General features: G+C 42.2%; 1 protein-coding gene across 1 annotated transcript; it reads right to left on the reverse strand.

Moving 5' to 3' along the window:
- Window positions 1-34,007: 34,007 nt before the first annotated feature.
- Window positions 34,008-120,861, reverse strand: LOC124717124 (speckle-type POZ protein-like). Its single transcript, XM_047243857.1, has 3 exons — window positions 120,730-120,861; window positions 100,039-101,120; window positions 34,008-35,297 (listed from the first exon to the last, which is right to left on the reverse strand). The coding sequence occupies exons 2-3, from the start codon at window positions 101,046-101,048 to the stop codon at window positions 34,916-34,918; spliced, it is 1,392 nt and encodes a 463-aa protein (XP_047099813.1). The 5' UTR covers window positions 101,049-101,120; window positions 120,730-120,861; the 3' UTR covers window positions 34,008-34,915.
- Window positions 120,862-138,460: the final 17,599 nt, after the last annotated feature.

The following is a 138,460-nucleotide window of genomic DNA, read 5'->3' on the forward strand; positions in this document are numbered from 1 at the left end:
AAATAGACCGGAACTTTTCGACTCCGTGAATGTAGAAGAGGGTATCAGTGATCATAAGTCAGTGGTTGCATCAATGACTACAAGTGTAATAAGAAATGCCAAGAAAGGAAGGAAAATATATTTGCTTAACAAGAGTGATAGGGCACAAATCGCAGAATATCTGAGTGACCACCATCAAACGTTCATTTCTGAGGAAGAGGATGTGGAACAAAAATGGAAAAAATTCAGAAACATCGTCCAGTACGCCTTAGATAAGTTCGTACCGACTAAAGTCCAAAGCGAGGGGAAAGATCCACCGTGGTATAACAATCATGTACGAAAGGTACTACGGAAACAAAGAAAGCTTCATCATAGGTTTAAGAGTAGTCGAATCATAGCTGATAAGGAAAAGCTGAACGAAGCGAAAAAGAGCGTAAAGAGAGCAATGAGAGAAGCATTCAACGAATTCGAACATAAAACATTGGCAAACAATCTAAACAAGAACCCTAAAAAATTTTGGTCATATGTAAAATCGGTAAACGGATCTAAATCCCCTATTCAGTCACTCGTTGACCACGATGGCACCGAAACAGAGGACGACCGAAGAAAGGCAGAAATACTGAATTCAGTGTTCCGAAACTGTTTCACTGCGGAAAATCGTAACACGGTCCCTGACTTCAGCCGTCGCACGGACGCCAAAATGGAAAATATTGAAATAAACGATATCGGAATTGAAAAACAACTGCTATCACTTAGTAGCGGAAAAGCATCCGGACCAGACGAGATACCCTTAAGATTCTACAGTGATTATGCTAAAGAACTTGCCCCCTTTCTATCAGCAATTTATCGTAGATCGCTGGAAGAACGTAAAGTACCTAGCGACTGGAAGAAAGCGCAGGTCGTTCCCATTTTCAAGAAGGGTCATAAATCAGATGCGAATAATTATAGGCCTATTTCGCTTACGTCAATCTGTTGTAGAATAATGGAACATGTTTTGTGTTCTCGTATTATGACGTTCTTAGATAATACAAATCTCCTTCATCATAACCAACATGGATTCCGCAAACAGAGATCATGTGAAACTCAGCTCGCCCTATTTGCCCAAGAAATTCACAGTGCCGTAGACACTGGCGAGCAGATTGATGCCGTATTCCTGGACTTCAGGAAGGCATTTGATACGGTTCCGCACTTACGTTTAGTGAAAAAAATACGAGCTTACGGAATATCGGACCAGGTTTGTGATTGGATTCAGGATTTCCTAGAAGAAAGAACACAACATGTCATTCTTAACGGTTCAAAATCTGCAGATGTAGAGGTAATTTCGGGAGTACCGCAGGGAAGCGTGATGGGACCTTTATTGTTTACAATATACATAAATGACTTAGTTGACAACATCGGTAGCTCCGTGAGGCTATTTGCAGATGACACGGTTGTCTACAAGAAAGTAGCAACATCAGAAGACTCGTACGTACTCCAGGAGGACCTGCAGAGGATTAATGCATGGTGCGACAGCTGGCAGCTTTCCCTAAACGTAGATAAATGTAATATAATGCGCATACATAGGGGCAGAAATCCATTCCAGTACGATTATGCCATAGGTGGTAAATCATTGGAAGCGGTAACGACCGTAAAATACTTAGGAGTTACTATCCGGAGCGATCTGAAGTGGAATGATCACATAAAGCAGATAGTGGGAAAAGCAGGCGCCAGGTTGAGATTCATAGGAAGAATTCTAAGAAAATGTGACTCATCGACGAAAGAAGTAGCTTACAAAACGCTTGTTCGTCCGATTCTTGAGTATTGCTCATCAGTATGGGACCCTTACCAGGTTGGATTAATAGAAGAGATAGACATGATCCAGCGAAAAGCAGCGCGATTCGTCATGGGGACATTTAGTCAGCGCGAGAGCGTTACGGAGATGCTGAACAAGCTCCAGTGGCGGACACTTCAAGAAAGGCGTTACGCAAAACGGAGAGGTTTATTATCGAAATTACGAGAGAGCACATTCCGGGAAGAGATGGGCAACATATTACTACCGCCCACATATATCTCGCGTAATGATCACAACGAAAAGATCCGAGAAATTAGAGCAAATACGGAGACTTACAAGCAGTCGTTCTTCCCACGCACAATTCGTGAATGGAACAGGGAAGGGGGGATCAGATAGTGGTACAATAAGTACCCTCCGCCACACACCGTAAGGTGGCTCGCGGAGTATAGATGTAGATGTAGATGTAGATCCCCTTCAATTGTCGGCGGTCTCTGTCAGTCAACAGACGAGGTCGGCCTGTACGCTTTTGTGCTGCACGTGTCCCTTCACGTTTCGACTTCACCATCACATCGGAAACAGTGGACGTAGGGATGTTTAGGAGTGTGGAAGTCTCGCGTACAGACGTATGACACAAGTGACACCCAATCACCTGACCACGTTCGAAGTCCACGAGTTCCGCGGAGCGCCCCATTCTGCTCTCTCACGATGTCTAATGACTACTGAGGTTGCTGATTTGGTGTACCTGGCAGTAGGTGGCAGCGCAATGCACCTAATATGAAAAACATATGTTTTTGGTGGTATCCGGATACTTTTGATACTATAGTTTATGACAATTTATGTCACATATTTTAATACTCGCAAACTGATTCAGCAAAACCTATAAGGTAGCCTACTTCTCATCGGCCTAGAATAATGAAATATGGCAAAACGAGAGTTTTACAGTACAATCAAAGGAAAAAATCCGAAAAGTATAAATTTGTAACTATAACACACGCAAAAAAAATATTTTCTTGTCTTATCAGATTCTCCGTCTGTTCGTCCATCTTTTAGGGCCCCTCTTTCTCTGGAACACGTAGACGAATCGTGTTGAAATTTAAATCACTTACTAAGGTCTATAGGCCCTTTGTGCTGTAATACATGTAAGCTGATAAGTCAATGCAACGGAAAGCTACGTCTAATTAGGTCACATATTTTCATACTCGCGAACTCATCCATCAGAACCTACAGGATACTTTCCGTTGGCCTTGGTTCACTAAAGTTGGCAAGAAGCAAGGTTTCAGAGCATAACCATTTCGATTCTAACAGAGTACGCGAAAGAACTTGCCCCCCTTCTAACAGCCGTGTACCGCAAGTCTCTAGAGGAACGGAAGGTTCCAAATGATTGGAAAAGTGCACAGGTAGTTCCAGTTTTCAAGTAGGGTCGCCGAGCAGAAGCGCAAAACTACAGGACTGTATCTCTGACACCGATCTGTTGTAGAATTTTAGAACATGTTTTTTGCTCGTATATCATGTCATTTCTGGAAACGCAGAATCTACTCTGTAGGAATCAACGTGGATTCCGAAAACACCGATCGTATGAGACCCAACTCGCTTTATTTGTTCATGAGACCCAGAAAATATCAGGTACAGGCTCCCAGGTAGATGCCATTTTCCTTGACTTCCGGAAGGCGTTCTGTACACATATTCCCAGATATTTTACAGAAGTAACTGCTACCAGTGTTTGTTCCGCTATCATATGATCATACAATAAAGGATCCTTCTTTCTATCCAGCTGTGTGGCTGGATTGAAGAGTTTTTAGCAAACAGAACACAGCATGTTGTTCTCAATGGAGAGACGTCTACAGACGTTAAAGTAACATCCGGCGTGCCACGTGCAACGCAGCAATCTCCCGCGTCTGGGCGGGCATGCGCGAGCCGCCAAGATAAAAGATGAACTATAGTTACGGTGACCAGATGCAATTGTTTAAAAAGGAGGACAAACAGCTTCAAAAAGGAGGACAAAGGAAGAAAAAAGAGGACACATCAAACGGGTCAACTGCTGATGAGGATACCACCCGTCAGCTTTGGACAAGTCACGTGACTGCCGGGAATTACCGGTGCAACTAGTAGTTAATTGTTACTGATGGTCTGGTGGTGGTTAACTGAGCAATAAAAAAAATTAAAAACATTGATTGTGGTGACAGTGTGGCGCCAGTTGTTTTGTTATGTCAACAACACGGAATTGTTTACAAAGCGAAAAACTAAGACCTTTCACCTCCCTTCATTTGACGCACAGCTACTCATCATCATCATCATCATCTTGGACAGTTTCCAGCCACTGGCTGGGTCTGTCGGGAACACAAGCCTCTCCATAGTGTTCTGTCTTTCCACCATTCCCCCTCTTCCACCTTCGTCCAGTTCTCTCCTCTTCTCGTCACACATTCCTTCACTCCCTTCACCCACCTATCTCTTGGTCTTCCTCTGGGCCTCTTCCCCTCCAGTTGCAGACCAAACATCCTCTTTGGAATTCTTCCCTCATCCATTCTCTTCATGTGTCCATACCACTGCAGTCTTGATTTTTCTATCCTGTCCTGTACTGGTTCCTCCTTTAGTCTTTCCCTCACATACACATTTCGCAATCTGTCTCGTCTTGTTACACTCAACCTGCTCCTCTGGAACTTCATTTCACTAGCCTGTATTCTACTTTTGTCGCTTTTGTGCATTACCCATGTCTCACTTCCGTATGCCAATATGGGGACAAAGTAGGTTCGGTATATAATTCCCTTGGATTTCTGTGGCACCTCCTTGCTCCAAATAAGTCCCCTAATGCATTTGTAGAACTGCCCTGCTTTTCTGCACCTTTCATTTATTTCCATTGCGTTTCCCCCCTTACTTTCAATCATGCTTCCCAGGTACTTGAAGTTCTCTACCACTTGTAGTTTTTCCCCTCCACAAGTTATATCCACATTTGGCCTATTCTTCTTCCTTGTTGTGACAATTATTTCACTTTTCTTTGCAGAGAAATGCATTCCATATTGTGCACCGCTACTAACATCTACAATTCAAACAGCAGCTTACGATATGTAAACTGCACTTTAACATTCCGAATACAAATAAATAGAATGACTATGAAACAATGAAATAATAGCATGACAGTTAATCTGTCGCGTTATTTCTTACCTTTATTGGCCACTGAGACGTACGTTCCAGTTCCACATATCTTACATTCCGCTTCAAATTCATTTCTCCCTTTCTTAAAGCCGGATATTTGCGGGAAAGGACATCAGAAAATGTACACTTTCGTTTAGGCATAGCCAAATATTTTACTTAACTTACTCGGTTAAAAATTACACTCACAAATCACACGTGCACTACAGGAAGCCAAGCCTATACAAAGCGAAGATACGAAACGAAAATTTTAAATAATCGATATTTGTATTCGCTTATAAGTAGATCAACGATAACATGGACGATCCTGGTGCCACCTACTAACACCGCCTTCGTGCGTGTTTATCACGAAGGCTGTGCCAGTAGTTAAAGTATTCAAGAAAAGAGCATAGAACGGGACGAATTTTAAATTTAATTGTATTACGCTCAACTTTGCGAAAAAGTCGGACACTGTAAAAATCCGCCCGGACCCCGGACAAAGAGCTAAGAAAGGAGGACATGTCCGGGTTAATCCGGACGTCTGGTCAATCTGACTATAGTGATTGCTTGCCTCTTGCGTGACTTTGAAATTAAAACACTCTCGAAAATGTGGGAATCTCTGTGATCGACATCTTGTCAGTATCAATGTTGGTAACAGTCAAAACTCGTCGAGAGTCTCTATTCCCGAGTTGGTTTTTTTTTTGTTTTTTTTTTTTTTTTGTCGTGGCCGGTTTTTCGAAATTTTGACAGACAGTGCGCTGGGGGGTCATGAGGAATCTGAAAATAACAATCTCCAGCCCTGAAAAAAAAGTGACCAGCAAACCGCGGAAACTGAGATGCTTCTTCCGGACACGGTCCACAGCAAAGATCTGCGCGTTGCAAAGCCGCCTACAGCTGCAGCGACAAACAAAGTGCCTACAGACGGGGATCCGGACAAAAGACGGCTTAGCGGCCACCTGCTGAAGGGAACAGACAAAGGCCACAGAGCGGCACGTTCTGGCGCGCTCCCACCTGATTATACCTCACCCACGTGTGTCCTGTCGCTTCCGCTAGTCCACAAAGCAGGCGCGGCTCGTAACTAAAGGCCAGGGCGGAGTCGCCCCAAAGTCTATATTTAAATTAATTTCTCAATAACGCATTACAGAATTTAAATTATCAGAATGTATTTCGTATATTTCCCACACGAATTTAAGTAATGCTTTCAGCGTTTTTGGAACTCTTGATATGTGCTGTCACGGGATGTTCTTCGAACGGTCTTAAGGCCGCGCCTTGGAATCCCGTTTCGGTTTCTGTAGCAGAGATGGTTTCCTCGGAGTACAGCTCTGAGAGCGTCCCAAAGGCTCTGGAGTTTCAGCCTTTCGGTGTCCTAGATTAGATTAGATTAGTACTTGTTCCATAGATCATGAACACGACACTTCGTAATGATGTGGAACGTGTCAGGTTAATAAAAGGTGTATATACAAGATATTACATTAGACAAAATATTACATGACACTCAATATTTTTAATTTTTGTTGTGGGGGTTGGGAAATTACTCACTTACTATATCCAAAAATTCATCTAATGAGTAGAAGGAGTTGCCATTAAGAAGTTCTTTTAATTTCCTTTTAAATGCTATATGACAAGGAAAGCGTTTCTGAAGAAGAGAAATTTGTTAACATCCAGTATTGATTTAAGTGTCAGGAAGTCATTTCTGAAAGTATTCGTATGGAGTGTAGCCATGTATGGAAGTGAAACATGGACGATAAATAGTTTGGACAAGAAGAGAATAGAAGCTTTCGAAATGTGGTGCTACAGAAGAATGCTGAAGATTAGATGGGTAGATCACATAACTAATGAGGAAGTATTGAATAGGATTGGGGAGAAGAGAAGTTTGTGGCACAACTTGACCAGAAGAAGGGATCGGTTGGTAGGACATGTTCTGAGGCATCAAGGGATCACCAATTTAGTATTGGAGGGCAGCGTGGAGGGTAAAAATCGTAGAGGGAGACCAAGAGATGAATACACTAAGCAGATTCAGAAGGATGTAGGTTGCAATAGGTACTGGGAGATGAAAAAGGTTGCACAGGATAGAGTAGCATGGAGAGCTGCATCAAACCAGTCTCAGGACTGAAGACCACAACAACAACAACATGACTACCTGTCATACTTTTGATGCTATTAGGTTAGTGATCAAACACTTTTGTGGCAGCATAATTTACCCCCTTCTGAGCCAAAGTTAGATTTAACCTTGAGTAGTGAAGATCATCCTTTCTCCTAGTGTTGCATCCATGTACACTGCTATTACTTTTGAATTCGTTCGGATTGTTAATAACAAATTTCATAAGTGAATATATATATTGTGAGGCTACAGTGTAGATTTCTAACTCTTTAAATAAGTGTCTGCAGAATGATCTTGGATGAGCTCCAGCAATTATTCTGATTACACGCTTTAGTGCAATGAACACTCTTTTACTCAATGATGAGTTATCCCAGAATATGATACCATACGAAAGCAGAGAATGAAAATAGGCGTGGTAAGCTAATTTACTCAGATGTATATCGCCAAAATTTGCAATGACCCTAATAGCATAAGTAGCTGAACTCAAACGTTTCAGCAGATCCTCAGTGTGTTTTTTCCAGTTCAACCCCTCATCAATGCATACACCTAGAAATTTTGAATATTCTACCTTAGCTACCGATTTCTGATCGAAGTCTATATTTATTAATCGTGTCATTCCATTTACTTGTGGAACTGTATATACTGTGTTTTGTCAAAGTTTAATGAGAGCCCATTTGCAGAGAACCACTTAATGATTTTTCTGAAAAACATCGTTCACAATTTCACCAGTTAATTCTTGTCTGTCGGGTGTGATAGCTATACTTTTATCATCGGCAAAAAGTACCAGCTTTGCATCTTCGTAAATATAGTATGGCAAGTCATTAATGTATATAAAGAACAGCAGAGGATCCAAGACCGAACCTTGTGGCACCCCATTCTTGATTTTTCCCCAGTTTGAGAAATCCTCAGTTTTTTTGCATATTATGTGAACTGTTTATTTCAACTTTCTGCACTCTTCCAGTTAGGTATGATTTAAACCATTTGAGCACTGTCCCATTCATACCACAGTACTTGAGCTTATCTAGACGTATTCCATGATTTACACAATCAAAAGTCTTTGATAGATCACAAAAAATTCCAACGGCTGACTTCCGGTTACTCAGAGCATTTAATATTTCATTGGTGAAGGTACATATAGCATTTTCCGTTGAAAAACCCTTCTGGAAACCAAACTGACATTTTGTTAAAACTTTATTTTTACAAAGGTGTGAAGCTACTCTACAATACATTACTTTTTCAAGAATTTTGGATAAGGCAGTCAGAAGAGAGATTGGGCGGTAGTTGTTGACATCAGACGTATCCCCTTTTTTATGCAGTGGTTTAACAATGGCATACTTCAGACTATCTGGGAAAATACCCTGCTTCGGAGAGCTATTACATATGTGGCTAAGAATCCCACTTATTTCTTGGGAACAAGCTTTTATTATCCTGCTGGAAATAACATCAATTCCATGTGAGCTTTTATTCTTGAGTGAGTTTATTATCTTCATGATTTCAGAAGGAGAGGTGGGTGGAATTTCAATTGTATCAAATGATGTGGGTAAGGCCTCTTCCATTAACTGCTTTGCTTCTTCTAATGGACATTTTGATCCTATTTTCTCTACAACATTTAAAAAAATAATTATTCAAAATGTTTTCGACTTCTGGCTTGTTGTTTATCAGGTTTCCATTCGCTTTGATGATGATGCCGTCATCCTGTACTCTTGATTGTCCTGTCTCCCTTGTAATAATATTCAAAATTGCTCTCAAGTTCCACTGCTTACATCAAAAGGAAATGAGTAGAGTTGAAACTTCGCTATCCTATCCCTGTCTCCGTATATCTATATTATGCTTTGATGCGTCTTAATCTTCGTATAGTATTAATGTTCTGATAGTGCTTTAGGCAGCTTTTTTCTTCAGCCTTTGGCCAATCTCTCCATTGATGGAACAAGTTTGAAGATATCTCACCGGAGAGCACTAGAGTACAGTAACATAAGTATCACCGCCTAGCGAGAGTTTCGCGAATGATTAGAGGAAAATGCGAGCGATATACTGTATATCGCTTGCGCAAAAAAGTCCCGTTAATTTCATTTCCTTGCTTGATTATTGCGGGTAACGTTCGTTATTAACAAGTTTCTTTTTGTGAGTGTAATATCCACGAGTGCAATTTTAGTTTCTTCCGACTAACAGCAGCATACCACGACTTCGAAAACAACACAATATGAATTAAGCATGCAGTTTTTCACGTAACATTTTGGAACATGTGGTTAGGACGAAAGCGAAAGAACTTTGGAGCGCCCAGACCCGAAGTAGACATGTATCAAGAACAAAAACAGTGCAAACCCAGGCACCGGTATAAACGCAGTTTTAATACAGCAATGTACTATGCAGCTGAGTGGTTTTGTGTGCTGTATCGCTTACAATACATACTTTTGTAGTACACAAGTGTAAATATGACAAATACGGCGTGTCAATTACCATGGCGGTTCCTCGGGTTGCTCATGTCAGCCACACACAGCACAAGATCCGTGACGTCATGGAGACATCACTGTTTCGTCACGCGAACTCATAAAACACCGCTGTTTCAGTGTATAAAACATTAAACATCTGAAGTTTGGAAATTAAAATAGTAGAAACATTGCGCTTGCAGCGAAGCTAACATACACGCATTAACGATCAGTCCAAAACGTCTCTCTTAGTTAAAAAAAAAAAAAAGTTCAAATGGCTTTGAGCACTATGGGACTTAACATCTGAGGTCATCAGTCCCCTAGAACTTATAACTACTTAAACCTGACATCACACACATCCATGCCCTAGTCAGAATTCGAACCTGCGACCGTAGCGGTCCCGTGGTTCCAGACAGAAGCGCCTAGAACCGCTTTTTTTTTCTTCTTAATTTTGTTCGCTTTCGTTCGTTGCACCTGCTCGGGGCGGACGTCGTAAGACATCCGTTTAAGTTCGTTGTTGATCCATTAACTCAGTTTTTTTTTATTACAGAGGACTGCTAACCCTCTGACCGAACACGCTGAGCTACCGTGCCGGCTCGGCCACTGCGACCGTCTCTCTTACAAAGGAACCTCCCCATCGCACCCCCTTCAAATTTAGTTATAAGTTGGCACAGTGGATAGGCCTTGAAAAACTGAACACAGATCAATCGAGAAAACAGGAAGAAGTTGATTGGAACTATGAAAACAATAAGCAAAATATGCAAACTGAGTAGTCCATGGCCAAGATAGGCAACATCAAGGAGAGTGTGAGCTCAGGAGCGGCGTGGTTAGCGTGAGCAGCTGCGGAACGAGAGGTCCTTGGTTCAAGTCTTCTCTCGAGTGAAAAGTTTACTTTCTTTATTTTCGCAAAGTTATGATCTGTCCGTTCGTTCATTGACGTCTCTGTTCACTGTAATAAGTTTAGTGTCTGTGTTTTGCGACCGCACCGCAAAACCGTGCGATTAGTAGACGAAAGGACGTGCCTCTCCAATGGGAACCGAAAACATTTGATTGCAAGGTCATAGGTCAACCGATTCCTCCACAGGGAAACACGTCTGATATATTCTGTACGACACTGGCGACGGCATGTGCGTCACATAACAGGAATATGTTGTCGACCCACCTAACTTGTACACTTGGCGAATGGGTAAAAAGATTCTTCTACCTTGCCCGATTTAGGTTTTCTTGTGGATGTGATAATCACTCCCAAAAAGTGATGAAAACATACGAGTTTGTCACATAAACTGCAACAAATGAATGCAACAGTTTCACAGTCGCACAGTTTTCCCTGTGCTCTGTCATAACGTTTTCAAATTTTCCATGTGTAGAGCGTCAAATCCTGCATATGTCCAAGCAAATCTGAACATGTCCTGGAATTTTGGAGAGCGAAGTTGATTATGTGTGAGTGCCTGAACTTTGATAATTGTCTGAAAATAAAAAATTAAACTTTTCACTGGAGGGAAGACTTGAACCAAGGACCTCTTATTCCGCAGCTGCTCACGCTAACCACGACGCTCCTGAGCTCATAATATCCAAGATGTTGCCTATCTTGCTCATAGACTACTCAGTTTGTATATTTTGCTTATTTTTTCATAGTTCCACAGAACGTGTTCCTGTTCTCTCGATTGATCGGTGTTCAGTTTTTCAAGGCCTATCCACTGTGCCTGCTTATAACTAAATCTGAATGGGGTGCGATGGGGAGGTTCCCTTGTTAGTACAATTTCTTGTGGTAAACTGTCGGCAAATGCGACGTTTGGGGTTAAATAAGCTACATATAGGTTTTATGTTAGAGTAAAGTTTTGATGTTACTTAGTGCTTGATTAAGAAACGGAAAGAAGATACAGCATGTAAACATTTCGCTAGTGTGTGATGTTGCCCATTCTCCCTCCTGAGATCTTGGTTGTGATGTTCTGAAACGTAGTCCGAGGTCTATGTTAGTTCCGATCGATAAATGTCGCAGCCTTCCCCAGTAGGAAACGGTGAGTCGTGCCTGCCATAAAGAAACAGAGACTGTTGTCGGGTAGGTGTAGAACAAAGCATAGGCCAATAGACAGCTGCTGAATGAAACGCATTTGACCGTCCAGCAGTCTTAACGACTACCGTAGCAGAATATTATTGAAAGATCTTTCACGAAACCCGAAGAAATGCTGTCTTGTCGAAAGCAGAGACAACCGTGGCTGTAGCACAGTTATAAAGTTACAGATAGTTCAGATATAAATGTTATTCGACAATGAGGAAAGACAACAAGTAATGCATGCTTGAACATAAGTGCCGACAGCCCCAGATCTACGAAATTTCCGAGCCGTGGCAGAAAATTTGTACTGACGCCCCCCCCCCCCCCCTCTCCTCCTCCTCCCCTCCCACCCGAGCGTTTGAGATAGGACGTCATAAATAAAAAATAAATCGATTTTTCAAAAACTTTTCATTTTTCTGCGCATATCTTTCTGAAAAGTTTGAGATAGAAAACATACACGTTCGAGGAATTGTACGACATGTTATTTGGTCTGAAGTGTGCGAAAGTGAAGTGCGACGTCTCTTCACACAGCATTCTTCTATTGCACGTCACTGTATTTCGCTTCGTGGAATTCAAACGTGTATATTTTATAATGAAAGTCATCGAACCTAAACTCTGGACACTGAAAATTTAAGTGTTCTGTGGTACCCCCGCATTAGTGACCGGAAGAATAAGAACTCTTCAGAAAATTTGCACTCTTTACTGCCTATTAGCTAATAACTTTCTCTTTTGTGTGGCATAAAATTAAATGCAGGAAGCAAAACTAATAAAGACAAGAGACAGTCAAGACAGTACACGTATATTCAATCCTTAGGTCCCACCATTTTTTTCTCTCTAATCTTGCTACACTTTTACAGGGCACGCTTTCCTTTCTGCGAAAGAATCTATTACCTCATCAAAGTTCGTCACACGTTTTACTACGTGAAAGATCAAAATGTTATTGTCTAATACTGAAAACGCTTTTCATATGAATAGTACCCAAGAATGGTGTGGTTTCTGTATTTCATAACGTCAATTTGGCACTGCTAGATAAAACGAAATGATTCTTTTTAATATTGCAGCTATTGTAACGCACGCCAAATAAGCGGGACTGTTTTGACACAGATGGTCTTTTTTTATGCCTCATTTACATAAATAACACGACAGAATACAGGGTGATTCAAAAAGAATACCACAACTTTAAAAATGTGTATTTAATGAAAGAAACATAATATAACCCTCTGTTATACATCATTACAAAGAGTATTTAAAAAGGTTTTTTTTCACTCAAAAACAAGTTCAGAGATGTTCAATATGGCCCCCTCCAGACACTCGAGCAATATCAACCCGATACTCCAACTCGTTCCACACTCTCTGTAGCATATCAGGCGTAACAGTTTGGATAGCTGCTGTTATTTCTCGTTTCAAATCATCAATGGTGGCTGGGAGAGGTGGCCGAAACACCATATCCTTAACATACCCCCATAAGAAAAAATCGCAGGGGGTAAGATCAGGGCTTCTTGGATGCCAGTGATGAAGTGCTCTGTCACGGGCTGCCTGGCGGCCGATCCATCGCCTCAGGTAGTTGACGTTCGGGTAGTTACGGACAGATAAGTGCCAATGTGGTGGCGCTCCATCCTGCTGAAATATGAATTGTTGTGCTTCTTGTTCGAGCTGCGGGAACAGCCAATTCTCTAACATCTCCAGATACTGTAGTCCAGTTACAGTAGCACCTTCGAAGAAACTGACGCTGACGCCTAGTCAACAGCGCCTCAAGCGAACAAATGTACAACTAAATGAAACTTTATAGCTCCCTTAATTCGCCGACAGATAGTGCTTAGCTCTGCCTTTTGTCGTTGCAGAGTTTTAAATTCCTAAAGTTGTGGTATTCTTTTTGAATCACCCTGTATAGTTCACAAAGTATCAGTATCAAACGTATATTAGGCCCATTACAAACAAAAAGTTTCATGTTAGGAAATAGTTTCACATTTCATTCATATGCTCCAGTTTCTCAAGTACAAGATCGAGAAGTAGTAGTAGCAATAATACGAAATTTTTGAATAAATTCGGAATCGACGTATTCTTCCATATAATTTGTGCATGTCCCCGTTTCTTCTTCATCTTCCTCGTTCTAACAAATTGTCTTGTCATCACTAATTCTGACACTATTTCTGCCATTATTAAAACTTATTCTCCAGTTAACTTCACTAAGCCTGGCAGGGCCACCAGTATAGGTATTCCGCCTTTATTCCCCGGCTAGGCTTCAAGAAGAATGTAACTTCAAGAAGAATATAATAATTTCAATCCCAAATAAAGCAGGTGCTGACAGATGTGAATATTACCGAACTATCAGTTTAATGAGTCACAGCTGCAAAATACTAACACGAATTCTTTACAGACGAATGGAAAAACTGGTAGAAGCCGACCTCGGGGAAGATCAGTTTGGACTCCGTAGAAATATTGGAACACGTGAGGCAATACTGACCTTACGACTTATCTTAGAACAAAGATTAATGAAAGGCAGACCTACGTTTCTAGCATTTGTAGACTTAGAGAAAGCTTTTGACAATGTTGACTGGAGTACTCTCTTTCAAATTCTGAAGGTGGCAGGGGTAAAATACAGGGAGCGAAAGGCTATTTACAATTTGTACAGAAACCAGATGGCAGTTATAAGAGTCGAGGGGCATGAAAGGGAAGCAGTGGTTGGGAAGGGAGTGAGACAGGGTTGTAGCCTCTCCCCGATGTTATTCAATCTGTATATTGAGCAAGCAGTAAAGGAAACAAAAGAAAAATTCGGAGTAGGTCTTAAAATCCATGGAGAAGAAATAAAAACTCTGAGGTTCGCCAATGACATTGTAATTCTATCAGAGACAGCGAAGGACTTGGAAGAGCAGTTGAATGGAATGGACAGTGTCTTGAAAGGAGGATATAAGATGAACATCAACAAAAGCAAAACGAGGATAATGGAATCTAGTCGAATTGAGTCGGTGATGGTGAGGGAATTAGATTAGGAAATGAGACACTTAAAGTAGTAAAGGAGTTTTGCTATTTGGGGAGCAAAATAACTGACGATGGTCGAAGTAGAGAAGATATAAAATGTAGACTGGCGATGGCAAGGAAAGCGTTTCTGAAGAAGAGAAATTTGTTAACATTAAGTATAGATTTAAGTGTCAGGAAGTCATTTCTGAAAGTATTTGTATGGAATGTAGCCATATATGGCAGTCAAACATGGACGATACATAGTTTGGACAAGAAGAGAATAGAAGAATTCGAAATGTGGTGCTACAGAAGAATGCTGAAGATAAGGTGGGTAGATCACGTAACTACTGAGGAGGTATTGAATAGGATTGGGGAGAAGAGAAGTTTGTGGCACAACTTGACTAAAAGAAGGGATCGGTTGGTAGGACATGTTTTGAGGCATCAAGGGATCACCTATTTAGTGTTGGAGGGCAGCGTGGAGGGTAAAAAATCGTAGAGGGAGACCAAGAGATGAATACACTAAGCAGATTCAGAAGGATGTAGGCTGCAGTAGGTACTGGGAGATGAAGAAGCTTGCACAGGATAGGGTAGCATGGAGAGCTACATCAAACCAGTCTCAGCACTGAAGACCACAACAAAAACAAGCGCTATTATGTGTTCGTAGAACGCATTTTTCGCTCTGTTCCGAGAATAGGATATAGCGGCTGCTAACTGTGGATGTACAACTGGCCCTTGATAGTGTAGCGATATGACGAAAATTTTCTGTCAAAATTTCATTTTCTTGGGTACACCAGGAAGGTAAAATAATCTTTCTTACCCGTTATTCCTGTTAGTCGTTTATTTCCACCCTGGTAGCCTGAATCTGTGGATTTCGTTAATAATTATAACAACGCCTATTATTCGAACACCCAATCAACCGCATAAACGAAGAGCGATTGGTAATCAGCCGTTCAGGTTTATTCGGCTCAGCTCGTATAGGCTCGTCTCCTTTTACCTGTGGGAAAGTTTTTTGTTTCTTGCTGCGACGGGAATTCCCCTGGCAGCACTATCACATACACTACGGGCGCATTCGAAAATCAGCTTACGATTCGTTCAGAAATCAGCTCAGAATGTGTTGAGAAATGATGCGATTAATAGACCAGCGTGCGCTGGATGCTACACGCTTCGTGAAACAAGGGTTTTTTTTTTTATTCAAGAATATCAATTTAGCGGCCCCTGAAATTGCCGCCCGGGACAGATATCCCGGTTTGTCCCCCCCCCCCCCCCTCTTCCGCCGCCCTCTACCCACACCCCAGCCCTAGATCCCCACCTGAGTGCAGATGATGCTAGCCAAGCCTGCATATGGCGCGGTTATGTTTTCCGACGAACGGCACCTGTGAAATGTCCTCAGTGTGTTGAAAGTGTCAGTCTTGGTCGTAACAGCGTGCTGTGTAGCTCATTTGTCGGAGCTGAGCGATTTAGAACGTGGCAAAATTGTTGGCGTTCGTATGGTTGATGCTTCCAACGAAGGTAGCCTGTGTGATGTATGAGGGGGATGCGTATCGAAGGTTTATACTGTGTACAGCGAAAGTGGAAAAACGACATCCGCCATGTCAGAACGCGGACTAAACTGTGTTGAGTGATCGTGACAGAAATCATTGTAGAGGTTGTGACGATAAATAACAGGATGTTAGATGCAAAATGTCACTGCAGAACTGTATGTAGCCCTCGCGAACCCTGTCAGCACTAAAAGGACGCGACGAGAGCTCTTTAAAGCAAGGTATTGCACAAGATGACACGTATGGAGCACCATAAGCAGGGCATTCATTTCAGGGGGAGCTGGAATCCCAAAATCACTCATCAGTGGTGCAAATGCCTGTAACAGGAAAACGTGGTGCTGAAGCCATAAAACCTGTTCTCTGGTGCAATGGAAGAAAATCATTTGGTCGGATGAGTCTTGTTTCTCTGTTTTCAACTTCTGGCCGAGTTTATGTCCGACGAGTGAAACGTGGCCGAGGTTTGGTGATTGATTCGGCAGCTGTATCGTGGTATTCCGTGAGCCCCATGGTTACTCTTTAAGGTCGCATTACTACAAAGGGTTATGTGACTATTTTGCCTGAGCAGGTCCATCCTGTGGTACAATGTTTGTTCCCTAAATGGCGATGCTGAGTTCAAAGACGACAGTGTCCATATGCACACAGCTCCCATCGCCCAGGACTGGTTTTGTGAACACGAGGATGAATTGTTGCATCTCCCCTGGCCACCACAGTCAACACATCTCAGTAGTGTTGAACCATTGTGGTACGCTTAGGAGAGAAGCGTGCATGGTCAGAATTCACATCCGTAATTATTACCTGAAATAGCGACTACTTTGCAGGAAAAATGATATAACATTGTCTTGAATGCTAACCGTGTGTTTTCGGAGTTTCCACATTTTTGTTCACCCCTCTAGTTCACACTGTAAACTTTTCATTGTTTGTATATATGCTGTTTATCTGTGCAAGCTAAGTTTACCCCACACATAACTCTTAGCATCCAACAGAATACCGAACTGGAATTTACACAATTCTACCTATTTTTTCGATCTTTAAATAAATTTCATAGTCCTATCAAAAACATTTACTGTGCCTATACACTGTATACAGCATCGTAAATTAACATATGTAGCACTAACGTCTTTGACAGAAAATATTTTGTTACTCGTATGGAACTAGGCCACATTTTGCAAGTGTTCTAATAACTGGTGCATTGAAAAGTACCCTACGCCACGCACTTCACAGTGGTATAGATATACGAGGTGTAACAATAAAGTAATGAGACTGATTTTCTTTGCAAGATGTGGCAACCTTGAGGGTTGTGTAGGCACAATATCTTTGACCTTGGTCTATAAGCTGCTTCTAGTCCAAGCGGCACATCAATGCAACTGCTCAGTCGTGAGTTGTGCTGTAATAGGTTAACACGTGTTTGTCTCGTCACGGAAATGGAGCCGCATAATATTGTGCAACGGTATGCCATATCTTTTTGCGTTAAATTAGGTGTAAACGCAACGACAACTTACAGTAAGCTTCAAAAGGCTTTTGGAGAGGAGGTTATGTCAAGAGCTCAAGGTTTTTGTTGGCATAAAATGTTTAGTGAAGGCAGAACGAGAATTGAAGATGAAGACCGCAGTGGATGACCATCAACCTCACAGACAGATGTCAACTTGGCGAGGGTGCGTGAACTCTTATGATCTGATCGAAGACTATCTGTGAAAATGATTGCAGAAGAACTGAACATCAATCAAGAAACAGGTCGTCTAATAATAACTGAAGATCTTGGTATGAGAAAGATTTGTGCAAAAATCACGATAATGCTCCATCCCATACTGCTCTGTCAGTACAGCAATTTTTAACGTCAAAACAAATTTCAGTACTACCACAGCCACCTTATTCACCAGATATCACATCATGCGACTTTTTTCTATTTCCAAGAGTCAAAATGGCGGTCAAGGGACACCATTTTCAAAAAGCACAAGATGTCCAAAAAGCTGTGACGAGTGTCTTTGAGGATATTACAGAAGATGAGTTCCAGAAATGTTACCATCAATGACAGAAGGGCTGGAAAAAGTGCGTGCAATCAGAAGGGAACTAATTTGAAGGAGACAACATTAAACTTGACTAAAATGGTTAGCAACATTTTTTGTCACATCAGTCTTAAAACTTTATTGTTGCACCTCATAGATTTAGAGCGAAACAATTACTACTGTGCTCAATATTTGTAATCATGCATTTGTCATACTGGCAGTCTCTGTTTTATGTGACTATTTTATAACAATAGTTACATGTATGTATATATGTCACCATTCGCAATGTTAATGTTGCTGTGACCTTCAGTCCAATTTCTGGCTTGATGCAGCTCTCCATGCTAGTCAATCCTGTGCAAGCCTCACCGTCTACAAATAACTACCGCAGCCTACATCCGTTTGAACCTGCTTACTGTTTTCATCCATTGATCAATAAATCACACCCACCCTCGACAACTGCCAACCTGACTACACCCACCCCTGCCCCGACCATACCCCTCCCCATCCCCAGATGACGTCATGTGCTGTCCTCAGCCTGCACATGGGCTCCAGCTCCATCCCCACTACCCCCCGGTCCCCTCCCCCAACCTACCCTATTGGCAGGAATTTCGAATTTTTGTAGGCATTTCGAATTTTGGTGGGAATTTCTTGTCCCAGGGAATTTCTTGTCCCAGGGCTGTTCTGACGTCCCACCCCACCCCCCACCCAGGAAATTGCAGGAAACTAAAATTGGCAGTACCCTTTCCAGGGCTCGAACCATGGTCATCTGGACGGAAAGCCCAATTGCACCCCCCTAACACAATTACACCGCCAGAGGCGCTTGGAATTGACAAGAAATTAAAAATGGCGATGCCCTTTCTGGGACTAACTCTGATTCTACTGGAAGGAACGACCAAGTGCACGCCCCAGCACATGGAAACTGTCCAGTTGCAGGAGAGGAACGTTAGGTTACTTTATTTGTTTTGGTCGCGAAAATGAAGTACGGATAGGTCTCAATTACGTAATTAATCAGGCCTAATTACACAACTACATGTGCGGCGCTACACAAGGACAGCCTAAAATCGCAATGAAACTCAAAAACTGACAATACCATACAACTGGTGATATACTGCTGGGAAAAAATTTCGCAATGCCACTCAAAACTATAATCCGTTCATCATAAGAATAAACCCGATGTGAACAAACACAAACGCGATGATTGGTCAGAAGCCGTAGCACACATACACTGGTGGTGTTACGCTCTTGGAGGTAGGTCCTAGTTACGTATTAGATATCTCATTATAATTTATGTTAAATGAAACTAAGATATTCAAATGTATTAACAGCCATCAACGTTTTTGTTAATCATGCGTTAGTTGTGTTGCTTTTATTTCAAAAATCGTGTACAGTCACAGCCTCTGCAGCGTTCTGCTCTGATTGTCGCACTGCTAATGCGCAGTATGAAAGTGGCTGAGGCTGCTTTCTGTTCCATAGTGAAACACGCGCGTGGAAAAAAGTTGAAAAGTGCCGAGAAATAGGCTGTTCTTAATTTTTTTTTCATAAATTTACGGAGATTATCGGCTTTGAAGTTTTTCCAGCGTTGTGTATAATTTAGTTTGAACTGGAACCCACATTGAAATTGTGGCGTAGCGTAATGGAATGTGAGCAAAATGTAGTTGTTCATGCGTTCGTTAAAAATGAAAAACTCCGGACTTTTCTTTCTCGTTCAATTAGGAATACTCGTAATTATAAAACTCATTCTTTGTGAATAATGCACGCCTTCTTGTTTCTAAATACAATTGGGCATGAAATTTCTGTTTCTATTTCAAATACAAATTCTTAATTATCGATGTTTTATGAAAGCCTGTTCATAAAAGTTGTTTAAATTAAGGAAACTTAACAATTTAATTTTTTTAAGACAAAAATGAAAAACCAAATCCTCTTTATTTGGACTGTGTCCACTGTCTTTACCAGAGAGGCAGCTAAATACCGTAGAAACATGAAAACGATCATTTTCACAGCATCGAACACGTCATACAAATGCTGCTGTCGTGATTGGAACTACTTGGAGAAGCTTAACTCTTTGAAGGGCAGGCAAAACTGTAGCTAACCACATACGTAGACGGTTTCAATGGGCGGTGGTCACTGTGGCTAACCGCATATTTTCTCCCTTTACCGCTTTGTTGCCTAAAATGCCGCTAGATGGCAGTGAAGGTCTTCTGCGCGAATTTTTGCCGCGTATTCAGAACAATAGTTGATACTTCTTCATTGTTAGCACTGTTGTTAGAAGCGGCGTGCAGTATTCTCTGTAGCTCTTCTTTATACGACTGTTTTTGGTAAGTAATTGCTTATATTTATGTGTTGAACACATAAGTCTACGTGTAATGTAACTTTAAATTGATACAGAATTTTTCCATATTTTACAGACAAATTTCTGTGAGGTTAGTGCTGCTAACCACCGCCCTTCTGCTACACCCAGTATATTTTCTTCGTCTCCATCGAATATGTCTAGCCGAAAAGGAATAACTGAGGACGAATGTTACCGAATTTTATTTGAAGAAATATCTTCTAGAGACAGCAGTGTTGACAGTGATGGCAATGACCCCACATTCGCGACAAGCTGTGCAAGTTCTAGTCTTGTGTGCAGTCGTGTGTATCTAAATTTACCCAGTTGTCTTCATGGAAAGAATCATATTATTTTCATGGACATTTTACATCATATGATCTGTTCAAGGCCCAAAAATCCAATGGTGTGTACGCTTGTGGAATAATAAATCTCAGATGGAAAAACATACCAAACCTCAAGGAGGAAAAGGAACTGGACAGAGGGGAATTCGATTACAAGCAGTGATGGCATAGTAATCTATAGATGGAAAGATAACAGGGCAGTCAACTCTATTTCAACATGTCATTCACCATCAGATGTGTCCACAGTAACCCGAAAAACGAAAGATGGAACAATAACCAATATCACTTGTCCAATTGTATTGAAAGACTACAAAAATGGTTCAAATGGCTCTGAGCGCTATGGGACTAACTTCTAAGGTCATCAATCCCCTAGAACTTAGAACTACTTAAACCTAACTAACCTAAGGACATCACACACATCCATGCCCGAGGCAGGATTCGAACCTGCGACCGTAGCGGTCGCGCGGTTCCAGACTGTAGCGCCTAGAACAGCTCGGCCACACTAAACGGCGAAAGACTACAATTCCAGTATGAACTATGTGGATAATTTTGACTGACTTAAGTCAGACTATGCTATTGACAGAAAAAGTAAGAAATGGTGGGTGAGATTGTTTCTTCACTTTTTAGACTGCAGTGTGACAAGCGCGTTCATCATGCACAAAGAAATCGAAATGGAGCAGTTCTCCAATAAAGACATCCGTCGATAGGTGTACAAAATCTTGTTGGCCCCAAAAATAGTTTCAGTGGTAGCTAATTTTGCTTCCGTATCCCAAAGTAGTATAGCAACCCAGATCAAATCGCACAAACCATACCTAGACGAAAGTATTCGCCACAACCAATTCACTCATCTAGAAGATGCGCAGTTTGCAGTTCAAAGAAAAATCTAGCGCGAACAGTGTAGATGTGTTCAGTGTGCAAAGTACCTTTGTGTCTGAGAGCAGACAAGAACTGTTTCAAGATATAACAAGAAAATTAAAAACTACTTATTTCAAAGTTCAACCACCAAATATCGAATTCGTATACTGTAATGGGGTGGTGGTTACCTGTAGTGACCACATTTAATGTTAATATTTTGTTGTTGTTTAAGTGAATTTTTACAAACTCAATGTATAAAACATGTCAAGACAATAAAACAATGAAATAATTTTTCTTGCCCCACTAGGGAAAATTTAAGTGGTGCTTGCCTGCCCCTCAAAGAGTTAATGCACTTCTCTACTCCACATAACATTTCTCTAAGTGCAGGTTCTTGTATAATATACCTTCTTACATCACACATGTGTTTTATTAGTGATATCGGCTAATATATTCAAGTGTAAGCACAATCTCTCAATGTCTAGGTCATTTTTGAAAAACTCAGTTGATTTTTCCAAATTTGTTTCACCTCTGTTTACTAAAAGCAAGCACTCTTGTTCAACTGCAATGACCTGTGCGAGTCCAGCTTAAGCAAACCGCTCAGTAAAGCAAGACTGCACCATTTCACAAACTTCAATGTAAATAGCTTTGTAGTATTTCTTTGGGGGTTTTGAAAGTGTGTGGTGAGCTGGCTTTGTTGTTTTCATAATTGTTTGGTATACTTTGGTTCCCAGGAAGTGAAGGATCATTAACTTATGAAGGTTATTCTTTTAATTACGATTCCCACCAAGTGTTCAAAACTATCACACCTTCCTTTCAATATAGAAATCATTGGCACTCTCACAGTGTATGCTTCTCAAAAGTCCCATCCTTTTGTTGGATTTCCTTACGGTGTTTATTAAGTCCTTGGTTAAAGCCACAATATCCCTCATAGACTGTCTACAACTGCCAAGTCTAAACTGTGAGCAGTGCAGTGCACATAACGTGCTTTTGGCTGTATATCCAAAACTAACTTATTTAGTCCTTTGAACTTACCTCTCATAGCACTGTCCTATTAAGTTATCCATTGACAAATCGGGATGAACAAATACGTCTTTTAAAATACTGAACAGAGTTTGTGATTCAGTGTTGGGGGTCTCGTATAAGCCAGTAAAGTCTTCGTTTATGATTAAGGAGTCATCGACAATACGAATACAAAGTGACTTGTTCGTGAATCGAAGAATCACTTGTTTCGTCAACAATAATAGGAAAATGTTGAGTCTTCTTGACTTACGTTTCTCAAAACAGACTTTCCTAGTAGATCAATGATCTCGTTTTGAATATTATGGGACGTTCACTTATACCCTGAACGCCCTAACCAATCTTTAAACTCGGGTGTTATTCTTTCACAGTTCCAACAATTGAAAAAAGTTTGAGTTTACATTTTCTTGCCCTCTAATTCCTAGTCCTTGACGGCATAGAAATTGTACAGTAGCAAAAATTGTCTCAAGAGCGGTCTTTCTTCATGTCACTTAACTGTTCATTCAAGTGGGACACCACACTTCAGTTAGTGATAGAATTTAGTTTCAGAACACCTTTTTGTGTAAACGTATTTTCATGAAGACGGAATTTTTCCAAAGCCTTTCCCAGTTAGAAAACTCTACGGAAGTAAATGCATCCTTTTTTTTTGTTAAGAAAATTGTAATAGATTTTTAGCATCTGCCTCTTTGCAGGTTTTGCAAAAAGCTTTTTTGGCATATGCTTCTTATTCTAGCCGTGTACATTTGATCAACCAAGACATCTGAAATAATCTTCCCTTACTGGATTGTCCAGGTTTCGGCTGTGAATGGTTCTCACCTGAAGACGACAAAGAAATTGACAATTGTTGGAGGTTGACTTGCAGATCATCAACTTCCAAGCGTGCCTTTTTGGTAACAAATTTATCCATTGCAAACTTAATTCACAATACACTAACAGACCAGAGTAAACAAATTAAGTCTAGTCACATAAAACAGACCACTAGACACTAAAGTCCAAACACGTCTGCAGCATGCACTGAACGAAACTATCCACACTGAATGACTGCGACAGCAGGGCGGGCTTTATATAGCAGCATCGTCATAATGTCACGAAGCACCAAGGTGACGCAAGGCGGAACGTTCCAGGTGCTTCTGCTCCAGTCCTTTTGATGTCGCCGCGGTCGCAGCACTAGCCCGTGCTGTTTGCTGGACAGTCAACCAGAATTAACTGAATTTTAACCTTTTTTTTACATGTAAATACATAAAATCCAGAACACCCAATAAAATCCAGAACACCCAATATTTTCTTAAGATTTGCAGATACTGTTACTGAGCTGGAGTTATGTGGCATCTGTTTTGTAGGCATTAAGTCAGTGTTTCTTCAATGCCTTTTTTCATTGGCTGAATTAGTATACGTTATCTCATAGTGAGGGGGTGGATTGAATTTTCTACACCAAACTTAAAACATGGACATTTTTGGCCTAACTTGTCTGAAGTAGATGCAGGGGAAAGGAACCCATTCCACTTTGTATTGTTTTTACATCTACATAACTCCAAGTCTAAAACCAATCAGCCATCACTGCTCTATGTCCTTCAGTTCACACTGGGAACTTTAGGGGTCACTGATTAGTGCCATCTGACAGACATTCAACATAGAGGCCTTCACAAATGTTGATTCTCCAGTTAAATCTGCACAACATTGGGACTATCTAGCAGATTCATTAAGTTATATTTCCTACTGTGGCTAACACCACTATCTGTGTGTTTCCTGAGGCACTGTCGTGGCACAGCATTCATAAACTATTTGAACATAAAATTCATGAACCAGCACATGGGACTTAAAATTACATTAAAAAAAGTAGCCAATCGCCCTTACCTGCCATTGGTTCTAACGGTAGGACATTGTTTCGTCCATCGAGATGTAACTGTTGTATTTCAGCTGTTTCCATATGATGTTCTGACGTGAACAGATCTGCTGACATTCCACTTGCCCATCCATTTTCCTGTGTGGATATCGCAATTTCATACTTTTTTATTTACAGCGCTTCAGATGTTTTGTTGAAGGATACTAACTGAGTGTTCTTTAATGTCAGTGGCTCTATCCAAACTACATTGTTTTGTTTCGCTTACACGAATTTTGCAACTAGCTGTGCAGACAGCCTCCTAACAGAAGCATTCAGATGTAAATCGTGCCACATATGACCAAATGATGGGCAATCCTTCATCACACTCACTGGTCAATTTCTCCTGAGCGGTTCTCTAAATCACGCATTCACACTTTCCACAGAAGGCTTCATCCAGGGCTTGTTACATCGCTCACAGGGTGACACTATCTTAAGGCAAGTGTAACAACTCTTCTCAGCAATGTGCATGATATCATCGTTAATCTTGTAACTGAAGTTACAGTCCAATCTACAGTAGAGCCCTGGTAATTTGAGGTTCTGTGTAATTTGAGCTGGTATTAGAAAAATTAAAAGTTTACATAAAATGAGAAAAAAAAACCATTTTCATATGTTTTTTGCATGTACGTTTTATGCATTTTTAGCTGTGTTACATTTTGAACTTACTTTAAATTTTCCATGTACAATAAAGGTAAAATGTCCCACTTAGGGTTTTTGTACATAATGCACAGAAATAACCTTGCCCTCTGACTGCTAATGCATTTCTATTACAGATGGAAAAAACCCATTAGGTTTCTAGGAGTGTGCTTGCTCCTTCTTTGTCAACCCTTCACTAATTGTAAACAAACCAAAACATCCGAATGTAACTGTAGTCAAGTAAGTTCAGTCCAAAGAGGCAATTATCGCTTACTGATAATTGCCACAAAGTGTTGTACGTATGTACAGTGTACTGGACATATGTAACCGTGTGTTTCTTAATGTTTTAATTCATACCTTAGATTGATTAATGAGTAGGAGTAAGAGAAAATTGTGCCATTGAATGTGAAACTGGAGGCTTTGGGAAAACAAGACAAAGCAGAAGCAAAAAAATTTGCTGCTAAGTATACAGTCAATGAAGTGACAGTTGGAGATTGGCATAGAAACAGAGACAAAATTGAGAAGGCAATGAAGAAACCTGAGTATGAAAAAATTTGTGAAGCTTCTTTCATTTGGTTTATTTAACAACGACAAAAAGGAAATTCTATTCTGCTGGAAAAAGCTGTAATTTTTTTTTAAATAAAAATGAGTTAAAGGAAAGGGACGACATTTTACTAAAAGTTCACGATGGTTGAATATGTCGAAGAAGCGATACGGCATAAGGCAGCTTGAAATTTGCAGTGAAAAACTTTTTGTGGATTCTCAGTTACACAATTTTGTGACAAATTAACAAAAACTGAACAAGAAGAAAATCTTACTCCTAATCAACTCTCTAACTGATGAAACAGGGCTAAATTATATAAGGCTGCCACCTAAAACCGTCTGCCCCTGGTAGCTGGATGGTCAGCGTGACGGATTGTCAATCCTCTGGGCCTGGGTTCGATTCCTGGCTGGGTCGGGGAATTTTCTCCATCCAGGGACTGGGTGTTGTGCTCTCCTCATCATCATCATCCTATCATCCTCATCGACTACAGGTCGCCAAAGTGGCGTCAAATTGAAAGACCGGCACCTGGCGAATGGTCTGCCAGATGGGGGACCCTAGCCATACGATTAAATAAAATAAAATCTAAAACTCTAGAGTCAAAAGAAGAAAAGGCTGCCCCAGGTTACAAAAAATGTAAAGAGAGTAACATCCTTGTTGCTGCAAATGCAACTGGAGACCATAAACTGAAGCTGCTGGTAAAGGCCAATTCACACTTCTGTCATGGCACCGTCACATCAAGGCATATTCACACCATCCCGTCACATCAGGGCACGCCTATAGTCCAGTGGCAGTTCGCATGTGTCAAGCCACATATAGAGATTGCATTGTTGACGATTCCAAGAAACAGTTGCCGTACGTGCATGCAAATGCTTTCGCTTGAAGAAAGCGTATATCAGGCAAATTATGTCTCTTGCTTGCTTATGCAGAATTTATTACTTACCACCACAACTAGTGATTACAACTTGAAACAAATGGAGTCTAAATTCACAAAACAATTCGCTATGATCATGTTTAATCCTCACATTAGTTACGGCGTTCACATCAGAGTGCTCGGAGCACTACTAAACTGTCATTGGCTGTCGGGGAATATGTGTCATATGTGCACAGAACAAGCCTATACTCTTCCACCATAGTTTGTGACTCCAACTATAGTCACTTCATGTCATGTGATCTTAACTCACATTGGTGGCCTCAGCTTTTTTCATGGGAACTGGGATCTTCACAAGATGATTTTCAACTGTTTTTAGGTGTGAAGTGCACATACACAATGCAGTAGCTTATAAACATGAATGCTGGAGTCTACATTTGTACGAAAATTACATTTAATAGACTCAAATGGTTTGCAGCTTGCAGGGATAGTTTGTCACATCACCGTCAAGGTTTCTTTGGAGGGAAGTTTAGACAGCTGATGTCATCTGTCCGTTGCTAATCACGTGACCCACAAGCTCATTTCCTCCCAATACATGGCCATGCGCATATCTCCATATTTTGTTTCATCGTGGTTGGTATCAGTTGTTTGTTAGCTGCTATGCATTGTTTTGTTTCATTATTTCTTTTGTTAAAATTTATAATAAATGACGACAGATTAATTGAAGTGACACAGCAGTCAGAATTTTACGACATGAGTTTACAAAAATTTCTTGCTCTCTACATTTATAAAGCGGATTTTTATCAATGCCAGTACCATATTTAGTATTTTACCATGAAATGAACTGCATCATGTCTGCTACTTGAAGTGAAAAAAGTATTGTGTGTAGAATCAGCTGGATTAGTAGGTGGAATTTATTCATATGTTATCAGGAATTAGTAGTGTCACAAAGGAATACACCAAAAGCTTCAGACACTGCAAGTTGTTTGTTTAAATATGTATTTGTAGCAGGACTATTTATTAATTTGCTCTCTGGACTGTGTGTGTGACAGTTTTGCAAGCATCAGTGATCAATATTTATGGTGTGTGGTTTCATTAGCTAACCCAAGTACAAACAAGGCACTTTAACTATTAAAAGCCAGATACAACATGTAAAGGAAACCTGTATATCCTCAAGGGAAAGGTAATGTACTATAAGTCTGCACTCAACTATCAACTAAAGTTAACCTTAAAACAAACCGAATTTTCACAGTATGTGATGGCAGCTTGTAAGACTGTTCCATTTAGTAATTATGGGTGCAATTTGATGTAAAATATGAAAAAAATTGGTGCTTCCATTTTCCAAAATATAAAATGCAGATTCCTCTAACTCCTTGTATATTGAGTGAAATTCCCCTTCTGTACCACGTAATGACATACTTTCTGACCCAAGCATTTCCTTTGAGTTGTTTTGCACTTCTGTCTCCCTCCTCTAATATACAAGCTATCCCTGCAAGCTGCAAACCATTTGAGTCCAATAAAGGTCATTTTCCTACAAATTTTAACTCCAGCATTCACGTAAATAAACTACAATGTTGAGTATGTGCACTTGGCACGTAAAAACAATTGAAAATCATCTTGCGAAGACCCCATATCCCGCAAAAAGAACAGTTGAGGACAGCAATCACAGTCTAACAGACTGTAACAGCAATGCAAGTTCAGATCACGTGACTTGAGCTAACAGAAGTGCCTTGATGTGATGAGTTTAATACAGCCTATTGACTGAGGCGTTTTACAATGCATGGAGAGGAGGCGGCAGCATTGTTATTGCTTGTTTCAGATGTTTTGACAAACAGAATCTGAAGGAACCACCAAAGAATTAAAAAAAAAATGCAATAAAAGATGTAGCTTACTGCATAGCCATGGTGTGAAATAAAGGTGGAGACACTAAAAATGTCTTGGAGTCAGATTTTATGGAATGAAACGGATACCTACATTGCAGACAAAAATCAGCTACCATTGGTAGAACCATGAAAAAGCTTGCTGGATGTCAAGAAGTGAATATGAGAGATGTTTCAGAATGGATGAACAGTTTGAAGTGACTGATCTTGCAAGTGTTGAAACTGTTAGTGTACCTTTAAGACAATGACAATGAGGAATTATCTGAAGACCAGTGATCACTCTCTCTGAAGGCTTGGCAGTGCTAGCTGTGGCACTGTATCATACAGAGCAGCAAGAGGAAGGTACTCCAACTGACAGCATGATTTTTAGAAGATGGCGTGACATTGCTGCTAGAAATGAGGTTCTATTTTAAAATGAAGGGCTATGGATAATGTAACCTATTTTTGCGACTTGGATTGTGCCCATTCATGTACCATATTTTTATTTATTTTTTAATCATTTACTCACGATTTATCCATTGATATTTCTGTATTATCAAAGTCTCGTAATTCGAGGTAGCCTCAGCCCCAATTAGCTCAACGTGACATCACTGAGCCCTCACTACAGAAGTTACTTGGTAACCACAACCCAAAGAGTACTTTTTCTGGCATTGGCCCCTCACAAGAACTACCTAGCTATAATACTTTCTTGGTGTTCTTAACCATTTTCTGTCACATCACTGAATCTGTCAGATGTCTAGACTAAAGCTTTCAGACTGGCAGCAACTCTAAGACCTTTTCACCAATTTGGAAGATGTGAACATAAGGCAGCCTATTGATTTAGCCTCTTTGTTACTAGTGTTAACTGCAGCTCACAGTTCAGTTAATTCTTATAGTGATACTGGTGTTCATCCCAAACCTTCAGGATTAGCTGCTCTTTTTTCCTGTATTGTATAGTGACAGTGTCAGCCTTACAGTTCCATAAGTGCACCATACCTCAAGTAGGTTCTAGAACAATATCCCACATGAAAATATATTGCTGATTTTCTTTGCAACAATTTCCAATCCTTGTGAATCTGTGGTAGTATTCACATTTGCTGTTCCCATTAAACATTTGGGTGTAATGCGATATTATATTTTCTGCTCGTTTTCAATTGTTGTCAAATACTATGAGCAGAGAGGTGATGGAATTTTATGTGCTGTCATTTCTTTCTCAGAAACAGAAGAAATAATGTGGATTTTCTGAAAATAATGTATTTAATGTAGGTAAGATTTTTAAAAAAAGAGGAAAGAAGTTTTTGTGATCAATGAATAGTAAAAGGAATCATAAATACAAAAACGAAATGTATCCAAATGGTAACACTTTTGCTATTTCACTGCTCTTATTTCCTTCTGGACACTGCAGAAATTTCAACTTTATACAGTGTCAACGATGACATATGTCTACCGCTAAGCCAGACGTGTTGTGAGTTTGAGTGGCATTGAACTGGGAGCTGACGCCACAATGATATACGCATAAATTGTGTTGCCATGATGTTTGCTGTATGTCCAAATGTTGCATATGATGTTCCTGACATATATTACTGCATGCAATGTGACTAATCCCCGCAAGATAGTAATGGATCACTTGAAAATGTATGAAGTGCTGAAATTGCAGAAGTTTCTCAAATAAGAAATCAAATGGTGAATGTGTTACTTAAAAAATTATAGGTGACTGATTCTTAAAAAACAAGCAGATTATTGAAATTAAATTTGGCCGATTGTACAGGACCCCCCCCCCCCCCCCCCCCCCGTAATAAACATATATATCCCATGCCACTTTCCTTGACGTTGACCTCCACCTGTCCAATGGCCAACTTCACACGTCCGTCCACATCAAACCCACCAACAAGCAACAGTACCTCCATTATGACAGCTGCCACCCATTCCACATCAAACGGTCCCTTCCCTACAGCCTAGGTCTTCGTGGAAAACGAATCTGCTCCAGTCCGGAATCCCTGAATCATTACACCAACAACCTGAAAACAGCTTTCGCATCCCGCAACTACCCTCCCGACCTGGTACAGAAGCAAATAACCAGAGCCACTTCCTCGTCCCCTCAAACCCAGAATCCCCCACAGAAGAACCACAAAAGTGCCCCACTTGTGTCAGGATACTTTCCGGGACTGGACCAGACTCTGAATGTGGCTCTCCAGCAGGGATACGACTTCCTCAAATCCTGCCCTGAAATGAGATCCATCCTTCATGAAATCCTCCCCACTCCGCCAAGAGTGTCTTTCCGCCGTCCACCTAACTTTCGTAACCTGTTAGTTCATCCCTATGAAATCCCCAAACCACCTTCCCTACCCTCTGGCTCCTATCCTTGTAACCGCCCCCGATGCAAAACCTGTCCCATGCACCCTCCCACCACCACCTACTCCAGTCCTGTAACCCGGAAGGTGTACACGATCAGAGGCAGAGCCACGTGTGAAAGCACCCACGTGATTTACCAACTGACCTGCCTACACTGTGATGCATTCTATGTGGGAATGACCAGCAACAAACTGTCCATTCGCATGAATGGACACAGGCAGACAGTGTTTGTTGGTAATGAGGATCACCCTGTGGCTAAACATGCCTTGGTGCACAGCCAGCACATCTTGGCACAGTGTTACACCGTCCGGGTTATCTGGATACTTCCCACCAACACCAACCTATCCGAACTCCGGAGATGGGAACTTGCCCTTCAGTATATCCTCTCTTCTCGTCATCCGCCAGGCCTCAATCTCCGCTAATTTCAAGTTGCCGCCACTCATACCTCACCTGTCTTTCAACAACTTCTTTGCCTCTACACTTCTGCCCCGACTGACATCTCTGCCCAAACGCTTTGTCTTTAAATATGTCTGCTTGTGTCTGTGTGTGTGGATGGATATGTGCGTGTGTGCGAGTGTATACCTGTCCTTTTTTCCCCCTAAGGTAAGTCTTTCCGCTCCCGGGATTGGAATGACTCCTTACCCTCTCCCTTAAAACCCACTTCCTTTCGTCTTCCCCTCTCCTTCCCTCTTTCCTGATGAGGCAACAGTTTGTTGCGAAAGCTTGAATTTTGTGTGTATGTTTGTGTTTGTTTGTGTGTCTATCGACCTGCCAGCGCTTTTGTTCGGTAAGTCACCTCATCTTTGTTTTTATATATAATTTTTCCCACGTGGAATGTTTCCTTCCATTATATTTATATCCGTTCTTATATAAACAATACAATTTGCTGCTCATCACATTTTAATACTAATGTCTACTTTAGTATGGTGCATTTTGACAGCATGCTACCCCATTTTACATACATTAATCATACACTATTTTCTTTGATTACATACACCGAGGTGGTTGTTGCACACACTAGTGACATTACGTGATGAAATTCTGCCAAGAAATTTAATGTGGGTCCCAATCTGTGAATGGTGCTTTTTAACAAGTATATTTATTGAAATAAAGTTACAGTATTGGACTATAAGACAATGCGGACTATAAGATTCATCTTAATTTTTAAGCAGTTTTTTAAAAAATAGCATCATCATCATCATTTGCATTACTAGACTGCAAAGCCAGACTAAACAAAATTCTTAGTTTTTAAAACTGAACTGACCTTTAAAATCCCTGAAAATCATCATCCTCTTCATATATAAGATGGTCTTCAGTGCCATCAAGAGAATTACTTATGCCATATTTCTTGAAAGATTTAAGAATAATGTCTTCTCTCACTCTACACCATGGCTGTGTTTTATCCACTCACCTGTTCTGTTTTCATGTTGTCCTGCATTTGCTATGACTTTCAATTTATAGCCTGCATTGTATGAATACTAGTTACTTACAAAAAATATCATGCCGTCACCAATAACACAAACAACTTTCAGTTCAAGTTGGCTGGCACCATAGCCTGCAATGACTTCTTATAGGTCAGACATTGTTCTGGGTCTGTGATGATAGGGCAGGAGGGGAACAGTGTTAGGATCCCCACAATTCATGTTCACTGCATCGGTGCACTACTGCTACCATTTGAATCCAGTGTTGCCAGACAGTGATAGTTTTCCCGCAGCATTTAATATATGGTTATTTTTATGACTGGTGGGAATTTTTATATCAATTTTGAGTGTAAGGCATACCTGAATTTTGGAGGCAATCTTTCGAAGCAAAAAAGTGTGTCTTATAGTCCATAATATATGGTATCTGCATATGGAGTTAATATACAGTCCAATTTTGGACACACGGATCATCAAACAAAAACTATAATGTTGCTTACATTTACACAAGACCAGTTTTCATACTGGATTAAAACATTTTGTACTGATAAGATACTGACGTCACACACATTTTTACTGGAGGTCAACTAATAGCATAAAAAATGTTTTTCTTATCCTTATCAGAAAATGTTACACTTAAAAATCCAGCTGATTTTGTTGAGGAAAGGCTCAGGTATTAAACAGGTGTTTATGTTCTTACTGAAACAGCTTTGGAAAAGTTGTGGGAGGGAAACCACACTATTACTTTCTAGTTTGTCATTCAGCAACTTATTTCCCTAGTTTGTGCCATCTATGAAGATTTCTAGCACTTCATATGATTATTTGATTACCTCTCTCCATATTAGGTAATATTTGGAGATTATTTTCAGTATCCTGGGACAAGTGTCCAGTGTTATTAATGTATGTGGCTCTTGCTAATTTGAATTAATTTTCAGTGAAGTATGCACTGGTGTGTTCATAGTAGCATTGATAAAATCTCTGTTTAACCTCTATACAGAGCTGCACAGCGTGGTATGCAGATGATGGTTTCTATCTGAAGTCCTGTATGTCCACTGGTTTTAATTCTACCTACGAGAGACTACTTTATCATACCAATTGACTTCTGCTATTTTCAGATTGCAGTGAGTTCCACATGATCCTCACTTTTATTAAGCATCACAGTATTGGCTTTGAAAATGAATGACTTGTAAGCAGTACATTTGTATGATACTGGGTGGTAAGATGACATGTGTATAGTGGTGTCAGACACTGTAACTTTTTGTATCTGCTAACGTCGACCACTTGGAAGACCATTCTTCTGTGTGTAAATTTTATTACTGAATGTAAAGTAATTATAGCTTAATAGAAACCTATGTACACACACATTCACTGATTTATGGCAGTGGAATTTTCTTGTGCCTTTGGAGATTTGATTCTATCTAATGAGACTGATTGCTGTGTTTGTATATGGGTTAGTTATATTACATAAAACCAGTTGAGCTATTTGGAGACTTATGTTTTTAATTTAATCAGTTAACTGTTTTCATTCACACAACAATTATTGTTAAGTTTTAGCCCTTTAGCTGCAGAAGAATAAGTAAAATAGTGTGTTGTTTTGCTGCGCTTCTTACCTTAACCTCTGAGCTAACATACAATAAGAGGGATACATCATACAATCACGAGCACAACCAGCAAGAAGCAAACAGTAAGTGAATAACCAAGCATGCCGCGTATACTGCATGTCATCTTACAGCACAAGAAAGTAGACTTACTGACTGGCTGCCAGCGATTCAATTATTTAAGAACAATTGCCTGCTGTTTCAAAATGTTTAAAACAAATTTATCGCTTTACCCACCACAGACTGCACTAGTGTCATTCGTACTGCAATCACCAATGCAAAACAAAATTAAATAAATTTAAGTTCATGAAATAAATCTGACAAACCTAAGTTCTAAAACACCAAATAAAAAAAGTTACTTCGCAGACATAAAAGTTTATTGGTACGAGCCCCAAGCATTCCCCCAGAATAAGAGCACTGGGTATGTCTAAAATGCATTTCAAATTACAAAAAGAAATCAAAATTACAATCCATGGTTTTCAAGAAAAACAGCAGGTGCTTTAAACCTGGAAAATTCAGTGTAACTAGTGGGTGCTGACATGTAATATGTTCAAAATGTTTTAAAAACCAGTGTGTTTTTTCCAGCTGCTGCTACCCGTTGACTGATTTTCTTGAGAGCTGCCGGGTGTGTGCCAATGGCTTCAATCCACTTGGCGGTGCCCACCACCCGCTTGAAATGTAATCGGATGAACTCCACAGATGAGTTTAACAATTCGCCGCACTGGTTCTCAATGGCACAGACAGCTGTAGTGACAGCATTATCCACAGTGAGCTGCCCCGACAGGCGAGTGGCGCACTCCCTCTTCAGGTCGCAAAGCTCAAACCTGTGAGCTGCCACTAGGAGTTCTGCTGTGGAGTCACCCAGATTTTTCACACTTCCAGTGTATATATAACGCAGAATCTCAGCCAACACTTCGGGCTTCACATCTGGGACCTCTAACTGGCTCTCCTTCGACACCTCAGAGTCGAGCCGCAGCACACGGGCGAAGAAGGGGCTACGTGCCGCCAGTATCGCTCTGTGTGCTCCTGTCTCCACATTCCCGGTACACAATTTAAAATCTGCAGAATTTCCAGACTCTAGCAGGAAATGCAGATCCTTTTTGAGACCGGACTGCGGTGCTGGCTTAACTGCTACTCCACACTGCTGCACTGCACACACCAAACTGATTTCATATTTTAATGTACACACGTCCTCAAAAGTTTTCGAAAATAAAAAAAAAACGTTTCCCCTCTGACCCTTCTTTAATGATTATGTCTTCCACACTACTTAATTTCCCCCTTTTTGGTGATCTGAAGTGAAGCTCTGACCCACCCTTACATCCCCAGCAGCTTTATTTTCTAACAGCTTTAACTTCACATGATACTTTTCTCCACGGTTGTAGAGTCTCAGCTCCCACTGAATTGTCTCAGGATGCCAAAAAGGTGCCGATGAGACAAAATTTCTGCCCTTGGGCCAGTTAAGTAAGCCCATAACTTCCCAGATATATACCACTTTTCTTCTTTCACAGTGTGTGTAGCCTGTGTCCCTCACCGTGTCCAAACTCCCAGACCATGTCACAGGAGTGAGGTGTTCTGGTGTGAGCTCCGCAGCTGGAGAATTCACTGTGGTGGCATCTGACTGTGAACCTGATGTAGCAGGTGATGAACACCTATGGAGAAAGATAAAAGAGCTATGTCATTCAGTAGCTTAACGATAAAAGCAAATACAACAATCAATCAGAGGCTCCTTGGAAAATTCAGCAGCGGCTCAGCAACATTACTACTGTACATGACACTGCATTGTATTTGATCTCTGTCATAAGAGGGATATCCATTTTGGTATATTGCACCAGTGAGTGAAGCTACAGCTGCCATCTTCGTGCCACAGCGTTCGTAAATTCAGCACGTATCTAGCGGTGGTAACGTGTAGTCAGTGTCTCTGCTACTTTGCTTTTTGTGTTGTGTTAAAATGTGCACAGCAGTATAAATTCTGCCATTTGTGAGGTGCTCAGAGTGACCGCCAGCTTGCCCCAGCAGTGAAGACGTGGCTCACTACCCAAAGCTTTGATACTGATGCTGAACTGCATGCCAGACTGAGAAGACCGTAAAAGAAGTCCCAACTACAACAAACCTGCCCCTGCTCCAAAATTAAAGGAGACCTTACATCTTGAAACAAAAACCACTTTCACAGAGAAAACCAAGGAACAGTTCAACCATCCATGGAGCTTCTGCTAACATTAAATTTAAGGAACCGGAGAAACTATACTTAACACGAAAGGCTGAAAGAAGGGGACATTCCACCAATATGTGAGATATCATCAGTATGGCTCCACAAACACATTGTGGGGGTGGGTAGTTATGTAGGAGGAAACAATGGGTGAGCCAGGTATGACCAATCAGGGTGTATACGTGGACAAGGAAAAAATATTCCCGGATTTCCCGGTTAAAATTACACTTTCTCCCGGATGACAGAATATTTTCCCTTATCAATCCTTTGAATGATTATGGTTTTATACACGGGCATACAATTTCCCGGCACTTTAGAAAACGAAACTCAGGGAAAAAGACACCTTTTGGAAATATCTTTAATGTGCAGCAACATGTACGCTGCGTATTTTCGTATTATGCAAGTATACATTGGAATTCCACCAAACACCGCATGTTACATTCCGAATCATTGAAATAGTGATTTCGATGCGCTTTTGTAAGCCGTTCGTAGCTCATGTCACATGATCTCGCCAGCCGATGACAGTGGATATTCGGAGCATATGACACGTGATGTAGTCAGCCAACAGCAACATCACTGTTAAGTAGCACGAACTCACAAACAGGGAAAGTTAATAGTTTAATATACACAGTGTTGCTACAAGAAACGCAAAGCTTTTGCATATAATACTGGTCTCAAGCTGCAAGAGAAGTTAAGCTTTCGCATATACGCTTGATCTTTTTTATGCATGTTACACTTTTAAGATATATCACACAAACGTGCCAGTAAAATTTTTACTAATGACATAAATGTCTGATCTTCAGGGTTCGAAAGTCTTCTAAATGGATCGTCATCAAAGAATTGATTTTTAATTGAGAGTCAAACGTTCTGTGATTTAATAAATTCATGGTACATTTTTGCACATAGGTCAACTTACGTAAAAGGATATTTACTTTGAAAGTAACGCTTTTCAAACCACCGTTCGCAATATTTTCCCGTGACCTGTTAGAAATGTGTTCGTTTCAGCAGTTGTCAGAGAGCGTAGATAATGAGCGAGACTGCACTTGGGTAGCTATCATAACGTAGGAAGCCCGTGTGTACGTACGTGTAGAACATTGAAAGATCATACATTATGTCATAAAAGAAACAAGACATCAGAGGATGCTGCATGAGCATCGGAATTTTGTGAACCATATTAAAATGTGAACATTTAAAGTGCACACTTAAAGGGCACATTCATATGTCCAGATTCCCAATGATGTAGGCCTCGACCTGATATTAAGCTTTTCAGTGTGGTTTTCGGAATGTAAATTTTCTTGGAACACCGGTACTGTATTATACCATGTTTGGTTCTTTATTACGGCATAATGCCGTACGTGCTATAAAATGAATGAAAACGTGCACTTGAAATACAGCGAACAGTTGAAACTAGCCAGAATTGTGGAATTAAACATTTCGTTTCAAATACATTGACTGCCTCTGCGGAAAAGGTTAACAAAAGTCAAATTTCTTCAGCCAAACAGACAAAAATAACTTCATTGTTCCGTAAGGCAATTAATGCTCGAGTGTCAGAAACGTGTAAATAAAATAAAATCTGAAACTAATGACATATTTCAGCCTTCCGTAATTATGTGAATATGTTTTAATTCACTTGATAGCTCGCGGCCACAGATAGGAGAAACAGTAAAATCACAAAATGTAAACACGGGTCACGTGGAGACTACCTACTATAACTCAGACTGTTCTGTGCATCAGCCCCGGACCTACGATATTTGCGAACCGGGTCAAAAAAAAAAACATCGAATTTTCAAAATATGTTTATCTTGTAGCGCACATCTTTCTGATGAGTCTGAAACATAAAACATGTATATTCGAGGAAATGTAAGACATATTATTTGGTCATAAGTATGCCAAAGTGCAGTGCCACACCTGTTCCTAAAGTATTTTTCTACCCCACGTCCAAACTATATTCAGGAGAGTGGTAACTGAGATGTCCTGTGGTGCCTCTCCTACTCCCAGTCGGCCGGTTTGACAGCCTGCCCCTCTTTTAAAAAATCTCGCAATTAATAGCGGATGGGATTATTTGCAATCGAGAGAACAAGAACTCTTCAGAAAACCTGAATTCTTTATTGCCCATTAGTTAATAACTTGCAGTTTTGTGTGACATAAAATTAAATATAGGATATATAAAACCAACACTGACAAGAGATAAGCAAGAAATTACACATTTCTTCAAACCGTAGCTCCTAGCATTTTTTTTCTCTCTAATCTTGCTACAGCTTTACATGGCATGCTTTCCTTTCTGTGAAAGAATCTATTACATCATCAAAGTTCGTCAAACGTTTTGCTACATGAAAAATCGAAATGTCGTTATCTAATACTGAAAAATCTGTTAATACAAATAGTACCCAAGACCGGTGTGGTTTCTTGATTTTTTTTTTTTTTTTTTTTTTTTTTTTTTTTTGGGGTTTAAGTGCCCTCAGCTACTGAGGTCATTAGTGCCCAGTCACAATCGTTAGAGCACATAGAATCTAGTAAAACTAAAGGAGGGGGGGGGACCCCAGAATGTTCTGACAAAGATGCAGATAAAATAAGTGAAGGAGTTAGATGTCTTTGGACAAGCCAGTCAAAGTAATGAAACGAAGAACACGAACAGCTGCTCGAGCGTCATCAGCTAAAATATCCGGTAAAGTAGATGGCAGGGACAGGACAACACGAGATTCACTAAAGCGGGGACACGACAATAAAACATGGCGCACTGTTAATGCATGACCACACAAGGGCACTGCGGGGCTGGGTCACCGGAGAGTAGGTAGCGGTGGCTAAACCGGCAATGCCCAATCCGCAACCTGGTCAGAAGGACCTCTTCTCGCCGAGATGGTCGGGAGGAGGTTGTCCAAGCAGTTGGGAACAGTTTTACTGCCTGGAGCTTGTTTTCTTGAAGTGATGACCAAGTATCCCACCACAAAGACTCAAGCCTCTTACAAACAACCCCACCAATGTCAGATGACGGGACACAATGGGAGACTGGCCGAGGCAGGAGGACTGCAGCCTTGGCTGCAGCATCAGCAGCCTCATTCCCAGGCACTCCTACATGGACGGGAACCCACAGAAAGCTGACAGGAGAGCCATCAAAAGCAGAAGAATGGAGGGACTGCTGGATCCGTTGCACCAAGGGATGAACCGGATATGGAGCTCCAAGGCTCTGAAGAGCACTGAGTGAATCAGAGCAGAGTACATACGATGAATGGCGGTGGCGGCGAGCATACTGAACGGCCAGATGGAGAGCAAAAAGCTCGGCCGTAAAGCTGGAACACTGGTCGAGGAGCTGGTATTTACAGGTGCCGGCCCCGACGACAGAGGCACAGCCGACACCATCGTCAGTTTTGGAGCCATCAGTGTAAATAAAGGTGTGACTGACAAGTCGCGCACGAAGTTCGACAAACCGTGAGCAATACACTGCAGCCGGAGTACCCTCCTTCGGGAGCGAGCTGAGGTCGAGATAAATATGAACTGGAGCCTGGAGCCACGGTGGTGTCGGACTCTAACCCTCTCTGAAGGTGGTAGGGAGGGCAAAAGCCAATTGTCGAAGCAGGCGACGGAAGCGGACTCCAGGGGGCAGCAGGGCAGACACATACAACCCATACTGACGGTCGAGAGAATCGGCGAAGGAGGTCTGATAAGAGGGGTGGTCGGGCATTGACAACAGCCGGCAGGCATACCAACAAAGCAGTACGCCGCGCCGGTAGGTCAATGGTAATTCGGCAGCTTCAGCATAAAGACTCTCGACGGGACTAGTGTAGAATGCTCCGGTCGCAAGACGTAACCCCCAATGGTGGATGGAGTTGAGACGGCGTAAGTGGGATGGCCTAGCAGACGAGTAGACGAGGCTCCCATAATCCAGCTTTGATCGGACTATGGACCGATACAAGCAAAGCAGGACAGTGCGAACCGCTCCCCAAGATGAACCACTAAGAACTCTGAGGACATTAAGGGAACGTGTACAACGGGCCGCCAAATAAGAGACGTGCGGAGACCAACAAAGTTTCCTGTCCAGTGTGAGCCCTAGAAACTTAGTTGTTTCCACGAATGGGAGAACAACGGGACCGAGATGTAAGGATGGCGGAAGGAACGCTTTATATCGCCAAAAGTTGATACAAACCGTCTTCTCTTCAGAGAACCGGAAGCCATTTGCCACGCTCCATGAGTATAGGCTGTCTAGACAACGCTGAAGGCAGCGCTCCAGGAGGCATGTTCTCCGGGCACTGCAGTAGATCGCGAAGTCATCGACAAAAAGAGAGCCTGAGACATTACGTGGAATGCAATCCATAATTGGATTGATCGCTATGGCAAAAATGGCTACGCTCAAGACGGAGCCCTGAGGCACTCCGTTCTCCTGGAGGAAGACGTCGGACAATACGGAACCCACACGTACCCTAAACTTTCGATCTGTTAAAAAGGAATCAATAAAAAGGGGCAGGTGACCGCGTAGACCCCACCTGTGCATAGTGCGGAGGATACCTCCTCTCCAACAGGTATCATAAGCCTTCTCCAAACAGAAGAACACGGCTACCGTTTGGCGCTTTCGCAAAAAGTTGTTCATGATGAATGTCGACAAGGTCACAAGGTGGTCAACAGCAAAGCGGCGGTGATGAAAGCCGCATTGAACACTGGGAAGTAGCCGTCGTGATTCAAGAATCCAAACTAACCGAGCGTTAACCATGCGCTCCATCACCTTACAGACACAGCTTGTAAGAGAAATGGGGCAGTAACTAGAAGGAAGGTGTCTATCCTTCCCGAGTTTGGGTATAGGAACAACAACGTCACGCCAACACATGGGGACCTGACCTCCGGTCCAGACGTGATTGTAGGTACGAAGAAGGAAGCTTTTGCCTGCTGGAGAAAGGTGGGCCAGCATCTGAATGTGAATGGCATCTAGCCCCGGAGCAGAGGACCACGACAGTGCAAGTGCACGTTCGAGTTCCCGCATAGTAAAGGGGGCATTATAATTTTCCAGATTCAGCGAGTGGAAGGAAGGTCGCCGAGCCTCTTCTGCCTCTTTCCTGGGAAGGAAGGCAGGGTGGTAATGAGCGGAGCTTGAAACCTCCGCAAAAAAGCGGCCAAAGGCGTTGGAGACATCCACAGGATCAACAAGGACCTCATTACCTGAAGTCAGGTCAGGTACCGAGGAATGGGCCTTAATGCCTGACAGCCGGCGCAGGCCACCCCAGATGACAGAAGAGGGAGTAAAACTGTTAAAGGAGCTGGTGAAAGAGGCCCAACAAGCTTTTTTGCTGTCTTTGATGACTCTACGGCATTGCGCTCGGAGTCGTTTGTATCCAATACAATTCGCCAACGTAGGATGGCGGCGAAAGGTGCGTAAAGCACGTCGTCGAGCACGGATAGCGTCTCTACAAGCCTCATTCCACCAGGGGACGGAAACGCGACGTGAAAAAGAGGTAGTACGAGGAATGGAACGCTCGGCAGCATGGATGATAACAGCCACAACTGAGAAAATCGTGGTCCGGAAAGGTCACCAGGGAGGAGTAAAGTCCCCAGTCAGCTTTTGGTATGTTCCAGCTCGACGGACGTGGGGATGGGGTGTGGTGCAGGAGACGAACGACACAGGGGAAGTGGTCACTCGAATAGGTGTCAGAAAGGACATACCACTCGAACCGACGGGCAAGAGTGGTAGAACAGATCGAGAGGTCCAAGTGGGAGTAGGTACGAGTAGAGTCCGAGAGGAAAGTCGGGGCGCCAGTATTGAGGCAGACAAGATTGAGATGGTTGAAGACATCCGCCAAGAGGGAGCCTCTCTGACAGGATGCAGGAGAGCCCCAAAGGGGATGATGGGCATTGAAGTCGCCAAACAATAAAAACGGCGGAGGAAGCTGAACAATCAGGTGCATCATGTCGAGGCAGAAAGAGTAATACGGACAGCTATTGCTTGGAGTGGGGTGGTCAATGGGATGGGATGGTAATAGACATCGTCCCGAACGAGCAACATGACCCCACCATGAGCTGGAATACTGTCCGCAGGGGTGAGGTCAGACCGCTCCGAGGTATAGTGGGGAAAAGCAATACGGTCAGTTGGGCGCAACTTGGTTTCCTGAAGACCAAGTACGAGCGGACAGTGCAGGCGGAGGAGCAGTTGTATTTCCTCCCGATTAGATCGAATACCTCTTATGTTCCAATGTAACAAAGCCATCGCTAGTCAGAAAAAAGGGGGAATGAAACGGGTGAAGAGCTGGTCACCTCGACGGCCGCAGAGGGCCAGGTTTCGAGGGAACAATGCTACAACCGGCGGGAGGCGGATCCTGTTCCATCGAGTCGTCGCCAGCTACGGCCGCTTTCCCGGGTTGCGTAGGAGGGGCAGCATCATTCACCGATGAGAGGCCAGCTGAGCGCCTGGCAGCAGAGTGTCCCAGTGAAACTGAGGACTGCCGGGAGCTGTGACTCACGGATGGAGCGTCAGACGAAATGCGCCGGGGTGGAGAGGGGGATAAAGACTTCTTCTTGGAGGCCTTCTGGGAAGTCCGATGAGGCACCGGGATGGTGGGCTGGACCCGAAGAAGGTCCTACGCGCGGGGTCTGTTTTGGAATGCCCGACCTCGGAAGCCGGGGTCCGGAACGTTTCCCCGATGGATGCCTGAGAAGAGGATTGCTTCTCAGGCAGCGGAGGGGGAGGAGGAGGGAGGGTGGCCCCTGGGGCAGAGGGCCGTGAGGGAGGATGATTTGGAAGGGAGGGATTTGGGAGGCGGAGGCATAGACCCCGGAGGGGGTGAGGAGGTGGAGGGGGGACAGGATAGGGGTGAGGATACTGTGGAAGGAGTGGACACGACTGAGGCAAACGAAGTTGTCAACGTCACGAGATGGAGGCGGTCATACTTATTCCTGGCCTCAGAATAAGAGAGGCGATCCAAAGTTTTTAATTCTTGAATCTTCTTCTCCGTCTGATACGCGGGGCAGTCTAAAGATCTAGGCGAGTGCATGCCAGGACAATTGAGGCACCGAGGTGGTGGGGTGCATGTATGTTCGTCATGAAGAGGACGTCCACAATCGCCACAAAGGGGCTCAGCCTCACACCGTGACGACATGTGCCCAAAGCGCAAACACCGAAAGCAGCGCATAGGAGGCGGGACGTAAGGTCGCACGTCGCACCGGTAGCACATCACCTTTACCTTCTCCAGGAGAACGTCCCCCTCGAAGGCGAGGATAAAGGCCCCGGTGTCGATGCGACGGTCTTTGGGGCCGCGCTGGACTTGCCGGACGAAATGCACACCTCGGCGCTCCAGGTTGGCCCTGAGCTCCTTATCAGATTGCAGCAGGAGTCCAGATGAAAATAACCCCATGCGTCCTATTCAGTGCCAGATGCGGGACAATGGACACTGGGGTGTCCCCTAGTCGATCGCACGCCTGGAGCACCGCCGACTGAGTGGCGGTGGTGGTCTTTATGAGAACGGACCCCGAACGCATTTTACTGAGAGCCTTGATTTCCCCGAAGATGTCCTCGATGTGCTGGACAAAGAACATGGGCTTGGAGGTGGCGAACGTCCCTCCATCGGTCCGAGAACAGACTAAATAGCGGGGGAAGTACTTCACCCCAAGCCGGCGGGCCTGTCCTTCCTCCCAGGGAGTGGCCAAGGGGGAAAGGGCAGGAGAACCAGAACCAGAGATAGTACTTTTCTTTTTAAAAGACTCGGCCGCAGAGTGACCCGATACATGTTAACGTTTCATCTGCGAAACGTCCGCCCCGATACCACCCACTCCGACCAGGGGCTCTCCCCACAGGTGCCACCCAGCCTTAGCAAGGGCCACCTGGCAGGATGACCGTTGCAGGGAGTCCTGATGCCCCAAGGAGACGGACATCTACTCCTTGGCCGACATGGAGAGGGTGCAGCTCAGGTATCGGCAGTACGATCCCTGTGTTGTCAGGGGGCTACAACCTAGAGGGTACATGACGACCCCACCACAACGGGCTGGCTACCGTGCTGGATCTCGGGTGCCATGGAAAGTCCAGCATGATCGTAGGTGCAGATGGGGACGCACTATGGGCGTAACTTGTGCAACCCATCAGGCGTTTAGGCCCAATTTGAGGAATAGTGGGTGTGGTTACAACGCCGTTAAAATGCAGAGTGCCAAGGTCGTAGTGCACTGAGGACCAGTGAGACACCACGTAAGGTGTCCTTCCCCAAAAGGCTCGTACTTCTGTAGAATTTTGAAAAATGGAGGTCAAACCCCAAGGGGGACCATCACATGGAAGGCTGAAACGGTTGAAACTCCTTTTAGTCACCTCTTACGACAGGCAGGAATACCTCGGGCCTATTCTTACCCCGGACCCGCAGGGGGGTTTGTCACTGTCTGCTAGATACAACAAAATATGCCTTTCTAATATGGCAGCAATTATGTAACACACCAAATAAACGAGACTGTTTTGGCACAAATGGCCATTTTTATAACACAACAGAATATAATCCAATAAGTACCAATATCAAATGCCTATTAGGCCTACTACAAGCAAAAAGCTTTATGTTAGGGAACAGTTTCACATTTCATTTATACGCACGAGGTTCTCAAGCATGAGATCGAAAAGTAGTATTACGAAATTTTTATATAAATTTGGAATAGTCTTATTCTTCCATAATTTGTGTGATGTCCCGGTTTCTTCTCCTTCCTCGTTCTAACAAACAATTTTGTAATCACCAATTCTGTAGCTATTTCTGCCACTGTCAAAATTTGTTCACCGATTAACTTCACTAATCCTGCCAGAATCACAGGTTTAGTTATCCCGCGATTATTCTCCAGTTAGGTGTTCGTACAACACGTTACTTCCAGAACAGAACTTAGCGACTGCTAGCAGGGGACTGTACTACTGGTCCTTACTAGTGTAGCGATCTGGCCAAAAATTTTCAGTCAAAATTTCATTTTCTTGGCTACTACAAGAAGATAATACGTAATCTTACTCGCCTGTTATTCCTGTTAGCCGTTTACTTCCACCCTTGTAGTCTCGATCTATGGATTCCGCTGGTAGTTATAACAACGCTGATCACTCGCAAACCCAATCAATGACGTAATCAGACAACGATTGGCATTCATCCGTTCGGCTTTACTCCCTCAGTTCGTATTGCCCCGTCCCGTTTTTTGTCTGCGGAAAGTTTATTTCTAGAAGCGACGAGGATTCTCTTGACAGAGACATCACGTACACTATGCATGCATTCAAAAGTCAACTTATGATTCATTCAGAAATCAACTTAAAATGAGTTCAAAAATGTTCAAAAACCAACAGGGAAGCGTTTAAAAATCGTATGAATAATCGATAGGCAAAAGTGCGCTGGATGCTAGGTGCTTTGGGAAACAAGTTTTTTTTCCTCAAGAATATGAATTTGACGCCCCCTTTTCCCGCTTGCACGAGCAACGTGCGTCGTCGCATATGGAGCATTTCCTTTGCAATTTAAGTTATTTTCGTTTCTTTCTCTCGTTTATGTTTTATTGTTAAAGTATTATTCAGCAGCAGCGGGATAGAGTAATATCCTTTGTTAGAGTATCAGTTCTTACCAGTCAAAATTACAAAAATTTAACTGAAAACTAAAACAATGAAAAATTCCCGGAATCCTAAAAATATCCCGTGTTTTATTCCGGTTTTCTCCCGGATGAAAAAATTCCCCGAGTTTTTCCCGGATCTCCAGGTTGTCCCGGGTCGTATACACCCTGACCAATGCATATACGGCATAAAACAGTGGACTCCTTCCGAAAGGAGTGGAAAGAAGAGCGCCAAACTGCAGTAGACTCCTTGATTGTGTGGAGTTTATTACTATGAGCAGCAGTGCTCCAGATGGCATTCCACTATTGCGGAAAGAAGAGATTTGACATAGATCTGCAGCTGGCATCATGAAAGGAAATGAGAGTAAGTATCTGCATCTCTAGCCAAACGGTCAGCCAATTCATTCCCTTGGATGCCCAAATGACTTGACCCAGATAAAGATGACTGAACAGGTGGTACGCTCAAGGGCAGAGAGAAGTACACGGATAGCAGAGACCAATGTGTGACGAGAGTAGCACCAGTCGATAGCCTGCAGGCTGCTCATGGAGTCTGAACAAATTAAAACACTGTTGAGGGAGGCCTGAGAAGCAAAAAGAAGGGCCCTGTGAATGGCTAGAAGCTCCGTTGTGAACACACTACATGATCCCAGCAATAAATGGTGCTCAAAGTCAGTAGGAGACGTGAAAGCGTATCCCACTTATCAGTAGTCTTAGAAACATTGGTGTAAAAGATGGTGGCACCCTGGAACTCTGCAAGGATGGCACAGACATAGCACTGGAAAACCATAGGCGCAACAGAGACTTTAGGGCCCTGGAATAGATCAATCTTAATCTGTGGTCTAGTCACCATCCAAGGAGGGGGACAGGGTGTTTATGGATGGAAAGACATGGGGTGCAGTCCAGTGAGTGGAGATGGTGATCCCGACAGAGAGAAGTGAGGTGCATGCCAACCGGCAATCCCACCCGTGGGCAGATGTTAGGAGGGAGACATCCCTCATTAGCGTAAAGCACGGGGTACACAGGACGGTCAGGGAATTGGCGAATGGCGATTGTGTAAGAAACGAGGAGTTGGCTCTGTCGGATGTGTAGAGGAGGAATCCCCGCTTCTGTGAAGAGACTATCAACAGGACTAGTGCGAAAGGCACCAATAGCCAGACGCACTCCACAATGATGAACAAGGTCAAGGAGTTTCTAAGTGGAAGGAGCTGCTGAGCCATTAACCTGATTACCATAATTAGTCTGGACACGACCAGAGCACGGTAAAGATGGAGAAGAGTGGAACGATCTGCACCCCAAGATGTGTGGGCCAGGAGGCGGAGAGCATTAAGCTTCTGCATACATGTAGTCTCAAGGTGACGAATGTGGGGCAGCCGTGTCAGCTCGTTATAAAAAATAAGGCCCAAGAAACGGGACTGTACTACAACATCGAGGAGCTGGTAGCCTAAATAAAGTTCTGGGTCAAGGTGTACTGTGAGTCGATGACAAAAATGCATAACCCGCATTTTGGAGGGAGAAAAGTGGAAGCCGTGGGCGGTGGCCCACGCAGAGGCCAATTGGATGGCACCTTGGAGCTGGCACTCAGCAGATGCTACTGAATGGGAGCTGTACCAGATGCAAAAATCGTCGATGTACAACACAGGGGGTAACCAGAGGCCCGACAGAGGTTGCAAGCCCATTGATGGCAATGAGGAAGAGTGTGACACTTAGCACAGAATCCTATGGGATATCATTCTCCTGAATCTTAGGGGTGCTGAGCGAAGTGCCAACTTAAACCCAGACAAGCCGGTAAGATAAAAACTCACGGATAAAAATCCGAAGGGGACCACGGGAGCCCCAGTCGTGGTGGGAAACTAAAATGTGATGGCGCCAAGCCATGTCATATGCCTTATGTAGGTCAAAAAACACCGCGACAAGATCCAAGTAGTAGTTGGAGATCGCCCTGCCCGGAAGCCACATTGATACGGGGACAAAAGGCTCTGAGATTCGAGTAACCGACATAATCTGAAATTGGCCATCCTTTTGAGCAGTTTACAAAGTACATCCGTAAGGCTAATTGGGCGCTTGCTGTTGAGAGACGTTGGGTTTTCCCTGGTCTTAAGGACAGGGAAACTATACTGTCTTGCCATTGTGATGGAAAGGCATCTGTGAGTCATATGTGTTTGAAGGCCCTCCGGAGCTGTTGCTTCTGGGGTAATCTGAGTGTCAAATCATCTGGTCGTGGACGGAATCCGGCCCTGGGGCCGTGTCTCGACAGCCACATGGAGAACTACGAGCCTGCACCAATTCCCATTCTGCAAAGAGTGTATGATAGGGCTAAATGTCGTGTGGGATGGTACAGAGGGGGTCTGTTCCACTGTGCATTTCTTCCGGTGAAAGGTAGTAGGGTAGGAACAGAACAACGATACTGTCACAAAGTGTGTTGTGAGGTGTTCTGTGAGGACCAGTGGATCAGTGCACAGAACACCTTGGAGGTTCAGACCCTGGACAGTTGACTGTCACTGGCGGTCCAGAAGGCTACGGAGCTTTGACCAAACCTGTGATGAAGAGGCATACAACTCCAGAGAGGAAACATAGTGCTCCCAGCATTTCTTTTTATTCCGTTTAATAAGGCAACGAGCCTTAGTACGGAGACACTTAAAAGTGAGGAGGTTGGTCTGTGTAGCATGTCGCTTAAATTGCTGCAGTGCAAGAGACCTGTGAAGAGGGGACAGCAGTGCCAGCAGCATGAAGAATAGTGGCAGAGGTGCTTTGCACAGCTCCATCAATGGAATTAGAGAGGAGGGTGTCAAAGTGGATAGCAGACATATACAAAGGCCAATTGGACTTGTGGAATGCCCAACGTGGGGGCCTGTATGCCTGGTGGCTGCAGGGAAATGATAGAATCACTGGAAAGTGGTCACTGTCACAAAGATCATCATGGAATGACCAATGTAGGGAAGCCACGAGGGCAGGGGAGGAGATCATGAAATCAATAAGAGAGATGGAGTGGCACTGAAGTGGGTAGGGGAACAACTATTGAGGAGCCACAAATCGAGGTCCATGATAAGTTGGTCAATTAGGATACTCCTACCCACTGAAGTGACACTTCCCCCACAGTGGATGAAGGGCATTGTAGTCCCCAAGGAGGAGAAACGGGGGCAGGGGTGGCTGGATTAAGGTAGAGAGTGCAATGTGAGCAAGTGGCCTACCTGGAGGGAGATAGACATGGTGATTGCTGGACTCATTTGCACTCTAACCGCTATACGTAGGGGGATCAAGTCACTAATGACATCAGAGCGAACCAAAGTGCAGGCCCCACCAGATGCCGCCCCGGGGCCAGCGCAGTTCGACAATATGCCCGAGGACCACGAAAAGCCGGAGAGTGTTCATCACAGAAATGCGTTTCTTAAAGAAAGAGACAGAATGCAGAATAAGAGACAAGACACTGCATTTCCAATAGGTGATGACAGTATCCATTGCAATTCCACTGCATGATCATGTGGCTTGAGTCCAAGGTAGACATTAAGCAGCTGAGGAGGTGGTCTGGACACTTGCCAGTAGTTGTCACCGACAACCATAAATAAGATGTCGACTTAGGTTGCGAGGGGGAGATGGCAACTCCGGGGCATTGGGGGCACCTTTTCTTGGGATTTATGTTTCTTCTTCTTCTTCTTCTCCTCCTCCTCCTTCTGAGGTGGAGAAGGGTCTGTAAGATATGGAACCGAAAGAGAGCAGGCGAACTTGGGGCGCACAGATGGTGTGCCTCGTGGCCGAGTGGTGATAACAGTTTCTGGCCTGAGAGGGGTCCTGGGAGAGAGCCCGATCAGTGGCAGATGCTCAAGAAGGGCTGCACTTCTTCGGCCAAGGAGGGTAAGTAGCTTCCTGAAGGGAGGTCGTGGGAACTGCAGGGGGAGGGGGATGCGAGAGTGGGACGGGGCTGGGGTAACGACGTGGGAGGAGGAGGAGGAAAGGAATAACAGAGGCAAAAGTTGTAGACAGTGATACTGGATGGAGTCTCTCATACTTCTGGCAAGCCTCCGCGTAAGACAAGTGATCCAGAGACTTGTACTCTTGGATTTCCTTTTTTCTCTTGTAAGCCGGGCAATTCGGTGAGCAAGGGTAGTGGTGGTCAACACAACTCACACACACAGGCGGTGGAACACAGGGTCTTCCCTCATGGAGTGGGTGGCCAGCCACCACACAAAGGGTTCTGCCGTACAGCGGGATGACGTGCCCAAAATGCAAGCACCAAAAGCACTGCAGAGGTGCAGGGATGTACGGCTTCATGTCACATCTGTAGCGCATAACCTTAACCTTCCCCGGGAGGCTATCCCCCTCAAAAGCCAGAATGAAGGCGCCATTATCAGTGCGGTTGTCTTTGTGACCCTTCTGCACACGCCGAACAAAATAAATGCCACGCTGCTGCTCCAGATTTGCCCGGAGTTCCTCATCAGTTTGCAGGATAGCGTCCCTATGAAAAATTACTCCCTGGACCATATTCAAAGATTTGTGAGGACTAATAGACACTAGGACATCGACAAGATGATCACAAGAACAAAGAGCTGGGGACTGGGTGGCAGAAGAAGCTTTGATCAACAGGGAGCCCGACCGAATCTTACTAAGAGACTCCAAGTCACCAAACTTGTCCTCTATATTTTCCACGAAAAACAATGGCTTTGTGGCGGTGAATGTGTCCCCATCCATCCTAGTGCAGACGAGGTAACGGGGAAGGTTTCATCCCAAGATGGTGAGCCTGGCCCTCCCCCCACAGGGTAAGGAAGGTTGCCGGGTCTTACGAGGCAGCATTCAAGGATCCTTCACCATTCGAAGAGACGGCCATTTGAGAACGGCCATTCTTTTGCAGCTTGATTCGCTTCAAGCACCAAGCATCCGCTCTGATACCATCCACTCCAACCAAGGTCTATCTCCATGGATGCCACCCAGCTACAGAAAGGGCAGTCTGGCACAGGGGCTGTTGCCTGGAGTTTCAATTCTCCGAGAAGATAAGCATACATGGGGAGGGAACAGCTCAGGTATCAGTAATGATCCCTGTGTCATCATGGGGCTCAGCCATATGGGTACATAACAGCCCCACCAGACAGACTGGCTGCATGTGCTGGTGACCTAGTAGGGTGGAAGCGGGCTACAGTGGGGAAGGGACTGGGGGAAGGAAAGGGGGAGAGGAATCCACACTGTAGATGCTAGGGAGGGAGTTCTTCCCCACATGGCTCATACTAAAAACACGAAATTTTGAAGTGGAGGTCAAACCTCAAGTGGGGACCTAAACGCCAAAATGGATTAATGAACAGGCAAAAGAGACAAAATTGCAACCAATACTGGAAACCAGGTCGATAGCCAATTGATACAGTCTATCTAGTAAGATTGTTATCAAAAAGAAGACTCAAGAAATGGAACAAGGGAATCACGGTCAGGTATCTGGCATCCAGTTTGAGCTTCGGACTGGGACGGATTATAAAACAGCAATAGAAATGTACCACCCGCGATTTTATGGAGGAGAATTGAAAACAGTGTGAGAATCCATGTGGCGTGTGCTGGATGGCACTCTGCAGCTGTTTCTCTGCAGAGGCCACTGAGTGGGAACCAGCACAGGAACAGAAATCATTCACATACAGAGTAGGGGTGACCAACTCATCAACAGTGATGAGGGAAAGAAGTATACTTAACACAGAGCACTGTGGCATGCCATTCTCCTGGATCTGCAGAGAGCTGAGAATGGTGTCACCCTTAACTCTGAACGACTGGTGGGACAGGATTTGGCTGGCAAAAATTGGGAAGGTGTACCACAAGCCTCACTCTGAGTGCAAGTAAGGCGTGATGCACCAATCCATGTCGTAGGCCTTACAAAGGTTGAAGAAAACTATGATAAGATTGTGGTGCTGAAAAAAGGCATGCCAGAGTGCAGTTTTCAACTGAAGCGGAGGATCAATCGGAGACAGTTGGAATGGGTGTCCACATTCACCGCATGGAGTGTCAGCTGTACAGCGGGAAGATGTTCCTGTAACGGAGACACTAAAATCATCTCATGGGTGGCGGGATGTACGGTTTCATGACAACGATAAACCGTAACCCCGACCTTCTCTGGGACGGTATCCCCCTCAAATGCCAAAATAAAGGCACCAGCATCAATGCTATTGTCCTTACGGCCTTTCTGAATATGCCTGACAAAATGAACACCCCACTATTCCAGATTGGCATGCAGCTCAACAATTTGAAGAACAAGGTCCCTATAAAAAATGACTCCCTGAACCATATTCAAAGGCTGGTGAGGAGTAATGGACACCAGGACGTCACCAAGATGGTCACAGGCATGTAGGGCAGCAGATTGGGCAACAGAGGTAGCTTTGATCAACAGCAAATCTGACTACATCTTACTCAGAGAGTCCACTTCGCCAAACTTGTCTTTGACAGTTTCCACAAAAAATACCTTCTTGGTGGTGGTGGTGCAAGCGTTCCTGTCATTCACGGCGCAGACCAGCTAGTGAGAAATGGGTTTCACCCCCAGAGGGAAGGGAAGGGAAGTGAAGCACTGCCATTTGTTACACAAAGTGGAAATTGTGCCCAAGTCTTTCTGTAAATTCCTACAATCATCCAAGTCAGTGTAGACCCATACACAACTGTGTCATCAGTGGAAAAATCTTATAATGCTGCTTATCCTGTCTAATGTACCATTAATGTATACTGAAAATATTCAAGCTTGGTTGGATGATTAAAGGGACCAAACTACTAGGTCATCAGTCCCTGTTTCCTAGAACAGACAGTAGATCAGAGATAGCCTACTGTGCAAAACTCAGGGGAACAAATCCTAAAGATCTACCAAAGGTCAACAAAGGTGAGATAAGGCACAAAAATAAAAAAGGGACACACAGGAAGAAAGGCAGGTGAGGTATCCCCTCTAGGGTGCAGCCACAAGTCCCGAAAGAGTGCAACTGAGGGACATAGATACCCAGCCCCCGCCACTTACTAGAAGTACCCCACTCGAAGCTGCCTACGAAAAACTAGCAACAGGGACAGAGAAAGCGAAAGGGAAGCACAGAGAGAGACTAATGATGAACAAGTCTAACAGACCAGGTGAAAGGGGGGAAGAAGAGTAACAGAGCAGGTAGGGTGATGGCCCGGCTGGATGACCGAGCCTAGTCTTCGCAGAGAAGACAATAGTGTTCTGCCAACCGCTCAATAAGGTTAAGAGTGAAAAAGTCCCTTCACGAATAAAACATAAAACTAAGTCAGCCACTGAGGCATCATCTCCTAACATGGGGGTATCGAGTCAGAGATTAAAGAGTCTGCCCCAGGATGGCTATGCTGGGACAGTTCAACAAAATGTGGACTACCATCAAACATGAACCGCAATGGCAGTGAGGTGAGTCCTTGCAACGGCCGATGCGGAGCTGGCAAATAACGGTAGAGTCCATGTGAGAGGCCTGCATGGAGAACCTCCATAGATTCTTAAGTCTCCTTTATCACCTGTAGTTTGTTTGGTGAAGACAGAGCGAGCCATACTGTATTCAAGATTACTAAAATATGACAGCATAATAACGATCGGAGGTCTGTTTCCAGAATACCAATCTCAACAGCGGGTTTACTGGTAGCCAATTTGGCCAGGCTACCAGCGCATTCATTCCTTGGGATCCCAACGTGTAGCCCGGGGTCCTGACAAAGGTCACCAAGTTTCCACATTGTTCAAGGGCATACAGGGAATCCTGGATAGCAACGGCCGAGGGATGGCGAGGGTAACACTGGCTGAGAGCTTGCAAACTACTTAAGGAGTTGCTTCGGGTGAAGAGAACCCACCAGTGCAGGAACAGTTATGTTCAAGAGCATGAGAGATGGCTACCAACTCCGCAGCAAAAACACTACAGCATTCCGGCAAGGAGGGCTATTCAGTATGTCCCACGTGAGTATAAGCAATGCCTAGATGACAAGGAACCATCGAGCCATCAGTATAGACTACTTCTGAACCCGGGGATGCGCAGAGGATGGAGAAAAATTGGTGGCAGAGGGCCTCGGGAGGAACCGAGTCTTTCAGACCTTATATTAGATCAAGACAACGCTGTGGCTGAGGGATGCATCAAGGACATGTACGTGAGTATGCCTGAACGAGAGGTGGAAGACGAAACAACTGGAGCTCAGAAAGGGAGACCAGATGTGGATTCTGATCGTAATCCCTGATCTGGGTCGCTATTGTGGGAGATGGATTTGCAAAGAGGAGACTGTAGTTCAGATGGTTAGGGGAGCTGCGAACATCAGTAGCATAACTGACAAGCTGTTGTCGGCATCTGATCCGCAATGGAGGGACTCCAGCCTCCATGAGTAAGCTGCTGTTCACAGGGCTACTTCGAAAGGCTCACGTTGCAAGTCGAATCCCATAGTGGTGTCGAATCCAGTAGCTGCAATGCTGAGGGTGATACCAAACCATATGCCAGACTCCGATAATTAAGACACTGCACCCTGACTGGTGTTATTCAGGCAGTGAAGTGTATTAAGGTGCAGCCATAATTTTCGCTTAAGCTGGTGAAGATGGGGAATCCATGTCAACCAAGAACTGAAGACCAGCACTAAAAAGCGGTAAGTCTCCACCACACTGAGTAGTTGGTCATCTAGCTAAAGTTCTTGTAGTGTGTGAACGGTACAATGCTGACAAAAGTGTACGATGTGAGACTTGGTGGCTGAAACCCGATAGCCATGGGTAAGGGCCCATGTCTTTGCCTTACGTATGTTGCCCTGCAGTTGACATTCAGCAACATCCACACTTGAGGAGCAATAGTAGAGGCACAAGTTGTCACCATACAAGGAGGGTTTGACTGAGGCCCCCCAACTGCTACACCTCTCATGGCTACTAGAAAGAGGGACACTCAGTACAGAGCCCTACAGAGCCCAATTCTCTTGGAGATGAGGGGTACTGTGGGAAGCACAACTCGAACCTGGAAAGTATGGCATAACAGGAAGTTCTGGATAAAAATCGGGAGCAAACCACCCAGAGTACCCACTCATGTGAGCTAGCAAGGATGTAGTGTCATAAGCCTTTTGTCGGTCAAAGCAGACGGCTATAAGGTGCTGACGTCAGGCAAAAGCAGTTCGAATGGCAGACTCTAGGTAAACCACATTATCAGTAGTGGAACGGTCTTGGTGAAAACTACTCTGGGATGGAGCGAGAAGACACCAACACTCAAGGAGCCAACACAGCCACTGGCTTAACAAGCATTCAAACAACTCACAGAGAACATTGGTGAGAGTAATTGGGCGATAACTGTCCACCTCTAGAGGGTGTTTACCCAGTTTCAGTACTGGATAATGATGCTTTCTCACGATTGTGATAGGAACTCACCCACACTCTGGATACGGTTAAAGATAGTAAGAATTTGACATTGACAATCCAGTGATAGGTGCTTGATATTTAGTTGTGGATGTGGCCCGGCCCCAGTACAAGGGCAGTGGGCTAGAACACTGACAAATTCACACTTGCTGAACGGAGCTTTATATAGCTCTAGATGTTGTATAGTGAACGATAATTGCTTTCACTCACCTGCTGTTGTAGGACATGAAAGGCAGGTAGGTAATTCTCAGATGCAAAGTCTTGAGCACAACGCAGTGCTGAATGTTTGACGATGGCATCTGGATTAGTGTAGAGTGACCTGTGAAAGGGAGGTAAGCGGCCTGATGGTTGAAATGTACCGTTCCAAGCATTCATATTTCCATCATTTTATTAACTGGCGAACGGTGGCATTTAGCCTTTTAAAGGCAGTGAGGCATTCCATCGATGGGTGCCACTAATGATGTTGGAGAGCTCATCTTCAATCTCTAATGCTCTCTGTGATTTCTGTTGACCAAGATACCGTACTCCATCGGGGCAGGCCCGAGAAACAGGGGAACACCAAATCCGCTGACAAAAAAATGGCTGTAGTTGTATTCTGGATTGACTCATTGATATATCTATGTGATAGAAAGATAAGGGCGACAGCAGAGGCTAAAGCACCCTAGTCAACACTGAGCGGAGCCTATCTGGGCAGGTATCTATGGGAGTGATGCTGAGGGAGTGCAAGGAAGATTGGGATGTGGTCAATACCATACAGATCACTTTGGATTTTCCAGTGGATGGATGGGAAAAGACAAGGGCTGCATATGGAAAGGTCAATGACCGTGTATGAGGGAACCAGTATTCAAGAAGCAAAGATCAAGTTGGGCCACTAAGTTTTCCAGGTCTTTACCGCAGCCAGCGATCGGGGTTCCACCCCACAAAGGGTTATGGGTGTTCAAATCATCCAACATTAGGAAAGGTAGGGGGGAGCTGTGAAACCAATGCAAACAGTATGTTCTGAGACACTCCACCACTGGGAGGTAGGTAGCCACTGCAGATGGTAATATCCTGAAATACCCTAATGCCAACAACCAAAGACTTCGAAGGTACAAATTCACTAGATAGTGCGTGCAGAACGTATATGCAAACTCCACCCAAACTGTCACAGGTAGCACAATTTTTATAATGTCCTCAATATGCACAATTTTTATATCATCCCCAATATTCACAAAGAGCTGGCAACTGTTTTGCTGGAAACCAAGTCTCCTGGAGGGCAGTGAAGAAGGCACAGAAACTGCTTAAAAGATGTCATAGCTCAGCCAGATGGAGGGGAAAAAAAGTGTCTGAGAATAATGTTGTCAATGTACTGTGAGGTCCTGAAGGGACAACTTCTGCAACTGGTAGATGGGTTATGGTATCGACAGACATAGGTTCTACATTCCATTGTGCTGTGTGAACTGGGGCCTCAGGAGTGCAACAGGTGGGATCTGGTGGTGTGGGGCCATTGGAATCTCCTTATTCATGAAAGATTTTTTTTTCTTTCTCTCTCCTTAGAAGATTTGGATGATAGTGAGGGTTTCAGGTAAAGATGATGATTGCAAGGCCCTTTGACAAGCAGCCTGTGGCTCCTTCAGCCACTGGCTGGTGTCCAGTAGTAGATGTTGGACAGAAGTGGTCCAAGCAACCTCTTCCTGGAGAGAGAAGCTGGAGGAAGATGATTTGCTTTCAGCTGTGAGGTGGGACCAACGTCCCTGGTGTGTGGGAACCAAACTGTCATGAAGTAGGTATGGGGGAAGCAGCAAGAGGGGAGCCCCGGACCATCGGGTGGGGGGGACGGGTACAGTTGAGCAGCTCTGAGGGCCCACTACAGGAAGTGTAACAAGTGGGAGTACCATTGCCAAAGAGGTTGTCATCATCATAGCTATAGCATATGACATGGTTATACATGCTGGGTGCAACCACTCTTACTTTTTCTTGGACTCTTGATAAATTAGTTTGTCCAGAGTCTTATTTTCTTCTCTCTCTGGAAAACAGTGCAATCTGGTGAGCATGGAGAATGGTGATTTCCATAGTTGACAAAGATGGAGCATTGCAACGTGAAACCACATGCCCAAATTTCAAACACTTGAAGCACCAAAGGGGGGAAGGGGAGGGGGCATACCGTTTCATATCACATCAGTATATCGCCACCTTGACCTTTTCAGTCAATGAATCTCCCTCAAAGGCTAAGATGAAGGCACTGGTAGTGACACTACTGTCCTTTGGCCCCCCTACATACACGACGGACAAAGTGTACACAGTTTCACCACAGGTTGGCGCATAGCTCATCGAACTGTAAGAATGTATCTCGGTGGAAAATGACGCTCTGAACCATATTTAGACTATTATGGGGAGTGACAGTTACCGGTATGTCACCCAGCCTGTTAAAAGCGAGCAACGCCCGTGACTGCGAAGGATATGCTATTTTGATCAAAATTGATGCACATTTCCTTTTAGAGATAGCCATCATTTCCCCAAACTTGTCTTCTAAGTCCCCACAAACGATAAAGGTTTTGTGTCCAAGAAAGTATCTCCATCAGACCTTATGCAAACTAAGCATTTGGGGGGAGGGGGGCGGTAGATTTGTTTCCTGCTTGGCCCTACATTCTCCACACAGCTTAGCCAGTGAAGGGAACATTTAGGATCTTATCTTTCTGCATTAAACAAGAACTTTCTCTCCACAGGGACTGCCAGGGGCCGTATGGGCACCAGTGGCAGATACATTCATCCACTTCATTTCATGGCTCATCCACCATGGTGCCACCCACTCCGAATGAGAGCTCCTCCTGTGGGCACCAACCACACTCAGCTACGTGGGCAGTAATCTGTTGCTTGGAGCTCTATGCCCTAATCACAATGGGCACGTACTCATTGGCATAGATGGAGAGTTTTAAGCTCAGGCACCAACATCACACAACAACAGACTGTCCCCTGTGTGGTCAGGGTTACCAGTGTGCAGGCACTTGATCACAGAGATAAGGAATCAAGTGGTTTGGGCAGCCAATGACATAGCAAATATTTGTATACTTATCAGAAAAACGGGCATCCTGTAGCTTCCTACAGTTAACAAGGGTCAAAATTTAAACATTACACCTTTTCTCCAGCTCAGGCAAACTGGTTGCTTCTTTTGCATTAGGTGTGATCTAGAGTGGATCTTAGGTGGCTCATAAAAGCGTCATTTTTTCAAATGTGATTCCTGGCAAATCTCCATAAAATCATGATTTATCATACATTCTTAAGATGTTCTCAGGACCCTTTAAACTTTTTCGATATCATTATCCATTACCTAGATCCACAGATTCAAAGTTACCATGCTACTGCACATAATGTCTAGGTTTCCATCTATACTCCGCAAACCACTGTGAAGTTCACGGCAGAGGATATAGCGACTGTAGAAGTTATTAGGGTTTCCTCCCATTCCATTCACTTATGGAGAGTGGGAAGAATGATTAAAGGAATGCCTCTGTGTCTGTTGTAATTATTCTAATCTTGCCCTCAGGATCGCTATGTGATCAATACATAGGAGTTTGTAGTATATTGCTAGTCATCATTTAAGGCTGGTTCTTGAAACTTTGTTACTAGACTTTCTCAGGATAGTTTATGTCTATCTTCAAAGGTGTCAGTTCAGTTTCTTCAGAATCTCTGTTACACCCTCCCACAGATCAAGCAAACCTATGACCATTTGTGCTGCCCTTCTCTGTATTCATTCAACATCCCCAGTTAGCCCTATTAGGTGCAGGTCTTACTTGAGTAATATTCTAGAATGGGTTGCATGGATGGTTTGTAACCAATCTCTTTTGGAGACTGATTGCATTTCCCCAATATTCTGCCAATAAACTGGTCTACTATCTACTTTACCCATAACTGAGCCTATGTGATCATTCCATTTCATATCCCTATGAAGTGCTACACCCAAGTATTTGTACGAGTTGGCCAATTCCAGCTGTGAGTCCTTAATGTAGTTATAGGATATTACATTTTTAATTTTGTGAAGTGCACAATTTTATACATCAAAACATTTGAAGCTAGTTGCCAATCTTTGCACCACTTTGAAATCTTGTCAAGATCTCACTGAATATTTATGCAGCTTCATTCAGTCAGCACTTCATTACAGATAACTGCATCATCCGGAAAAAGACTGAATCGTAAATTTAGTTTTCACTGACATAGTGAACACGTGGCAACAGTTCTAGAGTCATCGCCAGGGTTCCAAAGTCTCCAAATTGTATTTTTAGCCGGCGTTTTGTCACTAACAAAACTTTATGCTGCACTGTGTTTGTATAATCGGCATTTCACTTCTATAAAACTACCTCCAAAGTGGGCTACAAAGAGTCTTAACATGCCTGAAAAGAACTTGCAATGGCTGCAAAAAAATTATGTAAAACTGGAATGAGTGCAAATTCATTAAAGTATTTATAATAATATTTTTATTATATTGAGATGCAAATCATAAGCTGGGCATGTTCCATGCATTGTAATCGATGAGCAAAGTATCCAGAAAAAATGTAAAGCAAATGATTTTGTGTTAATCTTATATTATGCGTACATGTACCTTATTCGTGTGTGTATAAGTGTATGAATTGCCAAAACTTTACTGACCTGTAAAATTTGTTTTACATAAGCTGCACACCCTGCTGTAGCAGGGAAAAGAAGGAAACCAGCAGAAGAATGCTCCTGCCAGAGCAGAAAAAGGCAAATATGTACCTCCTTAAAAGACTGACAGAAAAGTGAGGAACCAGCTGGCTAAATCATCATACCGCCTTCACACCACAAATTTTGAGATGCAAACATATTCACATTTTTCTGTGCTGAAAGGGATGGTTGAAGACAGAAGGGAGAGTGAGAGGGAGAGAAAGAGAGGAGATAGTTATGCTGGAGGGAGAGAGAGAGAGAGAGAGAGAGAGAGAGAGAGAGAGAGAGAGAGAGGGGGGGGGCAGTGAAAATGGCTGGAGATGGAAGCGGCTGGAGCAAAAGAGGGAGGAGACAGTGGAAATGAAACATACAGGTAAGTGGAGACAATACAAAGGCTCAGAAGGTCTGAAACCTCCCAGACTGGTGAACTTTGAAGTTGGAGAAACTAAAAGCAGAAGGAAGGCTTAAAAATCCACTACAGAAAGGGGTTGGTTGTCCCCAAAAAAAGCTTCAAATGACTGACATCATTTCACTGGCACTAATAAACTCGAGAACGCGATCGGCTGAGCGTGTGTCATCTGCTAAAATCGACGATATATCAGGCGACAGCTGTAGACGGGAGCGTAACGGATTAAAATAGGGGCACTCAATTAAAAGGTGTCTTACCGTCCACAGCTGAGAGCAGTGGGGACAGAGTGGGGGAGGATTGCCGCTTAAAAGATGTCGATGTCTAAAAAGACAGTGCCCTATCTGAAGTCGAGTTAAAATTACCTCCTCCCGACGACGCGTTCGGGAGGAAGAGGTCCAAGCACAAGGAAGAGCTTTCACGTCCCGCAATTTATTATGGGAAGTGTCGACCAATGTGCGTGCCATAAAAGAACAACACGACGACATAAAACGCTCCGTAGATCAGCGAAGGGAATCGATTGAATAGCTGGCCGAAGAAGAGAGACTGCAGCCTTGGCTGCTATATCGGCCGCCTCATTTCCACAGATACCAACATGTCCCGGGAGCCAGAGGAACGCCACCGAGACGTCCCCCAGGTGGAGCAAGCGCAGACAGTCCTGAATCCGGTGGAGCAGAGGGTGCACAGGGTAAAAAGCTTGGAGACTGAGGAGAGAGCTGAGAAAATCCGAGCAGGTAACGTCCTGTATCCGCTGATGGCGGCGGATGTAGTGGACAGCCTGGAGAACAGCGTAAAGCTCCACAGTATAAACTGAACACTGGTCGGTAAGCCGAAAGTGATTTGGGGTGTCGCCAACAATATAGGCACTCCCTACAACTAACGATGTTTTCGAGCCATCGGTGTAAATAAATGTGGCTTCCTTCATTTGTGCACATAGAGCAGAAAATGCCCGACGATAAACAAGTGAAGGGGTACCATCCTTGGGAAATCGGCAAAGGTCATGGAGCAGGCACATCCGGGGATGGAGCCAAGGTGGTGCTGTACCCCAAGTTGTCAAGATGGTTTTAGGAAAGCGGAAGGAAAGAGAATGGAGCAGTTGACGGAAGCGGACTCCCAGTGGTAGTAGGGAGGAGGGGCGGCCTGCATACCCTACATCAAAGGAGGCGTCGAAAAAAATGTCATGGGCTGGATTAGCAGGCATGGAAGACAGATGGCTAGCATAACGACTCAGAAGGACTGCCCGCCGATTGGACAGCAGAGGTTCAGCAGTCTCAGCATAAAGGCTTTCCACAGGGCTGATGTAAACATAAGACCCAAGAATTTAGCGATGTCTGAAAACGGAAGGTTGACAGGTCCTAGATGTAAGGAGGGTGGAAGAAACTCCCTCACGTCGCCAAAAATTAACACAAACAGTCTTACTGGGAGAAAAACGGAAGCCGGTTTCGATGCTCCATGAGTGGAGGCGATCGGACATCCTTGAAGACGTCGTTCAAGAAGGCTGGTCAGTTGAGAGCTGTAGTAGATCACAAAATCGCCCACAAAGAGGGAGCCTGAGACATCAGGAAGGAGACAATCCATAATTGGATTTATGGCAATGGCGAACAGTACAACACTCAGCACGGAGCCCTGGGGTACCCCGTTTTCTTGGGAGAAAGTACGGGAGAGAGTAGTGTTCACCCGCACCCTAAACCATAAATTCGCGAAGAAAAAGGGGCAGCCGATCTCGAAAGCCCCAAGAGAACAGTGTGCGGGGGATGCCTGTCCTCCAACAGGTATCGTATGCTCTCTCCAGATCAAAAAATATTGCTACTGTTTGGCGTTTCCGGAGAAAATTGTTCATGATATAAGTGGAGAGAGCAACAAGATGGGCAACTGCAGAATGATGCTTTCCGAATCCGCACTGGGCAGGTGTTAAAAGACCGCGGGATTCCAGCCACCAAGCTAAACGGTAATTCACCATACGCTCCAAAACCCTACAGACACTACCCGTGAGAGAAATGGGGCGATAGCTAGAGGGGAGATGTTTGTCCTTTCCAGGTTTCGGAACAGGAACGACGATAGCTTCCCGCCATCGTCTGGGAAAAGTACTGTCTGTCCAAATTCGATTATAAAGGCCAAGGAGGTAACGCAGACTATGGGTTGATAAATGCAGCAACATTTGGATGTGGATACCATCCGGTCCTGGGGCAGAGGAGCGAGAAGAAGAGAGTGCATGTTGGAGTTTCCGCATGGAGAAAACAGTATTGTAGCTTTCGCGATTTTGAGAGGAGAAAGCAAGATGTCGCACTTCCGCTGCACGTTTCTTCGGGAGAAACGCTGGCGGGTAATTTTAAGAGCTCGAAATCTCAGCAAAGTGCTGACCCAATGAGTTAGAAATTGTGACGAGGTCCACTAATGTATCATGCGCGACAGTGAGCCCAGAGACCGGGGAGAAACTAGGCGCGCCTGAGAACTGTCAAAGCCGACTCCAACCTTCCGAGGAGGGAGTGAAGGTGTTAAATGAGCTAATAAAGAATTTCCAGCTTGCCCTCTTGCTATCGCGGATGACGCAACGGCATCGCGCACGGAACTGCTTATAGCAGATACAGTTGGCCAAAGTAGGATGGTGGCGGAAAATGCGAAGAGCACATCGCCGCTCACGTATTGCGTCACGGCATGCCTCGTTCCACCATGGAACTGGGGGGCGCCGGGGCAATTCGGAGGTGCGCGGTATTGAACATTCCGCAGCTGTAAGAATAACATCGGTAATATGTGTGACCTCATCGTCGACGCTGGGAAAGTGACGGTCATCGAATGTCGCTAGAGACGAAAAAAGTGTCCAATCGGCTTGGGCAAACTTCCAGCGTCGCGGGCGCATATATGGCAGTTGAGGCTGCAGTCTAAGGACACATGGAAAGTGGTCACTCTAGTGTGTATCATCAAGGGCGAACCATTCGAAGCGCCGAGCTAGCGGAAAAGTACCGACCGCAGGGTCCAAATGAGATAAATTTGTGGAGGCAGACAAAATGTAGGGACCCCAGTGTTGAGGCAAACTAGATCCGCTTGGTGGAAGACGTCTAGCAATAGTGAGCCACGTGGACAAGGATGTGGAGATCCCCAAAGCGGATTGTGGGCATTGAAGTCCCCAACCAGCAAATAGGGGGGTGGAAGCTGACCAAGAAGATGAAGGAGATCAGCTCGTGCCATTGGTGTGGACGATGGAATGTATACAGTACAAAGAGAGAACGTGTATCCAGAAAGGGAAAGACGGACGGCGACAGCTTGGAAGGAAGTGTGTGAGTGGATTGGGTGATAATGGAGAGTATCATGGAGAAGAATCATGAGTCCTCCATGGGCTGGAGTGCCTGCACAAATCGGACGGACTGAAAATGGGGGAGAACAAAGCGGTCAGGGGGACGCAACTTTGTTTCCTGAAGACAGAAGAGGACCGGCGAGTAGGATCGTAAGAGGATTGACAATTCATCCCGATTGGCTCTAATGCCGCGGATATTCCAGTGGATAATAGACATAGGGTGAACAGAAAGGGAGGAATGTGACCAAGGTTGCCGTCAACTCAACGACTGCTCAGAGCTTGCGACCGACAGCATGGAATGGCATTCAGCCGAAGGCAGAAGATCCTGATCCATAGGTTGTTCAGGAGCAGCTCCTGCCACCAGCGATCGGCCGGTTGATCGGCCGCCAGCAGTGTGCCTCGGCGACACAGAAGACGGCCGAGGGCGATTTCCGCCAGGTGGTGCTGTAGATGGGACACGCCTTGGCGGAGAAGGAGATGAACTGGGTTTCTTATTAGCCTTCTTGGAAATATGATGTTTAGATGAAGGAGGAACCGATGGTTGTGAAGTTGGGGTACGTAAAAAATCTTCACGAGTATGCTCTTTTTTTGAAGTCTTGGTGTCTGACTTGTGGGCTCGAGATTTAGCAGAACCCGATGAAGGCTGAGCCATAGAGTGGGCAGGCGAAAGTGGTGAGGTTGAACAGGCGATCTTTGTGCTGGCCGATCTGACGACCGTGGTACTAAAGGTGAGGTCGCAAGTCTGCATGGCCGCCTCCTTTGTTGGCCGAGGAGAAGCAAGGACAGTGCTGTATTTTCCTGTCTGAGGCACAGTGGGCTTATGACTGGCAAATAATTTTCGAGCAGCAAAGGTCGACATCTTTTCCTTCACTCTGATTTCCTGGATGAGCTTTTCGTCTTTAAAAATGGAGCAATCTCGAGAGGAAGCAGCGTGGTCACCCATACAGTTGATGCAGCGAGGGGACGGAGGAGGACAAGCACCCTCATGGGCATCCTTGCCACACGTAACACATTTGGCCGGATTGGAACAGGACTGGCTGGTGTGATTGAACCGCTGACACCGATAGCAACGCGTAGGGTTTGGGACGTAAGGGCGAACAGAAATTATCTCATAGCCTGCTTTGATTTTCGATGGAAGTTGAACTTTGTCAAATGTCAAGAAGACAGTGCGGGTTGGAATGATGTTCGTGTCAACCCTTTTCATAACTCTATGAACAGCCGTTACGCCCTGATCAGACAGGTAGTGCCGAATTTCTTCGTCAGACAATCCATCGAGGGAGCGTGTATAAACTACTCCACGCGAGGAATTTAAAGTGCGGTGCGGTTCAACCCGGACAGGGAAGGTGTGGAGCAGTGAAGTACGCAGCAATTTTTGTGCCTGGAGGGCACTGACTGTTTCTAACAACAAGGTGCCATTCTGTAATCTGGAACAAGACTTTACGGGACCTGCAATTGCATCGACACCTTTCTGAATAATGAAAGGGTTGACCGTGGAGAAGTCGTGACCTTCGTCAGACCGAGAAACAACAAGGAACTGTGGCAACGATGGAAGAACTGTCTGTGGCTGAGACTCAGTGAACTTACGCTTGTGAGCAGACATAGTGGCAGGTGAGGAAACCACTGCAGAAGAATCCCCCACGATTACCGGCATCTCCGATGGCGCGCTCCTCCCTTGTGGGGGCCCTCTCTGAGGGCACTCCCGCCTTATGTGATTGTTCACACCTCAGGTCACACCTCCCGACAAACGGACGGAGGGACCAATCGGCACTTTCGGAAGGTATCAGCTCGGGTAATCACCGCTCCCTGGGCCAGGCCGTTACCAGGGGGTAAGTACGTGTCCTACCTGTCTACCCGGGGCGGGGAATTACGCTTTACCCCGTCACCGGCTACGCACAAAAATGCGTGGGTCGGCCTTCAGACACGCACAGGGAGGAAGAAAGAGAAAGGGAAAAACAAAGAAAGGGAAAGGAAAGAGGAGAGGCCTCAAACGCCGCGGCGGAGAAAAGGGTAGAGAGAAGAGGTAAGGAAAAGAGAGGGACAAAGGAAGGATGAAGACATACAAGCAGAGAAGGCGAAGAATGCGGTACATTTACGAGCGTCAGTCTCCGGACGTAGGCACAAACCATACTCCCAGAGGGGGAGAAAGGGAAGGAAAGAGCCAGAGGTGAGGGGAGGAGGGGCGAAGATAGGGGAGAGGGAAGGATGCGGAAAAGGAAGGTATGCAGCCCGGAAAGGAAGGAGGGCCACATTAGCTTGGGGTCCCGTGCTCGCTACGCATGTATCCACAAAAGAGTTGTGGACCCCCTGGGGGTAGAGGCAGTGGGTTGTACTGTACATCAGTGGGAGAAAAGAAGGATGTAGGAGAGATATGCACGCAGACAGTGGCAATGTGAGATGCTGAGCAAGAAGGTTTAAATACAAAGAAGAGTTTGCATCCCAAAATTTTTGATGAGGAAGGTGGAAAGAGGATTACGGCACTTGGTTCTCATTTTTCTGGCAATCTTTTAAAGAGGAGTACATTCATCGTTTTTTCGTGATATGATATGAGCATTTTTCTGCTGGTTTGAATAGTTTCTAGAATCGTACAACAGATAAACGTGAACAATATTTGTTGGCAATTTTGGGCATCCAATGTATTACCTTTCCTGCAAACAGTCTAATGGGACTATCCCCTGGTCAAGCTATTTTCTATACATATGAGCAGGGATAAGAGATATTTCCACAGCACACTCAATGTAAAAGGTAACTGGAATTCTGTTTGTGGCTGGCATGTTGTTCGCTTTAATCAGTCTGAATTGTTTACCAATAGCCGTGGTGCTAGTATCGGTATCAGTAATTTGTATGACTGTGCAGTGGTCAAACATTGGTGCAGCAGTGTCCTCATTTCAAAATACATATATAAATAAGGAATTTAATATTTAGAGTCTGTTTTCAGTTGTAACATAGTTACTGAATTGATGTATTACCAGAAAACCCCAGGATTTTCTGATAAATTTTTCCAGCATGATTTGACTGAAAATTAACGTAGGCTTCATGCACAGTTCTTCTTACTGCTGCAAAAGTTTCTTTGTACTTTTATCAGTATTGCTGCACCTCTTTTGTAGGTTCAAAAATGGTTCAAATGGCTCTGAGCACTATGGGACTAAACAGCTGTGGTCATCAGTCCCCTAGAACTCAGAACTACTTAAACCTAACTAACCTAAGGACATCACACACATCCATGCCCGAGGCAGGATTCGAACCTGCGACCGTAGCAGTCGCGCAGTTCCGGACTGCGCGCCTAGAACCGCGAGACCACCGCAGCCGGCCCTCTTTTGTAGGCAGAGTGTAGTAGTCCCCATCTTAGCAGCATTAAACCAGGGTGGGTCCCTGCCATATTTATTACTTTAGTTGGAACATACTTAACCAGACCATGGTTTATGATGTCCCACTTTAATCACAGTAGCAAGTTTACTGTCTCCAGCACATTTTGCAAACAATCTGTATACTAGAAAAGTTAAAGGCTGTTTAAAAAGAAGTTAATTGGAATTTATGCCCCAAAGTCCAAATATAAATTATAGCAGTGGTTATCAATTTTCTCTTTTATTTAGTTTTGATGGCCTGAGTATTTCCAGTTACCTGACTGACACCTGCTGGCAAACTCTTTAAAGACTTCTGTGGAATATCCTAGAACTCTATATACTGAACTCAAAGACATTTATTCTGTGTCAATTATTTATACTTCTCGTATTCTGGGTGTGATTTTCAAAGTTAATCTTAAAGTTATTCTCATTATTATGCAAAAAACATGTTAGGCAGTAAAAATATTGCAATGTGAATGCAAGAAACTCAAGGTCCCTATACGAACTTTTGCAAGTGTGTGGTTAACTGTTTTAGAGAATATTCTTACTGCAAGCACCATGTATCAGTTCTACTGGTAAATCAACATCAGATGGAAAATGAATTGCAAATGTGCCACCCACATAACGTAACTATCTCTGAAAGTAACTGTCAGAATCCACGGTTGTCAATATGGGACCAGCACACCACATGCAGCTCGAATCAAGTATTCGTGTGACCCGCGGTTGTCAGCTGTATGTTATAATAATGTGCATCAAGCACCGAACAACTGAATCCAAAAATGTCAGCTACTGATGAGAACTTTTTCACGAGTGTTTTACTTGCTCAGTAATATACAAAAATTCTCAAAGAAACAGTAATATTTTAAGATGTGCTTAATTTTAATTAACTAATTTTTAGGAGTGTGGGAGGCATGATGTCAGGAACTCTGTGGTTTAAAACTTGTGCAGTAAACCAGAAAAAAAGAAACAAGTTGAATTTATGATTAGTTTTCCTTATTGATGGCTAGTTTCAAGCCCAAAGTTCATTTTCAAATCATCCACTAATGCTCGCATATGGCTGTCGTAATGGATGGTATTGTATAGCTTGGTGGACAATTTGAAAATGAGCTTTGGCCTCTAAAGTAGTCATCAATAAAGAAAATTACTACTGCCACTTTGGCAGTTTTTTGCAATTTATTGCATAATTTTGTTAATTTTAATTGACACTGTTGAATTCTATTATGAGTTTAGTTTTCTGCTTACGACGTGGGCAGAGTGGTATGTAATGTGGCAACCACTGGGTTAATAGAAGTGAGAGAGGGAATTTTTATTTGTTTGTCTTCCAACGCTGACAACTCAGGAGTGTGTGCAACTAGCACCAATCAACTGCTCTGGCGTAACTGTCAAATGGAAGTAACAGGTACCTGTAAATGCACATTATAGAGACTGTCATCTTCAAATGTGTACATGTTTGTAGCAAATAACATCCAATGAAATTAAGGCTGTTGCAATACAATACAATGAATTAGAAAAAATGACATTCAAAATATTTGTGATCATGTCTCATATTGCAATTACTGTTGTTAATTAATATAATGTACCAATTTATGCACACTCGTGCTCATAAATTAAGGATAATTCTGATAAATGGTGAAACAACACTCTGGTGGGCAGTTTGCGGGTTTAAATCACCTCAGGATATGAGCATGCGGTGCATTCGACCTGCGGTCGTCGCATGGTGGTGCTGGTAGCAATCCGCTTATGCAGAGGTGTGTTGGTGCATGTCAGAGTACGGTGCAGCAAGTAAGTGTGCAGACGTTTTCCAGACGTGCTAATGGTGACTGTATTGAAAATGGCTCAAAGAACACATATTGATGACGTTATGGGGGCTTGAATACTAGGGCGACTGGAGGCTGGTCAAACACAGCAGGTCGTAGCACGGGCCCTCCATGTGCCACAAAGTGTGGTCTCAAGATTATGGCAATGATTCCAGCAGACAGGAAACCTGTCCAGGCGCTACAGTACGGGACGTCCACAGTGTACAACACCACAAGAAGACCGATATCTCACCATCAGTACCCGCAGAAGGCCACTGAGTACTGCAGGTAGCCTTGCTCGGGACCTTACCGCAGGCACTGGAACAGTTGTCTCCACACACACAGACGACTGAACAGACATGGTTTATTCGCCCGGAGATTAGATTAATACTTGTTCCATAGATCATGAATACGACCCTTCGTAATGATGTGGAACATGTCAGGTTAATAAAAGATGTCTGTACAAGATATTACATTACACAAAATATTGCATGACACTAATGTTTAAGTGGAGGCAAGCTAGTGGAGGCACTATTTGATCCATTGTGCTAAGGGGTGGTATGTGTATAGCATACAGAGGCTCTGGAGGGCACTAAAAGTGAACCTAAAAATAACACGCAATTGAGAAGCCTGTGTCATCTGATGTACTGGGTGGCCTGATAAAAGGCAGAAAGCCATGCAGTAAAAATTGAGCACTATTCCAGAAGCCAGTATCTAATCTAACTGCCAATGACAAGGGCGGTTTTAGAGTCAACAATGTAGACAAAAGTGCTGTCTCCGAGTTGCGAGCAAAGTTTGAGAAACTGACAGTGACAGATCAAATCTAGAGTAGTGTCCTTACGAAGGGAGCAAAGTCCGAGATGTATGCAGACCTCTGCAACAAACCGAAGTGTTGAAGGGCTCTCACCCATCGGGAACATGGCAAGTAATTTAATATTAAACTTCCAAAGCAGTATACAAAAGCAAAGTCTGGCAGGTGACAAAGAATGTGTGTTTACCCCGTATTGGCGGTCAAGGGAGTCATCAGAATGCATGGTTGGGCATAAAGGAAAGACTGCATGCTTATCTGCTGAGGAGACCATCACACCAGTTATGACAGCAGTAGTTCAGCAGTGACTGCATAAAGACTCACTAACAGGGCTAATGTAGAAAGCTCCAGTGACCAAACATATGCCTTGATAGTGGATTGTGTTGAGATGGTGTAAAACACTGTCGTGCATGTGAGTAAATGAGACATTCATAGTCCATTTTGCATTGCACAAGGGATTGTTATAAGTGGAGGGGGATTTTCCGATCCACTTATAGCGTCCCCAGTGCCATATTACGAAAAGACTTTAAATTATTTATAAAGAAGACATTCATAATTTGTAAGAGATTTTTTTCATGTAGCCGTAAAATAATAATTTCTCTGTCCAAGTTTCAAATGCAAAGAAATAATTTATGACAAAATGATCTAAAGGTGACAAGATACACTCTTTTGTTAATTTTTTAGTCGTCTTCATTACTTCTTCTCTTGTCTTTATAGTGTACAGACGGACATCTTGCGAGTGCTGGCAAATGTAAGCATATTTGTATGAGTGAAGCATATAATACACTGATTTAATATTATTGTGCACTTTTAATTTGTAAGAGGTGATCCCGATTTCATGTCCGCCTTCCTTGAATTAACCTGCATTCAAGTAATTTACAGCTCAACAATCGCAGCGGCCGATGCAGCCAACGACGCCATTACGTGGCGATATTAACTTATGAAAAATTAGCGGAAGCGGAAAACTCGCCCGCTATTAGCATAATATTAATTTTTCTCCACAGCCGCCCGACGGTGCAGAAAATACTTAGCTTTAAGATTCTTATATTCAGTACCATAGCCGAGAGCCAGAGCCAGGACTCCGACTAAAATACAATGGTTAACGGAGGTAAGAAAAATACTCTCGCGCGTGTGTGGGCCGCAATTTTAATTAATAACTAAAGATTTCTTGCTTTAAAGTGAACTGACTAGCCGAGGAAATTCATATGAAAAGTTTATTACATTGTTCAACTTAAATATCATTTTTATTAAGGCCCACCACGTAAGTCGGCAACAATCAAAAAATAATAATAACAATAATAATAATAATATATTACATTACGACGGCCGACGGACGCGAGATTGGCGCCGCAACTTTGGGGCCCGATTAATATGATTCTATTGTATTGAATGTAATTATGTATGTGTCTAATTGTTGTAAAATATTAATGCTTATATGACTTCTGTTACATGTACAACAACAAAACCACACCCTGAGGAGGTCTGGAGAAGAAAAAGTGTAGAAAAGAAAAGGGATTACGATAAAGAAAAATAAAGGTAAGGCCTATTGTGCAAGCATCCTGTGTAGCTCTGTGCGGAATATCGAACCCATGTGCACATGAGATACCTTCGGTGTTTTGTGTATTTACGTGTTTATTTTTGGAGGGGATAATTATACGTGTGTGTATCAGTGTTAAAGATTTGTCAGTGGCTTAAAGTGAATTTATTATGGGTAAGATAGGACAAGCTAAAGCATCCGTACCAGACGAACAAAATTTTGTTAATATGGAAAGTGTGGGTCATTTGCAATACGTAAACGAATCCCAAGCCACCGCCTCGGATAACATAATTTCCGGAGCGGGGGGGGGGGGGGGGGGGGGGGGGGCAGCGATCTGTGGACGGTGAATGACGCTCCACAGCAGGATGGGAATAGAGTAACAACTCCACTGCCTGCGCAGGGGGGGCCAATCGAGTGCTAGATTAAGTGGGGCACCAGTATGCTCACCGATTGCAGACCCATTTGCAGAATTTCTGCGCAGGTTAGAAGAAAGAGATAGGGAAAAAGAAAGAATGTTAGAACAGAGGGAAAAACAGAGACGAAAAACTGGCTCAGATGCTGCATGAGCAGGAGAAAAAATTAACGCAAAAGCTCATTGAGCAAGAGCAGCGCAGTGAAGCAAAACTAGACAGCATCCAAAGCGAACTTGCCGAGATGCGGGACGCGTGCAAAGAAATAACCGATCTTGTGCAAAGCTTAGCCGGCGAAATGCAAAAATTACAGATATCACAGGCTAGGCTTGAAGATAATGTCCAGACTTTAACCAACCGCGTGGATAATGTGGAGATAGATGCACGGAAAAGTATTGACTCATATTTGGAAGTGCAAGCTCAAAAAGTAGAAAAAGAATTAAATGAATGGCTAGAAGTAAAGGATCGCGAGATATCTGCAAAGATTGAAAGCGATGTAAAAACAGCTGTAGAACAAGCGACTGCGGCCGCGAGTGTAAATATTGACGCTAGCGCTGCCGCACTATATGCCGAATTAGCACAGATCAAGTCCCGTGTGACAGCGGAGTTGCCAAATTGGCAACAGGAGGTCGCGCGAAGACTGTCTGCGTTGGAAAGCAATGTAAACAGTGGCGGACAGATCATGAATCCGACTCCGCGCACTGATTACTATAATAACGCTGACGGTAGGCAGGGTACGAGTGCGCAACCGCAACCTAATGCGAATTATGAGCACGAATAACATGCGATACCGTGCAGCGCACATCACGAAGTGATGAATGTCCCAGAATGTAGCAATCAGACGTGCAAAAAAGAGGACAATGTAATAAAACACAGGACATTCCAACCCTTCAATAGCGAAAAACGAAATGTCCACCCTGTTGTATTTATTAAGAGCTTCAGGAATGTGTTTCCCAGGACATGGACTGAAAGACAAAGAATACAGTTCGTGGTCTCCTTTATTCAAAGTGACGCGGCACTGTGGGCCACCGACGTGTCCGAAAAATGTCTACCGATGCAACAGTTTGAAGGTGCATTCTTGCAAAAATTCTGGTCCGATAGCGTCCAAGAAAGACTACGAAAGGAGTTGTACAGTCCAGAAATGTACAATCCTAAGATGGGAACGTTACGCAAATATTTTGAAAAGTATATAAACAAAACCAGGTACTGGGACGAGCCAATGTCCGATCGTGACAATCAGATTAATAAAAATGAAGTTGCCCAGTGAAATTAAAAGATATTTCATCAATGTGCCGGAATACGATATAGAACAATTCATGGAAATAGTTGATTCTGTTGACTTATTGACCGAAGATGTGAAAACCGAAAACAAGTGGAACCATGCAGGCTGTAATCAACAAAAAGCCGATTACAATAGCCGCCACAGTAATGGTAGTAACTTAGTACCAAATGGTAACGGGATTAGGCAAGAGCACCGGCAACAGAATCGAGGCACAAACAATGGCAATGGTTATAACGGCAACGGTTATAATCGTCAAAATCGAAAGAGACATCATGATGGACGCATGAGTAATGGATATAATGGTAACGGCAATCCGCAATGGCGGAACAACCGAAACCAGTGGCGTGGTTGTAATGAACCGACACCACAGTGGCAACAAAACACAGTGCCACAGTGGAACGCCAACCCAGGTCCATCACAGAACGTCAGGAAGTTACAACCGACCACCGCAAAACCAGAGCCATACACAATATCAAAATACATCACCGGGGAGGCAGGGCGGCTAACCCAACAGTAGCAACAACAACAACCAGAACCACAATGTGAGGTTAGTCGAAGTGACAGACGACTGTCAACCCACTAAGGCTCATCCGTTAAACTAAAGACAGCCACAATACGCTCTCCGTTGTTGGCTGCAGAATGGTGTAGTGAGGGCACATTCACGGATGACAGCCATAAACTTTGTATGCTGAGATACAATGAAGGAACAAAAATAGAAAAGGAACTTGTAGACATACCGCAGAAATGTAACCGAACCGACAAAAGTGTTGTGCAGGCTATATCGCAAGCAGATATGTACGGAGCACCAATACAGATAATAGTCGATACCGGTGCGTCAACCAATGTCATGAGTGCAAATTTTTACAAGTACTTGAGTCAAAATAATAGAATACCAGTATTGCCAATGAAGAATTGTCGTGTTACAGGTGCAATAGGTGCACAATCTCATATCATAAAGCACCAGGTGCAAGTCGAGTTTACGGTAGGAAATGAAGCAATGAAAAGCTCGTTCCTAGTAGTTAAAGGATTAGGTGTTGCTTGCATCCTGGGGATGGAATTTTTACGCCAGAGGGACGCAAAAATCGACCTCTTGTGCGGGGAAGTAAGCCTTATGAATGAGGATAGACGTGTAATTTTGCCATTGTTGAGGACATGGGAAGTGCACGGTAAATATTGCCGTAACTTTCAGTCGAGATTCGAAGGAATACAGGTAATGAATTCATATTCTGACTTAAGTACAAGACAAGCATATTATAAAGAATTTATTACTGGAGATAAAGAGGAAAAAAGGAAACTGATAGCCATGAAAGTTAGGGAGTCAGAACATTTGACTGAAGCACAACAAAACGAATTGACTCAGCTACTTACAGATTATGAGAATGTGTTTTCGGAAAAACCCGGTGTTATCGAGGGCTACACCTATAACATCGAAGTGGTACCTCACGATACTTTCTGTCACGCAAACTACACCATCCCGTGGTCAAAGAAGGAGGCAGTTACGAAGGAAATAAGAAAAATGCTTGATTGGGGAATAATTGAACCATCTCTATCCCCGTACAGCAGTCCGCTCGTGGCCGTAGCGAAATCGGACGGCAGTATACGTCTCGTGCTTGATGCGTGCGATATTAACAAAATAATTGTACCTGTCAGAATGCGACCAGAAAACCTGGATGGACAGATACAGAAGTTTTATGGAGTTAAATATCTGACCTCTGTCGATATGCGTTCGTCGTAATGGCAAATCCCACTAACTGAATCATCAAGAAAGTACACTGCCTTTGTGTTTGCCGGTAGAAGTTACCAATTTAAAGTTTTACCATTTGGATTAAATGTTAGTGCAGGTGTCTTCACTGCAGCGCTCGATAAAGTATTAGGACCGGATTTGTTGGACCGAGTAACGTTGTATGTCGATGACTTATTAATAGCTACTCCCGATTGGGAAAGCCACATGGACACGCTGAGATGCGTACTAAAAAGATTTTCTGAGGTAGGCGTAACAGCAAACCTCGCAAAATCCAAATTTGGCAGGAAGAGAATAAAATTTCTTGGTCATGTAATATCACCTACAGGTATTGTGCCCGATCCGAAGAAAATGGCAGCAATTGAGAACTTCCCTCCTCCTAGAACCAAGAAACAGTTAAAAGGCATTTCTGGGTCTCGTGTCATTTTTCAGACGATTCATACCTGACCAGCTTTTAAATGATAATACCCTGTTAAACTTGTCGAGAAAGAATACACCCTGTATATGGAATGAACTGTGCCAGCAGTCATTTGAGCAAATACGACAAGCCCTTCTAAGTGCTAATCTACTGTCACATCCTGACATGTCAAAGGAATTTTGCCTTGCTACAGACGCCTCCACTGTCGGACTAGGCGCTTGTTTACTTCAAATCGATGAGGATGGTGGAAACAAGAACGTAAGAATAATCGGTTTCGCAAGCCGAGTGTTGTCAAGTTGTGAACGATCATATACAGTCACCGAACTCGAAACACTAGCAGTAGTATGGGCCATGAAGAAGTTCAGATACTATGTGTACGGAAAAAATGTAAAAATTTTCTGTGATCATCAGGCCTTAAGTTTTTTGCTGACATGCAAGTTAATGCACGACAGGTTGACTAGGTGGGTGCTTGCTCTGCAGGAATATCAATTTCAAATAATGTATATAAAAGGTTGTGACAACGTAGTACCTGATGCTTTGTCACGGTTGCCGCAAGGTCTGCCTGAGTTAACAACAATACTAGAACAGGCAACAGAGTACAAAATTTTAGTTATGAAAGACCCTACTTGTCGAAAAAAGTTCCTGCAGACGTGCAAGCAACTGCCTAGTTTACAGGACGAAGATCCCGCCTTGGGAAAAGTCAAACAAGAACTCCTATCTTCGGGTGGAAATCAGATAGGTAGCCATTATTCTGTGCAAAATGGGGTATTATATTACCGGAAGGATGTTAACAAGGACTTGTGGTGTATCTGTGTACCGGAAGTATGTATCAGTGATTTAATCCGGCACGTGCACCTTTCGTGGGGACACGTGGGTATTGAAAAATGTAGAGCACTTCTCGCAAGACAATGTCATTTTAAGAATATGAAAAGAATAATTCAGAATGTTGTAAGGACATGTGTAGTTTGTCAAAGGACGAAACCTACAAATCTGCCCACCATAAGTGAATTGCACCCTGTTGTTCCTAACAAACCATTGCGACTAGTTTCTGTTGACATTCTAGGGCCACTACCCACTGGCAGAGGTGGTGTGAAATACGTATTTGCTGTATATGATGCCTTTTCCAAATTTCTAAAATTATATCCTGTAAAAGCTTCAACAGCCACACCCGTTATTCAGAAATTACGAACAGATTATTTTGTTAATGTTGGCAAACCACAGATCATATTATCCGATAATGCCACCTATTTTACTGGTCTCACATGGAAAACGTTTCTACAAGAGCAAGGTGTTAAACACATTTTTGAAGCTCGATTTCACCCGGAGAGCAGTCTTGTAGAGCGTACCTTTAAAGAGTTGAACAGGTTCATGAGAACTTACATTCCGAATCGCCACACCAAGTGGGCAGAATATGTTTCGACTTTTGAGGAACTCCACAATAGATTGCCACATTCAGCCACCGGTTATACTCCACTAGAAGTCACGTTTGGAAGGAATGAAACCAACTGTACCATGACGAGTTGTACCTCACGAACAAATTATAGCTGAGACTTTGACTAACTTAACGAGGTGCGCGGAGCGCCGAAAGAAGAAGCATGACAAGAAAATAAAGAAGGTAACAGTATATCAACCAGGTGACTTGGTGCTAATAAGGACTCATCCCAAGTCATCTCTGTTAGCGAAAAAGAATAAAAAATGGCAACTGGTGTATGCCGGGCCCTACAAAATCATAGACATACCACATGGATGTAGCTATTTGTTGGGTGACGTAGAATCGGGAGAGATTAAAGGACTATCCATACAAAGACTTAAAGAAGTTCGCTCAGTAGAGCAACGTTTACATTTGTGTGTAGTAGGTTAAGTTTATAGTGTATTTTTTTGTGAGTAAATGTTCAGATTTTAGTGTAACATTAAAAGACAATGAGGCGCACAAGATTAGTGCGATTCAATTTTGTAGATGTTAAGGAATAATAGTATTTTTAAGCAATAGCATTTTGAAGGAAAAAATAAACGTAGGTTTAAGAATAATTTACAAATTTCATGTTGAAAAATGCTTAAAAAAAAAAATTTCAACAGCATGTAATGATGAAAGAATTTTTCATTAGTGTGTCTTGGATATTTTTGAACTGTAGTAGTAACGCAACTTATGAAATTCAATATTATAGTGTACATGTTGTTCCAGGTACTTATGTCTATATCAATCTTGAAATATGCTCAATCATAATTTACTGAACAACATGAGTGCAGGGTGTACACATCACCCAAGGTACCTCGTGTTGTGGACAAGGTACAAAGCTAATCGGTAAACGCGACTACCGCTAAGCACTGTTAAAATATATTGCCATCTGCTAAGGCAGAGATTTGCACGAATTTGTAGTGTAAACAGAAGTCACAAATCTAACATTAATCTAGGAACTTGCACGATAGGCCTAGATTATAAAATGTGTACAATAATGCGAGAGGCAAAGTTTTGTAAAGTCGAGCCTGGCTCTGGAGGGCAAGTACGCAATGAATGGGCAGACATGACATGGGGACTTACCTCAGATGAGACGGAAATACAATTGTATAGTCAAAAAATCTGAAGGCAAGTACCACTCTAAGTGGAAAATGAAAAGAGAATTAGTGCGAGAGACTGGTAAAATCCAGCATGAGCCAAAATCCAGTTCAGACTGAATGAAATACATTGGTGTTTGTGAACTAATCGAAACAGTTACTTTAAACAGTGTGAAAAACTGTGAAGGTGGAACTGTGATATGGACAGTGAAGTGCTAGTTTTGAACTTTCAACAGCGGTAAGGACGCCAAACGCCAATATTACGCACGAAAAACTGTGAATTTGCTTATAAATGTGAACTGTTAACGTGAAGTGAACCCACAATCAATATTTTTGGGACAGACTGTAATTTCAGTGAGTACAACAATGCGAGATTGGAATGCGATGCGTGGACTGTTGCAAAACAGCTACCGCAGAAACGGCGAATGTTTGTGCTAAGCTCGTACTGGGACACTCACAAGTGCCTGCGAGTGTGGCGAAAACAAATAATTTTGTCAAGACAAAAACTGAGGTGTGATGGAAACAGTATTGCATCAAAACTGCATTCACGGGAGAAGGTCCATGTCATGTATTCTGCAAGATAGTGCTAGCTTGGCACTCGGAAACTGGCGAAAACTTAACAACAACGGCCGCACTAATAAATGCTTCTTTCCCACTAGCGTAACCATCTGCAGCGGGAAACAAATATTACGTTGGTTGTGTGTATGTTTCATGTACTACGTCGGAGATGCGTAGCAGAGCTGACTCCTGCCAACAAGCGGATATCATCCCACTCCGCCACGCCTGGCCGAGACAGAAGCGCATCGCCAACCGTGCAGCCGATCAGCTGATTCTGACGTTCCGCGACGGCGAGACACACAATGTCGTCGAGCGGGCGTTGACCTCTCCGCAGCCGCCGCGAACGCCGAGCACCGAACACACCAACCGACGCCGTCGCGAGCCAAACGTCGCGGCGTAGATCATCAACGACACCGCAATCAAGTGTTATAATGACCTCATTTTTTGCATAGTGCAACAAAATATTTGTATGCATATCCTGTACTCCAATGACATTCCAGAAACAATTAAGTGAAAGTGACCAAAGCAGTTAGTCTGTCGCTCCGCCGAGGTTTTCCCCAGGTTTCCCTACGGCCGCGCCAAATGGGGAGCGAACAGTTGACACCCCTGGGACTTCAAATATTCCGGACTAACTCGTGGTTGTACACCTTGAACCTCATCTGTATTACACTTTGTGGACAACACACCTCAGTAATTTAACGCTTTAAATATACGATGTGACATATGTAAACTGTGAAAGAAAAATCTGCGTGTGGACACTGTGGACATGAAAGAGGAAATATTTATGTCAAAAAACACGAACATTTTTTATGACATAAACATTTCGGGGGGCAATATAGCGTCCCCAGTGCCATATTAGGAAAAGACTTTAAATTATTTATAAAGAAGACATTCATAATTTGTAAGAGATTTTTTTTCATGTAGCCGTAAAATAATAATTTCTCTGTCCAAGTTTCAAATGCAAAGAAATAATTTATGACAAAATGATCTAAAGGTGACAAGATACACTCTTTTGTTAATTTTTTAGTCGTCTTCATTACTTCTTCTCTAGTCTTTGTGGTGTACAGACGGACATCTCGCGAGTGCTGGCAAATGTAAGCATATTTGTATGAGTTAGCATATAATACACTGATTTAATATTATTGTGCACTTTTAATTTGTAAGAGGTGATCCTGATTTCATGTCCGCCTTCCTTGAATTAACCTGCATTCAAGTAATTTACAGCTCAACAATCGCAGCGGCCGATGCAGCCAACGACGCCATTACGTGGCGATATTAACTTATGAAAAATTAGCGGAAGCGGAAAACTCGCCCGCTATTAGCATAATATTAATTTTTCTCCACAGCCGCCCGACGGTGCAGAAAACACTTAGCTTTAAGATTCTTATTTTCAGTACCACAGCCGAGAGCCAGAGCCAGGACTCCGACTACAATACAATGGTTAACGGAGGTAAGAAAAATACTCTCGCGCGTGTGTGTGGGCCGCAATTTTAATTAATAACTAAAGATTTCTTGCTTTAAAGTGAACTGACTAGCCGAGGAAATTCATATGAAAAGTTTATTACATTGTTCAACTTAAATATCATTTTTATTAAGGCCCACCACGTAAGTCGGCAACAATCAAAAAATAATAACAATAATAATAATAATAATATATTACATTACGACGGCCGACGGACGCGAGACACTTCCCATGAAATGCCATCTAAAACATGTACGATATTTAGAGATCAGTTACATCATGCTGCCAGGTAATACATGTACAAGGACCAGCAGGGGTTCCTATTACACATTAGCCCCAAGAATTTTTTTGTTTCTACAAATAAGGGCAACCGGACCGAGATGTAAGGATGGTGGAAGAAACTCATTACGCTGCCAGAAGTTCAGACAGACAGGTTTTTTTCAGTGAAAAAGCGGAACCTGTTGTTGCCCCACAGGTAAAGATGATCAAGACATCACTGAAGTCGTCGCTCAAGTAAACAGGTCCATTGTGAGATGCAGTAGATCGCAAAGTTACTGACAAAAGGAGAGCCTAAGATGCCTGGGAGGAGACTGTCCATAATAGTGTTAATTGCGATGGCAAACAGGTCTCTGCTCAGCACAGAGCCCAGAGGCACTCCATTCTCATGAATAGCAGTTTTCAACAAAGCCACACATATCTGGCAAACCCAGTCTTTTAAAAACTCACGAATAAAATGGGGCAGGCAGCCTAAAGCCCTACACGTGCAATGTAGAGATGAGATGAGACCCTCCAGCAGATATTTTACAGCTTCTCCAAATCTAGAAACCCAAGTGCAGAGTGACATTTCCACACAAAATTGTTCACAACACGGGTTGACGTGGCGATGAGATGATCAACTGCAGAGCAGTGTTTGTGAAATCCACATTGGGCATTTATTAGCGAATTACCATATCAGCTGACTATTGATCATGTGTTCCACCACATTGCAGACACTGTTGGTGAGGGAGATTGGGCAGTATCTGGACAGAAGATGAGTGTCCTTACCATGCTCGGGTATGGGAATAACAGTGGCTTCACTCCAAAACCTGGGAAATGCACCGTCAAAGATATGTTGAAGAAACTGAAATGGTAGATACCGAGGAATGTGCTGTCAAGACCAATAATCCCTGTTTTCCTCACTACAAGCACCAGTATTCCCTTTGGTGGGCTAAATCCTTTTTGTAAACCAAATAAATTATGGGACATACTCTACGCAAGTACCTGCCCCATTATTTCTTTGATCAGTATTAGCTCTCTCGTCTATATGTTCACAAAATCCAAATTCACTCTTTCAACACCAAAACAACACACACGTTGAGAAAAAACAGAACACCTTGAACGACTAGAGATAGGATGTTCATGTTCGTGGGACATGTCTATTAGTATGTTCTGCAGAAATGATTAGCATTTGAAACACGTGGTCCCATGGGTTCAAAGGTCAACACTGATATCATGGCACAACACCACCTATTGGTAAAATGTGCCTCTGAAGATAAGATTCCAACTATCCTGATAATGTGCATCTATGAAGTTTAAGAGTCATCTTTAAATGATATATGTAGGAGTATGCTACAACTCCCTATATATTGTGGTGACTTAAGTCCTGGGATAGCAATATGCAGATATACAGATGGCAGTAGTATCGTGTACACAAGGCAGGAAAGGACAGGGCATTGGTAGAGCTTTCATTTTACTCAGGTGATTCACGTGAAAATGTATCCAACATGATTATGGCCACACAATGGGAATTAACAGACTTTGAACACAGAATGGTAATTGGAGCTAGACGAACGGGTCATTCGATTTTGGAAATCATCAGGGAATTCAATATCCCAATATCCGCAGTGTCAGTAGCGTGCCAAGAATACAAAATTTCAGGCACTAACTTTTACCACAGACAATGCACTGACTGGCAGTTTCACTTAAAGACGGAGCACAGTGGCATTTGTGTAGAGTTGACAGTGCTAACAGACAAGCAATGCTGTACGAATGCAAACGTATTGATGAGGACGGTGTGGTGAAATTTAGTGTTAATGGTCTATGGCAGCAGACAACTGATGTGAGTACCTTTGCTAACAGCACGACATCGCCTGTATTCAGTGAGAGCTCAAACAGAAAGGTTTAGGTGTTCGTTTTTCCCGCGTGCTGTTCGGGATTGGAATGGTAGATAGTATGATTGTGGTTCGATGAACCCTCTGCCAAACACTTAAATGTGAATTGCAGAGTAATCATGTAGATGTAGCATATCACCAGGCCATGGCTGTTCGCAATTGGTTTGAAGAACATTCTGGACAATTCACGTGATTGATTTGACCATCCGTCAAACATTAATGGGACATAATCGAGAGGTTAGTTTGAACACAAAGTCCTGCACTGGCAACACTTTTGCAGTTTTGAATGCCTCTAGAGGCAGCCTGGCTCTATTTATGCCGGGTACTTCCGACCATTTCTCGAGTCCGTGCCTCATTGAGTTGCTGCCCTATGCCGGGCAAAAGAAGGTTTGACAATATTATTAGAAGGTATCCACAGACCTCTGTCACTTCAGTGTAAATCAGGGATCGAGAAGACGAGACACGTACACAGGTGTTTAAACAATCCTTATTCCCAGGTTCATTGTGTGACTGGAAAGGGAAGAAGCCATTAAACTGCCAAAGAATTACAAAGTGATTCGCAGTCTACATGTGTAGGTGTAGAATGAATGCTCTTCACCATTAAATTCCTCCATTGGCACAAGGATCAGCTGACATGGTGGGCCGAAGTCAAAAGCACAAATGCTAATTTGACAGAGCACTTTAACACAGGTGCAGAAAATATATGCCTGAGTAGCAAAGATAATACCAAATCTCACTCTGTCAATTGAGAAATGTGCTGTCAGACTAATAATTCCTATTTTCATCACTACACGCACCAGTATTCCCTTTAATGGGCTATGTCTTCTTTTTGGAAACCAAACCAATTATGGGACATATTCTACACAAGTACCTTACTTACTTACTCACTGGTCATAGCGGACTCTAGAGTCCATTACCGCAGCAACGTATTTTCGACATCTGTCCCTGTCTTGGGCTATTTCCTTCCATTCCCCTTCAATACCTAGGCTCCTCAAATCAGACTTCACATTGTCCTCTCATCTACGCCTCGGTCTCCCCACAGGACGTTTTCCTTCTAGGTGCCCTACCAGTAATCTGCGCGCTGCCCTGCCCTCATCCATTCGAGCTACGTGACCCACCCATCGCAGCCTACGTGACTTAATAATACTGATTATGTCAGGGCTTGAATAGAGTTCGTGAACTTCTTCGTTATGCAGTTTTCGCCACTCTCCACTAATGTCATCCTTTTTTGCTCTGAAAATTTTCCTCAAAATTTTGTTTTCAAATACTCAAAACGGCTTTTCATTTTGCACAGTGAGAGACCAAGTCTCACACCCATACAGCATAACTGGTAGAATAATAGTTTTGTATATTCTAATCTTTAAATTCCCAGACAATATCTGTGATGAAAGTAATCTATTCAGTGAGAAGTAGCACGCATTTCCCACCCGTAATCTCTTCTTCATTTCGGATTCAATCCTGTTTCTTGAAGTGATGTCCACACCTAGATACTTAAATGTCTTCACTTTTTCAAACTGCATGTCTCCAACTCTTAACATTTCCTGATCTACTGCTGTTGGCATTCCAGTAGTAACCAGGTATTTAGTTTTGTCTTCACTTATCCTTAGACCTACATCTTCACTAGCCTTGATTAACGCATTCGCATTTGCTGTTACAGGTTCTTTCCTATCGTTAATGATGTTTAGGTCATCTGCATACCCTAATATCTTAATATTTCCATTTAACTCCACACCCTCTGAATTATCTGCTGCCATTCGTACAATATATTCTAGGACTAAATTAAAAAGTAGCGGAGACAGGGCATCTCCCTGCTTAAGTCCGTTCTTTATTACTAATTCTTCTGACTCCAATTTCCCCACCCGTACTCTACCTTTTGTGTTTTTCAAACTCACTTCTATAAGTCTAACATACTTCTTTGGTATTCCAAGTTCCAAAAGAATTCTGTACAATTTTGATTGCAATACTGAATCATATGCTTTTGTAAAATCTATGAAAAGATTATGAACTGGTTTATTGTATTCCCATTTCTTTTCCAAAATTTGACGCAGGGTGAATATTTGGTCTGCAATTGATCTGTTCCTCCGAAAGCCGGCTTGGTAATCCCCCACAATTTCATCCCCATATGGTGTAAGCCTGCTTAGCATAATATTCGAGAAAATTTTGGAACATACTGGTAATAGCGATATCCCTCTACAATTACTACAATCCATCTTGTCGCCTTTCTTAAAAATTGGGATCAGTATCGACTCCTGCCACTCATCAGTATGGTGAGTTCCATGCTTTAGTTATCACTTTGTGAACTACTGCCAACAATTTCTGTCCCACATTTTTAACTAATTCTGTAGTAATGCAATCTGATCCTGGTGCTTTATGGTTTTCCAATTTGTTGATTGCATCTCTTACTTCCTCTAACGTTGGCTCAGGTATCTGGGGTTCTGCTGTATATATTTCGTATGCCTGCTCATTTCCTGCTTCCTGGTGTACATTTAATAGATGATCAAAATACGCCCTCCATTTACTTAATATAGCACTGGGGTCTGTCAGTATTCCCCAGCATCCCCTCGAAATGCATTTGTCCTAGCCTTGAAGCCCTTCCTATACCCATTTATGTCTAGGTAAAGTTCCCTAATATTTTTTGTTTTACTGTTTGTTTCCATTTTTGTAATTTGATTGTTCAAATAATCCCTCTTCTTTGCCCGTAGCCTACGACAAACTTCCCTTCTCAAGGTCACGAACTCATCTCGTTTTCTGTCTCACATTCTATCCCAATCTAATCGTGCTTTTCTCCTTTCCTCTACCACTTTCTTGCATTCCTCATCAAACCACGGTTTCCTCCTGTTCTTCTTAATTATACCTATTGTGACCTTCACTGCCTCTTTGATATTATTCCTCACAGTAATCCACTGTTTATTTACATCCACGTCTTGATCTTCGTGTGTCCTGAGAGCATCAAACCTATTTGAAATTTCTATCATGTACCTTCTTCTAAAGTTTTCATCATTTAGCTTGTCAGCGTCGAACCTAACAAGTTCTGCATTGTGACACCTTGATGTTGCTGTAGATAGCCGCTTGTGAACTTTGGCAACTACAAGAAAATGATCAGAATCTCAGTCTGCTCCCCTAAAAGTCCTTAACATTTTCTATGCTAGTGTGCCATCTCTGATCTACAAGAACATGATCAATTTGGTTTCGGGTGTGTCCATCCAGAGAGACCCAACTTGCTTTATGAATGTCCTTCCTTTTGAAATATGTGCTCTCAACAATCATGCCTTTTGAAACCGCAAAATTAACCACCCTTGTGCCATCATCATTCGAAATGTTATGCAAACTTTCTTTCCCAATTGTAGGCCAGAATGCTTCCTCCTTCCCTATCTTCGCATTAAAATCAGCTATGATTAATTTTGTATCATACGAGGAGAACTCATCCCACAGCTGATCTAGTTCTTCGTAAAAGCCGTCTTTAACAACAAGTACCTGCCCCACTATTTCTCTGATCAGTGTTACCTCTCTCGTCTTTATGTTCACAAAATCCATATTCACATCTGCAACACCAAAACCACACACATGTTGAGAAAAAACAGAACAGATAGGATGTTCATCACGTACATTAGTATGTTCTGCAGAAATGATTAGCATCTGAACCATGTTGTCCCACGAGTTAAAGGTCTACACTGATATTGCAGCGCGACACACTATTGGCAAAATGTGCCTCTGGCTTTCGTTGTTGTTATAAACTGAAAGTAATAGATCAGTGTGACTTTAGCAGACTTGCAGGATGCCTTGCAGATGTAGGGCAAATCGTATAGTCAAATCAGTGAGATTGAAAGAGGGCACATTACTGGCATGAGAGGATGTGATGCATCCATCCAGGAAATTGCTGATCATGTGGGACAAAGTGGGGTCAGGTTGCATCACCCAGACCACTGTCCAAGAACATTGACACATCATCCAAATGGCAGTGCAGAACAGATCTGCAACCACCTCAGCTCTAGAGCAACAATGTAACACACTGTACACTATCAGGTGTGCATCGTCTACTTCTCCGCCTACCTTTGATGATTAAAGATTGAGCAGAAGCCGCAATGCCATATGGAACGACACCACTGGAGACAGGAATGGCATCATATAATGTTTTTGAATGAATCCACGCTCTGTCTGTTTGAAAATGATGGACGCCTTCTGTTTTACCACGGACAGGGGGAGTGGCATCACAGCAACTGCATTTTCACAAGACATACGATGCCAACTGATGGCCTTATGGTGCTATTGGGTACACCCACAAATCATTGTTAGTGCGTGTCCAGGACAGTGTGAGTGGCATCCTGCAACCCATAGTCATACGATTTCTGCATAACATCCCAAATGCCATTCTTCAGCAAGACAATGCACACATCATGTTGCTGCACAAACATGTGCCTTCTTGGTGTCAAATGGTGTCAGCCTTTTGCCTTGGCCCACCAGATAAGTAAACTTGTCAGCCATCGAGACTGCGTGGGAGATGGTGAAATGACGGGTGCAGCACTGTGACCGAAGGTCAACCACCACAGATGAAGTTTGGAACCAGGTGAATACAGCGAGGATTGCTACACCGCAGAAATCCATTCGTACTTTATCTGCGTCGATCCCATCGTGCGTGGAACGAGTTATCGGGGCCCATGGCAGACCCTGTGCCTATTGGGTAACAAGACACATGCTGAATCGAGGTGACTGAAATGTTAATCATTTCTGCAGAACATACCAATGTACACGTCCCGTGAATATGAACGTCCTATCTCTAGTTGTTCAAGGTGTTCTGTTTTTGCTGAACTGGAGCACAATTATATCTACATCTTTTGAATCCCTTACTGAAACAATATTTTCTAGCTTGCGTATGGTCACTACACGTAATGTCTCTCAAATACTAAAATCGTATAAAAAAATTATCATACATGTGCACTGCACAGCATACAGAATCTTGTTGCCCATTATGTCAGAAACTGCAAATCCTATCTATTCCCTCCACATACACCCATGAAATTATAGCATTCCTCCAGAGCAGAAAAAAATTATTGGAGGAGAATTATTTTAACAACACACATAACATCATAAATAAAAAGAATTTTATGCTACCCATGCACTAGTTTAAATTATACACACTGACTACACAGTACATGGGGATGACAATATGCAACAAGTTTATGGGCAAAAACGTATTTTATAAGAAAGAGACTCTAAAAACAAGGCTACAGCCTATTTTATGGAGAAATGCTCCTATTCAATAAAAGAGTTCATAGAGGATGAAATGAGTTTGGGTGAGAGGTAATTAAATATTTTTTATTCTATGTATACATAACAATATATTATGAATATAATAGAGGGAAACATTCCACGTGGGAAAAATATATCTAAAAACAAAGAAGATGTGACTTACCAAACGAAAGCGCTGGCAGGTTGATAGACACACAAACAAACACAAACATACACACAAAATTATAGCTTTCGCAACAAACGGTTGCTTCATCAGGAAAGAGGGAAGGAGAGGGAAAGACGAAAGGATGTGAGTTTTAAGGGAGAGGGTAACGAGACATTCCAATCCCGGGAGCGGAAAGACTTACCTTAGGGGGAAAAAAGGATGGGTATACACTCGCGCACACACACACATATCCATCCGCACATACACAGACACAAGCAGACATTTGTAAAGGCAAAATGTCTGCTTGTGTCTGTGTATGTGCGGATGGATCTGTGTGTGTGTGTGTGTGTGTGTGTGTGTGTGCGCGCGCGAGCGACTGTGTACCTGTCCTTTTTTCCCCCTAAGGTAAGTCTTTCCGCTCCCGGGATTGGAATTACTCCTTACCCTCTCCCTTAAAACCCACATCCTTTCGTCTTTCCCTCTCCTTCCCTCTTTCCTGATGAAGCAACCGTTGGTTGTGAAAGCTATAATTTTGTGTGTATGTTTGTGTGTCTATCAACCTGCCAGCGCTTTCGATTGGTAAGTCACATCATCTTTGTTTTTAGATATAACAATATTATTATTATTATTATTATTCCTTCTGTTACAATCAGTTGTTCTATGTTTTTGGAGAAATTTTACCATAATTTTGATAAACTGTCTCTTGTACCTGAATCAAATGATTAAAATAACAATTAAAAATTTATGTAATGCTATTCTCTGGAAGCCTGCTTCACAATTCATCTGAAACTGAATTATCTGAGGTCCTATTCACATTTATACCGGAAAAGTACATACCATCCTTACCTTCTATTATTACACCCAAACTTAAATCACGTATGGCTCAGCAGTGTCATAGTTCAAGTTCAGAGCTGCATAGTTCCATCTCTGGACAATCCAAGGATTTTTTTTCTGTCATTGATCACTTCTTTTGTTAATGCAATTAACCAGGTTTGGATTTCACATCAAACTGCAAAACTCCCAACATTTGGCGGGGTAACACAGTTCAAAAGTCAGACAAAGACAAGGGCATACCACCTCCAATACAGTCATGTCTAGTAAATCACTGTTGTGTTCAAACCAACCTTAGGGTTAGTGGAAGCTTGACCTTTTTCCATTTACATTTCAATTTCAGGGCATGAAAACTTATATGCATTTGAAAACGTAAAAGATGATTTTTCCCAGTTCAATTGATTAATCCAAAGAAAATCAAAACCAAATTATTAGCATTAAAATTTATTTTGCTGGCACATAAAATTATACATCTTCCACATGACAATTATCAAAACTCTCTAATGATTTGTGGACACACTCTGGAAGATGGAACAGGTTGTTCAAAAATGAGAAGGAGTTCTTAGGGAACCACGCAACAAGAAAAAAATCATCTTTTTGGCAAATGCAGGTAAGGTATGTGAAGTTCAGAATGTTGGAGAGAGATGCCTGCGAAAGTAAAGCTATGAGGGGGTGTCGCAAGTTAGATATCATTGTCAGTAAGAGCATTGCCTGTGAATGGCAAAGATCTCAGTTTCGAATCTTGCTCCAGCACACTGTTTTAGTCTGTCAGGAAGTTTAAGCACAGTTACGTATTGCAGTAAATTATGGTAATTCCAGGCACTTCCTAGGAGTGCTACTCACCAGGATGAAAACACAAAATACAGAAAAATGTTGGGGAAATGCGGTGGGGGTGTCGTATTGGCCAGTGGATGTGTATAAAATCTGTTCGGCCTAATGTAACAGCTCCTGCGAGACAGGGCAGCACTGATAACTAAACAAATGCCACTGCTCTTAACACTGTGGATCTTGGGAGTATTGTATTCCCAAATGCTTTCGAAAATGGAATGTCCCATGTGTGTAGCTTCAACTACAACTACGCGTTCAAAGTCTGTTATTCCTGTTGTACAGCCTTAATCATGTTACACACCTTATCACACAAATCAGCTGAGTGCAAATGACAGCTGGGCCAACGTATTGCCCTTTTATACCTTGTGCTAATACTATAGCCGTCTGTGTGTGTTTATATCACTACCTCATGACTTGTCACCTCAGTGTATTTCATGATTTTAAGTTCATTCATTAATATATCATATACCATGTAACACATCAAGAGGCAGTAATTTCCTCAATGTGGGATGAATCAGGGTATACCTTAACAAAAGACAACTCTTAAAAACTCTGTACACTCACTATACTGTGCATGCACATCGACCAGCCAAAACGCTATGACCATTGCCTACTGTGATGTTGGGTGGGGGGGGGGGGGGGGGGGGGGGAATCACCCTAGTGAAGATATGGCCTGCAAATGAGGAAATCCATTGAGATACGCAATTTTGACAAAGGGTGGATTATTATTACTATTACCATGCAGAGCCCATGAAAGAGTATCTTGAAAACAGTAAAGCTGGTCAAATGTTCATATGAGCACCTATGGAAAGAGGTAGGACAACAGCGAAACCATCGTTGGATGTCCATGACTCTACATAGACTGTGGGATTCAGAACTTTTCCATTCTGTGAAGTAGGATAGACAGTGATCTGTGGCATCTCTGCTGAAAGAGCACAATGCTGTTGCACACAAAAGTGTTTCAGAGTGCACCGTTCATCGTATGTTGTTGAACATGCAGCACCCCAGCAGGCCAACCCTACATATTGTCAATTAAAATTGCAGTGGGCATGGGACCATCAGGATTTGACCATCTATCAATGAAAACGTGTCGCCTCTTTGGGCAAATCACATTTTTGCTACACAGGCTCGACGGTCGACTTCACAAACACCACCATCGAGGTGATTGGTGGATCAAAACACGCAGTGCGCCGTGGACGCCAGCTCTTGCGAGCAGTATTATGTTGTGGGAGACTTTCTCCTGGGACCTATGGTAGTGATTGAAAACATGATGACAGCTGCGAACCACTTGCATCCCTTCATGCCTGATATCTTCCCCGACGACAGTCTCATCTTTCGGCAGTCTAATTGTCTGCGTCTTACAGACAGAACTGTGCTACAGTGGTTTGGGGAGTGTTATAGTGAATTCACACTGATGTGTTGGTAACCAGATTCGCCTGATGTAAATCCTATGGAACCGAACTGGATCGCCATTGGGCACAATCGCTGTGTACGCAAATCAGCGGCCCGTTGTTTATGAGAGTTACATGAACTGTGTGTAATGCCACATACTTCCACAAAACTACCAACAAACTGTCGGATCCCTGACATGCAGAATCAGTGACGGATTTTGTTCCAAAGATGGACAAACAAGGTATTAAAAAGGTTTTCATAATATTTTGGCTCATCCGTGTATACATACTGAACATAAAATGTAAATTATAGTATGGTATAAGTTATAGTATTAGGAAGCATTTTATGGAAGCAGTTGTTGGCAGTGTTTCCTGGTACAGAAGCGAAACAATGACGACGAGCAGTAAAAACAAGAAGGAAACAGAAGCTTTTGAAATGTGCTGCAATAGGATGCTCAAGATATCATGGATTGATCTGTTGCACCACAGCCAACCCTGGTGCAACAAACTGCTCCTCCATCGATTCAGCAGAACACTGTCAAAGGGAGAAACACATGTCCGCCCAGTTAACTAGGTGCCACAGGACAAGAATGCCTGTTCAGTGCACAAGACGACTTATTCAGTACACTAACGATGCTGAAAAAACCAGCCAGCACCACAGAAAGCCAAAGATCTGGCATCTTACAGCACCAACGGAAAAGCTGACCTGAAGCGAAGTCTTAGTTGTCCAACAATTATGCATGGCCACTCCGGCTGCTTCTGACTTTCACGCCAAGAATGCCGCCATCGAGGAAACACTAGACAGCACAGCTCACATACACTGACTGAAAAAGATCTCAACACCAAAAAATAATTAATCTAGAGTAAGGAAATGTCAAGAATACATTTGTCTACGTAACATATTTATGTAATTAATGTCACAGGTTAATGTGAATGTGATATAAGCCATTAGCAAACGTGATATGCTGGTACACCAGTAACCTGTCAAACCTAAGAATGTTGAATGCGAGCATGCAAACATGCATGCATTGAGTTGTACAGGTGCCAGATGTCAGTATTCAGGATGGAGTTCCATAACAGGAGCACTTGGTCTGTCAATAAAGGGACGGTTAATGCAGTTTGTCCTCCTCAGGGGACACCACCTTAACGTAGCACTGTCCGTGCGGGCAAGGTGGTTTGCGTGCTCTGGATCCAGAGGGCTATGCCGGCGGTAGCGTAGCTACCAGTAGGGCCACCCATGCTGGACAGGCCAATGGGGAGGAGCCAGACGAAGTGTGTCCCACAATGACCTGTCTCCTGTCTCCTGTCCGATCCTATCCTCAGCCTATCCCTTCCCCTTATCATTCTTAACAACCTACAACATAGGGCACAGAGGGCTCTAGAGGTGTGGTGAAGGCAGTCTCCCTAAGGGAGTAAACCTGATACAAATCACCTGCTGCCTTGCAGCTAGTAGAGGGATCCACAAAGGCTAAGGATGCTCCCCTCAACATGGAGCCAGCTAACCTGCGAGCTGTAAGGGGCAACCCCATAAATGGTTGGGCGGAAGATTAACAATCTCCCCCTGTAAAACATCAATTGTTGTGAATGCTAGCAAAGGAATAAGCCGGACAGATATTTCGATGACAACCCTAGCCAACAAAAAAAGGATAAGAGATATGTACATAGGAACATGGAATGTGCTGAGCCTATACCAAACTGGAGTTCTACTCAGCTGCTAATGCAAGTAAACAACTTCAGTATAAAAATATTGGCTCTCCAGGAAATTAGGTGGAAGGGGAGTGACATAATGGACACAGGAAATTTCACTATCTTCTATAGTGGCTGGAGGATGAATACCTTTGGAACAGGTTTTGTGGTCGCTAAAGAACTGAAACATGCAGTGATGTGCTTCCATCCAATCAATGAATGTATGTCCATATTAAGATTAAGGGGAAAATTTTTCAACATTACAATGATAAATGTACATGCACCCACAGAGAAGGCAGATGAACAACAAAAGGATGAGTATTATAGCAAGGTAGAACAACTGTATGGTCAGGCTCCCAAACATGATGTCAAGATATTAATAGGAGACCTGAATGCAAAAATAGAAAAAGAAGAGGCCTTTCAACCAACCATAGGAAGACATAGCCTCCATGAAATATCAAACGACAATGGACTTAGGGCTGTAGGTTTTGATATTAAGCAAAAACATGCTGGCGGCAGTACATGTTTCCCACACAAAAAAATACTCATGTATTTCACCAGATGGACAAACCAGAAATCAGATAGACCTTATATTGATTGATCGGAGAGACAGATCGGACATAATGGATGCTAGGAGCCAATATGGAACTGACTGCAATTCAGACCACCATCTAGTGAGAATTAAATATAGACAAAGAATTTCACTATTGAGTAAACAAAAAGGCCACAAACAAAAAAGTTTTGACATTAAGAAACTGAACTTAAAATACGGAAAGCATATCAGACAAAAATAGAAGAGGGGATTAAGAATGATACAGACACATCAAATGAACATATAGAAGTAATGTGGAAATGATGTAAGAGTGCAATCCTTGAGGCAGCTGAAGAGGTTTTAGGACATGAACGGCTAAAAGGAATGAAGATTGGTTTTACGAAGAATGTATGAGAAGAATTGAGGAACGTAATATAGCACGAATGAAATTATTGTAGAGAAGAACTCGAGCAAATCTGAATGAATATAATAAAAAGTGCCATGTAGCAAAGAGGGTCTGCAGACAGAAGAAAAGAGCTCTAGAAAAGAAAAAACTGGAATAAACTGAACAGCTAGGAGAAGAGAAGCAAAGTCGTGAAATGTACCAAAAGATTAAAGAAGGAAAGACTGGGCTCCAGGCCAGAACAAATATATGTAGGAACAAAGAAGGAGATTTGACAAGGGAGAGTAATAAAATTGACAGGTGGGCAGAATACTTCCAAGAGTTACTGAACCCAGAAGTAGAAGGGCTAGAGTGAGAGGAACTGATGGAACTAACTTACTATGGACCACAGGTTTTAACACCAGAACCTACACTGAGGGGAAGAGATGCAAGCCATTAAGACCTTAAAAAACAATAACGCGACTGGAGAAGATCAGATCCAGGCCGAACTTCTCAAATATGGTGGGGAAACGCTGTGGAAAACAATTCATAAAATAATACTGAATATCTGGCAAGAGGAGAGCATGCCAAGGGGGTGGAAAACAGCTATAATGTGCCCTATACATAAAAAAGGAGATAAATTAAATTGCCAGAACTATCGAGGAATCTCCCTACTAAATACTACGTACAATGTTTTCTCCAAAATTCTAACCAACAGGCTTACTACTTATGTGGAAGAGAGAGTTGGAGTCTATCAGAGTGGCTTTATGAGAAATAGGTCAACAACTGACCAGATATTCACATTGCGCATACTACTTGAAAAATGTTACGAACATCAAATTAACATTCACCAGTTTTATATCGACTTTAAACAAGCCTATGATAGCATCTCAAGAGTGGCACTGTGGAATGTAATGGAAGAGGCTGGAATACCCAAGAAGCTCATTAAACATTCTATGATGACCCTCAGTGAATCCAACTGTAAAGCAAAAAATACAGGGCGAAATCTCCAGAGAAGTGGAAGTGAAGAAGGGACTTAAGACAGGGTGACAATATCTCCTCATTGCTATTCAACCTTTGCCTAGAAAAATTTGTAAGTCAGATAGAGTTCAATAAAGGAAGAACCTTATTAAATCGTTCACTACAGTACCTAGCCTTCGCTGACGATGCGGCATTACTCGCACAAAACACTGCTGTGCTAGGCGAAGCCTTTCTACAACTGGAGAAAGGTGAAAGAGAACTTGGCCTGACAGTTAATGTCAAAAAGACCAAGTATATGGCAATGACCAACCAACAAAACCTACCAAATCTCATGATAGCCGACAGGGAGTTTGAAAGAGTGAGTAACTTCAAGTACCTTGGGTCCACTATCACTGAGACAAATGACACTGGCAGTGACGTGAAAGCCACAATAGCAGCAGGTAACAGATGCTACTTTGCCACTTTACCCATGCTTAACAGTTTGCTCCTATCACCAAAATCCAAAATCATCATTTACAAAAAACAATTATAAGACTAGTTGTTATGTATGGTGCTGCAACGTTGACCATGACTGTAAATGAGGAAAGGATCCTTAGCATTTGGGAGAGAAAGTTGCTACATAAAATATATGGCCCAATATATGATCAAGAAGGTTGGTGCATTCGTGCGAATGCAGAACTACACCTTTTTGAAGAACCTAAGAAGACTGCGGTGGGCAGGGCACGTGGTCAGAATGGAAAAAGACAGAGCATGTAAGAGGATTTTTGATGGCAAGGCTGGAGGCAGACGGCGGAGGGGACACTGGAAAGAGATGGGTGGATGGAGTTGAAGGAGACACAAAAAAGCTGTGTGTCAGAGGATGGAGACGGAAAGCCATGGATCAGATAGAATATTGTGATGCAGGCCAAAGCCCTTCAAGGACTGTAGAGCCGAGGATTAAGTAGTAAGTAAGTAATGCAGTTTGTGGATGATGCTCGAGTTGTCATCCGATGATATGCTATGTGTAATCGATTGGAGACAAATCGGCTGATTGAACAGACCAAGGCAACGCAATACTAGAGCATGTTGGGTTACAACAGCGATATGTGGAACAACATTCTTTCAGATGCAGAAAAACTATACCAACTTTCATTTATGTCACAGAACTCTTTTTTGATGTTGTTACTTTTTTTTCCATCAATATACACCACCTAACTTAGACACTCTGTCTCAGTAGTGTCCAGTTGTACACAGTATATCCAATAATGCAATTAACGCAAGCCAACAACTAGGCACAGAAGACCGCTCACAGTCCCAATTCTGCAGCCAGTTGTAGCAAACAGACCCTGATGCCAGTAGCTGTAAGCCTGTGTCTGAGAAAGTCTGCATGCAGTCAACTTGGTGCTTTGCACCATCACACCCATTGAGCGTCTAGCATCTGCTGAAAGCCACTTCCCCGGTGAGCTGTGGATTCATGCCTGGGCCATTTAGCTACCCGGCAGAACTGTTGCTGTCCATCACCCCATACTGGCCTACACTGTCACTCCCACGCATACCACCGTCGTCAGCCCTGGCGGTGTCCATATTGTGACCTCACTGCTCGGATGTGCTCTAAGCCGCTGCTATGTAAGCGAACCAGCAGCCAGGACTGTCTTCTGTTGTCAGTCACCAATAGCAACTGTAGTTTTGTGCCAGCAGTGTTCTGCTACGCTAATTGCAGCTTGATGAGACCAACCAGTCACCACATGCCACTCTCCTGGCGGGCACCTGTTGACCCTGACACACGCCAACTACGGTGGCTAATGAATAGCTCTCTAGCTTCAGTTCTTCTCTAACTATTATAAATAAAAGACTTTCTTAACCAGGGATGTTTTTCTGGTGGACACCATTCAACTCCTGTCACCACATCCATTGTGGAACACACCCCAGAGAACTGTACTTCATCTTGATCTACCAGCAGCCTATTTCACTCATCGCCATAGGAGTCCCAACTTGACCCCTAGATCGGATGACTAGTGAGGAGGTAATAAATCACACATGGGAGAAAGTAAGTTTATGGTACAACTTTACCAAAAGAAGGGATCAGTTTGAAACTTCCTGGCAGATTAAAACTGTGTGCCAGACCGAGACTCGAACTCGGGACCTTTGCCTTTTGTGGGCAAGTGCTCTACCAACTGAGCTACCCAAGCACGACTCACGCCCCATCCTCACAGCTTTACTTCTGCCAGTACCTTGTCTCCTACCTTCCAAACTTTACAGAAGCTATCCTGCGAACCTTGCAGAACTAGCACTCCTGAAAGAAAGGATATTGCGGAGACATGGCTTAGCCACAGCCTGGGGGATGTTTCCAGAATGAGATTTTCACTCTGCAGCTGAGTGTGCACCGATATGAAACTGTGAGGACGGGGCGTGAGTCGTGCTTGGGTAGCTCAGTTGGTAGAGCACTTGCCCGCGAAAGGCAAAGGTCCCGAGTTCGAGTCTCGGTCCGGCACACAGTTTTAATCAGCCAGGAAGCTTCATATGAGCGCACACTCCACTGCAGAGTGAAATTCTCATTCTGGAAACATCCCCTAGGTTGTGGCTAAGCCATGTCTCCGCTATATCCTTTCTTTCAGGAGTGCTAGTTCTGCAAGGTTCGCAGGAGAGCTTCTGTAAAGTCTGGAAGGTAGGAGACGAGACACTGGCAGAAGTAAAGCTGTGAGGACCGGGCGTGAGTCGTGCTTGGGTAGCTCAGTTGGTAGAACACTTGCCCATGAAAGGCAAAGGTCCTGAGTTCGAGTCTCAGTCTGGCACACAGTTTTAATCTGCCAGGAAGTTTCATATCAGCGCACACTCTGCTGCAGAGTGAAAATCTCATTCTGGAAGGGATCAGTTTATATGGCACACCCTGAGGCATCAAGGGATATCAAATTTGTTCTTTGAGTGGAGTATGGGGGAGTAAAAACTGTAAAGACAGAAAAGGCTTGGCTACAGTAAAGTGGCTTAAGTGGGTGGAAGTTGCAATAATAGGATAGACTATCAAATATGATCAAATATTGTGGAGAGCTACATGAAACCAGCATACAATCTGACAATGATACACCACTATGTTTAGTATCTCTGCACCTGCATATGTAATCCATTCTGAATCTTATGCAAGGAACTGAAGTGTAAGTTATTTTTGTGTCTAGTAGTCATTATCAGCAGCAAGCACCATTAAGCAGTAGATGTATTGGGAAATACACTGAGGTGACAATTCAGGGGATACCAATATGTCAAACAGATGTTGGTGGTATCACACATGCAATGTATAAGAGGGCGGTGCATTGTTGAAGCTGTCTTTTATACTCTGGTGATTCATGCGAAAAGGTTTCTGATATGATGTTGACCACCACATGAATTGACAGACTTCAAATGCGGAATGGTAGATGGGGTTAGACGCATGAGATATTCCATTTCAGTAATCGTTAGGGAATTCAATATCTGAGATCGGCAGTGACAAGTGTGTGCCAAGAATACAGAAATTCGGGCATTACCTCTCACCATGGACAACACAGTAGCTGACGGCCTTCACTTAAGAACTGAGAGCAGTAGTGTTTGCACAGTTTTCAGTCAAGCAACACTGCATGAAATAATCGCAGAAATCAATGTCAGATACACGATGAATGTATACATTAAGACAGGGTGGTGAAATCTGGCATTAATGGACTCTAGTAGCAGACGACCATTGCGAGTGCCTTTGCTAGCAGCCCGTCACCTGCTATGGCTCTTCTGGTCTCATGACCATATCAGTTGGACCCAAGACTGGAAAACTGAGGCCTGCTCAGATGAGTCCCAATTTCAGTTGGTAAGACCTAATGGTAGGGTTTGAGTGTGGCATAGGTACGACAAAGCCATGGACTCAAGTTGTCAACAAGAACTTGCAAGCTGTTGGTGGCTCCATAATGATGTAGGTTGTGTTTACATGGAATGGATTGTGTTCTGATTATGTTTGGCTACTTTGAGACCATTTGCAGCCATTCATGGACTTCATGTTCATGTTCACAAAAAATTATGGAGTTTTTATGGATGACAATGCGCCATATCACCAGGCCATGATTGTTCGCAACTTGTTTGAGGAACACCCTGGACAGTTTGGGCAAATTATTTGTTCACCCATAGAGGCAGTGTGGCTCAATATTTCTGCAAGGGGCTTTCAACAACTAGTTTAGTCCACTTTATTTTCTTTACGTACACACTCTGGAAGAGAATTCCGTTAGAGAATGTGAACATAAAATACGCAAAGTAAGCAAATGTCCTTATTAGGTTAACATAAAACAGATGTGATTTTTCAGTTTCTCTCAGCATAGTTGTTGAGCGAACAGAATGCAGATGTAATGCCTGTCCATAGTGTTCGACAGACTTATTATTTCAGTGATCAGACATGTTGCCACCATCAGATGCACTGGCAAAGCAAGCTCCTGAGGGTACATGACTAACTTATATGCCCTCCACCAGCGAGTTGTTTCCTCTGAGGTCTGCAACTGAGGACACTTGACAGCAGCCATGGAGGTGACTGAATCAGCACCTGTGATAGTGTTGTCACAGTTGCTCTGTGAGACCTGGCCAAAAGGTCATTGTGTTTACTTAGATCCAGTGCTGGTTCCCAAGCCTTGATGACTCTATAGCCACAGCTCCTGTTGATAATACTGTCCCTGGTGTGAATTTTAATTTATTTTCTGATGACATGGTCACAGTATTTGGAAGTATGTGCTAATATCCTCCTATGTTCACACTCCATCACACGATTCTCTGATTACTGGGGGAAAAAAAAGACTGTTAAAGCCATGAAAGGAATAATAGACGTCATGTCCGTCAGAAATGCAGCACATCTATATGGGATATAATATTCTGGTTTATTTGAGAGACTAAGAAACAATAACACAGTGGTAATTAAACTGAGTGATAGTAATTAAATCAACATCACTAAAAGGTTGTCGCCCTAAGTATAAAAGTAAAGTTTTCACTGCGGAGAGAGAATGTAAGCTTTATGACCATTAAAAGTTAAAAATAAGAACTAAATGTACAAAATATTGTCACAGAAGAAGCTGAGTATCACAGTGGTGTAGCTCTTATGATACGAAACTGTTGCATGGAGAGTCGTGAGTTCAAAACTCACCTGGACTGTACAATTTCAATTTCTATATTCGGTTCGAGTACATTCTAGAAGTATCCACAAATGTCAAGAGTCGAGTCGAGTGTGGAGAGGAGTGAGAGGAGAGTGGAATGGGGGAAGCAATAACAGAGTGGGGGAGAGGATTGAGAGGTGGAGGGGAGGGGGCGTCAGAGTGGGAGAGGGGGGGGGCGTCAGAGTGGGAGAGGGGGGGGGCGTCAGAGTGGGAGAGGGGGGGGGCGTCAGAGTGGGAGAGGGGGGGGCGTCAGAGTGGGAGAGGGGGGCGTCAGAGTGGGAGAGGGGGGGGCGTCAGAGTGGGAGAGGGGGCGTCAGAGTGGGAGAGGGGGGAAGAGAGAGGAAATATGGGCAGGCAGGGGTGATTGGGGGGGGGGGGGGGGAGTGGATGAGGTAACTTGCAGAGGGGAGAGGCAGATGGGCTAAACTTCACGAATTGTCATCCATGTGCTGTGGTTGTTCATGTTACAGAGGAGGTATTGTCAGTGCATCTCCTATCAAGTTGGAGGCAGCCAATGGGAGGGTAGTCTATCGTAGCCCTAAGAACAGTCACCATCCTGAAAGAGCTTTACACCTTTAGCGTATGAAATGATCGCATTTTGTGAGCAGCTTTCCGTTCACTTTCTGGTTTTATTACATTCTGAATTTCTATCATGGCAAACTTGCCTATTTTCTCCAAAAAGCTAGTTTGATCACATTCTAACAGTGTTGGTTGTCACCTGCTACAAATATTGAGCCACACTGCCTCTACAGCTGTCTACAAGTTGTGAATGCGTTGCTGGTGCAGAATGTTGTGCACAGAGTGACCTCTTCATTAAGTCCCTTAAATATTTGATGTGATTCATGTCGGGTGACCCGGGTGGGCAAATCATAGGTTCAAACTGTGCAGAATGGCCTTCAAACCAATTGTGGTCCAGAGACATGACACACTGTCAGCCATAAAAATTCCATCACAGCTGGGGAACATTAAGTCCACGAATGGCTGCAAATGGTCTCACGTCGCCAAATTTAACCATTTTCAGGCAATGATTGGTTCAGTTGGATCAGAGGACTCAATCCATTCAATGCAAACACAGCCCACACAAATATCGAGCCACCGCCAGTTTGCACAGTGCTTTGTTGACACTTGGGTCCATGGCTTTGTGGGGTTTGCACCACACACTAACCCTACCATCACTCAACCCACCAGCCCACAGTTTTCTATTTACTTAGGTTCCAAGCGATAGGGTCGCAAGACCAGGAGAGGCACAGCAGGTGATGTGTTGTAAGCAATGACTTCCATGTCGCTCGTCTGCGGTCATAGCCCATTAACAGCAAATTTTGGTGCAATATCGTAACAGATATGTTTGTATTATGTTGCACATTGATTGCTGTGGTTATTTCACACAGTGGTGCTTGTCAGTTAGCACTGACAACTATGAAAGCTTTGCTGTTCTCTGACACTATGTACCTGTAATCTGGAGTTCTCGGCACATTCTTGACAATGTGAATCTTCGAATATTGAATTCAACAATTTTCAAAATGGAATGTTCCACGTGTCTAGCTTCAACTACCATTCCGCATTCAAAGTCTTATTACCATCATGTGGCCATAATCATGTCATTAACCTCTGCACACAAATCGCCCGAATATAAACGACAGCTCCGCCAATGCACTGCAGTTTTGTACACTGTGTATGCAATACTACTGCCATCTATCTCACAAGTTGTCACCTCAGTGTATAATGTTACTAAAAATTTAAATACCTAATTAACATTCCAAATGTCATGGAAAGTTTGTTGTATGTAAAGATATCTTTACCTCTCTGATCCTTCGGTGACCGATTCACAGATGGTCTTCACAGCCTCAGGATACCTGTCAATGATGTTTGCCCAGCCTCTGCTGCCAACCACCTGCTCAAGATTCTGCTTAATGAAAGCCACACACACCTTTTGCAGGAAGCTGCAGGTGTGAGCAATGGCAAGGGCAGCAATATCAGCAGCACTGTCTACTGCAACTTGTCTCGCCAGCTTCATCTCACACCTCAACTTGGCATCCTGGAGCCCGTACTTGTCGAAGACTACCAAGAGCTGCTCCGTCACTTCACTCGGTACACGTACTTTGTCCGTGTACATGTAGCGTAACATCTCTGACACGACTTGCGGTTCAGTGTCAGAGATTTCCACGAGGCCTTCCAGAGCCTCCTTCGTGTCGTGACTCAGCATGGCTCTGAAAACAGGGCTACGTGCACACAGTATCGCCCTGTGTGCATCCAGCCGAACCCCTCCAGCACTCAATGTGATATCTGATAAGAATTTCGAGTCCATCAACTGCTCCAGATCCTTGGCCACGTCTGACTCAAGCTCTTCCTCGGTTGTGTCCTCTGCTACCACTTCTACAATGCACACTTCACCTTCGAAACTCCAGTTGTCACCCAGTTCTTCAGTGTTAATTTTGTCCGTCAGACACTGCAGAGAAGATCTCTCGTTTACTTTAAGATTGTGGTCTTCAAGTGAATACACACTGTGTTTTGTACCATCCAGATACGACACTAAAGCTTCAAGGGTTGCTGTCACAGGCAGAGAATCATCACTAGCCACAAGACGGAAGCACATCATCAGTCTGCCGTTGTCATTTTCAAGTTCCATGCACCATTTACTCAAATTTGGGTGAGAGAACACAGGAGACCCAATATTTACAGCATCCTCAGGACAAATATCAAAACCAGAGACTGTCCAGTGGTAGATGGCTGTCAATTTTTTCAGTGTTGTGGTTCCTGATAGTTGCACTGTGTCAGGTCTACTAACATGAGATACAGGCAGACTGCGCATGGTAGTTTTTGCAACAGCGTACACTGGTGAACTGAGAATGTTGGCAAAACCTGCCTACTAGCACTTTAAGCCCTGTTGAAAAAGAAAACAGATAAATTAATACAAAGGGAATTATGAATTTCATACATACACATATAATAAGGACAAAGTAACAAACATTCCTAGCCTCGTACTAGAATTCATTCATGTTTCTACGAAAACTTTACAGTATGAAAAAAAACTCTCCTAACTATTTTAAGAATCTTAAATCTACAATCTTTTCACTTCTGACATCTGACTGAGTGAGGTGGCGCAGTAGTTTGCACGCTGGACTCACATTCTGGAGGACGACGGTTCAAAACCGCATCCGGACATCCAGATTTAGGTTTTCCGTTATTTCTCTAAATCAGTTTAGGCAAATGCCGGGATAGTTTCTCTGGAAGTTCCTTCCCCGTCCTTCACACAAACCGGGCTTGTGCTCCGTCTCTAATGACCTTGATATCGATGGGACATTAAACTCAATCTTCCTTCCTTCTGACATCTGCTGTCTGAATAGGCTTCAAATTATGTGGGATCAATACTGGTTTTGTTCAAAGTAAAAGGCAACACCAATTTTTAAATATTTTTTGTATTTATTCACCAATACACCGATAAGCCAGAATATTATGACCACCTGCTTAATAGCTTGTCTATCCATCTTTGGAACATAATACATCACTAATTCTGCATATCCGACAGTCTGCTGTTAGGTTTGTGGCGGTACGTGGTAACTGATGTTTAAACATGGGTCATGTAATTCATGTAAATAACAGGCTATCAGTTTAATAAGTCACAGCTGCAAAATACTAACGTGAATTCTTTACAGAAGAATGGAAAAATTAGCAGAAGCCAACCTCGGGGAAGATCAGTTTGGATTCCGTAGAAATGTTGGAACACGTGAGGCAATACTGACCCTACGACTCATCTTTGAAGCTAGATTAAGGAGGGGCAAACCTACGTTTCTAGCATTTGTAGACTCAGAGAAAGCGTTTGACAATGTTGACTGGAATACTCTCTTTCAAATTCTAAAGGTGGCAGGGGTAAAATATAGGGAGCGAAAGGCTATTTACAATTTGTACAGAAACCAGATGGCAGTTATAAGAATCGAGGGGCATGAAAGAGAAGCAGTGGTTGGGAAGGGAGTGAGACAGGGCTGTAGCCTATCCCTGATGTTATTCAATCTGTATATTGAGCAAGCAGTGAAGGAAACAAAAGAAAAATTTGGAGTAGGTATTAAAATCCATGGAGAAGAAATAAAAACTTTGAGGTTCGCCGATGACATTGTAATTGTATCAGAGACAGCAAAGGACTTGGAAGAGCAGTTGAACGGAATGGATAGTGTCTTGAAAGGAGGATATAAGATGAACATCAACAAAAGCAAAACGAGGATAATGGAATGTAGTCGAATTATGTCGGGTGATGCTGAGGGAATTTGATTAGGAAATGAGACACTTAAAGTAGTAAAGGAGTTTTGCTATTTGGGGAGCAAAATAACTGATGATGGTCGAAGTAGAGAGGATATAAAATGTAGACTGGCAATGGCAAGGAAAGCATTTCTGAAGAAGAGAAATTTGTTAACATCGAGTATAGATTTAAGTGTCAGGAAGTCATTTCTGAAAGTATTTGTATGGAGTGTAGCCATGTATGGAAGTGAAACATGGACGATAAATAGTTTGGACAAGAAGAGAATAGAAGCTTTTGAAATGTGGTGCTACAGAAGAATGCTGAAGATTAGATGGGTAGATCACATAACTAATGAGGAAGTATTGAATAGGATTGGGGGGAAGAGAAGTTGGTGGCACAACTTGACTAGAAGAAGGGATCGGTTGGTAGGACATGTTCTGAGGCATCAAGGGATTAGCAATTTAGTATTGGAGGGCAGCATGGAGGGTAAAAATCTTAAAGAGGGAGACCAAGAGATGAATACACTAAGCAGATTCAGAAGGATGTAGGTTGCAGTAGGTACTGGGAGATGAAGAGGCTTGTACAGGATAGAGTAGCATGGAGAGCTGCATCAAACCAGTCTCAGGACTGAAGACCACAACAACAACAACAACAACAACAACAACAGGCTGCTGGATTTGTGTACACAGTGATGGCAACTGATTGTGACCCAGATGGATTCCATAGGATTCACATCAGGCCAATTTGGTCGCCGAGACGTCAACACGAGTTTAATGTAATGCTCCTCAAATCACTGTAGAATAGTTCGAGACATGGAAAACAGTACTGCTTGAAAAAAAATGACATCAAAGACGAAGGGATGCAGATGGTTCGCAGCTGTCAGCATATCTTTGATCACTACCACAGTTCCCCTGCTAGTGCAGGAGAATGTCTCCCATAGCATAATACTACTTCCACCAGCCTGCATCTGCTACGCGCTGCACATTCTGAGCCTCTGTTCACCTCAACAATGGTGTTTGTGAAGACAATCTGTGACCCAGTGTAGCAAGAATGTGATTCACCAGAAGAGGTGAAATTTCCATTGTTCGACAGTCGAATCCCGAAGGTCCCTCGGTCACTGCAGCCTTAACCGATGAAGTCGTTGGGTCAACAAGTGAACATGTAGGGATGGTCTGCTGCAGAGTTACAAGCTCAACAATGTACGACAAATAGTGTGCTCCGAAAGCATTGTGCGTGCACCAGCATTGTGCTCTTTTGGCAAAATTGCTGAAGATCACCATCTATCCTACGTTACAGAGCAGACAAGCCTCAGAGTAGTGATATTTTCACTGCTCTCCTACCTCTTCCCGTAGATGCTCACAACAGCAGCATGTTAACACACGGCCAGCCTCACCATTTTCAAGACATTTGTTCACAAGCTCTGCTCAATTATAATCAGCCCTTTGTCAAAGTCACTTATCTCAATGGATTTCCCCATTTACAGCCCATATCTTCGCTAGTGTGATCCCCTGTCCGTATCTGCTCTGCTGACATACTTTTGTTGCCACATCACGTGCCCGTAACGACACCAGGTGGCATCCAACAACAAGGTGGGCAGTGGTCATAATGTTTTGGCTGATCAGTGTATATCAAGGGAAATATCCCCCATGAACTACAGATCTTGCCAAGGCATGGAAGCTTGTGTGCCTCCACAATATAGATAGCCATACCATACATGCAACCACATTGTAGGGTTATCTATTGAGAGGTTAGACTAAACTTTAGGTCCTGAATAGGGGCACTAGCCTTTTAAGCAGTTACAGGGAGAGCTGTCTGGATGATTTGACTTGATACGGCCTTGCAACATCGACCCACAAGGCCTTGCTGTGGTGGTACTGTAAATGGCTGAAATCAAGGTGATTTACAGCCACAGAAGGGAACACAGATGTCTAAAAATATCTGAAAGTGCAAAATGGCTAAGTAGGAATGGCTTGAGGGCAAATGCAAGGCTGCAGAAGAATGCATAATCAGGGAAAACATAGATGCTGCCTGTAGGGAAATTACAGAGCCCTTACGAGAAAAGAGAAGCAACTGTACCGAGATCAAGAGCCCAGATGGCAAGCCAGTACTGAGCAAAGATTGGAAAGCTGAAAGGCAGAAGGAATATACAGAAGGGCTATATAAGGGGAACAAACTTGAGGACAAAATTATAGCAAGAACTGAGGAAGTAAGTGATGAAGAGAGGGAAGATATGATAACGCAAGAAGAAATTTGCAGAGCATTGAAGACTTAAGTGCAAAAAAGGCTCCAGGAGTGGACCACTTTGCCTCCTGGAGTGGACTACATTGCCTCAGAATTATTGAAATCGTTGGAAGAGCCAGTCATAACAAAACCATTCCACCTGATGTTCAAGATACGAGACAGGTGAAACACCTCAGACTTCAAGAAGAATGTAATAAATCCAATCCCAATATATTCAGGTGCCGAATGATGTAAATGCTAACAATCTGTTTAACAAATCTTGGTTGCCGAATACTGACACCAATTACTTACTGAAGAATTGAAAAACTGTTAGATGCCAACTCTGAGGAAGATCAGTGGTTCCAGAGAAATGTAGGAACACACAAAACAATACTGAACCTACGACTTACTTAATTAGGTTGCAGAAAGGCAGACCTACATTTACGACATTTGTAAATATAGAGAAGTTTCTGACAGCGTCGACTGGACTACGAGCCATTGGCCTACTTACGCGAATGCACACGCTGTGCCCTCAACTCGTACAGGACCTGTTAGATTAATCTGCCATGAGTAATGGGTGTGATGGGCAAACATTTATTAGGCCATCTATGAATGTAGTGGTGTGGACATGTTGGAAATGTGGGTCTCACAGGGAGCATGCAAGGAATAAGTCCCTGCAGGTGCACTATCCTTTGTGCCCTCAGTGGCTCAGATGGATAGAGCGTCTGCCATATAAGCAGGAGACCCTGGGTTTGAGTCCCGGTCGGGGCACACATTTTCAAAATGCCTGTTTGCAGCTAGGGTGTTGATTTAATTACAATTTCAGTTGTAGCATAGACACATTACCAAGCATGGCTAACATTTCTACAAATTAGGTAAACATGTGTTAGATGATACAGTGGCATAAGCTTGGGAAGGTAGAAAGATCATCTGGATTGTGTTCCAAATGAGATGACAAAACTTATAGGCATATAGGCATACCACACTGGATGTTCCAGTAATGTAAGTGCACAACCTGGCCAACTTTTGTATGTTAACATTAAGTACTGTCAGCTAAGTAAATATGCAAATAAAACAATGCCAAAAGTAAAGTTTAAAATAGGCTTTCTCAACATTCAGGGTATGGCGGATAAAAACTTAATAGTTAACGAACTTTCAAATGAAAACATGGTGGATATTTTATTTTTATGTGAACATTTGTGTAAAGAGGATGATCTTCGGTACAAAGTATTGAATGGTTCACATTACTTAGTTGCTGTAATAAAGGACATTATTGAAACAGTGGGGTAGCAATATATGTAAAAACAACCTCTTGCATCAAACTGTGGTAGGGCAGATCTCAACACTGTGATAAACTGCATTTTGAAATATCGGGTCTTGTAATTGAGTGGCACTAGTAGTTAACAGGTAACCCAGTGGTGACCCTCATGTCTTCATTGAGAAACTTTAGGACCTTTTAACACACATCTGCACACCAAAATGGAAAAATATTATCATTAGAGGGATGTCAATTCAAGTTTTATGTCCTGCTGGACAAATGAAACCTGTGACAGATTTCACAAATTTGCTTAGACAATTTAACCTATACTATGTTTCGTGTAAACTTACAAGGGGATCTGAAAGTCATGACAATATATATACAAATTCTAAAAAAACTTATGTCCACTGATGTAATTAGTTTCACTTTCTCAGATCATGATGCAGTATGTATTATTCTTAAAGAGTATTTCTTAGAATTTTTAAATATATTAGAAAATAACATCCCTCTGAAAAGATGTACAGTACAGGGTATATTGGTAGTGATTACAAAAAACGGAAAACCAAGGAATGGTATACTCCACAGTTATGGCAATTGAAAAGTATTATTATGCTATATTCTATTCTGGTCTGTACAAAATCAGTATATGATAACTGTATAATGAATTATATACTACAGCTAGTGTAAGTATAGGCAGGCCATCAATGAAGCAACATAATACAGTTAACATTGAAAAGTTTAATAACAAATGCAAAAAAGCCTGAAGTATAATTAAGTCTATTGCACATTTAAACATATAGATGATATTGCTATAACCAAAGAAGAATTTAACCAATTTTGCATCCAATCCATTGAAGAAATTAGTAGTTAAATAAATAACCCCCCTCCCCCCCAAAAAATGCAATTAGTATCATGGACAACTGCATTGTAAAGCCTCCCCCGAGCACTTTCACTTTCACAGAAGTGTGTCCAAATACTATCCTGAAAACAGTGAAAAATTTCAAACCTTCAGATAGTGTTGGTTAGTATGATTTGTCATGTAATTTATTGAAAGATGTTATTGAGTGTGCAATTTATCCCGATATACTGAAAGTTTCAAGAGTTGTGCCCATATATAAAAAAGGAGAGAAGAATTGTACAGCTAGCTACAGACCCATGTCCATCAGCAGTGTTTTTCTAAAAATTTTGAAATGATTATGTATGATCAAGTTAGTATTTACTTAGGTGGATCAAACATAATTAAGTGATAAACAATTTGGATTTAGGAAAGGTAAATCCACAACTGATGCAATTTATTCCTAGTAAAATTTGTTCTAGATGTGTTCGAGACTGGGTGCTACACCCAAATTACATTTTGTGACCTGAATGGAACTTTTCATTGCGTAGAGCACGATACTTTGTTGAATAAGGAATTTTACTATGGTTTTGATGGCAACAATATAAATATGTCTAAATCTTTCCTAAAGAATCACAAAATTGTGTCCAATGGTAGTGAGAAGTCAAATTTGATACAAGTTAGATCTGGAGTGCCACAAGAATCGGTGCTTGGGCCTTTTTAGTTAATATTAATGATTAATGACCTGCCACTATTTATAAATTTTAACACGATATTGTATACCAATGACACAACTTCTCTAAATAACAGCTCATATCTACGCATATTGGAAACACTGACCAAAAACACCCTTGCTCAATCTTATTTACGGTTCAGAGCGGACGGTTTCTTACTAAATGAAAGTAAAACCCAGGCACTCTACTCTAGCTTCTACGAGATTCCTAACCAGCACGAATTAGAAACTCTTAAAATTTAGGTGTTATTATTGACAATAAATTAAATACGTATCTGTTAGACTTTCAAGAGTAATTTATTAAATCAGAAATTTAAAAAGACATGTTCCAAATAACTATGGAAGATCAGCGTATTTTATTTGGTTTGAAAGAATAATATCATATGGGATTTTTTTGTGGTATAGCCGATGTCACAGAAATGACATTTTATTTTTGCAAAAGAAAGAATTAAAAATAATGAATGATTTCGATACAACAGAAGACTGTAAACTTCTATTTATTAAGCTGCAGTATCTGACAGAAGTATATTTGTTCATTTATAATGTTTTATTATAGATTAGAAACTGTTTCTAATTTTGTATTGAGAGGTGATAATAATAATAATAATAATAATTCTTTCTAGAATAAGCAGAAACTAACAAAATACACAAAGCAATCACTCATATAAATACATCGGCTACACCACTGCAATTTCATAACCACTTCTACAACCCTTTAGATCACAAAACATCAACAGACACGAAGAAAGTAAATTGGAAAAAGAAAACACTACATGGCAAGCACCCGTATCATCTAACACAGCCACACATCGATCAAGACGCATCCAACACATGGCTAAGAAAAAGCAATATATACAGTGAGACGGAAGGATTCATGATTGCAATACAGGATCAAACAATAAATACCACATATTACAGCAAGCATATTATTAAAGATCCCAATACCACAACAGATAAATGCAGACTTTGCAAACAACAAATAGAAACAGTAGATCACATCACAAGCGGATGTACAATACTAGCAAATACAGAATACCCCAGAAGACATGACAATAATACTAGCAAATACAGAATACCCCAGAAGACATGACAGTGTAGCAAAAATAATACATTAACAGCTTGCCTTACAACACAAAATTATAAAAAAACACGTTGCCACATACAAGTATGCACCACAAAATGTACTGGAGAATGATGAATACAAATTATACTGGAACAGAACCATTATAACAGATAAAACAACACCACATAACAAACCTGACATCATACTCACCAATAAAAAGAAGAAATTAACACAACTAATCAAAATATCCATACCCAATACATGAAATATACAGAAGAAAACAGGAGAAAAAATTGAAAAATACATCCAACTGGCTGAGGAAGTCACGGACATGTGGCATCAGGATAAAGTTGACATTATACCAATTATACTATCAACTACAGGAGTCATACCACACAATATCCACCAGTATATCAATGCAATACAGCAACATACAAACTTATATATACAACTACAGAAATCTGTAATTATTGATACATGTTCAATTACCCGGAAGTTCCTAAATGCAATATAACATATACCGTACAGTTAAAAGGAAGTCACGCTTGATCAAGGTCTGCGTCACTTTCCATTTTTGACCAGACATAATGTCTGAGAAAAGAAAGAAAGAAATAATAATAATAATAATAATAATAATAATAATAATAAACCCCGTGGAGGCTCGGGTAAAGAATAGGCCTTCGGTATGTTCTGCCAGTCGTAAAAGGCGACGAAAAGAACAAACCACTAATAGGGCTAACCCCCCTTTTAGTGTGATTAGTTGGTTCAGGACAGAACTAATGAAGCCTCGGACAAGCGCTGTCATGGTCGGGGACGACGCTTGAACCCTATGCCCGTCCACAATGGTAACGACACTGCTAGCCACACGGAAAATGATTTAAATCCAAATAGACGTGTTTTGTAGGATATGCATCCTGCAACCACCCTAGAAGGAAAACAAAGACAGAGGATGAGAAGGTCAGATGAAGTTAACTGACACCTCATGTTCTGTTATTACCAAGGAACAAACTTAGGAACCAACACAACTGGATACAGATCACAAGTATACACAACATTTATTACCAGATACCCAGAATTAAAATTTTTAACAGAATAACGGCTAGCTGATCAGATTCGCGTAATAAAGAAAAATAACAGGATACCCCAGTCAGAAATAGAAAACGTCAAACAACAAGTACAACAAATACTGGAACAAAATAATGTGCAATCAGAAGAAGAAGAAGAAAATACGATAATGGACTCAAACACCCCAGAGCAAACAAACAAAGAACAACACACATCAATTAAACAATCAGAGGAAAACGAAATCTTCCAACAGCCACCAGAACAAGCACAAATAGAACATGAAGTGACACACATGTTAGATACAGAAGAAAAATTTCAGTTGACGTATATAGAATACAAAGACACAAATACAGACATTAGACCATTCTTGCATAGACCACCAAATAACCCACAAGTCGAAACAACAATAACAAATATCAACACAATCATACACAACAAAATAAATGAAAATACAACTATGGAAGAGTTACAACTATTGGTTTATGTAGGAGCACTCACTACAATAAATATACACACTAGCCAGAGATCAGAACCAACTAACACACAGAAGAAACCCACAAAACCAGCATGGCAACACAGGCTACAGATCAGAATAGAAAAAATTAGAAAAGACATCGGACAGCTAACACAATTTATAAGAAATGAAATATCAGACAAAAAAACGAAAAAGGTTAGGTAAAATCTCACAACAAGAAGAGATAGAGCAATTAGATGAAAAGAAGCAGAAATTACAAGCATTGGCCAAACGAATTAAAAGATACAAAAAAGGTGAAAATAGAAGGATACAAAACCAATTATTCAACACAAACCAAAAGAAATTTTACCAGACAATAGATAACACACACATTAAAACAGACAATCCACCAAACATAACAGACATGGAACACTTCTGGAGCAACTTATGGTCAAACCCGGTACAACATAACAGACACGCACGGTGGATACAAGCAGAAACTGACTCATACAAGATGATACTACAAGTGCCTGAAGTGATAATTTTGCAACATGAAGTCACCCAAGCAATTAATTCTACGCACAATTGGAAAGCCCCTGGAAATGATAAAATAGCAAATTTCTGGCTAAAGAAGTTCATCTTAACACATTCACATCTAACTAAATTATTTAACAGTTACACTGCAGACCAATACACATTCCTGATACACTTAAACATGGAATAACTTATCTGAAACCTAAAGATCCAGCAGACACAGCAAACCCAGCAAAATATTGCCCCATAACATGCCTACCAACAATATACAAAATATTAACTTCAGTCATTACACAGAAATTAATAACACATACAACACAGAACAAAATTATAAATGAAGTACAAAAAGGCTGCTGCAAAGGAGCACGAGGATGTAAAGAGCAACTGATAATAGATACAGAGGTGACATATCAGGCTAAAACTAAACAAAGGTCGCTGCACTATGCATACATTGATTACCAAAAAGCTTTTGATGGTGTACCCCACTCATGGTTACTACAGATATTGGAAATATACAAAGTAGATCCTAAATCGATACAGTTCCTAAACATAGTAATGAAAAATTGGAAAACCACACTTAATATACAAACAAATTCAAATGATATCACATCACAGCTTATACAGATTAAGCGTGGAATATACCAAGGAGACTCATTAAGTCCTTTCTGGTTCTGCATTGCTCTGAACCCACTATCCAACATGCTAAATAATACAAATTATGGATATAATATTACTGGAACATACCCACATAAAACACATTTGCTATACATGGATGATCTAAAACTACTGGCAGCAACAAATCAACAACTCAACCAATTACTAAAGATAACAGAAGTATTCAGCAATGATATAAATATGGCTTTTGGAACAGACAAATGTGAGAAAAATAGCATAGTCAAGGGAAAACACACTAAACAGCAAGATTACATATTGGATAACCACAGCGACTGCATAGAAGCGATGGAAAAAACAGATGCCTATAAATATCTAGGATATAGACAAAAAATAGGAATAGATAATACAAATATTAAAGAAGAACTAAAAGAAAAATATAGACAAAGACTAACAAAAATACTGAAAACAGAATTGACAGCAAGAAACAAGACAAAAGCTATAAATACTTATGCTATACCAATATTGACCTACTCATTTGGAGTAGTGAAATGGAGTAACACAGACCTAGAAGCACTCAATACACTTACACGGTCACAATGCCACAAATATAGAATACATCACATACATTCAGCAACAGAAAGATTCACATTAAGCAGAAAGGAAGGAGGAAGGGGATTTATCGACATAAAAAAACCTACATTATGGACAGGTAGACAATTTAAGAAAATTCTTGCTAGAACGAGCAGAAACTAGCAAAATACACAAAGCAATCACTCATATAAATACATTGGCTACACCATTGCAATTTCATAAGCACTTCTACAACCCTTGAGATCACGTAACATCAACAGATACGAAGAAAGTAAATTGGAAAAAGAAAACACTACACGGCAAGCACCTGTATCATCTAACACAGCCACACATCGATCAAGACGCATCCAACACATGGCTAAGAAAAGGCAATATATACAGTGAGATGGAAGGATCCATGATTGCAATACAGGATCAAACAAACACCAGATATTACAGCAAGCATATTATTAAAGATCCCAATACCACAACAGATAAATGCAGACTTTGCAAACAACAAATAGAAACTGTAGATCACATCACAAGCGGATGTACAATACTAGCAAATACAGAATACCCCAGAAGACATGACAATGTAGCAAGAATAATACATCAACAACTTTCCATACAACATAAACCAATAGAACAACACGTTCCCACATACAAGTATGCACCACAAAATGTACTGGAGAATGATGAATACAAATTATACTGGAACAGAACCATTATAACAGATAAAACAACACCACATAACAAACCTGACATCATACTCACCAATAAAAAGAAGAAATTAACACAACTAATCAAAATATCCATACGCAATACATGAAATATACAGAAGAAAACAGGAGAAAAAATTGAAAAAATACATCCAACTGGCTGAGGAAGTCAAGGACATGTGGCATCAGGATAAAGTTGATATTATACCAATTATATTATCAACTACAGGAGTCATACCACACAATATCCACCAGTACATCAATGCAATACAGCTACATCCCAACTTATAAATACAACTACAGAAATCTGTAATTATTGATACATGTTCAATTACCTGAAAGTTCCTAAATGCAATATAACATATACAGCACAGTTAAAAGGAAGTCACGCTTGATTAAGGTCCGCGTCACTTTCCATTTTTAACCAGACTAACGTCTGAGACAGGAAAAAGATGATGATGACGATGGTAATAATTATAATAATAATAGAACATGTATTGATGTGCCATATCCTTGATTACCTAAATCACAGAAGTCCTACCTAGTCATTTGACTAAGAATGGTTAATGGGCTAAGAATGTTACGCACAGACTTTAAAGAATTGCCTGTAAATATTTTTAAAACTACATTGCATAATCTGCTAGTTAATAACCATTATTACACTATTAGCAAATTTTTTGAAGATTGAAGTACTGATGTTTAACATACGGTTTCTACTTTTACCTATTTAATGTAAATCAAAGTACACTGATATAGCAGTGTCAATTTTATGCTCTTGACTTTGTCTACTGCTGTAATGAGTCAAATGACAATAAAATTGTTGTCGCAAACAAAAAGCAGCTAACACACTGAAGTGGGTACACATTAAGGCACCAATGATCAAAATATCTGTGCCTATAATCCTAACACCCAGTATATCAATAACATACCACTGCCCAGATACAGCATACTTTTAATGAGTGACATTATAAAATGAAGGCGACAAAATGGATAATATACCATGATACATATGTAATAAAATGGATCACTCCTGTATGTGATAGCTCAGTACCCATTAAGAGGAAAAGTAAATTTTATAAATTTGAGTGTTTTCGGACAATCACTACAAACATGGTTCAAATAGTGGAACTGTTTCACACCCAACATCTGAAATATCATATTCCAACCTAGCCTAGCCCTCAGACTAAGATACAGACCAGTCAAACACCAAAATGATTCCCCCCCCTCCACATTCACCGACTTCACCAACTCTCACACACATTGATGCCTTCCAATCTGAGGTATACCTCGGGCTATGCTACAGATCAGTTTTTCACCACAGCCAGTTTGATGGTATCACATTTGTTGGCTTCATCAAACTGCAACCAATCTATTGCATTACAACATAACCAAGACCTCACACCCTAAGCTACTGGTCAGTTTATCACCATAGGCAGGTTTGTTACATTCACATCTGTGTTACTTTCATGCTACTTCCCAGTCCGTGAGGTAACCACAGCATTGTAAATCTCCAGTTACATGGATACTCCGCAAACTAGTGTGATGTGTGGCAGAGGGTACCACCCACTGCACCACTTTTAGGGCTTCTTTCTGTTACATTCACATGGGGACTACAGATAAGATGACTTTTTACATGCCTCTGTATGTGCTGTTCCGTTCACTTATGAGACATGGATGTAATGACTGTTTAAATGCCTCTGTAAGAACTGTAATTGATCTAATCTCCTCCTCACTATCGCTACAGAAGCAATACATGAGGAGTTTTAGTATATTACTAGACGTATTTTTAAAAGCTAAGTCTTGAAATATTGTTTGTAGGATTTCTCACTATAGTTTGCATCCATCATTACATTTTTAGTAACTGTAAAACAGCAGTGTTTTCAATTACCAGTGTTTAGTCAGTACCATCTCATTTTCCAACATTGCAAACCTACGAAAAAGTGTATAATACTTTGGCCACAATTGTCATTTTATCTAACATGATAATTATCACTGTACAACATGTGTAACATATGGTAAAAATACCTTTAGAATTATGACTGTTTTTATTAATTCTGGATGATGTGAAATCAATACTATTTGGAGTATAATCAGTTTATGTAGCAGATGAGTATTCCACTGGGGCCAAATCATATATATTTTGCTTCAAAAGTTTGCACCCTCTTCACCAGAAGCGCTGCCACTGCAACAAGCTTTTCAAGTTCATGCTTTTCTGCTAAAAGTGCCATGTATGTTAGTTTCTTCCGATGTTTGGCTTTTCCACCTGAGTAAAATGTCAAGGTATACACCACTACCAATTTCATGCTAATCACTTAATAAAATGTTAAATTTGGTAGGTGTGCAGCATTAATGACAGTCTTTCGCACAAATGGGGTCTTGTGATGGGCTCCGACACTAAGTGATGACTGCTCCACAATACCGAGATTGAGTGACTCTGTTGGATTCTATTTAAAAACTTGGTCCTAGGAAGACAAGAGTACACTGTGAGAGTAGGCACCATTTTCAAACGCAAGCCTAAACAGTTATTACAAACAGTTATGTTCCATCTTACAAGAAAGTTTTGAGGGAACTCTTCATATCTGGTAGATTGAAATTCACCTGGTTGATCTGGTCTAAGTGCCAACTACATCCAGGTGTGTGTGTGTGGGGGGGGAGGGGGAGGGGAGTGGTGATGAGGGGAGGGGGTTACACCCTGGGAGTTCCAAATATGTGGAGGAAGATGTCGTATGAAGCTCCTGAGAAATTAATGATGAGTGGTGAGTGTTGAGCATCTCACACTAACAACTTCCGCAATTAGGAAAACTGTAGATTTTAAACACTGACAAGTTACATTGGGATTCAAATAAGATTAGATTAGATTACTTTAATACTAGTTCCATGGATCATGAATACGATATTTCGTAATGATGTGGAACGAGTCGAATTTTCGAATACATGACATAATTAGGTTAATTTAACAACATACTTAAGTTAATAGAAGAACTTTTTTATTTTTTTGTGTTTTTCTTATTTTTATTTATTTCTTACTTTTTTTAATATTTTTGTTTTTTTTTTCTTTTTTTCCTTAATTTGTATCTAAAAATTCCTCTATGGAGTAGAAGGAGTTGTCATTCAGAAATTCTTTTAATTTCTTCTTAAATACTTGTTGGTTATCTATCAGACTTTTGATACTATTTGGTAAGTGACCAAAGACCTTAGTGCCAGTATAATTCACCCCTTTCTGTGCCAAAGTTAGATTTAATCTTGAATAGTGAAGATCATCCTTTCTCCTAGTATTGTAGTTATGCACACTGCTATTACTTTTGAATTGGGTTTGGTTGTTAATAACAAATTTCATAAGAGAGTATATATACTGAGAAGCTACTGTGAATATCCCTAGATCCTTAAATAAATGTCTGCAGGATGATCTTGGGTGGACTCCAGCTATTATTCTGATTACACGCTTTTGTGCAATAAATACTTTATTCCTCAGTGATTAATTACCCCAAAATATGATGCCATATGAAAGCAATGAGTGAAAATAGGCGTAGTAAGCTAATTTACTAAGATGTTTATCACACTTTGAAATATTAAGTATTTTAAAATCTGTGACTTGTAAAGCTTAACAAAATTACAATGGTGTGTGTGTGTGTGTGTGTGTGTGTGTGTGTGTGTGTGTGTGTGTGTGTGCGCGCGCCCACTTGCCAACCAACCTAGGTGACTTTGTTGGAGGCATTTTTTTGTGAGTATTTTGTTTTGGTTTTATTCACTAATAATTCTGAAGTTTTGTCTATAAGTTAATGTTATTTAGATTGTATTTTAATTCATCTAGTGAATATGGTTTTTTGTGTTTTCAAGTTGCTGGAGGTTTTGGTGGTGTTTTGTGAGTTATGTAAGTGTGTGAAGTTAGTGGTTGTGGTTTGCTAGTAGATATCGAGAGCTGTGTTTGAGGTATATAAGTCAAGGGATTGATTTTATTGGTATCGACGGTTTCGTTTGAGCTGTACAGGTCAAGAGAAATGTTCAATTACGCTTTTTGGAATTCCAGATGCTGGTTGGTTGGTATCATGGGCTTGGTTTGCACTATAGGCTCTCTCTCGTGTGGTGATTTGTATTGTTATATATTTAACTTGTCCCCTTCCCTATACCCACATTTTCCGCAGTTTCATATTATTGTTGGAGTGAGACATTCTTGCATCGTTTTTATTTTTGTTCATATTTGTTGGCATGCGTATGTAGTGACGATATTGTCACCATTTTTTATATGCTGCAAGTAGGCATATCCAACATACTGATCACATCATTGGTCAAAGCAGATGGGTAGATTCAGATGCTTCCCTAACGGCAGCACTTCTGCCATCAACATTCAAACCCAGGAGCCTCCGTAATGGTCACTGTTATTCTGTTAAAAATCAATAACTACAGTTTGAAAGGCACTCAAATTAACCTGGCCCAAAATTACTCTCTAACAGAGGTAATGATGGTATGTAATTCCTGTCTCATATCTTGGGGACATATATAATCAGGGGGCAATGTTGTTTTATTTTACCACTTCATACCTTTACAAGATAAAGGCAGAAAGACAGGTTAATAACAAATGATGGCATGTCACAAACTCTGTGATTACTGCAACTGATATTCAAATGAAAAGCCACAAGTCGCACAATCTGATTTTACAATTGCTTTCACTCGGCAGATGTCAGTATCAGATAAATACCGCCCTGGTGGCAACACATTGGGGGTTGAAAGTATCATTTGGTATCATATTTAAAAGAAATTAACACTAAATTCTGGTACCGAATAATACTTTCAACCCCTAACATGTTGCCACCAGGGGAATGGTTATCCTATGATGCTCATGTCTGCCTAGCAAAACTTGTTATGAAATGAAATTGTGTGACATCTGTCTGTTTTATTTGAATACAAATGTCCATGGATTCACTGAAGGTCTTGAGTGTGTATGTATAGTAAGATTTTTTTAGAGAAATCCAAAGCATTTCTCAATTTAACGAGATGTACAGAGATTCCACAGACATTGAAAGGGAGAAATATCATGAAGGGGGGGGGGGGGGACTATGAAACAGATTAACATGAAAGGGTATGACTTACTGACAGCACATTTTATCAGTTGTACTCTGATGGTACAGATACAGAAGCAATGTTGAGGAGAGTGTAGAAACAATGAGGAGAGCAGCTGGCCCACACTCTTCCACAAGATTTCAACTGGTAATCCTCGACATCCACCTGGACACCTCCATACATTGCTCAAGTGGCTTAAAAAACACCATCACTCACATCACAGGCAGAAGATGGACACCACAGTTACTAGACTTAAAGAAAACCATAACAGTTACACATACATAGAAATACTATTTTTTTGTTACCACCTACAGCACACAATGTATGTCTGAATGTCTTCAGAAATATTACAAAAATATGGGTTGAACAAAATGCCTTCTATACAACAGAAGAATCGAAAATATGTACCAGTAATAAAAATGATCTAATCTACTAAAGCTGCTGTGTATGACATGTTTACTATATCACTTGAGCTTTTCCGAAAAGGTTATTGTATCATATTACTGGGAAATACGGAAGCGTCCGATCCCACCCATCTGCTTTGACCCATGACGTCACAAATATGGCAGAAACAAAAACAAACACACACACTTTCCACAAGAAGCCTAATGACACTAATGGGACAAGCTCGGGAAATGGGGTGTTTTGGGTGGGGGGCAAACTAAATATAAACAAATTTAGACGCCTTGCGTAGCTACAACGTGTAAGTGAAGACAGCCATGCATGAATACCCACCCACCTCCCCAGGGGTCGTAACCCCTGCAACCAATAGAAGATCAAGATGCCTCAGTAGCTGATTCAGAAATTCGAGGAAACAGATAATTAAAATAAGTAATAAGTGTTAATTAAAAAAAAAACCCCTCACGAGATAGAACGACAGCACCCCTACGTCACGGGTCAAAGCCGACGCGTGGGATCGGACGCTTCTGTCGACCCTATTACTGTGCTTCAATGTCACAATGAATTTATACTTACGATTAACACATATCAAGCATATATTTTACATTTATTAAAATATTTTTTCCAGTGTATATGCTGTGTTACAAATACAGTTTCTCCTTTTGTCATTCTGACTGATGCATTTATATTTAATGATTACTAAATGTGTCCAGTATGAACCATATATATTCCTTCAACATCTTAAAAATGTATAAGTTATTATCTACATACATGCTGGATGTAAAATGATGGCATCAATTACATTGAAAATGCTTAAAGATGGACCAATAAATCAAATTAAAACCAGTGCACCATTGTAGCCATGAGGGAGTCACAAAATCAGTATACAAAGATCCTTGTTGAACAAATTTACTCAGGAAATGTTTGCACAGCAACCCAAAAACCACACCACTGCCAATGGGAACATACTCCATATACTATTGATGGGACAAAATACCCTAAATGTTAAGTGTAACCTAGTTTTTATGTGGGCAAACAAGACCTTGTAAAATTAAAAAAAAATAATACATTTATTATATCACATCAGATGTTCTTAATGTTATTTTAAAATATGGAATCTTTTAACAACATTGTGTCCTGTAGCTGCACTTAACAAAACACACCTTTTTTGCAATTATCATCCTACTTACACTGCAATGTATTTCAATTCTAGCTGCATGCCAGTGACTAAAAGATATTGAATGTCACATTGCTCATTTCACAGGACTCTAAGGATAAAAATTAATTTTGAAAATTGTTTCTCACAGTGACAGCTTAATGCTTAAGGCCCAGTATCCTTAAATCTTTTGACAGGTCATACTTTCTTTCCGTTAATTGTGTTCTATAAAAATAAATTACAGCACGACCCTATTATTTCATTTTTCATTAAATACGAACTTATTTTGCACCTGCATTTAGGGACTTACGCTGATTTTCAGAAAATTGTTGATGTTACAACAGGATTCCCGTAAGTAGCAATTTGCATGAAAAATTTTAGTTGATAATCATGTACCTTTGGAGAACATTGCGGAACACTTTAGACATGTCGTAAAGAAACGAAACGTCTTCTTGTGGTTTACGCATGCGTGGATCGGGTGTTCCTCCTCAGATATAATGGTATAACAATCACGATTTCGTGGTTACCCGCACCCCTCGTCACTGTACTTAAACAACGTCTCCAAAAGTAATCAAACTCTTAGACTTCGTAAACGAACCATTATATACCAGTTACAAAACATGGGCTTTCTAAAGGTTAGGGATAAAGTTACTTGAACTTGGTAGGGGCGAAATTTATTAACAATTTTCTGCGTAATTTGGAGCAAACATGACACAAAACGGCACTACAGAAGAGTCGGATTACATCCGTCTACTTTGACATACGACATCATCCATATGCCGGAAACGGCTAGTTCCACAATACACAATACGACAATGACTTTACCACACACACACACACACACACACACACACACACACACACACACGCCAACAAAGGAGAACAAAAATAAAAATGAAACGATAATTTCTCATTCGAAAAATAAAACGAAACTAACGGAACAACCCCGGCAAATTAATCGTCAACAATTATAAAAAAGTAAATTACATTGTTTCGTTACCAGCAACAAATCATACCCCTGACCTATATAGGTCAACCGCAGCGATGATACCAAAAAACCAAAACCTTCAATTCCGAAAAGCGGAACAAAACCCCCATATTCACTATATGAATTAAAACACAACCGACATACCATAGATATACACTAGGCAAAACATCACAATTACTACAGAATAAAACCAAAACGAAATTTATTCCGGCAAAACCAACTAGGTTGGCCACCGCACTTACTACCTTAACCCAAGGGCACGTTAGCACGATTACAGTCAAAACTCTAATGAACCCAATACCACACATATTAAACTCAGCACTTTCACATCGACCACCTACAGCAACATGACATCAACAAACACACCACCCTTACGTCAAAGTAGACGGGTGGGATTGGAAGCCACCGTAAACCCAGAATTCATACAGGAGAGGTATAGAACAAATGAAAAGCTCTTTATATTTAAAATGCGTATTGTTTCGGTGAATGCCACATTTATATCAGTTAATCAAACATCTATCGTAGAATCGAGACGTAACGCAATTATCCTGATAAAACCATAACAGCTTTTTGTTCGCACTGTTTCACTTACCGTTTGCGTGTTTGCACGTAAAGAAAGTCGCAAATTAAGAGTCACTGACACAGCAAATCAGAACACATTACTTCAGGCACAAAAATTTGAGACTCTTGCTGCCGTAGAAATGGGTACTTCACTCCGCTCCGCGACCTTCCACAGTACAGCACACGGCTGCCAACTATGCAATGTCACATTCGTTCGTCGCTCTTAAGATCACATCATAATTTTCATTTTCATGTTATCCAAATACGACGTCTGTGAAAGCATGACGAACCGTCTTCCACAACCGTTCTGAAGATGCCTCGTTTCAGCACTGTGATGTAAGCAGTGCTTATTTAGCAACTATTCAGAAAAAGACAATACCAATTTCGTATTTAATCGACAAATAAAAAAAATTGGTTTCAAGGTTGATAATATAGAATTTTGTAATTTTATTCTACCTATCAATAGAGAATAAAATGCAAAATTAATTTTGTTTTACATTTTATTTTTATTTGTTAATTTTTTAAAGTTTGCATAATTGTCTGATATCTTACACGTTTTGAAAGTTTACACCGATCATATTTCAAAAACAACCTGACGCAATTCACACTGTCGTTCACTTCACGTCACGTCAAAGCATTCTGCGATGAATTTCAAACGGCGGCATCCACACTAACCTTCACGTTGCGTCACGTTACCGTCTAGGTTTCTTGGAAAGAAAAAGTTTTGACAAATGACGTCAATCATCCGTCGTTGACCACGTGACCCCTAGCCTTTTTTTCCAATGCAGCGCCATGTTCTAACGTCTTATACTCTGTGGGACCAGGTTGCTCTTCCATATAGTGTTTTGACACCGATAAGGTTGGTTTCAAAGCTATATGTTCTGTGATATCACATGAGACAAAAGAAGATCGTATTGTTTTTCGAGAGTTGTAAAATATATCGTCGCCTGAGCAACACGCCGATCCACGTCTTATAAAATGTTATAATAAAGAAGTTTTAAGTCCTTATTTGTGTGTGTGTTTACCTGTGTTAGACATCACCGACAAACTGGTGACCCCGACGTGATCAGAGAGACAACAAAAGAAACCCTGCAACGTAATTATCGGCGAATTATCCAACGCGGAAATTGCTGGAAATCGGCGCAGACAGTGTTCAATAAAATACCCAAATTGCAATCAGGAAGTGGACTTGAAGGGGACAATCCTGTGGGTACTCCGGATATCATTAAGGTAAGCGTAAAGCTTCTTCCCTTTTGGGTAGAAAAGCCCCAGACTTGGTCTTGCCAAGCCGAGGCTCAGTTTACAGTCGCTGCCATAGCAACGGAAGCAACTAAGTTCAATTATCTGCTGGCCCAGCTTGTACCGAAATATGTCGAAAACATCTGGGATATGGTAACCAGTGATGTAAATAATAAATATTCGCTGGGAAAAGAACGACTCTTAACAATTTTAAAGGAAAGTTTTTATTATTATTTCTCGTTCGATCTGCCAGATACATTTTACAAAGAACAGATAAGATTAATATAAATCACAATAAACGTTTGGAACTTACAATGCGGAAAAAAATTATATGAGTTATTACTTAACGATGGGTGAACGTCTCTGTGCCTCCCGGCCTAGCCAGATACGCAAGAAGAAGAAGCGTAAGCACGATCATCACCAAGAATAGGTGAACACACTGATTGTGTGTCAAGTTACATAGAAGGTTACAGTGGAGTGAAAGGAGATCTACTGTGCAAAATCATGAACGACAATAAAGTGGACGTCCTTGCGTTGTAAGAATCCCACCTAAGGGATGACAACATCTCCAAGATCAAAGTACATGGCTTCAAGGCAAGTGAAGAGTTGTTGTAGTCTTCAGTCCTGAGGCTGGTTTGATGCAGCTCTCCATGCTACTCTATCCTGTACAAGCCTCTTCATCTCCCAGTACCTACTGCAACCTACATCCTTCTGAATCTGCTTAGTGTATTCATCTCTTGGTCTCCCCCTACGATTTTTACCCTCCACGCTGTCCTCCAATACTAAATTGGTGATCCCTTGATGCCTCAGAACATGTCCTACCAACCGATCCCTTCTTCTGGTCAAGTTGTGCCACAAACTTCTCTTCTCCCCAACCCTATTCAATACTTCCTCATTAGTTATGTGATCTACCCATCTAATCTTGAGCATTCTTCAGTAGCACCACATTTCGAAAGCTTCTATTCTCTTCTTGTCCAAACTATTTACTGTCCATGTTCCACTTCCATACATGGCTACACTCCATACAAATACTTTCAGAAATGACTTCCTGACACTTAAATCTATATTCGATGTTAACAAATTTCTCTTCTTCAGAAACGCTTTCCTTGCCATTGCCAGTCTACATTTTATATCCTCTCTACTTCGACCATCCTCAGTTATTTTGCTCCCCAAATAGCAAAACTCCTTTACTACTTTAAGTGTCTCATTTCCTAATCTAATTCCCTGAGCATCACCCGACTTAATGCGACTACATTCCATTATCCTTGTTTTGCTTTTGTTGATGTTCACCTTATATCCTCCTTTCAAGTCACTGTCCATTCCATTCAACTGTTCTTCCAAGTCCTTTGCTGTCTCTGACAGAATTACAATGTCATCGGCGAACCTCAAAGTTTTTATTTCTTGTCCATGGATTTTAATACCTGCTCCGAATTTTTCTTTTGTTTCCTTTACTGCTTGCTCAATACACAGATTGAATAACATCGGGGAGAGGCTGCAACCCTGTCTTACTCCCTTCCCAACCACTGCTTCCCTTTCATGTCCCTCGACTCTTATAACTGCCATCTGGTTTCTGTACAAATTGTAAATAGCCTTTCGCTCCCTGTATTTTACCCCTGCCACCTTTAGAATTTGAAAGAGAGTATTCCAGTCAACATTGTCAAAAGCTTTCTCTGAGTCTACAAATGCTAGAAACGTAGGTTTGCCTTTCCTTAATCTTTCTTCTAAGATAAGTCGTAAGGTCAGTATTGCCTCACGTGTTCCAGTATTTCTACGGAATCCAAACTGATCTTCCCCGAGGTCGGCTTCTACTAGTTTTTCCATTCGTCGGTAAAGAATTCGTGTTAGTATTTTGCAACTGTGGCTTATTAAACTGATTGTTCGGTAATTTTCACATCTGTCAACACCTGCTTTCTTTGGGATTGGAATTATTATATTCTTCTTGAAGTCTGAGGGTATTTCGCCTGTTTCATTCATCTTGCTCACCAGATGGTAGAGTTTTGTCAGGACTGGCTCTCCCAAGGCTGTCAGTAGTTCAAATGGAATGTTGTCTACTCCGGGGGCCTTGTTTCGACTCAGGTCTTTCAGTGCTCTGTCAAACTCTTCATGCAGTATCGTATCTCCCATTTCATCTTCATCTACATCCTTCTCCATTTCCATAATATTGTCCTCAAGTAAATCACCCTTGTATAGACCCTCTATATACTTCTTCTACCTTTCTGCTTTCCCTTCTTTGCTTAGAACTGGGTTTCCATCTGAGGTCTTGATGTTCATACAAGTGGTTCTCTTATCTCCAAAAGTCTCTTTAATTTTCCTGTAGGCAGTATCTATCTTACCCCTAGTGAGATAAGCCTCTACATCCTTACATTTGTCCTCTAGCCACCCCTGCTTAGCCATTTTGCACTTCCTGTCGATCTCATTTTTGAGACGTTTGTATTCCTTTTTGCCTGCTTCATTTACTGCATTTTTATATTTTCTCCTTTCATCAATTAAATTCAATATTTGTTCTGTTACCCAAGAATTTCTACTAGCCCTCGTCTTTTTACTTACTTGGTCCTCTGCTGCCTTCACTACTTCATCCCTCAAAGCTACCCATTCTTCTTCTACTGTATTTCTTTCCCCCATTCCTGTCAATTGTTCCCTTATGCTCTCCCTGAAACTCTGTACAACCTCTGGTTCTTTCAGTTTATCCAGGTCCCATCTCCTTAAATTCCCACCTTTTTGCAGTTTCTTCAGTTTTAATCTACAGGTCATAACCAATAGATTGTGGTCAGAGTCCACATCTGCCCCTGGAAATGTCTTACAATTTAGAACCTGGTTCCTAAATCTCAGTCTTACCCTTATATAATCTATCTGATACCTTTTAGTATCTCCAGGGTTCTTCCATGTATACAACCTTCTATCATGATTCTTAAACCAAGTGTTAGCTATGATTAAGTTGTGCTCTGTGCAAAATTCTACCAGGCGGCTTCCTCTTTCAATTCTTAGCCCCAATCCATATTCCCCTACTATGTTTCCTTCTCTCCCTTTTCCTACACTCGTATTCCAGTCACCCATGACTATTAAATTTTCGTCTCCCTTCACTATCTGAATAATTTCTTTTATTTCATCATACATTTCTTCAATTTCTTCGTCATCTGCAGAGCTAGTTGGCATATAAACTTGTACTACTGTAGTAGGTGTGGGCTTCGTATGTATCTTGGCCACAATAATGCGTTCACTATGCTGTTTGTAGTAGCTTACCCGCATTCCTATTTTCCTATTCATTATTAAACCTACTCCTGCATTACCCCTATTTGACTTTGTGTTTATAACCCTGTAGTCACTTGAACAGAAGTCTTGTTCCTCCTGCCACCGAACTTCACTAATTCCCACTATATCTAACTTTAACCTATCCATTTCCCTTTTTAAATTTTCTAACCTACCTGCCCGATTAAGGGATCTGACATTCCACGCTCCGATCCGATTAAGGGATCTGACATTCCACGCTCCGATCCGTAGAATGCCAGTTTTCTTTCTCCTGATGAGTGTGAAATAAAAAAAATAAAAAATAAACGGTTGAGTGGGTTGGAAGTTGACGATATGAAACCTAGCCAGTTATTGCGAAAATGCGAAACTATGCTGGTACCAATTTGTCGGAGAACGCTTTAAAAACATTGTGGCTCGATAAACTTCCTAGTAATAGTCGAAGTATATTAGTGATACTGGAAGAAACGACGGATAAGATTGCGCAGATGGCCGATCGTATAGTGGGGATGCAATATGCTGATGAGCTTCTGTAAGGTTTGGAAGGTAGGAGACGAGATACTGGCAGAAGTAGAGAAGTGAGGACGGGACATGAGTCGTGCTTGGGTAGCACTTGCCCGCGAAAGGCAATGGTCCTGAGTTTGAGTCTCGGTCCGGCACACAGTTTTAATCTGCCAGGAAGTTTCATATCAGCGCACACTCCACTGCAGAGAGAAAATCTCATTCTAGCTTCAAATTACCCCCTCCCAATCAGTTCCTTGCACACCCTTATCAGTCCAAGATCTTTTTGTACAATTATAGATGTAGAAAATGAAGTTAAGACGCTCCGAGAGTCAAATAGATCCAGGTCGCGCAGCAGAAGCAGAAACAGAACACAGTATAAAAAATGGTAAATATTGTTATTATCACTTCAAATTTGGCTCACGGTGTGAACCTGAAAAGTGTGTACAACCTTGCCAATGGGAAAATAAGGAACACAAGGAAGGGTAGAGTCAAAAGCTGCTGAATGTTCTACCCTAGTTCCTACAGTAAGCTGCCAATATGGATTATATGTTAAAGACAGAACTAGTGTACGATGTTACCTGGTAGATAGCGGTGCAGATTTGTCTGTTATACCAGTGGCAAAAACTAAGAAGCCTGAACACTCTGACTCTAGTCTCTGTGCTGCAAATGGTTCTGAAATAAAAACTTACGGGTCAAAGCTGTTAACCATTGATTTAGGTCTTAAATTTGAATGGCCATTTGTAGTAGCAGATGTATCAAAAACAATATTGCGAGCCGATTTTCTTCATCATTTTGGTTTACTAATGTATCCGAAAAATAAAAATGTTATAGATAACATTACTAAGTTAAAAATTTCCGCAGAGGTAACCGCTGTGGATGCTAACTCTATGTGAAATGCCAGTATGCAAAGCTGTTAGAGAAATTTCTTGGGCTAACAAAACCATCTATAAAACCAAAGGTGTTAAAGCATAAAGTACAGCATTATATCACTACTTCTAGTGGTCCACCGGTGTATATAGCTAAGAAAGAATCTCAGTTTCTGCTGAATAATGGTATTATACCTCCATCACAATCATAATGGGCTAGTCTAATTTACCTTGCTATAAAGTCCAATGGTCAGTGGCGAGTTTGTGGAGATTATCGTTGTCTTAATGACAGGACTCTCTCAGACCAGTATCCAGTCCCTCGAGTAGATGACGTCAATTTGATGCTTCAGAATAAGAAGATATTCTCCAAGATTGACCTACTAAAAGCATATATCATTTTCCTTTAGTCGTAGAAGACAAACCAAAGTAAGCGGTTATTACTCCTTTTGCCTGTATGAATTCGAAATGCACCTAGCACATTTCAGAGGTTTCTACAAGAAGTGAGAGGGCTGGATTTCTGCTTTCCTTATCTGGATGATATTTTAAGAGCATCGGAATCCCCTGAACAACATGTTGAGCATCTAAATTTACTCTTTAAACAATTGAATCAGTATGGTCTTCTGGTACCGCGCGCCGCGGAATTTGAATCCCTACCAGACGCCATGAACGTTGCAGACCCCTAGAGTTCTCTGCACCATCGCGCCATAAGCTGTGGCGGCATCCGCGTACTGGCCTACCTGTAGTGTGAGGGCGCCACGGTGGAACACGTGCTTCCAGCAGCCAATAGTGGCGCCCACGATAGAGTATTTACAGGGTGTTTCAAAAATGACCGGTATATTTGAAACGGCAATAAAAACTAAACGAGCAGCGATAGAAATACACCGTTTGTTGCAATATGCTTGGGACAACAGCACATTTTCAGGCAGACAAACTTTCGAAATTACAGTAGTTACAGTTTTCAACAACAGATGGCGCTGCTGTCTGGGAAACTCTATAGTACGATATTTTCCACATATCCACCATGCGTAGCAATAATATGGCGTAGTCTCTGAATGAAATTACCCGAAACCTTTGACAACGTGTCTGGCGGAATGGCTTCACATGCAGCTGTTCAATTGTTTCTGGATTCTGGCGGTACACCTGGTCTTTCAAGTGTCCCCACAGAAAGAAGTCACAGGGGTTCATGTCTGGCGAATAGGGAGGCCAATCCACGCCACCTCCTGTATGTTTCGGATAGCCCAAAGCAATCACACGATCATCGAAATATTCATTTAGGAAATTAAAGACGTCGGCCGTGCGATGTGGCCGGGCACCATCTTGCATAAACCACGAGGTGTTCGCAGTGTCGTCTAAGGCAGTTTGTACCGTCACAAATTCACGAAGAATGTCGAGATAGCATGATGCAGTAATCGTTTCGGATCTGAAAAATGGGCCAATGATTCCTTTGGAAGAAATGGCGGCCCAGACCAGTACTTTTTGAGGATGCAGGGACGATGGGACTGCAACATGGGGCTTTTCGATTCCCCATATGCGCCAGTTCTGTTTATTGACGAAGCCATCCAGGTAAAAATAAGCTTCGTCAGTAAACCAAATGCTGCCCACATGCATATCGCCGTCATCAATCCCGTGCACTATATCGTTAGCGAATGTCTCTCGTGCAGCAATGGTAGCGGCGCTGAGGGGTTGCCGCGTTTGAATTTTGTATGGATAGAGGTGTAAACTCTGGCGCATGAGACGATACGTGGACGTTGGCGTCATTTGGACCGCAGCTGCAACACGGCAAACGGAAACCCGAGGCCGCTGTCGGATCACCTGCTGCACTAGCTGCGCGTTGCCCTCTGTGGTTGCCGTACGCGGTCGCCCTACCTTTCCAGCACGTTCATCCGTCACGTTCCCAGTCCGTTGAAATTTTTCAAACAGATCCTTTATTGTATCGCTTTTCGGTCCTTTGGTTACATTAAACCACCGTTGAAAACTTCGTCTTGTTGCAACAACACTGTGTTCTAGGCGGTGGAATTCCAACACCAGAAAAATCCTCTGCTCTAAGGAATAAACCATGTTGTCTACAGCACACTTGCACGTTGTGAACAGCACACGCTTACAGCAGAAAGACGACGTACAGAATGGCGCACCCACAGACTGCGTTGTCGTCTATATCTTTCACATCACTTGCAGCGCCATCTGTTGTTGAAAATTGTAACTACTGTAATTTCGAAAGTTTGTCCGCCTGAAAATGTACTGTTGTCCCAAGCATATTGCAACAAACGGTGTATTCCTATCGCTGCTCGTTTAGTTTTTATTGCCGTTTCAAATATACCGGTCATTTTTGAAACACCCTGTAAGAGCCGGCCTCTCGCTCTGCCAGCTCTCCTTTCCCAAGGTGGCTTCCATCAACTCCCCCTCCCGGATGATGCTGTACAGGATTGGGCGTATGGGCAGGCGGTGGGCGTTGTGGAATAATAGTGTAATTTTTAGAGAAAGGCCAATTATTGGCTAAAGCATGTTGAAAGGGGATGCATAGGCCTAGGGAGGTGAGGGTGAGCCAGAGCTTACAATTTGGCGAACATTGTCCGCGAAGCTACCGAAAGTGGTTGTCTGCCAAAACTAAGTCCACAGTGCTGCAGCACCGGGAGAAGCGGGAGATGTTCAATGCTACAGGGCGCGCATCCGACTCGCGGGTGAGCAAGAATACAAGAGAGCGGGCCCGGCGACGGGCAGCCGGGTATGTTCGACACACCACGCGGCTTCCTCCGCCCTGATTGGTCAGGACCGAGCAAACCGTGCGGGCGGCACGGAACTTTCCAGAGCGTTGCCTGCTAAGCGACGCCTGGGGCGGCGTTACCTCGTCAGCACACGAGAGAGGCGCATGAACGAGGTGCCCTTCATCGGTGCTGACTTCCTGTTACTAGACCGTGGGAGGAAAGAATTTACAGGCAGCTAACACTGCCAGCCGTGGCTTGGCCGCAATGGGAAAATTAAGTTACCGTTTGGAGGCTCATATAATAAAGTAAAATCTCTTATTGTCTGGCTCATCCTTTACAAGGCCCCCTCTCCCTCCATTTATCCCTCCTATCAACTCTGATCCTCACTCCCCCCCCCCTCCTTTCCTCCGTCCTTTCCCTGGGCTGCCTCTTCCCCCCCTTCCATCCTGTGTTTACTCCCCGCCTAACCTCTCCCTACCTCCCTTCTCCCCCCCCCCAAGTCCTTTTGTATTCCCCTCCTCTGCCTTCCCCACTCCCTGTCGCGTTTGCTCAGTACCCCCTATCCCTCTTATGGGTCCACATCCTCCATTGGCTCCTTTCCCCCCCTCACCCCTTTGCTTTTCCTCTCCTTCCCCCCTTTTTTATTTTCCCATCATCTGTCCAATTTCCCCCCAACTGCTCTCGGCTGTGGTATGTCATATTTGTGCCAACTTTTTAGTGCAGTGTTTAAGTGAGTGTTCAGCATTGTGCATCTTTCCAAAGTGTTGCGAACAGAAATCATGCTGTCGCTGGGTGTGAATTTTATATTTCTTGCGAACAGAAACCAGACTGTCGCCGTGTTTTTTAATTGTCTGTCTATTATTTTTCTGCTTCCTGCATATTTTATTAGCATCATAAACCCTTTGTTTTATGTTTTAAGTTCCACAATTTTGCGCCATATTACCCATTTTATCGCCAACTTTTATTATTTATTATCTTCATCTTTTTAAAACAAATTCTGTAGGCTGAAGAGCGGCATAATAAGCTGCTGCCATCCCGCCCCCTTCAGGGGGAATCGAAACTCAATAAAGAAAAAAAAAGCTCTGCCAGCGAGTCTAATCATTACGTGAGTCTCGACTCATCGCCTTGACAAGACAACGTGTTTATCGTACTTTGATCTCGTTATTCGTGGACGTCTTGGATTCGTTTGTTTGTCTCTGTCAGTCCGTTGCGTCTTGCGTGTTGTCGTCGTAAGGTCTATCTCCATCGACCGTTGTTGTTTCGTGTCCGTCCTATCCGTTCGTTTGTTTGTGCACGGGCCGCTCTCCGTTTGGTCCCGCCGGGCTTTCTCGACCACCCCGCGACTGTTCCGGTCTCGGTCACAACAGGTTACAACAGGTCTATTAATAAATGTTGCAAAGTGTCTGCTCTAATGAACTACAAGCGGCCTGAAACTGTTCGCGAACTTCGAAAATTTTTACGAATCATGAATTTTTATCGTAGATATTTAGAACATGCTGCAGAAAACCAAGCCTTGTTGAATGATTACCTAAAAGGAACAACTAAAAGTGACAGAAGACATATTGACTGGACAGAAGAGGCAACTGCTCATTTCCAAAAATTTAAAGAAGATATTGCAAATGCAACACTTTTAACATTTTTGGGTTTGCACAGCCAACTCGCATTGTTTGTGGATGCATCCGATTTTGGAGGTGGCGCTTTGTTGCAACAATGGCAAGATGAACAATGTAAACCTATTGGATTCTTTTCAAAAAAGTTCACGAATGCACAGAAAAAGTATTCCACATATGACACAGAACTACTTAGTATTTATATGGCTGTCCAGTATTTCAAATAGAAGGTAGAAGGTTAGAAGGTAGGTACTTGGTTATTTATAATGATCATGCCGCTCTAACATATGCATTCAAGCAGAATAATGAGAAAGCAACATCAATCCAATTGCGTTATGTCTAATATATTTCACAGTTTACAATAGATTTGTGACATATTTCTGGTAAAGCAAATGTTGTGGCTCCTAGCTTTTCAAGGCTTCAGGCAGGAAAGCAATTGTGGTGTGACGTCTCAACGCAAAGTATTCGACCTTATATTCCTGAACAATTCTGTTATGCTATTTTTCAACATTATCATAACTTGGCTCATCCAGGTATCAAGACAACTCTAAAAATGATTACATCAAGATGAGTCTGGATGAATATGAAAAAGGACATTGCAAATTGGTCATGAGCATGTAAAAAAAAAAAAAAAAAAAAAAAAAAAAGTATCATGACATGTGCATTCGGCAATAGGACACTTTTCCGACACTGATGAACGTTTTAAAGTAATTCATCTGGATCTGATAGGGCCAATGCCTCCTTCTGATGAAGATATGTATTGCTTAACATCCATCAATAGAGTTACGAATTGGACAGAAGTAATACCACTTCGGGATATACAAGCAGAAGCTGTAGCTAAAGCTTTCTTCAATTGTTGGATTACTAGATTTGGTACACCTTATCAAATAGTAACTGATCACGGAAGACAATTTAAATCTGAGCTATTTCAAGCACAATCAAAACTATGTGGTTGTAATCAAACTCAAACTACTGCATATCATCCTCAATCCAAAGATTTCATGGCACACTTACAGCAGCAATCCATTCACATTCAACTATAAAATGGACTTAAACAGTACCCGTAATCCTTATTGGTCCTTGTTGCTCAGTCAGAGAAAACACCAATGCTACAATGACAGAAATGGTTTATGGTTCACCCATCAGGATACTTGGTGATATTTTTCAAGAAGTAGGAACAAAAAGGAATTCAGACTTACCCCAATTTGTTTCACAACTAAAAGAATGTATGAACTGGCTGAAACCTGTGCAAATAGCTTACAAAGTAAAGGAGACACCATTTGTATACAAGGACCTTAACACTTCAAGGGCTGACAGGGTTAAAAAGCCATTAGAACCTTCCTATGAAGGCCCATACGAAGTCGTGGAGAGAACACCAAAATTTGTTGGACTCAAAATTAAAAACCAAGTAAAAAACATTTCCATTGACCGATTGAAACGTGCATATTTGCTGAACAAAGACGTTACGCTGGAAGATACTTCAGTTTCACCACCACTCCAGGACAAACAACCTGAAGATCAAAAGCCACGAATTGTGACCATCTTACTTAGAAGGGGGTGATGTGGGAGCAGGTTGCTCTTCCATATAGTGTTTTGACATCGATAAGGTTAGCTTCAGAGCTATATGTTGTGCGATATCATACAGGGTTATTACAAATGATTGAAGCGATTTCACAACTCTACAATAACTTTATTATTTGAGATATTTTCACCATGCTTTGCACACACATACAAAAACTCAAAAAGTCTTTTTAGGCATTCACAAATGTTCGATATGTGCCCCTTTAGTGATTCGGCAGACATCAAGCCGATGATCACGTTCCTCCCACACTCGGCGCAGCATGTCCCCATCAATGAGTTCGAAAGCATCGTTGGTGCGAGCTCGCAGTTCTGGCACGTTTCTTGGTAGAGGAGGTTTAAACACTGAATCTTTCACATAACCCCACAGAAAGAAATCGCATGGGGTTAAGTCAGGAGAGCTTGGTGGCCATGACATGAATTGCTGATCATGATCTCCACCACGACCGATCCATCGGTTTTCCAATCTCTTGTTTAGGAAATGCCGAACATCATGATGGAAGGGCGGTGGAGCACCATCCTGTTGAAAGATGAAGTCGGCGCTGTCGGTCTCCAGTTGTGGCATGAGCCAATTTTCCAGCATGTCCAGATACACGTGTCCTGTAACGTTTTTTTCGCAGAAGAAAAAGGGGCCGTAAACTTTAAACCATGAGATTTCACAAAACAGGTTAACTTTTGGTGAATTGCGAATTTGCTGCACGAATGCGTGAGGATTCTCTACCGCCCAGATTCGCACATTGTGTCTGTTCACTTCACCATTAAGAAAAAATGTTGCTTCATCACTGAAAACAAGTTTCGCACTGAACGCATCCTCTTCCATGAGCTGTTGCAACCGCGCCGAAAATTCAAAGCGTTTGACTTTGTCATCGGGTGTCAGGGCTTGTAGCAATTGTAAACGGTAAGGCTTCTACTTTAGCCTTTTCCGTAAGATTTTCCAAACCGTCGGCTGTGGTACGTTAGCTTCCTGCTTGCTTTATTCGTCGACTTCCATGGGCTACGCATGGAACTTGCCCGCATGCGTTCAACCGTTTCTTCGCTCACTGCAGGCCGACCCGTTGATTTCCCCTTACAGAGGCATCCAGAAGCTTTAAACTGCGCATATCATCGCCGAATGGAGTTAGCAGTTGGTGGATCTTTGTTGAACTTCGTCCTGAAGTGTCGTTGCACTGTTATGACTGACTGATGTGAGTACATTTCAAGCACGACATACGCTTTCTCGGCTCCTGTCGCCATTTTGTCTCACTGCGCTCTCGAGCGCTCTGGCGGCAGAAACCTGAAGTGCAGCTTCAGCCGAACAAAACCTTATAAGTTTTTCTACGTATCTGTAGTGTGTCATGACCATATGTCAATGAATGGAGCTACAGTGAATTTCTGAAATCGCTTCAATCATTTGTAATAGCCCTGTATAAGACAAAAGAATGTTGTATTGTTTTTTGAGAGTTGTAAAATGTATCGTCGCCTGAGCAACACGCCGATTCACGTCTTGTAAAATGTTAGAATAAAGAAGTTTTAAGTTCTTATTTGTGTGTGTATTTGCCTGTGTTAGGCACCACTGACAAGTCCATGTTGTGTTTGGAAGTGCTGGTATTAAGTCGTGGTTTTCGTAGTTATTCTCCATCTTTGTTATTCAATCCTTGTTATTGTTTCGTTTGTTATAGTTTTGTTGTAGATTGTTTTGTTTTGTTATCCCTTTCATTAATCTCAATAACGGAAGAAGAAATATTAATCGAAACAGGAAGGCAACAGCCTGAATCACATGAAATGAGCGACAGCAGATATTCGAACACTGTTAGAAAAGAAGCCTTATGGAATGAAATAGTAGAGGTGGTTGGGGTGCCAGGTAAGAGAAATGGTATACTTTTTGTTATACTGTAACACTGATTTCAGACAAATAATTTAGACATACATGGTTTCGAATTTAACTGCATCACATGGCTCTTCACATGGGAGAGATCCGTGTTGGCTACTGAAAAAGCCCGTCAATATTGTTGTTACAGTTAAAGCAGAGTTTTCAACACAGCCACCTTGCCTGTAGACAGCGTTTATATTGGTTAGTGTGTCTGAAACGACGTATGGCCGTTCAGGCACAACATGGCCTTTTTTGTAGTTGTGAAATATGCACATAGCGATAATAATTCTATTTACATTTTGTGGCATGTCACGAATTCTTCGAAAATATATTTGAAATTTTTGTGCCATTAGGCCAAGTGCATTCTCTGAAACTCCAGCTCAACTGAAGTACGGGATACAACCCATTGGCTTTGACCAGTGACGTCGCAGGTCATTCATGGGTGTCAGTGGCTTTACTTTCGAGCCATAGATAATGAATCAGTTGTCTGCTGTGGATAAGCGCCATCATTGTAAATTGAAAAAAAAAGTGGTTTTAAAAGAAAGCACTAGATATTGTGTAAGATTCATTTCGTTTGCATTTGCAACACCTTAGCTCTAATGCTCTACTGATTTATTTTGCCTTTTGTTTTATTTAATGTTACATCGTTGAGCTTCTGTAAATGTGTTTGAATCGATAACACAAAATTGTATACTCCTTTCTTTGTTAAAACTTTGATGTCATGATTTGATTCTATGCAATGTAGTATATCTGTCATTTAAATTCTATGTCCTAATTGGAGGGAGACAAAACTTACTGTATATATTTGGAATTTGTTTAAATAATTTTATTTAGAACTAGCTAGATGTGAAAATAATATGTTTTGTTTAAAATGATTGTTTGCTGTTATGTAAACTGCAGACCTTCACATAGGATTCTTAGCTATTTTTTGTGTAAGAGGTAGTGTGGTTCCCCTCGGGAACGGAACTGAGTAGTACACGAAAATTGTGGTTGGCCTAGGTAGAAAAGGTGGAGCAAGAGTCAGTCGGGCACAAGCTACCCAACTGTGAACTGCCCATGTAGAAGTTGTATATTCTGCTGGTTCCGAGAGAGGCTTTTCTTGACGCTTTCCAATGCCTTGGATGGATGGATGAAGAGCTGGAAATATTCTGGAATTATCATCGCCACCAAGAAATGACAGAGTCCAGCAATTATACCTGCAAATCCACCCACTAACATGCAATTGCCACCACATTGCGCAATCACTGTAACGGAACACTATAATAATGTACAGTGAAGGATCAGCTTATTGGATGTGTTAGTGCGCTCAACTATAAGGTAATTTATAACTGAATTTACGTACTTACCTTGATTTTTTTTCTTATCATAACACCTCTCAGGTTCCTCTCCATATGAACTAAAGTGATTACCGAGTGTCCTTACTGAAAGAACATTAAAGCCCAGTGTTTTGCTAATTAATGCCTCTTGAACATAGTAAAAAGAAAGTTAATGTGGCAAGAGAGTGAGTTAAAGTAAATGATGCTTGCTGAAAATAATTTTCCTATTAAAACTGCTTATTAATATGTTGTTGCCAACTTCAAAATTAAAAGTTCTTAAGACTGAGGCTTATGAAGTTTTGCTTAGTAAATGATCACATTGCTGCCTGTTGTAAATCGCAGAAGGTGAGTCGGTATCTTACAAATATGTTAATTTTGTGTCTCACTGTAGTAAAAGTGGAAAACTGCAGTTGTGGAAAGTTATATACTCATGCTTGCTAAGCACTTGTTTCTTTTGGGTATTGAAAGTGTATTGATAGTATAATAGGATCCACAGTTTATCCTTTATGCTCATGATAAATAACAATTAATAGAAAGACCACTATTTATGAAAACAATAACTTCTTTATTCAAAAAACAGTGAGAAGTAATTTGTTAGTGAAATACATTTAACTTTCATTCTAAATAGAAAAGTATTTAGCTGAGAGAAAGACTTAACTTACGACCAGTTCATAATTTTGCAGTGAACTACATTTACAATTTTTTTAAATAAGATAGGAAAATGTTTGAAAAGCAATATTGAACCTATGCCTATTTTATGATTCTACAGTCAATATTAATAGTAATGTTATAAAGATCATTCAGTTTGAATAAGCCATGAATGTAATAGTGTGTATTGTTGTCTGTTATATTTATACCAGTAGTTTGTTCTGATCTGTTAACTCCAACCTTAACCTGAGCACACTGTATCCAGGAGCCAGAGTTCATTGCACTCGCGTGTGGTGAAGTATAGATTGTGTTTGTCCATTGAAGTTACTCATACCTAATTTCTTAAACAAGAATGTTAATCATTCTCTTGCCTAATTAGGCTGGCGACCGTTTTCTTTACTCTTTAAACAGTGTAGCTAGGTAAAATATTATTTGTTACTGTTTAAATGTTTACGTAATTCTGACTTTCACTTCCAATAAGCCACCTCCGTTAGGTACAACACGGTCAACATAACAAAATTCCTCTCAGAGGGTAACACTGCTCTGTTGCGTTATACCATAATTGCTTTAACAAGATAGTTTTATTTCACAACCTGCCTTCAACTTTTAAGGTTATGGTATAGCAGTAGCACACGGTAATGTTATACATTGATTTAAATAATTGGTTCTTTCCAGTTTATTCGGTGTTTAATTCCATCTTTAGTTAGTTTGAGATAATTTGGAAGAATAGTTTTTCATTTAGGCCGTGTCCTACGTCAGCGACAGAAACGAGCGACAGTGAGCGACTTCTGGATATGCGACACTCCAGTGACAAGCAGCAGCAATGGGTGAAAAGCTTAAGTGTCCTGCGCGCTACAAGATGGCTGCTTAGAACCAACCAGCTGTTTCTATAAAACGGCATCCCTAACCTGTAGAATACTGCAGCTGCAGAGTAAAGCTACAGAATTAGGTTTACTTAATAAAATAAAGCGAAAAGGAATGCTGCGCATAAAATTTGCAAAGGGAGGAATCTCCTTGGAGAATTTCATAAATATCATCAACTATGAAGATCACCAGACAAATTCTTGGAATACACTTGAAAGAGCACAGGAGTATTCGAGTATCTCATCAATAAATTAAATATGAGCGTTTTTTTAAATGATCAAGAACTTTGAACAGCCAATAAATGCGGAGGAATGACTAAAAATATAAGTACAGAGATCGATACTTTTGAAAAAAAAATCTAGCTGTGGTGAAGGGGTAACAAATACAGTTCGTGATTACGTGTTAGGAAAAGGTCTTGGGTTCGATTCGGGGCTTGGCTGGCTGCCTGCCTGGAAACATGTGTGCCGCTGCCTATTGTGCATTCCAGGTAGAAGAGAACTTCCCGGCCACCCCGCTGTGACTGGCCAGCCGACGGACCGTCCCCACCTGCCAAGGTGGACGCTGAGCGAACTGCACCACGCCGCCCTGGTGAGTACAAACTTTTGTTCTTGATTCTGTTTTTGTGTTAATTTGGATCTAAAATGGCTCAACTGAACAGAAGTAGCATGGTATCATGCACGTTTGACCAAAACTTTTAAAGACCATCCGCTTTTGACGGTCATAACTGGATTATAGACGACGTTGGTGTGCCTCTGGAAAATATAACTGGTGTTCAGCTAGACTTTTTGATCAATACTCTGTTCTTGAAAATAGATAACCCGGAAGTAATTGACCGGATAACCAAGACAAACAGCGGATGTGAGCATGGGGCTCACAACACCACAGCAAGCAGAACAAGAGTGTAAGAAAGTTAGTGAACATACGTCTACCGCCAACTCAACCCCCAACGGTAATAATGACCGACTATATTTAAGCTGTAGCTTACTGCCACGAAAATTTGATGGAGACCAAGAACAACTCTCGCAGTTTTTAGACAATTGTGACAGTGCATATGAAATAGTAGAACCAGGAAATCCAAACCAATATTGTATCCATCCCGACCAAACCCACCTTTTCGTTAATTATCAATTGCCCCCCCCCACCCCCACCCCAACCCGAAATTAACTAAAAAATTTTGGAGGATACATTTGCCCAACATGTTTAAGGAAACTTTTAAACAGGCAATATGTATCGGGTACTCAATGTCTCCATGAATATTCATCTTAATGGCTTTGTAGTGTTGAAATGTGTCGTTTCCCCCTCCGTACAACAGATTTTATGGCTGACCAATAACCTTCTATACT

The sequence above is a fragment of the Schistocerca piceifrons genome, chromosome 9 (genome assembly GCF_021461385.2).
Source record: "Schistocerca piceifrons isolate TAMUIC-IGC-003096 chromosome 9, iqSchPice1.1, whole genome shotgun sequence".
NCBI classification, from domain to species: Eukaryota; Metazoa; Arthropoda; class Insecta; order Orthoptera; family Acrididae; genus Schistocerca; species Schistocerca piceifrons.

Excerpts from the sequence above, each read along its gene's own strand:
- LOC124717124 (XM_047243857.1), bottom strand. The coding sequence starts at position 101,048 with ATGCGCAGTCTGCCTGTATCTCATGTTAGTAGACCTGACACAGTGCAA. Across the intron at positions 35,298-100,038 it reads GTCACCGAAGGATCAGAGAG|GTGTTCATCACCTGCTACAT; the intron begins GTAAAGATATCT and ends CTTTCTCCATAG.